We start from the raw sequence: 144,179 nt of genomic DNA, 5'->3' as shown, positions 1-144,179 counted from the left end.
TAGTTTCCTAGGGCTGTCATAACAAAGAACCACAAACTGGGTGGCTTAAAACAATAGAAATTTATTGTCTCCCTGTTCTGGATGCCAGAAGTCTCAAATAAGGCTGTCAGCAAGGCCATGAGCCCTCTGAAGACCCTAGGGGAGAATACTTTCTGCCTTTTCCAGCTTCTGGAGAGCTCCGGTGTTCCTTGGTTTGTGACTGCATCACTTCAGTCTCTGCTTGTCTTCACATGGCCATCTTTTTCCTGTGTGTCTGTGTCTTCAAATCATGTGTATATGTCTGTGTATATGTGTATACATGTGTGTGCAGGTAAATGCATATGTGTATGTAGGTATGCATACATGTCTCTATGTGTATGTCTGTGTGCATGTGTGTATACATGTGTATTTGTGTGTGTATGTATGAATATGTGTGCATGTGAATGTGTCTATGTGCATGTGTATGTATGTATATGCATATGTGTGCCTGTGCACTGTGTGTTTAGTCATAACCCTAAGTAAGACAGAGCATGGGGAGAAGGTAAGGACTAGGACATAGGAAAGGTGAACCACAGGACAGTACTGCCTGCAGCCTGCCCTGAAGAGGGCGAGCCCAGGTGCAGACCACCTGGCCTCTTGCAAAGCAAAATAATGAGATAAATTATTGGAACCCCCAAGGCCTGGTCTGGAAGGAAGAGACTGAGACGCCCGAGGGGTTAAGAAATTTAGGAACCACAAGGAGCCTAAGAGAAAGGTGATCACTGGATGTCCCATCAGTGGTCTGGCTGGAGGACTTTGAGAACAGAGACATCAAATCTCCATCCTAAGTGATGTTTATTTAAGTGGTGTGACTGGTGCTGGTACGAGTAGAGAAATCAGATCACTCTGCCTCCTGGGAGGGTGGCCTGATAAAATACAGGCTGCCCAGTTAAAATGTGAATTTGAGATAAATAATTAATTCATTAGTATATGTCCCAAGCATTATGAGACATACCTGTACTAAGACATTTTTCAATGTCTATCTGAAATTCATGTTTAACTGGGCATCTTGTACTTTTATCTGCTAAATCTGGCCACCCTACTTGGGAGGACCCTCAGGGTTCAAGAAGACCACCAAGATGGGGTAGGAGCCAATTTCATTGGATTCTCCAGACTTCCGGAGTTTTAACATATTTAGTACTAACACAGTGAGAATGAAAGAGGGAAAGAGACAATGAACCCCATCTGATACTAGGCATTCACTAAGGAGTATCCATGGAGTCCTCGCTCAGGGGAATCCTAAGTACAGGTGGGGAAATGGGAAGCTGGTTAATGGGGCGTAGGGATTAAGTAATTTGTCAGTAATTAGTAAGTGAAGTGAAGGGACCATTAGTAAGTGAAGGTGAGGAAGGGACCAGGGTGTCTCTCCTAAAACCAACTTTATCTACCTATGTATCACTTTTCTCCTAGAGTCACATCAGCACCATCTATCTGCCCATCCTCCAAGTTTGCCCAGGTTGAAGCTCAGCCTAGTTCTTAGCTCCTGCCTTGCTCCTCCACCCATCATTAATTCCCTGAACAATGCTACAGTCATAAACAGAATGCACAGAGTCTCGGCCTTCACTGGGGGAGGAGTGTATATGGGGCTGGATGCTCTAATGGGAAAATGCAGAATTACTTGATGGGAAAGGGGCAATTAACTTTAGTGGGGTGGGACAGCAAAATGGAAGGATTTTCTCAAAACTCGACATTTAAGCTGAGCATCAAAATTGAATAGGAGTTGCTTGAGCAAAAGCCTGGGAGAGGGGCTTCCCTGGTGGCGCAGTGGTTAGGAATCCGCCTGCCAATGCAGGGGACACGGGTTCGTGCCCCGCTCCGGGAAGATCCCACATGCCGCGGAGCAACTGGGCCCGTGAGCCACAACTACTGAGCCTGAGCGTCTGGAGCCTGTGCTCCGCAACCGGAGAGGCCGCGACAGTGAGAGGCCCGCGCACCGCGATGAAGAGTGGCCCCCGCTCGCCGCAACTGGAGAAAGCCCTTGCACAGAAACGAAGACCCAACACAGCCAAAAATAAATAAATAAATTCATAAAAAAAAAAAAAAAAAAAGCCTGGGAGAAAGGGATTGGGGGAGTCCCAGGTATAAGGAACAGCAGGTACTAAGGCCTGGAGGTGGGGAAGTCATGGTGTATTCCAAGAGCAAGAAGACCACCCCCACAGCTTAGAGAAGGAGGAGGGTGAGGGGTTGGAATGAGCCTGAGCAAAAGGCAGAGGCTCAGGACTGAGGTTGCTGAAGCCATATTTATCTAACCGGAACCTAGTCCAACAGTTCCTCTGGTTGCCTTTCTGGAGCCTCTGCATTTGCCCAGCCCCCAGCTGCTCAGTGTCCTCTTCCAGGGCCATCTGCTAGGGTCCCCCTGCAGACCTCTGCAGGGAGGGGCATGATGCTCCCAAATGGTTTGAGGATCCTGGATGAGGCCTTGTGACAGGGTCCCCTTGTCATCCCCTGCTGTTCTGTCCTGCTCCAGCAAGCGGGTTTCTATCCCACCTGGCCCACTGTCTCCTACAGTTTCCAATATGACCTCATTCCCTGCCTCATGCCTTATGCCTACATCAGACTCCCCATTCCACCCCTTAAAGGCCCACAGAATACCTGCTGATTTTGTATATTTCAGGGCAGAGAAGGAAAGAAACGTAAAGAAAACCCCTGTCTTGTTCCATGTGATTCCTGGAAAAACAGTCTTTCTAAAGTGGGAGGATGGGGCCTCAGCCTACCTGGGTGCTTTTGGAAAGTCATTGCTCTGGTAGCTGATGGCAGGGTGGGCGTAAATTCCAGCAATGCCATTCACTGCTTGGGTGACCTCCTACAATTATTTAGCTTCTCTGTGACTCATTTCCCCACCTATAAGATAAGGTCAACCACAGTGACCAGTGCACAGAGTCATTTGAAGATTAAGTGCAGTGACCCATAAGGACCCTTAGCACAGTCCTGGCCTGTGGTCTTCGCCCTCAGACAATGAGCAGAAACAGTGGGGCTCCTGCCAGTACCAAGCCTTGAGTGAGGATGGGAGAGGTAGAGCTGGGGCTGAGACACTCCTAATCCACTCTGCTCACCAGAGAGGAGTTTGCATCCTTGAGCAGAAATCTGAAGGGTGGAACGGGACAGAGAGAAGCTGGGTCTTGCAGAGAAGAACAGGAGATGATAAATATCTTTCAAGTTAAAGAAAATGGGAATGTTGAAGAGATGTTGGATGTGTGAAAACATATCCTTCGATCGAAAATGTACAAGAATCACAAAAGTGTAAAGGAAAGGGGCAAGGAGACTGAACTCTGGATCACCAATAGTCAGTCCATGAGGTTGCAAGCAGAGATTAAACCCTTGCTCTCGGTGCCTTCCCCATGACCGACAGGTGTATGGGGTCTCAAATCTCCCAACACTCCTGAACAAACACCACTCAGACCCATGGTGCCCTTTTGTTTCCGTGGTTCACATCCAAAGTGGACCTTCTTCCTTAGGGAATACTGTCTATTGTTCACCTAGGTGTGGAGAAAGTGAAGGTAACAGACCAATTTACCATGGCTTGTCCTGCTGCATTTTTCTAGGGGTGGAATTTCTAGGCTGCACTGAAGATGCAAATGTTTATTGAGACATATTCTATGCCAACACTTTAGCTGAGCAGCTAGGGATAAAAAGACAGCTAAGAACATAGACATGACCCTCATGCAGCTCACAGTGTAGTGAAGGAGGCAAACTTCTAAACTTATCAGGAGGAAGACCACCCTAGGAATGACCAAGAATGAGGTGCATGCAGAAAAGTTGCTTGCCCACCTTTCCCCAGGACCCAGACATGGCATGGACCTGACAGCAGAAGCTGATGCAGTTAACTCTGATAAGGAAAGGTAAATGTTGTGTGAGGTGGAAAAATGTTTGACTCCATGATACCACTGAGCCAAATGCAGAGTCAGGGGGCAGGAGATGGTGTGCAGGCAACAATACATCCTGCTCTCTCCCAGCTGCAGCAGGACAAAGTGTACGGCAATGTCTGGCAGGAGAGGAGGAGAGAAGATGCAGGGAAGGCAGGCCACGTGGGCCCTGCAAAGTGAGATGGGGCTACAGACCACATCAGGGAAAGGAGCCAAATGGACACATTAGCATCTTTAGAAAGCTCCTGTCTACAGTGGTAACAATGTATAAATTTTTTTAAATGATCTAAGCCATCTCTCATCTGGCAAAAATCAGAACTTGGAAAGGGTGAAGGGACCAAACATTTTGATGAGGAAATATACAGATACAGTGGGAATGCCAGAGGCAGACAAGGCTGGTGGAGCCCATGGTGAGCAAGAAAGTAATATGGGATGCAATGGTGGCCTCAAGTGGATTGACCCTCTTATGCACTAATTGTGTCCCCCCAAAATTCATATGTTGAAGTGCTAATCTCCACTACCTCAGAATATGACAGTATTTGGAAAAAGATCTTTACTGAGGTAATTAAACTAAAATGAATTCATTAGAGTGGGCCCTAATCCAACCTGACTGGTATCCTTAAAGAAGAGAAGATTAGAACACAGACATTCACGGAGGGAAGACCAAATGAGGACACAGGGAGGAGGTGGTCATCTGCAAGCCAAGGAGAGAGCTTTCTTGATCTCAGACTTTCAACCTCTAGAACTGTGAAAAAATATATTTTTTTTGCTTAAGCCCCCCGGTCACTGATATTTTGTTATGTCAGCCCTAGCTGACTAATGTAGACTTTCTCCTACTTGTGTCAAAAGCCAGCATGACACCAAGTTGAGTTCATAAAAGTGTATTTTTAAGATTTTATTTTGTCTCAGAATATCAGTATTTTTATTTGACTAGTAAAACAGTTGTTCTATCCTTTGTTACATAACCAATGTATGATTGATTAAATAAAAGTATATTAATATGAACTCTCAGAACATATTTTCCAGATGAAATAAATAATAAAATTCCCCTTAAGGGGTTGGAGGAGAAATAGAAGCTGGTAAAATTCACTGTCATTTGAGGACATTACCTTGAACAGATCAAGCTCTCTTAACGATTGTAATCTCTTCTCCAACACAATTTAATTTGCTCTGTTGGCTTTACTAATCATACTTTAATAAATAGATTGCCCAGTTCCCAGTTTCACTCATTCCTTTTCATTTCTCCTACTGAGATATCCAGCCACAGAAACAAATACCCTAATGGAAATGTGTTTGTGTACTGGGTTTTGGTATTGGTATGTTGGAGAATTGTGCCATCTCCCAGTTTCTTCTGCTTTGTGACATCTTTTGAAACTCCTCCTTTGAGAAAATGTAGTCCCAGGGCTGTGTGGTTTTTTTTCCTTGGTTTCAAAGTAAGCTTATTTAACTTCTGCTTCCAAGAAGATGGAGTAGCTGTATGTTTCCCTGTTCCTCCCACCAGGTACAACTGAAAACCCTAGACATTATATAAACAACAACCTAAGAAGATTCTGAAAGGTGGAGAGAAGAAGACAGGCCAGCTAAGGACCTTGGGACGAGGGAAGCAACATGGTAGTAGTTTCTGGGTTTTCTTTTTGCCTCATACAACTCCAATTTGAAGCTGAATAATATGCAGACAAAAATACCTCAACAAAATTATTCTTTCTCTAGCCAAAGGACAAGGGGACCCAGAATAGCAAGACAGAAGCTTTCAGATGAAATTCTCTCCTCTTAGCCAAATCGCACTTAAAACTGTGGCCTAACACTCACTCATGCCAGCAACAGCCAAGTGGGAAGCGTTGACTTCCTCCAGGCAGTAAAGAGGCATCCTAAAAGACCCTGCATCCCATTCCTCCACAGTGTCATGAAAACCAATTGAAACGGAAAACAAATAACATCCAAATTCTCATACCATAGCCCCCGAATTTCCAAGTTTCAATAAAAAATAACTCATCATTGATAGATTTCAAACTAAATGAAAAAAGATAATTAATAGATCCTAACACCAAGTTGTCAAATATGTTAGAACTCTGTGACAAAGACTTTAAATGTATCAACATAAAAATGCTTCAATAAACAATTATGAACATGCTTCAAACTTATGAAACATTTGAAAGTCTAAGCAAAGAAATAGAAGATGCAAAGAAGACCCAAATGGAAATCTTAAAACTGGGAAATACAGTAACAATAATAAAAAATAAATGGAAAGACAACAGCAGAATGGAGGGTACAGAGGAAAGAATCAGTGAACTGGAAAAAAGCCCAATCCAAGCAATAGAGAGAAAAAAAGACTTAAAAAATGAAAAGAGGCTCAGGGACCTGTGGGACTACAACAAAATATCTAATATTTGTACCATTGGAATACTGGAAGGAGAGGAAAAAGAGTGAAACTGTAAGAGTACTCAAAGAAATAATTGCAGAAAATTTCCTGTATTTAGAAAAAAATACCATCTATAAACTTACAGGTTTGAGATCTGAGAGAATCCTAACAGTAAAAACTCAAGGAAATCCACACCAAGATACATAATAATAAAACATCTGAAAAATGAAAATAAAGAACATGTATTGAAAGCAGTGAAAGAGAAATGACACCTTACCTATAGGTGAAAAATAATTCTCATGACAATGGATTTCTCATCAGAAACCATTAGAGAACAAAAAGAAGTGGCACAACGCTTTGCAAATGCTTAAAGAAAAGAACTGTCAATCCAGAATCCTGTATCCTGTATATGAACCCCTCATATAAACTAATCCTGTAAATGATTCCTATATATATGAATAAAGAAAAAATAAAGACATTTTCAGATAAAAGAAACTAAGGTAATTTGTTGCAATCAGAATTACCCTAAAAGAATGGCTAAAAGAAGTTCTGTAAACAGAAAGGAAACAAACAAAAAATGAATCTTTGGCACATCAGGAAAGAAGGAAAAACAGGATAAGCAAAAATATAGGTAAATATAATAGACTGTCCCTCTCTTTAGTTTTCTAAATGTTTGACAATTTAAGCAAAAATTATACCACAGTCTGATATGGTTCTAAATATATTTAAAGGAAATATTTAAGACATTCATGTTATATGAGGGGGAGAGGGTTTAAGGTTTCTACATTTCACTTGAACTGGTAAAATGACAACACCAGTAGACTGATAAGAAATGTATGTATAATGTAATATCTAGAGCAATTATTTTTAAAAAAAGCTATATCAAGAGGCATACTCAAAACACAATTGTTATTTCAGAATGAAATCCTAAAAAAATGTTTGAGTAACCCACAGAAAAGCAGGAAAGAAAAACAGAGAAAGGGACAACTGAGAGAACAAACAGAAAAACTAATAAAATGGAAGATTTAAGCCCTAACATACCAATAATTACATTAAATATAAATGATTTAAACACATCAATCAAAAGATGGAAATTAATAAAGTAAATTAAAAGAGATTATTTAACTATATGCGGCCACACTTCAAGTAGTTGATCTAGACATGTTGAAAATAAAAGGATAGAAAAATTTTTATCATGCAAACATTAATGAAAGCAGTAGTGGCTATATTTATATCAGATAAAGCAGACTTCAGAGCAAGGGAAATTTCCAAACACAGAGAGAGTCATTACATGATGATAAAATTATCAATATAGCAATCTTAACTTTCTATACAATCAACAACAGAGGTGAAAAATATGTGAAGCAAAAACTGACAGAATTGAAAGAATTCCACAATTATAGATACAAATTCAAACATCCATCTCTCAACAATCAATAGAACTAGACAAAACAAACCAGCAAGAACATAGAAGAAAAAACTCAATAACACCATTAACCAAGAGGTCTAATCCATATTTATAGACTCCTCTGCCCAACAACAGTAGAAAACATATTCTTTTCAAGTGCCCACACAATATATACCAAGATAGCTAACATCCTGGGCCATAAAACAAATCTAAGAAAATTTAAAAGAATTTAAATCATGCAGAATATGTTCTGTGACAAAAATGAAGTCAAGCTAGAAATAAATAACAGAATAATAAGAAGTAAATCTCCAAACACAGACTAAAAACATACTTTTAAATAATCTATAGGTCAACAAAAAGTCTCAAGGAAAGTAAAAATGTACTGAATTGAATGAAAATGAAAATACAACATATCAAATTTTATGGACAACCACTAAAGCAATAGTGATAGGAAAAGTTATAGCATTAAATGTATACATTAGAAAAGATAAAAAGTATCATAGTAATAATCTAAGCTCCCATGTCAAGAACCTAGAAAAAGAAGAATAAAATAAACCCAAAACAAGCAGAAAGAACTGTTATGTAACTATAGTTACAGGCTGTGTGGTATTGGTGGGGGGACAGATAGATCAATGGAACAGAGAGAGAACCCAGAAATAGACCTGGGGAAATACATACAACTGATTTTTGACAAATGTGGAAAAAGAATTCAATAGAGGGAAGACAGCTTTTTCAATAAATTGTTCTGGGGCTTTTGGACATCCTTAACACAAAACATGAACCTTCACTAAATTCTTACTCTTTATATAAAACAACTCAAAATGGTTTATGAACATAAAGCTTTAAAAATTTTAGTTAAAAAAAAAAAAAAAGGAAAAACATACCTTCAGGATCTAGGGCTAGGCAAAATTTTCTTAGACTTTACACCAAAACATGTTGCAGAAAAGGAAAAATTGTTAACTTGGATTTCATCAAAATTTAAAACTTCTGTTCTGCAAAAGTTTTGCAAGAGGGTAAGAAGACAAACTATAGACTGGGAGAAGATATTTGCAAACCATGTACCTGACAAAGGGCTAATATCTAGAATATATAAAGAATTATCAACACTGAACAGTTAAAAATAATCCTTAGAAAATGGGCAAAAGAAATAAAGAGACATTTCACCAAAGAAGGTATACAGGTGGCAAATAAGCATATGAAAAGATGTTCAACATTAGCTTTTGGGGAAATGTACATTAAAATCACATAAGATATCACTACACAACTGTCAGAATGACTAAAATTTAAAAAAAGAAAGTGGTGACAGCACCAAATGTAGGTGAGGATGCAGAGAAACTGGATCACTCATACATTGCTGGTGGGAATATAAAATGGAACAGAACACAGTTTCTTAAAAAAAAATTACGTGACTACCTTATGACCCAGAAATTATACTTCTTGGCATTTATCCCAAAGAAATGAAGACTTAAGTTCACAGAAATACTTGTACATGAATGTTCATGCAGTTTTACCTCTAATAGTCAAAAACTGGAAATAACTCTGATGTCCTTCAATGGGTGAATGATTAAATAAACTGTGGTCCTTCCATACCATGGAACACCACTCAGCAACAAAAAGGAAGAGATTATTGATACAGCAACAACTTGGATGAATCTCCAGGGAAATATGAGTGAAAAAAGATTGAAGTCACTGTCTTTCTATAGCCCAATCTAAGAAGTGGCATCCTATCACTTTGGCTATAATTTATGGGTTAGAAGTGAATCATTAGGTCCAGCCAACACTCAAACGGAGGGGTTTTTACAGGAGTGTGAGTTCCAGGAGGCAAGACCATGTGGGGCCACCCTGGAGGCTACCCACCAGAGCAGATAACCACACTTCCCTGCTGAGGCAGGTCAAAGGATCCGAGTGCTTCTGGTGGAATTGATGGGATGTTTGGGGGAGAGACAGCTTGTCTGGAGATGCCTTAAGTCTCCCTAGAAGGATCACCTGTCAGGGGTCCAGTTCCCTGAAGGCAAGAGTTAGCAAGTACAGTGGACAGCTGGCAAAACCAGGGCCTGAGGGAGAGCAGCTGCCCTCTGAGAAGAGGCACCACCCTACCCTGAAAACCACAGCTGCAGAGCCCAGCAGTGGAACATCGCTGCGAGAACCACAGAAAGTGCCTCAGAGAAAATCCCAACCGTACCTGTCCCAGAGGCTCCCTCAGCAGATGGAAAATGAACCCACACATCAGACTGTGTTTTCTTCCCTTTCTTTCCTTCCCCAGGCTCACCCTGGAGGATCCAAAACTGCAAAGTTGGATGGAGAAAAGAGAAAAATAAAAGGATGGGAAGGGGGGAATATATGGTTCCTTCTTCAAGCAATCAGCCCACAGTGCCAGGTGGGCAGATGGAGGTGGAGGGGAAGATTGATTCCAGTCTGGGATTGGACACCTTAGGTGTGGATGAGACCCCGAGACAGTGTGCATGACTCCACCCACTCTAGGACCCTCCATTAGGTGAGAGGGAACACAGAGGTCAGCAGGCCAGCTGGATTTTCATCCAGAGGTGGGGAAAGTATTCCCATCGTGTAAATTTCATAGGGACCACAGAAGATGAAAATAAAATCAATTGTGATTATATCCTGTAGGCAGAGTTTGAGCAATGTCCCAGTTACGATAAGGAATAGTCTGCCCCTGCTTGGCCATGCTTCACCGCTGGGAATTGATAGCTACAAAAGAACACTTTCTATTGCATAAATGTAAGCCACAACTGTCCCTTAAATCTCCAGCAACCCTTTCTTGTAACACTGTATCCAGGTCACAAATGCACTTGCTTTGTGCGTTTCACATTTGTCCAGTGTGGTGGTGTGTTGAAGGATGTACCTACCAGAGCACGTGGAGGTGTGCTTCCACAGCCCTTAGAGCACTGTTGGGACCAACTAAGGATAAAAATGGGGCATAAGAGTCTTCCCAGAGGATGCCTTTCTGTGGAAACCCCTGGGATTCCAGGAAGGCCACTCCAGCCTGACACCTCTCACAGCCCTCAGAGAAGCTGGGAGGCTGCACATCAACCTACATTCACCTCCGACTCATATTAATTGACATTCAGTTTCAGAAACAGCCGATGCGGTTACCTCTCTTGGATGTGCCTTGGAATTTTTTAAACAGAGAAGTGAAGACTTTGGATCCAGACAAGCCATGCTCAGGAGGACCATGCTGATTGGAACCTAGATCTGCCCCTACCCACTACCTCCCCTCCACCCATTAAATAAGATGACACATTCACGGGGCAGTTCCTTGTCAGAAAAAGAGGGAAGCCAAGTCCTAAGGCATGTTCCAGCTGCTAAAACTCACTGTGAACATTTGTTTCCAAGGATGTCGGCTAACATCATTCTTTATCTTGATGCTGATAGGCAGCTTCTAAAAGGGACCCCAGGGCCTGCTGGAATCCACAGCCTTGTGTCAACCCCCTCCTTGAGTGAGGGCTGGACTTAGTGACTTGCTTCTACAAAGTGATGGGGTGTCACTTCCATGTTTAGGGTACAAAAGATCTTGCCTTCTGTCCCTGCATTCACACTCTCTTGCATTTTGCTAACTCACTCTGCAGGAAGCCAGCTGCCCTGATGCGATCTGCCTCACAAGAGGCCCCTTAGCCAAGAACTGATGATAGCTCCAGCCAGCGAAGAACAGAGGCCTTCAACCCAACATGTGCAAAGACCAGAATCCTGCCCAGAACTATGGGAGTGAGCTTGGAAGAAGCGCCTCCCGTTTCCCTCCAGTTTTGAGAGAACTGCAGATTCTCCAACACCCAGATTGCAGCTTCTGCGACCCTGAACCAGAACCACTCGTGGAAGACACACTTGGATTCCTGACCCCCAGAAGCTGTGAGATAATAAAGATATGCCATTTTAAAGCCACTGAGGTTTGTTAGGCAGCAACAGACAACTAAAACCACTGTGTTAGGTTTTAAACCATCCTAAAATCTTCCTCGAGTTAATCCTTCATTCCCATTGAAATACTCTCATTAACATCAATAAATAACACATGAGAAATTGACAGGCAATTCTAATGCCTACACACCAATCATGAGTGAGTGTCTGATACTGTACCTTGGTTACAAAATGCTTACTGTTCACCTTTCATTCACAGCCCATGCGGCAACCTAATGCTTCCTTAATCTACTTTTCTACTTTATAAAAATTTTTTAATGGGGTTAGGCTTTTGAAAAAGAAATACTGAGTGGCGCCTCTTACAATACTGCCAACCATCAATGAATTAGAACTAAGTGTGTGGTTCCGGTGCGGATGTGTTTACAGGCTTGTACCCACAGGACGCTGTAGAGTTTTTCTGGGTGAATCACCCCATTGCCTTTCTCCAAAGCTTTGGGGGATGATTGAAAGTGTCCTCTGCCTTCAGGCACATGGCAGAGGGAGGCCGTTGTCTCTGGGGACAAGTCATGGTTTTTCTTTCATTGTCTTCCCCAGACTTAGGTGTTCCAATTTATCCTTTTCATGAGTTTTTTTATCCCATTATTTGTTGTCATTTCTGTCACTTCCTCCTTGTTGTCACAGCACAAATGGAAGCTCACCAGTCACCAGGGATCTTTTTGTGTCTCCTGTCACCTGGGGTCCGCACTTAACAGACTTTAAATGATTAATTTTCTGTTTTCAGTCACAAAGGAGGACAAGAGAGTGCTTAGTCACCTTGTAAACCAGGGTCCAAAGATTATTTTTACGGTCACTTTTTTTTATTTGTGGTAAAATATGCATGACATAAAACTTACATTTTAACCATTTTCAAGTCTTCAGTTTGGTGACATTAAGTGCATTCACATCATTGTGGAACCATCAACCACCATCCATCTCCAGAACTTTTTCATCTTCCCAAATAGAAACTCTCTCCCCATTAAACATTAACTCCTTCCCCCAGCCCCTGGCACCCACCATTCTACTTTATGAATTTGACTATTCTGAGTCCCTCATATAAATGGAATCATACAGTCCTTTTGTGGCTGGCTTAGCTCACTTAGCATATTATCCTCAAGGTTCATCCATGTTGCAGCATGTGTTATTTGTATATACCATATTTGGTGTATTCATCCATTAATGGGCATTTAGGTTATTTCCATCTTTTGGCTAATGTAAATGATGCTATTATGAATATGGGTTATTTTCACAGACATCTTGACCAGAAATAAAAGATGTTTGCTCCACCTACCATTCCCAGGACACAAAGTCCCCCTTCAGCCCTCATTGCTGACTGAGGAATAATAGCAACAAGGCAGAGGCCATGTGGAAGACGGACTTAATTTGACTTTTCTCTTCCTCCCTTTCTTCCTTCTTTCTGTCTATCACCCACTTATAGTCCAAGGCACTGAGTTGGGCACAGGGGTGTAGAAATAAACATGACAGCACCCTGTGTCATGCACTCCAGGCCAGGAGGAGAACCCCACATGTACTGTGGGGCTGTTGGGCCTATGGGGTGGGGCTGAGTCCTACAGAAAAGATACAGCCTGACTCAGAGCAGATCTGGGAAGACTTGGTCCAGGACCTTGACAGACAGATTTAGAAGCAATGTAAGGCAGAAAACAAGAATGTGGCATTGGCACAGTACAACTTGTCCCAAGTGGCTGAAGCACCAAGAAGGTGTGTAGAAAGACTGACCCAGTTAGAAAGGGAGAATGAGGCACATGAAGAACGACCTTGAAAAGAAACCTAACCAAGCATGATCAAATCATTAAAATACTTTTTACTTTATAGCAAACTTATATTGAAGTAAATGCTGAAGCCCTAAAGATAATAGAGAAGCAGCTATGACATCACAACCCAGTTAAGTTTAAAAAAGCCATCATAACATGACAACAAATGCAGTGTGGTACCCTGAGTTGGACCCTGGAACTGAAAGAGGATATTAATAGAAAAACTGGTGAAATCCAAATAAAATCCACAGTCTAGTTAATAGTAATGTATCAATGTCAGTTTCTTAGTTTTGACAACTGTACCATGATAACGAAAGATATTAATGATGATGGGAAGTCAGTGAAGGGTATATGAAAATTCTAATATTTTTGTAACTTTTCTGTTAAATCTAATATTTTTTTCAAAATAAATTTTATTAAAAAATTGAAGTCCCAGAAGTTCACAATCCTATCCTTTAATTGAATCTCTTTCCCCTTTTCCTGTGCATATTCATTTTTTTATCTGTAAAGAAAGATACTAAATAGACTTACTATAATCAGCAGTTTTAGTTAACATTGCTCATGCTTATGTTTCTCCATTTTGTTTCAGTCTCTTTATTTCTTGTCTCTCTGTCCCTCATCCTTTTAACACCATCATGGAACAGGTGTTACACACTTTTCAGCATGCCCTGTACCTCATATACAAATGTGTAAACACATGTACATCAATGGCAAATGTCTTTGATGAGTTTTATCATAAAGGAATCATACGGTAGATGATAGAAAGATAGGTAGAGAGATAGATAATCTGTGCATCTTCTTTCCTTACTTCACAGCATAGACATCCCTACAATTCAATAGATGTGGATCTAATTCAAAATGTTTAATAGCCAAATAACATTCCATGTAATGTATGTTGCCATTTTATCCAAACATTTTGCTTTAGGTTAACTTCTGGTTTTGTGCTGCGATATGTATCATTATACATGTTATATTAGAATGGATGTCCCGTCTTTCTTGAGGCAGGGTTTCCTAACCACCATGGTTCCAGGACTGACCCTCAAAACCCACCCTAGGGAAGGAACAAGGCCTGACTGTTTCCCTCTGGCACGTTCCCTGTGTGACTTAGGTCTCCCGGGGTGGGCAGGTTGGAGGGACAATGTCTTACCTTTTTCTTATCTCACTGGTGATGTTTTACTTGGACATTGGTGCCACTTAGGTGACATTAAGTATAGTCACATGGCTGTGCAAGCATCATCACCACCCATCTGCAGAACTTTTTCATCTTCGCAAACTGAAACTATGTATCCATTAAACAACAACTTTCCATTCCACCTACCCCAGCCCTGGCACCCTCCTTTCTCCCCTCTATTTCTGTTTATTTGATCTGAATCTTTATTTTTGGGAGTTCCCGTGGGTTCTCAGAAGAGGCCCTATGTCCCTAGGACACTAGTAGAGTCAAGGACAACATGGGGCTGTCCCTACCTGTTGGGCACTGTCTCCCAGGGTATGTCCCGTGGGCTCACTGCCTTGATTTCTGTCTGCTCTCATGAGCCACGCAACTCAGCCTCTACCCTTCTGCCCTCAGAACATCCTTAGCCAGTTCCTGACTCTCAGATTTCACCAAGCAGGGGTTAGACAACAGCTCGGGAGTGCACACACCCAGTTTTCTAGGGATTCTCTCAAATCACGCTGATTCGGCAGGTGCTGAGGAAAACAGCCCCTGCAAAGGCAAAGCACTCTGTAGCTTCTTCAAAGAGACTTTCCCTCACCCCTCCTCACCACACTGGCCTTCCCTTCCAGCTCCATCCGAGGACACAGACAGGTTCTGATGCCTCCTTGGCAGGTGTCCCTGGAAAGTTTGCCCTCTTTTAGAAGGTATGAGCCCTCTTTTCTCAGGGCAGCCTGAAATCGGAGGAGTCCCCATGACAGTCTGCTGCACAGGGCTACATCTTCCCTTATGGATATAAAATGAAGATTCCAAGAGTCAAGGCAGAGTGTGGGGCTGGGTGCACAGTAGGGAGGTGACAGATTCTCTCTTTGGCCAAATTTTACTCAGGATTTTCTGAGCTTCTTTTAAGCGAAGCCTCCACTTGGGGACTCTGCATTGTCCAATTTTAGCAAGCATTCTGAGAAGTCTGTTTAGCCATCCCTCCTCCCCATCCTCCATATCTGATCACACTCAATATCTGATCAGCTTCCTCATCCTCCACCACCTGCCCCCCAACCCCATGGTGATGTCCAATCACCCTGGCCTGCCTTCAGCAGGAATCCTGTTTAGGATGGTTTAGCCAGAATCCCCCCTCATCCCCAATGATTTTCATAGTGATTTTTCATCCACTGACCCCCATCCTCCTCCTTGACCATAAATCCCCCCTTGCCCATACTGTATTCAAAGTGGAACCTGATCTCTCTCTCACACTAGGAAACCCCATTGCAATAGCCCTTGCCTTGAATAAAATTGATCTTACAGTTCTTTAACAGGTGTCAGGAATAAGATTTTATGTTTTTAATGAAATATAGTTGACATACAGTATTAAGTGAATCTCAGGTGTACTACAATAGGATTTGACATTTGCATAGGTTATGAGGTGATCACCACGATAAATCTAGTAACCATCTGTCTCCATACGAAGTTACTACATATTGTTGACCATATTCCTTACACTGTGTATTGTATCCCCATGACTTATTCATCATATAACTAGAGATTGGTACCTCTTAATCCCCTTCACCTACTGTGACCAAACCCCCACACCTCTCCCTCATGGTGACCATCGATTTGTTCTCTGTATCTATGAGTCTCTTTCTGTTGTTTTGTTTATTTTGTTTTTTAGATTCCATGTATAAGTGAGATCATGCAGTATTTGTCTTTCTCTGGCTGACATATTTCACTTAGCATAATACCAATTCGATCCATCAATTTTGTTGCAAAGGCAAGATTCCCTTTTTGTGGCTAATAGTCCATTACGTCTGTGTGTGTGTGTGTGTGTGTGTGTGTGTGTGTGTGTGTGTGTATGTATACACACAGCTAACATATTCTTTATCCATTCATCTGTTGATGGACACTTAGGTTGCTTCCATATCTTGGCTATTGTAAATAATGCCGCTCTGAACATGGGCATGCATATATCTTTTCAGATTAGTGCTTTTGTTTTCATCAGGTAAAAACCCAGAAGTGAAATTGCTGGATCATATGGTAGTTCTACGCTTAATTTTTTGAGGAAACTCCACACTGTTTTCCATAGTGTCTGCATGAATTTACTTTCCCACCACGAGTACAAAAGCATTCCCTCTTCTCCTCATCCTTGACAACATTTGTTATTTGTTGATGATAGCCTTCCGACAGGTGTGAGGTGGTTTCTCATTGTGGTTTTCATTTGCATTTCCCTGATGATTAGCAATGTTGAGCATCTTTTCATGTGTCTGTTGGTCATCTATATGTCTTCTCTGGAAAAATGTCTGTTTAGCTCCTCTGCCTATTTTTAAATCAAATTATTTTGTTTTTTATTGATTTTGAGTTGTATGAGTTCTTTATGTATTTTGGATTTTAAACTCTTATTGAATATGTCATTTACAAATAGCTTCTCCCATTCAGTAGGCTGCATTTACATTTTGTTGATAGTTTCCTCTACTGGGCAAAAGTGTTTTACTTTGATGTAGTCCTATTTATTTTTGCTTTAATTTCCCATGCCTGGCGAGACAGATTCAAAGAAATATATTGCTAAGATCAATATCAAATAGCATACTACTTATATTTTCTTCTAGGAATTTTATGTCTGGAATTACATTTAAGTCTTTAATCGATTTTTAGTTTAGTTTTGTATATAGTGTGAGAAAGTAGACTTGTTTGATTCTTTTGTATGTAGCTGTCCTTTTCCCCATTACATATTCTTGCCTCCGTTGTTGTAGATTAATTGACCATGTAAGTGTGGGTTTATTTCTGGACTCTCTATTCTGTTCCATTGATCTATGTGCCTGTTTTTTATGCCAGTACCACACTGTTTTGATTATTGCAGCTTTGAGTATAGTTTGAAATCCAGGTGTGTGACACTTCCAGCTTTGTTCTTCTTTCTCAAGATTGTTTTGGCTATTTGAAGTCTTTTATTTCTATACAAATTTTAGAATTATTTGTTATACGTCTGTGAAAAAAATGCCACTGGTATTTTGATAGGAATTGCATTGAATCTGTAGATTGTGTTGGGTAGTATGCTCATTTTAACAATATTAATTCTTCCACTCCATGAGCATGGTAAATTTTTCCTTTTCCATGTGTCATCTTCAATCTCTTTCAACAATGTCTTATAGATTCTGAGTTCAAGTCTTTTACCTCCTTTGTTAGGTTTATTCCTAGGTATTTTTTCTTTTTTGGTGCCATTGTAAACAATATTGTTTTCTTAATTTCTCTTTCTGATAGTTTATTGTTAGTGTATAGAAACACAACAGATTTCTATATATTAATTTTGAATCCTGAAACTTTTCTGAATTCATTTATCAGTTCTAATAGTTTTTTTGGTGGCATCTTTAGAACTTTCTATATGTAGTATCATGTCATCTGCAAATAATGATAGTCTTACTTCTTTTCCAATTTAGATTCCTTTTATGTCTTTTTCTTGTCTGATTACTGTGGCTAGGACTTCCAATACTAGGTAGAATAAAAGTGACAAGAGTAGGCCATCCTTGTCTTGTCCCTGATCTTAGAGGAATTTCTTTCAACTTTTCATCATCAAGTATGACATTGGCTGTTTGTATGACATAGGTTTGTCACATATGGCCTTTATTATGTTAGGGTATGTTCCCTCTATATTCACTTGGTTGAGAATTTTTGTCATAAGTGAATGTTGAATTTTGACAAATACTTTTTCTGCATCTATTGGGATGATCATATGATTATTATTTTTCAATTTGTTAACATGGTGTATCAAGTTTCGCAGATATTGAACCATCCTTATATTCCTAGGATAAATTCTACTTGATCATGGTATATGATCTTTTAATGTATTGTTGAATTTTGTTGGGTGACATTTTGTTAAGAATTTTTGCATCTATGTTTATTAGGGATATTGGCCTATAATTTTCTTCTTTTCTTGTGGTGTTTTCATCTGGTTTTGGTATCATGGTGAATATGGTTTAGTGGGATGAGTCCACAAGCTCTCGCTTCTCTTCAATTTTTTGGAATAGTTTGAGAAGAATAGGTGTTAACTCTTTAAATGTTTGGTAGAATTCACCTGAGACCAATCTGGTCCTAGACTTTTGTTTGTTGAGGTTTTTTTCTAGTACTGATTCAGTTTCATTACTGGAAATCCATCTGTTCATATTTTCTATTTCTTCTGATTCTGTCTTGGAATATTGCAGATTTCTAGGAATTTATCCATTTCTTCTAGGTTTTCTAGTTTATTGGTATATAATTGTTTGTAATAATCTCTTATGAATCTTTGTATTTCTCTGGTGTTGTTGCTAATTTCTCTCTTTTAATTTCTGATTTTTATTGATTTGGGCCTTCTCTCTTTTTTTCTTGATGAGCCTGGCTAAAGATTTATCAGTTTTGTTTATCTTTTCAGATAATCAGCTCTTAGTTTCATTGATTGTTTCTGTTGTTACTTTAGTCTCTATTTCATTTATTTTCACTCTAATCTCCATTATTTCTTTCCTTCTACTAATTTAGGTTTTATTTATTCTTCTTTTTCTGTTTCCCTTAGGTGTAAAATTAGGTTTTTATTTCAGTTTTGTTCTTGTTTCCCGAGATAGGCTTGTATCACTATAAACTTCCCTCTTAGAACTGTTTTTCTGCATCCCATAGATTTTTGAATCCTTGTGATTCCATTTTCATTTGTCTCCCAATATTTTTTTATTGTCTCTTTGATTTCTTTAGTGACACATTGGTTGTTCAGTAGTATATTGTTTAGTCTCCACACGTTTGTGGTTTTTTGCCATTTTTTTTTTTCCTTGTAGCTGATTTCTAGTCTTATACCATTGTGGTTGGAAAAGATGCTTGATATGATTTCAATTTCTTAAACTTTTTGAGACTTGTTTCATGGTCTAGCATGGTCTAGCATGTGATCAATCCTGGAGAATGTTCCATGTGCACTGGAAAGGAATATGCATTCTGCTGCTTTTGGATAGAATGTTCTCTCTCTCTCTCTCTCCATATATATATATATATGTTGGGTTGGCCAAAAGATTCATTATGTTTCTTCCATAAGATGGCTCTAATAGCACTTAGTTGTCTTTAATTTCATTCAAAACAATTTTGTTAGATTGTATGTGACAGCTGTCATATCAGCGTGCATTTAAAAAAAAATGACATCAAAATTGGTGAATTTTTGTGTAACCATTTTAATATTGAAGATGGAAGAAGAAAAGCAACATTTTTGGCATATTATGCTTTATTATTTCAAGAAAGGTAAAAACACAACTGGAATGCAAAAAAAGATTTGTGCAGTGTATGGAGAAGGTGCTGTGACTGATAGAATGTGTCAAAAGTGGTTTGCAAAGTTTCGTGCTGGAGACTTCTCACTCCATGGTTGGATAGACCAGTTGAAGTTGATAGAGATCAAACCAAGACATTAATTGAGAACAATCAATGTTATACCACATGGGAGATAGCCAACATACTCAAACTATCCAAATCAAGTGTTGAAAATCATTTGCACCAGCTTGGTTATGTTCATCGCTTTGATGTTTGGGTTCACATAAGTGAAAAAAACCTTCTTGACCATATTTCTGCATGCGATTCTCTACTGAAACGTAATGAAAATGTTAAGTTTTTAAAACAAATTGTGATGGGCGATAAAACGTGGACACTGTACAATAATGTGGAACAGAAGAGCTCGTGGGACAAGCAAAATGAACCACCATCAACCATACCAAAGGCCAGTTTTCATCCAAAAAAGGTGACGTTGTGTATATGGTGGGATTGGAAGGGAGTCCTCTATTATGAGCTACTTTTGGAAAACCAAACGATTAAATCCAACAAGTACTGTTCCCAATTAGACCAACTGAAAGCAGCACTTGACAAAAAGTGTCCAGAATTAGTCATCAGAAAATGCAAAGTCTTCCATCAGGATAACGCAAGACCAACATGTTTCTTTGATCACCAGGTAAAAACTGTTACAGCTTGGCTGGGAAGTTCTGATTCATCTGCCATATTCATCAGACATTGCAACTTCAGATTTCCATTTATTTCTGTCTTTACAAAATTCTCTTAATGGAAAAATTTTCAATTCCTTACAAGACTGTAAAAGGCACCTGGAACAATTCTTTGCTCAAAAAGATAAAAAGTTTTGAGAAGACGGAATTAAGAAGTTGTCTGAAAAATGGCAGAAGGTAGTGGAACAAAAGGGTGAATACATTGTTCAATAAAGTTCTTGGTGAAAATGAAAAATGTGTTTTTTATTTTTACTTAAAAACTGAAGGCACTTTTTGGCCAACCCTCTCTATATATTCCATTTGGTCTAATGTCTTGTTTAAGGTCATTTTTTCCTTATTAATTTTCTGTCTGGATGATCAGTCTATTGAAGTAATTGGGGTGTTAATGTCCCCTACTATTCTTGTGTTACTGTCAATTTCCCCCTTTATATTTGTTAATATTTGCTTTAAGTATTCAAGTACTCCTATATTGAGTGTGTATATATATTTATATGTTACAGTTATAAATTATAATAAGATATTACAATTGTTATACCTTCTTGTTGGATTGACTCCTTGATCATTACGTAATGTCCTTCCTTGTCTCTTGTTACTACCTTTGTTTTAAAGCTTACTTTGCCTGGTATAAGTATTGCTACCCAGCTTTTTTTTCATTTGCATTCACACTGAATACCTTTTTAGATCCCTTCACTTTCGGTCCGTGCATGTCTTTGTAACCAAAGTGGGTCTGCACAGACATAGAGAACAGATTTGTGGTTGCCAAGGGGGAGGGGTCAGGGAGGAATGGAGTGGGAGGTTGGAGTTAGCAGATGTAAGCTATTATATATGGAAAGGATAAACAACAAGGTCTTACTGTATAGTACAGAGAACTATATTCTGTATCCTATGATAAACCATAATGGAAAAGAATATACATATAAAGAATGTATGTATATGTATAACTGAATCACTTTGCTGTACAGCAGAAATTAACACAATATTGTAAATCAACTATACTTCAATTTAAAAATGCTATAAATAAATAAATAAAGTGAATCTGTTATAGGCAGCATATATATGGGTCTTGTTTTTTTATATACATTCAGCCATTCTGTCTTTTGATTGGAGCATTTAGTCCATTTACATCACAAGTAGTTATTGATAGGTATGTACTTACTGCTATTTTGTTTTCTAGTTGTTTTTGTAGTTCTTTTTTTGTTCCTTTCTTCTTCTTTTGCTCTCTTCCCTTATGATTGATGACTATCTTTAGTGTTATGTTTGGATTCATTTTGTGTGTGTGTGTATCTATTATAGGTTCTTGGACTGTGGTGACCATAAGGTTCATATGTAACTGTTCATATCTATGTATGTATGTATGTATGTATCTATCTATCTATCTATCTAATGATTACATTAAGTTAATGATCTTTTAAGTTTGAATACATTCTAACAACCTTGCATTTTTTAACTTCTCCTCCTACGTTTAATGTTTTTGACATCATATTTTGATCTTTTTGTTCTGTGTACCCCTTAACTACTTGTGGGGTAGAAAATTTTACTACTTTTGTCTTTAAAAACTTCCTACTATCTTTATAAGTGGCTGACTACTACAGTTGCTGTATGTTTGTCTTTACCAATGAGATTTTCCTTTAATAGTTTTTATATTTCTAGTTGTTTTCTTTTCTGCTCAGAGAAGTTCCTTTAATATTTCTTGTAATATTGGTTTACAGTTGAACTCTTTGCTTTTGCTTATCTGTAAAACTCTCTCTCCTTCAAATATAAATGATGGTCTTGCTGGGTAGACTATTTTTAGTTGTAAGTTTTTACCTTTCATCATTTGGAATACATCTTGTCTCTCCCTATGGCCTGCAAATTTTCTGCTGAAGAGTCAGCTGATAGTCTTATGGGAGTTCCTTTGTATATAACTAGTTGCTTTTCTCTCACTGTTTCTTAAGATTTTCTCTTTATTTAATTTTTGCAATTTTAATTATAATGTGTCTTGGTGGATCTCTTTGAGTTCATCTTGTGTAGGATTCTCTGTGTTTCCTGGACCTGGATGTCCATTTCCTTTCCCAGATTAGGGAAGTTTTCAGTTATTATTTTTTCAAATATATTTTCTGCCCCTTTCTCTCTTCTCCCTTTGGAGCCACTATAATGTCAACGTTAGTATGCTTGTTGTTGTCTTAGAGGTTTCTTAAACTATCTTCTTTTTTTTAATTCTTTTTTATTTTTCTTTTTCTGTTCAGCTTAGCTATTTCCACTACTCTGTCTTCTAGTTCATAGATCCATTTCTCAGTATCATTGAATTTACTGTTGTCCCTTCTAGTGTATTTTTATTTCAGTTATTGTATTCAACTTTGTTTGGTCCTTCTTTATATTTTCTAACTCTGTTAAAATTCTTGTCATGTTTAATTTTTCTTCCACTGAGTTCATTAAGCATCTTTATGACAATTACCTTGAACTCTTTATCAGGTAGATGGATTATCTCCATTTTAGTTCTTTTTCTGAGATTTTGTATTGTTCCTTCTTTTGGCCAAATCCCTGTGTTTATTTTTATGTATTATGTGTGTTAGTTACATTTCCTGATCTCAGAGAAGTGGTCTCCTGTAGGAGACATCCTATGAGGCCCAGCAGCACATTCCCCTCTGTTCACCGTAGCTATATGCTCTAGGGTTGCTCCCTTTGTGGGCCTTTCTGTTGTGGTGGGGCTGACTACTGTGGGTGCCTGGTAGGCAGGGCTGTCCTGACCTGCTTGGTTACCAGGTCCTGCCTCATGTGATAGCTGCTGGCCCATTGGTGAGAGGGGCCGGGTACCAGAGCACCTGGTTTCATGGCCTGGTGGGTTCCCAGGACTGGTGCCAGTTTGCTGGTGGGCAGGGTTGGGTCAGGAACGCTGGCTGTGGGGCCTAGGGGAGCCAAGGCTGGTGCTAACCTACTGGTGGGAGGGCCTGCATCCCAGGTCGGCAGGCTGTGGGGTCCAGGGGGCCAGGGTCTGCTACTGGTCTGCTGGTGGATAGGTAAGCCCTTAGCACTAATAAGCTAGAGAGAGGACTCCGAAGTGGTGCTCACCAGAACCAATATCCGCATGGTAGAATGAGCTCCCAAAAATGGATGCCACCAGAGTCTATGCTCCCAGGGAGAGTCCCAGTTGCCTCCTGCCTCTTCAAGATGTTCCCCAAGATGAGCAGGTGGGTTTGATTCAGGGTCATCTCAAATTGCTGCCCATATGCTGGGTCTCAAAGTGTGTGAGATATTGCATGCATTTTTAAAAGCAGAGTCTGTTACCTACAGCCCTCCAGTTCTCCCATATGCAAGCCCTGCTTGCCTTCAAAGGCAGATGTTCTGGGGGCTCTTCTTCTTGATGCAGGACCTCTGGGCTGGGGTGTCTGATGTAAGGCTCAGACCCCTCACTCCTTGGAGAGAACCTCTGCAGTTGTGATTATTCTCCTGTCACCTACCTGAGTATGTGGATTTTGATCATACTACATCTCCACCCCTCCTACCCATCTCATTGTGATTTCTTCTTTATATCTTTAGCTGTGGAAACTCTTTTCCGCTAGTGTTCAGGCTGTTCTCATTGATAGTTGCTCTGTAAATACTTGTAATTTTGATGTGCCTGTGGGAGGAGGTGAGCTCAGGGTCTTCCTATTCCACTATCTTGACCACACTTCCAGGAATAGTATTTTCTTTAACAATGTCCCAGATGTCTCTTCTCTTGAACGTGGTGGGCCGAGGGTGGGTTTCAGAGTGACTGGGCGGTGCAGGGAGGGCAGGCAGGATAGTGGCTAGGAGACTGTTGCAAATATCCAGGGCTTGTGGGAATTGCACCACCATATTCCGGAAGATCATTGTTTAATTTTTAAATTATACTATAGTTCCTTCAGAATAATTTTCTATTTCAAGAATCAATCTGGCAATCTTGGAAAATGCTAGTTATGAGGACATGGAAGATGAAGCCCCTGCCTGCTCTGGAAGAGACAGCTAGATAGGGCAATATTGGTCTTGTGTTTTGGATTGACTTTACCGCAGGCAGAATCACTGGAAGATGTTCAGTACTAAGCCCCATTTCCAGAGGTGTTTCTAAAAACCAGTCTCTCGGTTTGGTGCATAGGTGGGTTCCCCAAACTGATTGTACCAGGCTCCTTTCAAGCACTAGGCCTGCAAGAAGGGTGAGTTAAGGCCGGTGTGTTAATTGAGAGATAATAAATGTCATTGAGGGGAAACATGTGAGCTGCACATGGCCTCTGACTCTACCAATTATCTGCTGAAGGCCATGCTGTGCTAGCACCTGGAATCTCACACACCTGTCAGACTGTCTCGACTATAATGCACACCCACTGAGAAGTGAGCTCAGCAGGCACCCAAGAGCCCTCATAAACCTTTAAGTAGTCTTTCCAAAAATCTCACTGACAGCTATCTTTAGCTTCATATGAAAGTAAAAGTAGAAAGTGTGTGTGTACATACATGTATGTGTGCTTGTGTATTTGTATGTAGATCTGTCTATCTATCTATCTACCTATCTATCTATCTATCTATCTTTCTATCTATCTATCTATCTATCACTGATTTTTATTCTGCTACTGAAAGAAGCAAACTTCACCTCTCTTCATCCAGAAGCTGGCATAAAAGATCCTGTTCTACCAATCCCCACTGTGATCTCAAAGTCGTCAATTTTACTGGCTTCACAAAACTGATCTTATGAAATTTAATCACACTTTGTATAGTCCTATTAGTAATACCCCACAGGGTCAGATTATATATATATATACATACAGGGATAGAAGCATTCCATAGAGGGGAACATCCTCAGTTTTCATTTGCATATATCAGCCATAACTAAAAAAAAACTAAAGGAGAGATAGAATTTGTGAATGGTTAGGAAATAGTTACTTTGCCCTCTCTTTAGCTGAGAGAGGCGTCATACTCCCTTCCCACCCTTTACAGATGTGGAGCACAGAGATGCTATGTGACCACCAGGGTGTCACAGGGAGGGCACATGGCCCCATGGCCAGCCTGACTTCTCTCTGCATGGCAATGTCCTGCTTCTGCTGTCTCCTGAAACCAAGGGAGGGAAAGGGGAGAATATAGAGGAAGATCTATCCATTGTTCCCATTCATAAAACGCACAGTTAAAGTCCAAGGGTTGCTATCTCTGGGGCAGGAGACCTGGAACCACCCCACCGGCACCGTGCTCTCTTTGATCAGCCCTCACATCCCTCCAGGTGTGCTCCTGGCTCTGCTCAGACTGATTCTCAGTCATCTCACCTCTGAAATTGAACCCCATCAGCTTAGTGTGGGACAAATGCTCTGACATTAACAAAATCTTTTGAGTACTCTGATGTTTTTGCACAATCAGTGATGCTTTCTTGCATCTCAGATGTCAACTCCACCATTATTCTCATATGTGCACAAAGGACTTTAACGAAACAGCAGATTGGCTGTGAAAATTCCATCTACCTTAACGCAGGGGGGAGTTCTGAGCAGAGACAGAAAGAAAGAGCCAGAGCCAAGAACCTCACAGGGTCATCCCCTACAGATAGAAAACTCGAGTGAAGGGAAAGACTGGGGGACCCAGCTGGGGCCAGGCTTCTTCAGGGGTAGGATGAAGCATCTGCTTAGTGGCCTGAGGAATACATGAGCGGTCTGTGCCACTCGATGCTGGCAGCAGACAAGGAACACGTGAATTGAGACGCCGGTCTATTCCGTACATTGGAATCAGTCATCATCCTCAGGGAGTAAAGGATTTCTGGATCACAGTGGCAAACAGATCAACACAGAACTCGCCTCTTGCAAAGGTGACAGAACGGAGTAGGTTGCTCTCAACTTCCTGTTGCTTCAGTGCAGGCAAAGTGGCTCTGAAGTTTTAATGCCCTGAGGTTGGATCAGCAGTGCAAACAGAGCCTGCTTCTTTGAGAGGGCCTGAGGACCACACTGCTCTCGTGTTACTTACAATAGACCAGAGCTCAGGTTCCAGGCAAGTCCCTCAGGGATGTGTTCACCCATTTCCCTGTGGGCGGGCAAGAGAAGTTGTGGAGGCAGAACCCGTGGATTCACTGTCACTATTTACAAAATGGTCTGATTAAAGACCTGCTTCTATATTATGTCCATATTCAGAAACTGATCTGCTTACACCCAGGAGGTATATCAGCTCACACAGCTATAATCTTTATCCATAGTAGTAAACAAAACCACCAATGTCCAGTTTGCCATCAGTTAGAACAGGACCAGCTCCCCAGCCCCAGCATTGCAGCTCGGAGCTGATTGACTTACACAGTATGTCCTAGTTTCCCTCTAGAAAAGCAGGAATAATAATGTCTGTTTTCTCCTGGGTAAAGCAACATGAGATGTGATCAACAGAAGTGTTTGTAGCTCTTCAAAAGAAAAATTATACAGTGCTGTACCAGTCCTCAACCCGGTACTTAGAGACTAACTTATCTGCGTCTGAAAACTCCACACAATTTAGGAGACCAAAACACCAGTCTTACTTGAGCATTTTAGATAAACTTCTACTTAAGAGCTTAAAAACAAGGTGCAAAAATTCTTGTATTGGTTCCAAGACTTGATTAAGATAAGCTAATCGGGTGTGTATATGCATCTCTGTGTGTTGCATGTGAGTCTGTCTGTGCATACATGTGTATGTGTGTATGCACACATGTGTATGTTTGTGCATATATGTATGTGTTCCTGTGTGGGAATTTGCATATCTCTGTGCACGAGTGTATGTGTGTGTGAATGTGTGTCTGAGTGCCTGTGTGTGTATTTTCTCTAGTAGCAATCATTTCTGGTCGACTTTCCTTACCTGTCCAAGTCAAGCACTGACTTCCAAGTCATCCTCTGAGACCTAATAATCTGTTGACTCCAATAGGTCTCTCTCTCTTCATTTTTTTTTTTTTTTTTTTGGAGGATATATCTTCAGCTTTCTTCCTGCTCTTTTTTAAAAATGTTTTATTGAATTATAGGTAATACAATGTTGTGTTAGTTTCAGGTGTACAGCAAAGTGATTCAGTCTATATATATATATATATATATATATATATATATATTGTTTTTCAGATTCTTTTCCATTATAGGTTATTACAAGATGTTGAATATACTTTCCTGTGCTATACAGTAGGTCCTTGTTGTTTAGCTATCTTATATATAGTAGTGTATATATATATGTTAATCCCAAACTCCTAATTTATCCCTCCCCACCCCTTTTCCCTTTGGTAACCATAAGTTTGTTTTCTATGTCTGTGACTCTATTTCTGTTTTGTAAATAAGTTCATTTGTATCATATTTTAGATTCCACATAAAAGTGATATCATATGATATTAGTCTTTGTCTGACTTACTTCTCTTAATATGACAATCTCTAGATCCATTCATCTTGCTGCAAATGGCATTATTTCATTCTTTTTTACAACTGAGTAATATTCCATTATATATATATATCACATATCACATCTTTATCCATTCATCTGTTCATAGACATTTAGGTTGCTTCCATGTCTTGGCTATTGTAAATAGTGCTGCTGTGAACATTGGGGTGCATGTATCTTTTTGATTTAGAGTTTTCTTCAGATACTTTTTTTTTTTGGTATTTTTATTTCTCTCTTATACCTAAAATGTGCATGAACACTTCATTTTTTCAGCTTTATTGAGGTATAATTGACAAATAAGGTTGTAAGATACTTAAAGTGTACATCCTGATGATTTGATATCTATCTACATTACTAAAGGATTCATCCTATCTGGTTAATTAACACACCCATCACCTTACATATTTATATAATATTTTTTTTCTTTTGGTGAGAACATTTAAGCTCTACTCTCTCAGCAAATTTCAATTTTACAGCCAAGTGTTCTCAACTAGAGTCACCATGTTATACATTGGATCCTCAGACCTTATTCATTTTATAACTGAAAGTATACCTTTTTCACTTTTAACAAATGTATGCTTTTACTAACCTCTCCCTATTCCCTCCAACACCCAGCCCCTGGCAAACACTTTTTGCTGTTTCTATAAACTTGACATTTTTTTAGATTCCACATATAAATATCATACAATATTTATCTTTCTTTGTCTGGCTTATTTCACTTAGTATAATTCCATCAAGTTCCATCCATGTTGTTGCAAATAACAAGATTTCTTTCTTTCTGGTAGCTGAATAATATTACATTATATATGTTTGTGTGTGTGTGTGTGTGCCTGTGCATGTGTGTATATGTGTAACATTTTCTTCATTCCTTTGTTAAGGGACACTTAGGTTGTTTACATGTCTTGACTATTGTGAATAATGTTACAGTGAACATGGTGGTGCATATATCATTTTTTGTGTTTTTTTTTTTTTTTAAACAATAAATGCTGGAAAGGGTGTGGTGAAAAGGGAACCCTCCTGCACTGTTGATGAGAATGTAAACTGATACAACCACTATGGAGAACAGTATGGAGGTTCCTTAAAAAACTAAAAACAGAACTGCCATATGACCCAGCAATCCCACTAGTGGGCATATACCCTGAGAAAAGCATGTATCATTTTGAGTTAGTGTTTTTGTTTCCTTTGGGTAAAAACCTAGAAGTGGGTATTGCTGGATTATGTGATAATTCTAATTTAATCTTTTGATAAATCTCCATACTGTTTTCCATAGTGGCTGCAACAGTTTACATTCCCACCAGTAGTGCACCAGGGTTCCCTTTACATCTCAAGGAACTAGAAAAAGAACACAGAAATTAAGCCCAAAGTTCGTAGAAAGAAGGAAATAACAAAGATGAGAGTGGAAATAAATGAAATAGAAACTAAAAAGACAATAGAAAGGATCAATGAAAATAAGAGCTGCTTTTTTGAAAAAATAAACAAAATAGACAAACTTTAACCATTATTACCAAGAAAAGAAGATAGGACTCAAACAAATAAAATTATAAAAATCTAGATCTCTTTTAATGCAGGTTTTGTGCCCTATGCAAAAATACCCTTCATTATTGATGATGCTGACCTAGTTCTGCAAAATGCTAGGACTATAGATCTTCAGTGCAAAGCTCCCCACTACCTCGACTGTCTCTCCTGCAGGTAGCACAGGTAAGCATCCTGGGGCAGAATTATCAGAAGCTTCACAAGTGATTGGCTGCCCACAAATGTTGCCAGTCCACTGAGTCTGCTATAACCCCATGCCTTGCCGGTTCTGCTTCATTTTTGAGTTCCAGCTATTGAAAAAAACGGCCTTGGCTGATAAGGGCTTCTCACCCTGACCTTGAAATCTTCACTAAAGCCCAACTGGGAACACTGACCTGGACGACATGGGTGAGAGTTCTCCAGTGATAATCAGATTCCAAGGCATGGGGACAACACTCTCCTTATAGGCTTATAGCACTATAATGAGAGAAATGCAATTGTACTTGGAAACTGAGTGTTGCTCTATATCAACCAGATATATGGGATTAAATTACTAACCTTACTAACAGGTGCCATTTTGTATTGCAGAAGCAAAGTTAAGCTTTTTAATTAAAGTCAACCTCCATTAAAATCAGTGGGGCGGGGGAGGGGTTAGTTGAATTTTAAAACAACTGATAAGGATTTTTCTGAAAAGACATGAAACCTACTCTTTGTTATGTACAGTTCTTGAAGATGAGTCCAAGAAACCTTATTCCTTATGATTAATTAAGGGCATGTCAAACACTTGTTATAGAAGGAATTTGTTTAAAACACAAAATTTGCTCAAATGAATAACTGGCTATAGCTGACCTTCAGTAATACACGGAACTGAAGACGAGGGCTAATACAGATTACAGAACAACAGTAACCATCTTTATTCACATGATAGTTTTAAATAAAAATGTTTTAATAGCTAATATTATAAAAATTTTAGTTTCAAATATTTAGACAACTGCTTTCTTTATTTCAACCTACTTGTTTGATTTGCCCCTTAAAACTGTCACAGATGTGCATTTCAAAGGCACACAACATGCCAGAGTGAGCAGGGACTTAAAAGTCTGAACACCTGAGTTGTGAGCCTGAAAGCCGAGTGACCTTGGCCACCTGTGACCTTGAGAAAATCACTTCACTTCTCTGAGAATCAGGACCTCTTCAATAAACAAAAACATTGCCCCCCCATTGAGTTTTCAGGGTGATCCAGTGAGATAAGGCATGGGAAAATATTATGTGTTGTGAATATTATTAGTTGTGATGTTATTAGTCATGGTAATATTAATAATTACATTTTAAACATGATATATTTAACTCCCACTGAAAACATCCAGTCTTGGTGGCAAATACAGACATGTTAATGTCCCACCTTGCTAGTCCTAAAATGAAAACAAAACAAAGCCTGCATTTAGCTCTGAGTAACCACCTTCACTTGGAGCACTTGACATGTTGACAACAATCAGTTTAGTGAGTTTACGGGAGGAAAAAAAAATCAGTCATGCTGTTTGGATTTACCAAGATAAAGCAGCAGGTCGCCTGTCTGAACTATACACTTTCTAGTGGGGTATTTTGATGTCACAAAGGCACAGGTCTGAAAAATGTCTTCCTTTTAAAAATTCTTAAAGATCTGCAAAATGTGTTTGTTCAATGCATAGACCTAAATCAGGAGAAATTAACTGTGGACATTACTACAACTGAATGCAATAAAAACTGATTTGTATGATGTACAGTTGCCTGGAGGTTTTGATTCTTTTGATTACCTCCTGATATTTTCTGTTCCTTTTTGAACTTTTGTGAATTTTTGCAGGTTTCAACAGCTTAGGTGAGCATCAGAGGTACCACCCAGCAGTGGGATTTTAAGATGACCATCAGGAAGGACAACAAAGCAGACATAAGTGTGCTTTTCCAAGGATATAATATTTCCTTTTATGAAGATCCAGCAAAAGATATAAGATAGTAGCTGCTGACTAAGGAAATGTGAAGAAGGGAGGGTTTTCTCTTTCACCTTCATCTACTCTTTTAACCCAGGAGTGTGAATGGTATTTCTATGTGTTGAAAATTGATTCATCTCAGCAGTTTTATTAGTTCATGAGCTTTATACACTGTCCTAGAGGCTGGGCCTTACAAATTATGTGGGGCCATGTGCTCATTTTACAGATGATTAAACTGAGGCTGCAGGATCATGTAACTTAGAAACCTGAGGGCCAAAAAGGATCCAGGATCCGTTCACCACTCTTAGACCAGCACTGCTATGCTCTGAGTCTCTGACTGTGCATAGTCAAGTTCAGTCAATACAAAGTCAGTATTTGAATTTTAATGAGACAGAAGTAAACAAAGACAACAAAACCCTGGAAGACCTGAGTCATATAGACTCAAAAAGGAAGTGGCAGGTGTGGTAGAAGGCCCAGGGCTTACCGTGTAACCTTTGCTCTAATGCCACGCCCTCCTGGAGCAAGCCATAGAACTAAGGACTGTTGTGCACATTCATACATTCAGACGCTGTATCCTCCCAGCATCAGTGGCTCACCTGAAGAAGTCCAGGTGGACTTCTGGGCCGCTGACTGCTGGTTCAGCTGGAGTTCTCATGCCGTTTGCCAGGGGAGCTGCAGGGAGAATATTGGCAGCTCTACTTAGTGCCATGGAGGGCTGGATGGACGGGCAACTTAGAACCCGCTGCCAGATGGCCCATTGCCTAGACTGACAACAACCTGTATCCCTCAGAGGAAAATAACGCATATCTTGATTAGTTTCAAATCCGGTCTAACTGAGACAAAAGCAACCTTCCATTGGTCCTGGGGGAGAGCCTACATGATGGAGAATCGCATAATGATTTTGGGCAACCCAGCAGGCCAGCGTCATGGGAAAGCAGCTGGGCTGGCCAAAGCCAGAATACAACCCACAGTGCAAGGCCCAATTGCTCACTCACGACGATTTCCCTTGGCCTGATGCATTCTCTTTCTTACTCTGCAGGTTTCAATGGCTCCCCCTTGTAGTTTTGTGGGTAAATGAGATAGTGGATTTCTTTGTATGAGTTAGGTTTGAATTTTTATGTTTTGGACAGGCAAGACTTTCTTTGCTCTTCTGACCAAAGAAAGGCTAGGTCTTCATCTATGAAAATGTTGTATTCCTGAAAAGCTTACAGTCAGTCAATCACATTAAAAGGAAAGATTATTTTTAATAATACTAGCTGACTTCTTATGGGGACTTGGAGTAAGTCTCCAGGAAGCTCCATTCTCAGGGAGAGAATCAGTCCTAATCATTTAGGTTACTCAGTTAGCTTTCTGTCTATTGAGTTTTCTTGAAGCAGGACACCCCTGAAATATAACACTCTGAATCAGCAGTGACCTGCTCTAGGAGCCCTGCTCAGTTGTCCAGCAGAGGGAGGGCAAATGGACCAAAGCCGCTTCCAGGAACCAGACACATCATCACATGGGGGAAGCTGGGGAGAGGGAGGCCTGGGGAGGGCAAGGCCAGTTGTATGATGCAACACGGCCTCAGCAACGCCAAACAGACTCGCAACTAAACAACACAAACACTGATCCGCATGGCAGAAAGGAGATTTCTATCTCCTGTGAAAACAGGCAAACAGCCAGTCACGCTCTGAGCTTTCTATTTGCAAGATCGCCATCCCAGCAAGTGGCTAATTGGCACTTGGTGGCAATTCTCAGCATTCAACCCGCCGTAACACCAAGAATCTCACCCCTGGCTGAGACAGGTGGTGACCCAAGGGGAAGCCAGATGCCCTGAAGGGGAGAGAATGCACTTGGACTCCTTCTCACCTCAGAGGAGTGCCACTGGGTTTACTCCCTACAGAGGTTTTCATTGTTATTAAAAGAAAATAATGATTAAACATAAAAATAAAAACAAAGCCTGCAGCACCTCAGCTGTTATCGCAGCATCGTCGTACAGACATGCAGTGGTAGCAACCTAGCACTATTTACCCTGTGGTTCTTTCATTCTGTGGGCATTTAACAAATATTTACTACATGCCGTGGAGACACAGATAAAAAGATGTGGTGTCCTTCCGCTGAGGAGTGTGCAGTCTAATGAGAAGAAAGGCATTGAAAAATTTCAACACAGTGTCAATGTGCTGTAATAAACACAAGGACAACAGGAATGCAGGGAGGGCAGGGGTGTCAGGAAAACTGCACAGGGGATGTGAGAGGGGACATGGTCTTGGGAAGACAAAAGGGGTCCCAGGAGCAGTAATGCTGGGAGCACACAGGGTTCCTCGGGAAACCATGGGCCTAGCGTGTTTCAGAACTAGGGCATAAAGGTGGCTGGGAGGTGGGAAGGTGCAAAAGGCAAACAGATGTGGGTCCTGACAATGGAGTTTATGCAAGGGCTTTGAGCAGGCAATGCCAACACCATGCCAGCCAGAGCCCTCTGGTCCAGGGCTGGAAGGGGTGCAGGCAGCTACAGGGGAGGCAGAGTGCCCAGAAAGGAGGTTATTCTGAACAGGAAGGAAAGGTTTGGACCAGGGCCCTCATTCTGTCTAGAACTGCCCTGATCACCAGACAGGGTACAAGAGACACATCTGTAATTGTACATTTTCTAGAAGCCACATTTAAAATATAAAAAGAAACATGTGGAATTAATTTTTATGATAAAAGTCATTTTAGCCAATATAGCCAGAATAGTATCATTTCAACATGTAATCAGTACCAAAAAAAAAACCCATTAATGAATTACTTTTCATTGTTTTTTCTACACTAAGTCTTCAAAACTTGGTATGTATTTTACTCATACAACACATCTCTATTGGCAGCGACCATATTTCAAGTGCTCAGTAACCACATGTGACTGGTGACAGCTTTGTGGGCCAGTTCTGGACTCTCCAACGTGCGTCAGAGATTCCCTATTTGGGCCATAATTGCTCTGAGTGCCATACTTGCTAATACTTCTTTCTCAAAAGATAGATCAAAATGAAACAGTTTCCACTGCCAAAAGGCATATAGTACTCCAAGACTTCCACTGCAAGCCACAGGTCTAGGTTGATGGGAAAAGTTGTCTTAAAATAAGTACGCACTCCATAATTCTCTTTGATTTCCAAAGCTTGAGGGGGAGAGGGTGCCTAGGACAGTTTGCATCTTAATAAACACTGTTCCTTGCAAAATGATTCTCAACATCCTTAACGAATGCCTCCCAATAACAATAATTAACATCAGAAGGTGCTGTGCCAGCATTCACTAATGAATGCCCTCCCAGGCAGACCCTGTTTTGATTGACTTAAAGCAAAGCTTTTAAGTAACTCAACTGGCATGGGGCCATACAAGGAGTTGGGTTTATGTAACTTGTTTCCCAGAAAGAAAGAAGCTTAAGGAACTCATATCTGGCCACAAGTGGGATTGTCATTAGAAGCAGGACTAGAGCACAGGGTATCTTTGGCCAAGTTTTCAGTACTTAAGATCTCAGGAGGGGCACTTAGGTGTCCTTGTTAAAAGTGCTAAGCAGGCAGTGGGGACACTAGCAGCCTCACATGGGTGTGTTGGCTCTGCCACATCAGTTTCCTTGTCCCATGACTAATGCTCCACCCAGCCCAGGACACGTAAGTTTAGTTGAGGATTTGGCCATATCCAAGGGGTTCCTCCTCCCCTCAAGTCTTGGACCTGGCTTGCAGAATTTCCATCCATAGCTCCCTAAGGTCCTTGGCTCCTTTCCAATACTCAGTTTTGACAACAGTGTAGTGGGATTTGCATGCATATGATAACCTTCTTACACATGCTGCCATGGCCCTGTAGTAACTTTGGAAATAACAGTTGTGAGAGAAGCTTAGTCATGTTGACTTAACATATATGTGCCAAGCACTGAACCAAATGCTTTGTGTGAATGAGCGCAGTAAGTCTTCTCTACAACTCCATGAAGTCCACGTCCTCAATATCCGCATCATACAGAAAGGGAAACCAAGGAAGATGAGTAAGTTGCTTTGGTAGTTCAGTAAAACTTGCTAAAGCTGGCTGATTCCAGGGGAGGATCTTTAGATTACTAGACTATTCAGCCTCCTTCATTTAGCTGTGGTAAATCTCTTGTCTTGTATTGTTATGGGAAACATACACTGTGGCAGGCAGAATTCTAAAATGACCCTCAAGATTCCCACTCACTCGTATGCACTTCCTGAATAATTCCCTCCTTGTAAGTGAGGGCAGAGCCTCTTAATATCACGGGGCAACATTCTCATGATTAGATTTCTGGTCAGTTGACTTTCAGTTAGTCAAAAGGGAAATTATTCAGGTGGACCTGACTTAAACAAGTGAGCCTGAAAAGGACTGGGCCCATCCTGAAAGAAAAGAGATTCTGAATATAAGAGAACCTATAGAAGGGACCACATGGAAAGGGCCTGAGGACATCCTGTAGGAGCTGAAAAGACCCCCAGCTGACAGCCAACAAGAGAACAGAGACCTCAGTCCTACAACCACAGGATCTGGATTCATCCAACAGCCACATGAGCATGAAAGAGGACCTTGAGCTCCAGAAGGAACACAGGCCAGGTGACAGCTTGAGAGCAGCCTTGGGACACCCTGAACAGATGATCCAACCTGCATTCCTGACCTATGGAAACTGAGATAAATATATATTTTTAAATTATTTTATATTGGAGTATAGTTGATTAACAATGTTGTGTCAGTTTCAGGTGTATAGCAAAGTGATTCGGTTATACATATACATGTATCTATTCTTTTTTCAAGTTCTTTTCCAATTTAGGTTATTACAGAATATTGAGCAGTTGTTTTAAGCCTCTAGGTTTTCCTTTCCTTGTCTTGTATTAGCTAGGACTTCCAGTACAATATTGAAAATGAGTGGTGAGAGGGTTCATCCTTACCTTGTTCCTGATCTTAGCAGGAAGGATTGAAGATTCTCACCATTAAGCATGATGTTAGGTGCAGGTTTTCTGTAGATGACAAGGAAGTTTCCCCTTTATTGCTATTTTGCTGAGAATTTTTAGCATGGATGGGTGTTGGATTTTGTCATCTGCTTTTTCTTCATCTACTGATGTGATTATATGATTTTTCTTCTTTAGCCTGTTGCTGTGATGGATTACATTAATTGATTTACAGCTGTTGAAACAGATTTGCACATATGGGATAAATTTCAGTTGGTCATGGTGTATATACCTTATACATCTCCTTATACATTGTTGGATACAGTTTGCTAACATTTGTAGAAAATTTTTGCATCTATGTTCATGAGAGATAATGGTCTGTGGTTTTGTTGTAATGTCTGGTTTTGGTATTGGAGTAATGCTAGTCCCAAAGAATGAATTAGGACATATTACTTCTCCTTCTGTCTTCTGGAAGAGATGATAGAGAATTGGTATAATTTCTTCCTTAAATATTTAGTAGAACTCACATGTAAACTCATCTGGACCTGGTTCTTTCTGTTTAGGAAGGTTATTAATTGTAGATTCAATTTCTTTAATAGATATAGGACTCTTTAAATTGTCTATTTCTTCATATGTAAGTTTTGTGAAATTGTATCCTTCAAGGAATTTGTCCATTTTATCAAGGCTATCCAATTTGTGGGCATAGAGTTGCTCATAGTATTCTTTTATTATCCTTTTAAAGCCCATGGCATCTTAATGATTTTTGATAATAGTAATTTATATCCTCTGTCTTTTTTCTTAGTTAGCCTGATAAATTTTACAGATATTTTCAAAGAACCATCCTTTGATTTTGTTGATTTTCTCTACTGATTTCTTATTTTCAATTTCGTTGATTTCTCCTCCCATTTTTGTTATTTCTTTTATTCTGCTTACTTTGAATTTAATTTGCTCTTCTTTTTCTAGTTTCCTAAAGTGGAAGCTTAGGTTGTTAATTTTAGAACTTCTTTTCTAATATATGCCTTCAATGCTATAAATTTCTCTATAGGCACTGCTTTTGCTACATCCCACAAGTTTTGATAAGTTGTATTTTTATTTTCATTTTGTCAAAATATTTTTAAATTCCTCTTGAGTTTGTTTGATCCATGTGTTATTTAGAAGTATGCTGTTTAGTCTCAACATATTATTGGATTTTCCAGCTATTTTTCTGTTATTAATTTCTAGTTTAATGCCATTGTGGTCTGAGAACATAAATTGTATGATTTCTATTCATTTACATTTGTTAAGGCATGTTTTATGGCCTAGACTGTGGTCTTTTTTGGTGAATGTTCCATGTAAGCTTGAGAAGAATGTGTATTCTGCTGCTATGGGATGATGTAACTGATGTCTTCTTGCTGTATTAATCCCATTATGTAATGCCCCTCTTTATCTCTGACAACTTTCCTTGCTCTGAAGTCTGCTCTGTCTGAAATTAATACAGTCACTCACACTTTCTTTTGATTAGTGTTAGCATGATATCTCTTCCTCCATTCCTTTACTTTTAATCCGTATGTGTCTTTATCTTTAAAGTGAACTTCTTATAGACAAGGTATAGTTAGACCATGTATTTTTATCCACTCTGACAATCTCTCTTTTAATGGTTCATTTTGATTATTGAATTTCAGTGTTATTATTGATATAGTTGGATTAATATTTACCATATTTATTACTATTATCTATTTGTTGCCCCTGTTCTTTGTTCCTATTTTTGTCTTCCACTCTTTTTCTTCCTTTTATGGTTTTAATTGAGTATTTTATATGATTCCATTTTCTCTCCTTTCTTAGCATATCAGTTATACTTTTTTTAACTTCTTTTAGTGGTTGCTCTAGAGTTTGCAGTATATTTTTACAACTAATCCAAGTCCAGTTTCACTTCACTTCATGGGTAATGTGAGTATCTTATAACAACAAAATAATCTTAATTTCTTCTTCTTGTACTTGGTATCATTGCTGTCAGCCATTTCACTTATATATAAGCATACATAAGCATATATATATATATATTTATAATATACATAATCAATTACATTATTGCTATTATTATCTTGAACAAACTGTCATCTGTTTGTTAACAAACTTTTATCAATGAAGAATAAGAAAAATAAAAGTTTTTATTTAACCTTTACATATTCCTTCTTTGATGTTCTTCCCTTCTTTATGTAGGTCTGAGCTTCTGATCTAAATATTTTCCTTTTCTCTAAAGGACTTCTTTAAACATTTCTTGCAAGGCAGGTCTACTGGTAACAAATTCCCTCAATTTTTGTTTGTCTGAGAAAGTCTTTATTTCTCCTTAAATTTTGAAGAATAATTTCACCAGGTACAGAATTCTAGATGATTTTTTTCTCCCAACACTTTAGATATTTTATGCCACTCTTTTCTTGCATGCATGGTTTCTGAAAAGTAAGATGTTATTCTTATATTTGCTCCTCAATAAGTGTAGCGATTTTCCCCCTCTGGCTTCTTTCAGGATATTTTTCCTGTAGTCTGAAAATAATACACCAAGGTATACTTTTTTTGGCATTTATCCTGATTGGTGTTTTCTGAGCTTCCTGTGTCTGTGGTTTAGTGACTGACATTAATATTGGGAAATTCCCAGTCATTGCTTCAAATAATTCTTCTATTCTTTTCCCTCTTTCTTCTACTTCGAGTGTTCCCATTACATGTATGTTCCAACTTTTGTAGTTATCCCAAAGTTCTTGTTCAGTAATTTTCAGTCATTTTTTTCTCTTTACTTTTTTGGTTTTGGAAGTTTCTATTGACATATCTTCAAGTTCAGAGATTTCTTTTCCTCAGCTGTGTCCAGTCTCCTAATAGATCCATCAAAGATATTCTTCATTTCTGTTAAAGTGTTTTTGATCTCCACATTTATTATTGATTCCTTCCAAAAATTTCCATGTCTCTGCTTTCAAAGTCATTTTTTGGATGAATAATTTTAGATTCACAGAAAAGTTTCAAAGAGAAACACCCTATTTTGTTTGTCAAAACTAAGAGACCAGCATTTATGCATTACCATTAACTACTTCCCAGACTGTGTTCAGTCTCTGTTCAGTATTCCTATTAATGTCCTTTTCTGTTCCAAGTTCCAAGACAGAGCACCACATCACATTTAGTCATCATGTCTCCTTACATCTGTGATTGTTTCTTACCCGTTCTTTATCTCTCACAACCTTGACAACTTTGAGAAGGTACTGGTCATATATTTTGTAGAATGGCCTTCAGTTGGGGTTTGTCTGATGTTTTTCTCATGACTAGACTACGTTTATGGGTTTGAGGAAAGAATATCACAGGGGTGAGGTGTCCTTCTCACCTCACTATATCAGGGGGTACATGACACCCATGTAATACCCCTGTTTATCTTAATCTCCATCATTTTCTTAGGGTATTTATAGAAAAGTTTTGTGCTAGATCAATTTTTATGAATTCTGTGATCACGTTCTCCTTTCTATGGTTTTGGTGTCACTACAATTATTATGACTATTAAACTCATGAATCTAATTTCACCACTTGTCATTTCTATAAGGAACACATTTAAAATAGGACCATGAAATGTACATAATAAACTGATCCACCAGTTGACTTTGGAGCTCAGCCCCACAGTATGTACATAGATTTGGGATAAATTGATACTACTAATGGGCATGGCTAGCCAGACCTTGAATGAGATGTAGTTGCAATAAGGGTACTCAGTGTTTGAGTTTCCACAGTGCCCCCACTGTGGCTACAGGGCTAGTGGACAGCCTGGTCCATGCATGAGCTGTCAGCGGTCAGCAGACCCTCAGCACATCTGACTATAGGTTTTACCCTTGATATAAGTTAGAAAAACACAGTGTTGGTCTCCAGTGAAACCCATATCTGCCATTTCTTGGCTCTTTTTTCTCATCTAAGGAGTTCCTTACATTTTAACCTCCTGTCACCCAGAACAGCTGGGCTTTCTCCCCCTTTTGCCGAAAAAAAAGTGCCTAATATTAATCATTTACTCAGTCTCAACTGAAATCAGGTTTATCTCTCACAAAGCCACATCTTAAACTGGAAAGTGAGACAATTTCAAGTATCACAAAGCAGATGGGCATTTTAGGGGAACGAGGAGTCTTCTGGCTGACCTGTAGACATCACTACATTGGATGATACTGGAAGCTAATGTGTAAGAAGTTGACAAGGCTGGTGGAGAGCTCTGACCTCTCTTGGACCTTTGCATCTCCTGCAGGTGTCTCCTAGCAGGATACTTGGGGCTCAGGGACCCCATGACCCTGCCCAGCACACTGCATGGAATGGCACAAAACCCGAGATAACATTGGTCTCCTGCACTCATAGACCTCACCTGCTATGCAGTTACGCCTTTTGCCACTGTGACTTGCTGGCCATGACCTCTCAATGACCCCAATCCTGGTCTTCAGGAGCCCACTGATCTGCCTAGTCACAGGCTTCCTGAGCAACTCGGTGACTGGACCATGCCAAGATCCATCTTAGTTATCCCTTCTGAGTCAGTGCGAAGCCTGGATGAGAAGCAATGTGCTTGGTTTGTTAGCCTAGTAGTACCTGCCCTTCCTTATTTTCTCTCTACTGTGCTGGCCAACAATGGCTGATGAGTCTTCCCCAGGTCAATGTGGCCAGGGGACTGCGCCCTTGTGTGGGTATCTTGCCCTACCATTGGTTACACACAGGCTAACATATGTGTCACCCCTTGCAGGGCTCAGAAGGTTGGAACCGTGCACTTGAACTGTGTGGTCCAGTTACAATTTATGGGGCTTATGTTTAAAAAGTCCTTTGAATTGGTTAGATTTGAGAATTTAGTAGGTTAAATGAATTTTTCGATGGTTTCAACCATCCTTGGTACTTCACCAAAATATGCCTTTGGCATTTTAATCCTCCCAACTAATTTGTCTTATTATTCAGTTATTGAAAAAAGAAAAATATATACTTGGTTCTCAGAAGTATTAATAAAAAGCTATTACCCAGGGTCAGAAGAAGTCACTTTATTTTATGGAGAGGGAAAAAGGGCATAGCTAAATTCAAAGTTTTCTTGTTTCAACACAGAGCACAGGTAATGTAGAATTAAGCAGGAATACAGAGATACTTTTACACCTGTGTTCACAGCAGCCTTATTCACAATAACCAAAGGTAGAAGTACCTCAAGTGTCTGTCAATAGCTGGATAGATAAACACAATGTGGTCTATCCACCTAATAGAACATTATTCAGTATGAGAAAAAGAGGAAATTCTGGCACATGCTACAACATGGAAAAACCTTGAGGACATTATGCTAAGTGAAATAACTCAGTCACAAGAGGACAAATGTCTTATAAGTCCATTTATATGAGGTCCCTAATGTAGTCAGATTCACAGAGACAGAAAGCAGAAGGGTGGTTGCCAGGGCCTGGGGGAGGGGGAATGAGGAGTTAGTGTTTACTGGGTCCAGAATTTCAGCTTTGCAAGATGAAAAAATTCTGTAGATGGATGGTGATGATGGTTGCACAACAATGTGAATGTACTTAAGGCCATTGAACTGTACACTTAAAAAACGGTTAAAATGGTAAATTTTATGTATAATTTACTACCACAATTTTTAAGTAAATAATTTTAAAAATTAAACACAGAAAAAATAATGGAGAATTAAAACAATTACCAGAAAGTGTAGCAATTCATCTAATAAACTGAGAAGACCCCCAGCTTAGAGGATAATCAGACCAGGCGCCCACTCTCTCAGGCCGTGGCTGCAGCCCAGAGCCAGTCTGGGTGGCAGAGTTTAAAGCCTGGGGTGTCCATCAGAGAGACGTGTCCAGACACAGAAAGGGCTCAGCTAACCCACCAAGAGTTCCCATGATCTCTGCACCCAGTTCAGAACCTCTGTGTGTACAAAACCATGGGGGGCCTTTAGTGGTGAGATCGTTGTGTGCTCACAAGGCTCAGTTCCATGTAATTGGCCTCAAAGCCACAGAAGCCCCCAGCAAAACAGCTGAGGATGAATTTCTTGGGTGTTTATCATTTGAAAATTCACACACCCTTTTCTCCCTGCCCCTCATGCACGGCTCTCCAGCAGTTACCATTCTGTGAGCTCATGACCCCCAGTGGAGAGGCTACCACTGGGGCCAGCCCAGCCCTGGTGGTTGAGCAAAGGTCTTCAGGGGCACTTGTGGGCCCAGGGTGGGCACCAGCAGCATCAGGTACCCTGTGAGACGCATGTGCTGGGTTTCCTCACAGGCTGCTTCCCAGAACTCTTTTTTTAAAGATATTATAGAAAGATAGATAGGTATATCTATATATATAAAGATTTTATATATATATTTTATAAATATATATATATCTTTGTTCCACTGCATTTGTTTAATTCTAATAAGAAAACTTTAAAAACTCACTAGCGCTCAAGTCTTTCTTCCACTTGCACTAGAGTCACATTTCTGAGCTCACAGTACTTGATAAAGACCTCGAGCATTCAGGTCCCCTAGTATTCACTATAGGAGCCTTTAGCATACAGGCAGAAGTAAAACACAGTTGTGATTTGCAGGATATGGAAGATGTTGGATCTCAAAGTCACTTGTTTCATTTACAAACTGCTCTTACATTTTGGATCCCCAAATGCCTTCTTCTGACTTCTGTTCGTAAATATGGAACCAGGGGAACCCCAAGTCAGGATGCATGCCTGAGAGTAGTCCTCTCTCAGGGTCGGATGCTTCCTTTTCAAGCCTGCCAGATTCACATAGAACTGATTTGTCCTCTTAGCAGACACTGAATCATGGGGTATCATTTAGTGAGGAGAAAATTATGACCAGGTGCTATCACAAAGTTAAGCGATTATGAAATTCATGGGATGTGTTTCATGGACCCAGTGAGGGAGAATTTGCAAAAACAAGATGGCCAAGGAAAGCAGTGGAATCTACCTCTGGACATTTATAACTAGAAGAGTGAAATTGACTCTCACCTGCCCCACCCCTCCCCTACCCTCACTTTCCTAGACGACTGGAAGCTTACAGGGAAGAAAAACAGAATATTCTAGGTTGATCTAGATAGTTCCTTGAGGGAAAGATGCAGGTTCCCAGTAAAAGAAACGTTAACAGACTGTAGACCATATTTTTCCCACCCACATTTCCCTTTAAAAAGCATACATTTCTGAATCAGCCCTGGGTTCAAACCCTGCTGAGCAGCTGGGCAATTTGGACAAGTAATTTACACTTTCTGGGCCTCTGTTTCCTCATCCATTAACTCAAGATAATATAGGATGAACTTGAGATTTGGAAATAAGTAAAGTGCCTGACAAATGAGATACACTCAAATCATTTTTCTGATTCAGCTAATTTTTACTGAAATATTTAATTCAGTATCTACTTTGCACCTGACTTTATGCTTGGCACTTCCACACCATCATCTTCTGAGGTTAAAGAGCCCCAAAAACACAAAGAAAAAAAGGGAGCTATGTCTGTACCAAGAAAGCTAGGAGACGATTAAAAATGCCCTTAGTAAACAAATTACAGTCCTTGTAGTTTTTTGCTCATTTGTTTTGTTCTGGTTTGTTTTCGTCAAGATAACACTGCACGATGACTATGAATGAATGTGCTGCCCAACTGCCTCTCAGTCCGCAGACCCGTTGTTACTGTGGCAGGATTCATGTCAGGCTTCTATTCTGCTTCCCACTCACTCACAGCTTGAAGTGTGGATGCTGCCGTAACAGTCCTGGGCAGCCCAGGCAGACCCTTCCATCCCAGGCAACTCTGCTCATCTTTCAGTTAATCAAAAGGACAAGGCCAGCATTTTGGACAGTATATCAGGTGTCAACCACTGCCACCTAGATTCTGTTTTTCTGACTGATGTTAGCACCCACCTTCCTCTTTTCAGACTTCGGACTGTCTTCTGGGCTTAGGTTCACCCACAGGTCTAGATCAGATGGTGTCTCTAGGTCTCTCCCATCTGTGCTTTCCACCTGGGCACAGATACCCACCCTGTGGCATGCTGGGGTGTGAGACCCAGGCCACATGCATGGTGGCCCCCGTAGTCGGTGCCCACCCAAGGATAGCTGCCCCATCACCCACTCCCAGAGGGTTCAGATCCCCTCATCAGTGTGAGCCGACAAGCTTTGATCGCCCTAAGAGATGTTTTTAAGCACACACAGATATAAGATACTAATGTTGGAACTCCAGGCACCTCGGGAGTCTAATGAAAAGGATATCTGATGGAAAGAGGGCTGTGTCAAGGCCTTTAAAACCATTCTATATGAGCTGCTAACTCCTTAGAAAGAAATCTCATTAGACACCCAAAGGATTACAGACTCCTTCTCTACTCTTGGCCTTTTTGGTCAGAAAGGACAGCAGAGTCTATGTTTGAAATGCCCCCAACCAGAGCTATCTGGGTACTGACACCCTCATCTGCTGCCACAGCAGCTACTAGCCTCACCACAGGTTCCCTGCACACTTTCAGTTTCTTTGAACATGTCTCTAAACACAGCACTGGCCATGCCCTTCTCCTCTTAAAGTCCTTCCATGGCTCCACTGTCTCAGAGTCCAGACTTCTCAGTGGAAGAAACCAGGCCGTCAAGGCTTGACTTCTGCTTGTGTCTGCAGCTCTCCTTTCCTCTGCAGCCAACTGGACCCCCAGCTCCATTGTGAGAAACCACAGTGCTTCCCAAACACACCATGCTCTGGTCCATGTGTTTGTGCAAGCCCTTCCATGGTCTTGGGACACCCTGACCCCTCCTGGCCCTTCACCCATCAGACTCCTCTTGGCTTGGAGACTTAACCCAGCTGCTCCTCCAGAGAAAGCCTAGGGGACACTCACAAGTCCTTCTCCCAGTGCTCCCAGTGCAAATTTCCATCTCAGCCTTTATCACCATTCACATATTAAATGGAGGTTCCCTGATAAGTCCTCGAGCTCCATGGGGACAGAAATTTGAGATTTCATCTTTGTTTGAGACCTAGCATAATACTAGTACATAAGACATATTGACTGAATAAAAGAAGGGGGGGAAAAAAAAAAAAGAAAAAAAAAAAAGAAGGAGGGAAGGAAGGAAGGAAGGAGGGGAGAAGGGGGGAGGGAGGAAGAGAGGAAAAGAGGAATGGGGAGGAGGTATAGGGATAAAAGGAGAAATGGCAGATAGCATACGGATGGATAAAAGATGAATTTGGTACCCGAAGCTATAGTTGACAAATTTCCATTGTTAATAATACGTTTTGGAGCCATTCTTTTTGCACATGTTCTAGACACAATGTTTGAAGCCTGTCTAATTCTCCAATTCTCATCTAGGTACAAATCAAGACAGGAAAATCTACCAGTTCAGTTGCTGGTCCAATTTAACAAACTAGTCCCAAATTCTAGAATGGAACACAGATCTCTTTAGTATTATCTTAGAACCACTTATGGTTGGTAGGTTTGACTATTGAACTTGGTTTCTTAAATGAAGTGATGCTGACCTGCACAGGTGTCTTCCAGATAATCACACCCTCACTGAGACTATGTTCAGAAAAGAAAGGGAAAATTAGTGGCTTGTGCTCAGAGATTAAGCAAATTAACTCTACTTTGAAGATCAGGACACATCTGTGAAAAATGTTGGCAGTGCTGGTGTCCGTCCAGGAGAACAACCGCCTAATGTGCTGTGGGTTTACCTTTTGTGTAGCAATGCTGCCCCGGAATGAGTAGTCCTAATGGGTCAGCTGCATGACATTGCAAAATGTGTTACCTGTGACCATGAAGTGGGAAATATGGTTCCCACGGCAGTGGACTCTGCTCTCTTGTTTCTGCTAAAACCCAGACCTCGAATTTAAGGTGTCAGAGTGAGAATGTGTGAGCCACCTTTTCTTATTTGACACTTCATCTTGGCAGTCAAGAAGGTTGGCTTGGCAACTTTGATCAATAAAATCCTTTTGGGGCCAAAATAGAGGCTTCATCTTCCTCCTCTTATTTAGCCAGAGGGTGTAATTGCTGAAATGAACTGCAACAGGAGGGCCATTAGAAGGGGAAAATGTGGATTTGAAGCAGGGAGGAGGAATGGAGGGCTGTATGAGGGCCATTTGAAAAGTACAATGAAGGGTATTTTCCAAATCTTAATCTTGCTTTAAGAGCCGATGGGGCAGGGTCCTGATGCCCCACCTCTCCTTTCCTCACTCTGAGTCCAGCTCCTGCCACCCTGTTTCTGTCTGGGCCCTGGTCCTGTGGCCCATATGGCAGCTACCATTCACTCAACTCCGCATCAGGATAAAAGAAGGTAGTGAATGAGGCAAGGCATCACCCACTCAAGGCAGAATCTTCTAGAATCTTCTAGGCTCAAACGAGTAAAGTGGTTAAGGAAAAAAGTGGTATCACTGGGAGAGAGATCTCCAGATGGGAATTTATTTCCTTCTGTTCCCTTAACTCCCATGGATTAAGTAAGTGGCCACGTTACACAACTTACCACTGGAACAGCCTTGTTCCAAACATGGAGTGGTCAGATATGTGAACCCAGGAGATTCATGTGGTCAGCTTTTACCCAAAGGATTTTCGCAAGCCCCCAATACTAGAATGAAATAGAAATATAATCTGTCAAAGTTATATGAATCCAAAGGGAAAGGCAGCAGCCTAGGTCTCTGTCATGGGCCTCAACAGGTGACACCATATCAGCTTGTCTGAACACAGCGTACTGTCCTCATGATGACATGTAAGATTCCCTACCGATTTTGACCCAGGCCTCACCAAGAACATGAAAGGACTGGTACCCACAACAAGAGGAAAAATGAATAAAAATGAATCAATGGTGATCAACAATGCCAGGCACACAGCAAGTGATCACTAAATGGGGAACTTATTATTAGAGTTATTGTAATTATCATTAGTAATCCAGGCACCACATGGAGAGGTATGCTTGCTCATGTATTGGGCTCCCATAACAAAATACCATAAACTGGGTGGCTTAAACAATAGAAATTTATTTCTGTTTTTTCTGGAGGCTGGAAGGTAGGTTCCATTCTGAGGCCTCTTCCTTTGGCTTGTAGGCAACAGTCACTTCACTGTGAGTTCCCATGACCACTTTTTTGTGTGCATGGAGAGAGCTCTCCAGGAGCTCTTCTTATATGTACATTAATCCTGTTGGATCAGGACCCCCCCCCATGACCTCATTTAATCTTAATTACTTCTATAAAGAGTCCATCTCCAGATTCAGTTGCAATGGGAGTTGGCTTCATCATATCAGTGGGGGCACACAAACATTCATTCCATACATGTAGGCACAGTCCAGGAGCACTAATCCAAGATTTTCTGATGATGGGTATCTTTGTCTATATGGTGATGTCTCATTCATGGCTTATCCCTGGGACTGAAGACCAACAAAGCATGCGTTGTTAAAGAAAATCTGTCTTGTTCAGTAAAATCTTGGATACAATGGGATTCTGTGAAGGCTATCAACTGGATTTTGATTACAGAGCCATCTTGTAAACTTGTAAAAAATATTAGGGAAAAATATGTGGGGAAAAATCTTTAGATGAACTCATGGGGTCCCTTTGGAGATCCAGATCACAGAGCATGTTTGTGGACATGACACTCAAGTCTTGTTCTACCTGTAGGTGCCCTTGGGAGAGGGGGCGTCTGGAGGACTGTCTGCCCACACATCCCAGCACTGAGCCCTTGTGACACTCAGTACCTTGTCATCCAAGCTTCATGTCCCCCACTCGTTCAGTGTAACTAGAAATCTCCCAGACAAGACAGAGCTGAATGAGATCTGCACTGGCTCTTTCTATAAATATATCTTCAGGTTCTCATGTCTGTCTTCTTGAAAACATTTCACCCTTGCTTCTTGGTTATTTCCATAAAGATTGTGTTTTTCTGGGAGTGAATGCCCAGAAACATTCTGTACTTTGTGTTTTTTTGTGATTGTTTGTTTTGTAAGTATAGCTCTCCTCAGCCTTAGCACACAGAGACCTCAAATGTGGAACTCCCTGCATGTCAGCCACTGTGAGTTCCCTAAGCATGAGGAAGGGAGTAACTCACTCACTTTCCCTCCTGACGTGTGCCCTGTAGGCAGGTTTAGATCAGCTCTAGTGCCAGCAGGAGGCACAGCTGGGAGCACATGATACCAAGTGCTTCACCTCCAAGTCAGAATCCTTGACAGAAGAGTAACAAGACCACTTAGACCTTTCTGGAAATAATGTCCTTGGAGGAGATCCAGGAAGGACTCACAGTGTATTCTACCACACGGTGTGTCCTCAGGTCATGAGATGTGTAGTCCGATCAGGTAGCCTTGTATGTTCTTAGAGGATATTTCCACAACCTGATTAGGCCCTCAAGGAGCAACTTCAATTGGAAACTGGATTTTTTCTTCCTCCAAAGTATTTTTGTCTCCAGATTACTCTGGACCTTGTTTTGATCCCACACGCCCACCATGACAGCCTGCTTTGTTGTCCTTCCCGATGGTCATCCTAAAATCCCACTGCTGGGCGTCACATCTGATGCCCACCTAAACTGCTGAAACCTGCAAAAATTCACAAAAGTGCAAAATGAAACAGAAAACATCAGGAGGTAATGAAAAGAATCAACACCTCCAGACAACTGTACCTCATACAACTCAGTTTTTATTGCATTTAGTTGTACTAATGTCCACAGTTAATTTCTCCTGATTTAGGTCTATGCCTTGAATAGACACATTGTCGCAGTTCTTTGAGAATTTTTAAGAGATGCTTGTTGTTGATTTTCTTAAGCACTCACCAGATAACTGTGAATAACCTGACTGAATATGTTGCCAAGGAACAAACAAGAAACATGCCTAAAATAGAGGCTCTGGCAAAGGTCTGGGGCGACGTGTACTGGTGAGAGGGGAGAGCTCACTTCTCAGAGGTGACTAACACCAAAGAGACAGCCAGTCCTGCCGCCTGGTGTGACCCAGTCACATTTCTCCTTTCCTGTGCAGAGAGCTCCAGTAGGCATATAATTTAACAAAAAATCCTTTAATTCTGATTTTGGCAAGGAAAGAGAAACAAATTGCTAGAGCTGCAAACTTGTGAGGCAGGACGCACTCGGGCATGTTTATGTAACATTGGGATTCTCTGAGTCACATGGGACGTGAAAAACAGCCATGCTGTGCACTGCAGTGAGAATAACCTGAACAGCCCACACCAGGCAGGGTGCAAAGTTGCTGATGCAGCAGCACTTTCAAAATAAGAAGGAACACAGCTGTCACTGTGAGAGGTGCCCTGAGGTCACCAACAGTGTCTCCCAGGACTGCTTGTGAGACTTGGGGAAAGCGCTGTAAGAAACCCCTTGGAAATGAAACCAAATTATCCTCATTACCCAGCATTATCAAACGTATTTGGCCGCAGATTCTCTCCTTTTATTTTTCTAAAACTCCTATGACGTCTTCTGAACTACAGTCCCAGGGTACATACGTGGGAATTCTAGTTTTGTACCCTTGGAATCCTAATACAATAGTCAAGTTCTTACTGAGAAGGAACCCTGAGTTCTGAGTTCATCTGTGATTCTTTAAAAATGTAATTTAATTCCTTTAAAAAGGAAAGAACTTAACACTTGAGGTTTATTTTGTTAGAAGGTGACAGTAGCACTTAGAAATGTGCATATTCCCCCACATATATTTTGATGTGGATGAAACAGGGCCTGGCCAGTGCAAGCCTTGTATTAGACACTAACCATTCCAGCAGCTGGTCTGACCCTCTGGCAGGCAAGTGCCAGGATGGCATGCAGCACATTCCCCTGCACAGAGCCACAAACAATCCAGAAGGGCAGCCATCCACCCCAGCTCTCTGATGACACAGCTCTGGAGGCATTTCTGGGGAGGTTCCAGTACTAGTCACTGACTCCCCAATATCCCATGGAGAGTGATCATTTTGTTGACCCTCTACATCCATTCCGGCCCCAAATGACTGGTTTAATCATGGAAACCCAGTCTTCTTGTTGGTTACTGGTTGAGGAATGGACGTATGACCCAATTCTATCCAGTCGGATTGGGGAGATGTTCCCTTAAGGATATTTGTGGGTAGGATTTATGGCTTCTGTGGAATTCCCTGGAAAGAACTCAGAGATGGAGTTTTGCATGCATGTGATTTATTGAGGAATATTCTTGGGAACAACAACTATAAGAAAGTGAAGGATCCAGGACTGGGCTGAAAGAGAAGTTCACTCGGGGAATGGTCTGCATGAAGACCTCTGCCAACTCAGTGGTCACTGTGGGACTGAGATGACCCCTCAGAGATCATCCCAAAAGGAAGTCAGGGACTGAGGCATTCTTCTCCTGCATCTGGTCCTACACGGGCACCACCTGCTATGAGACCCCTTTCCTAGAAGAATGCAGCTTTGAGCCATCAGCAGCAGGACCGCCAGCAGCCAGCGGAAGGAGCACCTGAGTCCTGAAGGGGTTGTCTGGGCACCACACTGCCATCTACTACAGTGTATCCCTGCTCAGCTCAGAGTCACCAGCTACGTGTCGTGAGTTCACTCCATGAGGAGCAGCTCCTCCAGTATTTTGCTTTGTCTTATTCCCAGGGAAACAACTAAAGAAAATTGGTGGAAGGGACCATAGCCCCAGCCACTGCAGCTTGTCTCCAGGCCATAACCCATATGTAGCATCTCCATCCCCCACTATCCATCCTAGCTGCTGCTCAATCTGGGCCATCACCTCTGCTGGTCCAGGGGTCACACCTCATGTGCTGACCCAGACCCTCCTTCTTGAGGGTCCAAGCTTCTGTTAACCAAGCGCTTCTCAGACTATGGTTGCAACAGTGTCTGTTTATTTACCATCAAAGTCAGGCAATTACCAACTGGACCACCTGGGTGTACACATCCTGCTCTCACCGTGTGAAGCATCCCTACCTCTCAGACAATCAGGGTCAATGACCCTGCCAGGATGCCAACTTTTCATCTTGCTTCCTAGTTTCTTGGCATGAAGAAGTCAAAGTGACCGGGCAATAAGCAAAGCTTAAGTTTAATAGGATCCTTGCTATGATCTCTGGTGAAAGCATCCCCTATGGGAATAAGGTCCCTAGATTCACAGAACCTAAAGGTGTTGAGCAGAGAAACACAAACTATTCCCCAAGTGGGAGTGATGGTAAGCAGGTATATACCTACTTCCACCCACTGATTCCCAGACTTGTATTCCCAAGCACCATATTGGGGACCCAATACCATAAAATGATCATGCATCCTAGAAGATGGTACCTATCCCTGCAGAGTATGTTTCCAAGTTGGCACTACTGCTGGGCCTTCTCAAATTTTTTTTAATGATCCCATCAGGCCATAGGCTTCTGGTTGATACGGTAAGGATTAAGATCAGAGGATCCCATGTCCATATGCCCACTGCCACCATACCTCTTTTACTGTAAAGTGGATCCCTTTGTCTTAAAAGATGTAGGGCAATATTATCTGTAGGTCATCAGAGGCTGAGGCTTTACAAACAGAAAAGTCAAACCCTTAACTAGAATTTAAATCAATTTTAGTCAAGATAAATTCCTTCCCTTTTTGGGTGGAAGGGATCCAATGTAATCAACTCACCACTAAATGGCTGGTTGGCCTATTGAGGGCTGCAGTGTTTTCAAGTATCAGGTTGGTGTTTTGGCAGCGACAGAAGCTAGGTCAGCCTTGGTTAGTGGAAGCCAATTCCATGAGGCTCATGCAGGAGCTCATTCCCACCACCACCGCTACTCTCCCTATGCACCCAGGGTGCCAACACCAGGGTGGCCCATATCAGAGACTGGCTGATGCCAACTGGCAAATCCTCTGTCTAATTGGTCATTTATGCCCTTTATGTGACAAGTGCTCTTTGCTGGGTGTCAGCACACAACTGAGTTTTTCCACACTTTATGACCACACCCACAGATCTGTACACTTGTCTACCCTCCAGACCTCCTTGTGCCCAGTGTTTGAAGCATTCTCTCAATGCTCCTCATCAAAAGCCAAGCCATACAAAATGGCTCATGATTCCATATATATTCTTTTTTTTTTTTTTAATTTATTTATTTTTGGCTGTGTTGGGTCTTCGTGTCTGTGCGAGGGCTTTCTCTAGTTGTGGCAAGTGAGGGCCACTCCTCATCGCAGTGTGTGGGCCTCTCACTATCGCGGCCTCTCTTGTTGCGGAGCACAGGCTCCAGACGCGCAGGCTCAGTAGTTGTGGCTCACGGGCCTAGTTGCTCCACGGCATGTGGGATCTTCCCAGACCAGGGCTCGAACCCGTGTCCCCTGCATTGGCAGGCAGATTCTCAACCACTGCGCCACAAGGGAAGCCCCCATATATATTCTTATAAGCTACTTCTTTCTCTTCACAAGGTAAACTTCCAAGGAAACTACTCAAAATTCTGACCCCTGGGAGAATTGCCGATCACCACTATATCCCCGGGCTACCCCTGATGAGGTTGTAGTGTAGTAGCAGTCCATTCTGGGCTTGAATCCACAAACCAATCTATTGGTTTCTATTCATGAATCAAATCTTCTTCCTCTACCAGCTGAATCTCCCATTTGTGGTGGGTGGGAGCTGAGGGAGAGGTGTGGGTTCAGCAGTTGGGATTATCATGGGGACCTACAATGCATCTTCATGCTGCTTACTTAGCTCTCCATTCAAGCCTGTGTCCATTTCCAGAAACTCCACCTTCATCTCATGGTGGAATGCTGTTTGGCCCACCCAACCACTGATGTGGTGAATCAGACAGAACCAAGTACTTGGTAGGCAGTGCTGACCATATGATAAGGCACTCGACATCTACCAGGGCCATGCAGCATCTTAGGAGCTGGTTTTTGAAAGGCATATCATTCTCTGCAGTAAATGGCATGATCTTGCTCCAGGACCCTAAGGGGTTTATTCCTTTCTCGCCACAAGATGTCTTTTCCCACCACAAATACACCTACATGGAGAGTTGTGTGGCACAAGTTTCAGGCCATTTGTACCTCATCTTGGACCTGATGCAGAGCTCTTTCCTGCTTTGGAACTCACTCAAAACTGGCAGCCTTTTGTGTCACTCAGTACGTGGGTTAGAAAATCATTCCCATATATGGCATATGCTTCCACCAGAATCCCTTGAGGACTACCAGACATTGTGTTTCCTTCTTAGTGCTGTAAAGTTCAAGAATCAATGATTTGCCTACTTTAAAGAGATCTCTTGGCATATCCCAGTCTTTCAGAACCCTAAATATCTCACTCTGTGGTGAGCCTTTGAATCCTCACCAGGTTTATTTCCTCTTCTGTGACACATGTGTCTCGCCAAGGTTTCCAGCATATTTGTCACTTCTTGCTCATTCAGGCTGGTTAACAGGATGGTACTAATATAGTAGATCAGTGGAAGGTCACAGAATGTTTTGTTGGTCTTAGTCCCTCTAGACCAGGGGTCCCCAACCCCCCCAACCCCGGGCCGCACAGCAGGAGGTGAGTGGTGGGTGAGCAAGCAAAATTTCATCTGCTGTTCCCCATCACTCACATTACCACCTGAACCATACCCTCACCTCATCTGTGGAAAAATTGTCTTCCACAAAACCGGTCCCTGGTGCCAAAAATGTTGGGGACCGCTGCTCTAGACTATATTATGACTGAAGGAGGGAAAGCTAACGCAGCCACAGGGCAACGTTTATGTGTTTATGTGTCCTATTGTTCATCCCACTTGAATGGAAATCGCTTCTGATCTTCCTTTGTAATAAGAATGGAAAAGAATGCATTCATCCTGACAGGCCTGAGTGAGCACCACATGACCAACTTGGGTTGTCTCACATTGGTGCATGTGATGCATGTGGCAACATGAACAAGTGGTCAGACTTGAAGGAGTGTGTTCTGAATGCTTACATTGATCAAAGCAGCACAAAAACATACACCTTTAGTCATTCACTTATCAGCATAACCTGGAAATGGTTCGCTTTCATACCTCATGAAAGACTAGGGCAGGCTTAGAAAAAAAAATTTTCTCATCAAGTTCACAAAAATGAAAAGAGAAAGAAAGGATGTTGGTTGGATTTTATGAATGAACAGCTTTATTCTGCTTTAAAACTTTCATATTTTAAATATTTCAGTGCACCACAGTACTTTCTATGTTGTCAACTTTTTCTTTTGTGAATTAAAATGTATCCATCTCTCACTATTTTGCATTACTTGTGAATACTGAACTACAATAAAAATATTCTTTATTGTGAAAAAAGAAAAAAAAAAGAATGCATTCATCCAAACAGTGGCTGCATACCCTGTACCTGAGTCCATTTTAATCTGCTCCAGAAAAGATACTAAATTTGGCACAGGAGTTTCAACTAAGGCTATTATTTGGTAGAGCTGGGGATATTCCCCTGGCATCCCCCAGGAGTCATCTGATGTTTGCAGGGTACAGATTGGTGAATTAATGAGGATGTGATGGTGATCACCACTTTTGCATCCTCTAGATCCTTCAGGGTGGCATCTGTCATTCTCCCCAGGATGCAATATTGTTTAAATTTATATCTTCATCAAAATACGGGGTGATTCTACTTGGCCTTCCCCAATATGATAGGTCTTATACCACAGGCCAAGGACCTAATATGATAATTCTGCCAACCATCCATTTCAAAATTATACCTTCAGGGGTTTGTGAAATGCCTACCAAATGGATTTGCCAACCCAGTGGACCCACCGTGAGACTGACCTGGGGCAGGAGTTCATTTATTTACCAGATATTCCTACTCTGATAGGAAGGTCATGAAGATGCTTCAGATTTTGGTTATTCAGCTCAGGTACTGGGTCCAAAATTCTTTAAAATGGCAAGGTCTTCTCTTTTCCCCAGAAGAGAGTCAACTGAATAAATTATCACAAATCACTTTGGGGAAGGATTAGCACAGGGGTCAGCAAACTTTTTCTGTAAAGGTCTAGAGTGTACATATTTTTGGCTTTTCAGGACATGTGATCTCTGTTGCAACTATTCACCTCTGCTGTCATAGCACAAAACAGACATAAGCAATATGTAAATGATCGGGAGTGGCTGCGTTCTACTGTCATTTACGAAAACAGTCAGTGGGCTGGATTTGGCCCACAGGCTATATTTTCCCAACCCCATAGCTCTCTGCTGGCCCAGCCCCCTGGCTGCCATTCCAACCTCATTGTTCATTATGATAATTGCACTCACCTTGACTTTGGCAATTCAGCACCTCCACCTGGTTTCTGTTATTTCTGAATCCTGTTATTTCCATTACTATCAGAGAGCTTGGTTCTGTAACAGCATCTCCTCTCCTGAGCCCCAGGTGACAAAAAAAAAAAACAAAACAGTCTTTAAAATGTCATCTCTGAGCTCTTCAATGATGCCCTTTTCACAGGGCATTTCTTACTGCTTTTGAAAAGGAAGTTCTTTCCGGACTCTTCCATGGATCGCATTCGGCAGGTGGCATTCCCAGCCTTACTTATTTATATCCACTCCAGTATATGACTTCTCCCAGCCTCTTGGTCTCTTCTTCCACTTCCTGCCAAGGCAGGGCTGGCATTTCCACATCTCTTAGTGTGGGCACTTTTTCAATCTTCCAAGAGAACTCCAACAGAAGGTTAGCATCATATCCCAGAGTCCTCTGACAGGATGTTAGATCCTGGATCAGGGAGATTATTTCTATAACAATAAACTCTTCTTACCCAACATTGTGTTCCCCCTTCCTAAGCCAACACCCTCAGGATCTACCCACTATATACTCTTTGTGTCGTGACGTTACATGTTGGTGAGATCCCCCAGGTCCTGCAGCTCACGATCTCTCTTGTCCTTTGCATCCCAGTACTTCCCAAGCCACATGACATTGTGACTTGACCCTTCATTATTTGTCTGGTGGCCAGGAGGATAGGAGCAGTAGATCCTGAGAGGGCCATTTGTTGTCTTGCGTTCTCTTCCCTGGTATCTCCATTCTACTTTGCCACTGATAAAATTTTTAACAATTGCACAGCTACAGATTGCCAAGGGCTACTACCAGTGATGGGGTCCTTCTCACCAGCTGGCTGGCAGTTAGTCTATATCCAAAATATCATTTTAAATCAGCTTCTTAGGACCACTTCTCATGTGAACTCTTTTGGAGTGAGTTCTATGGAAGAAAGTTTCAGAAGCAGAGTTTTAAATACAAGAGATTTATCAGGGAGTGCTTTACAATCTGTAAAGGAGCGAGGAAAACAGCATTGGGAAGAGTGGAAAGTTGAACTCCACTTGGTTACAACAGGGTGTCAGCCTGTCTCATGGGGAACTGGGACTAGGCACTGGTTATGAGATGTTTTAGGGTTCATATCCCAGGAAAGGGATATGCGCTTGTGCAAGGAAGCCTCCTTCAGACAAGTGCAATTCCTGAGGAGGGACGCAGCAGTGAGACACCATCAGCCAGTATTCCTGGAGACTGGAGAGTAAAGTCTTCATCCCAAAAGGAAGTGTTTGGATGGCATACCCCAGTGTCCGCTCCAGATTCCTCACTCTTTAGAGGAAGATACAGCAAGAAAGGGTCCCTATCTTCCTCTGGAAATTGCTGTGTCTGGGTATGGTGCCTAGAATGACATGACCTGCATTGCCCCCATGAAGAAAGCTGCTGAGGGCAAAGCTGAGGATGTCAGAGACAGAGAAAACCTGAGCCCTGCAATTCTGTTGAGCTGCCCCAGCAACATTGCTGGAGCTGGAAGGCCCTCTTGTTTAAATCAGTTTGAATTGGTTTTCTCTTTCTTAAAGAGGCTAGCATTGTGACTGCTATACCCGGTTTCAAAATTGAATTTACAGAAAGTTCATGTGATTGATGGAGGAAATGGAAGAGAGAATAGGCAGGATTGATTGAATTTCTTTTTGACTGTGGTCTTGCACTTCGAAAAAAAAGACTATAATGAAATAGGGAACAATATTGTTGAAATATATTAATGTTCTTTTCTTTTTTGCATCTGTTTGTACTGATCTCACTTTACTCTGCCATAGGCATTCATTTGCTTCAGGGAATGAATATGAAAAGGGAGAATGAGTCAATATTGGATTCTAACATCCAGAAAAGAATTTTCAAATCCACAGCAAGACATTCATTCTGAAAGCCAAGGATTTGCTTTTTTTTTTTTTTTAAGTTTCCATTAAGAGCCAGACCTGGGCAATGTGACATTCAAGTTTAGCATTAGCCAGGGCTGGAGAAAGAAGGAATTGATATAAAGTAAAGTCTATTTTTTCAGGTCTTCATGGAGAGAAATTAGACAGAAAGAGAGAGGGAGAGAGAAGAGAAGTGGGCAGAGAGACAGATGCGTCCCATCATTTCTCCCGAGGTACTCAGGGATCTGAGGGGGGCATGGTAGGTGGATGAAAGAGAAAGTCAAATCAAAGACACATTCCCCATTTGGAATGCCGGGCCCTGCTCACTCATCTGTGCGCTAGTGCAGAAATGAAATAGCCTAAATGTAGTGAGAGGAATGAGTCCAAACTAGTGTCCCTGCCTCCATATATGTGTCCGCTAAGGGACCCAGATATTCCCATGTGCTCTGGAGAAGAGATACAGCTGGCCTCAGGAGGTTATGAGCCATAGACCCTAGAGATCAGCCAGACATGTTCAATGATGCCAAGGCCTGGGGACCAACAGAAAAGGCTGGAGCCAAGGACTCCAGTGGGAGGTGTGGACACAACACCCCAGGAAGCCGGATGAAACCAGAGTTCACTGACAAGCCACATAAAAGAGAAATCAGATGGATTTAAAGGACATCAGGTCTAATGCTCTGTCTCTCCTATCACTAGGAGGCCTCAAAAACGTATTGCCCACTGCCAGATTGGAGAGAGGAACAAAAAAGAGGAAATCTGGAAGGTGAAACAGTTTTTAAAAGAGACTCTACTATCATCAAAATGATGCAATTTAAATCTCAAGAGGCAGTGATGTTTTAAACTTGCATTGTACAGTCTGAGTGCAGAAGACTTGGGCAGCACTCTGCCCATATCCCCTCAGGCTGTATTCACACCCTACGGACATCCCCTCCAGCAGGAGCCCACCATGAGCACATAGGAGCAGGTGGGAAGTGTCAGAAAACCAATAGGAGCAGCCCTCATCAGAGACTGTCAGGAATCAGCATGTTAATACTCCAGCTCCTCCTTCAGGTTGGGGTAGTTCTTAGCACACATGTTATACAGGCTCCCTGATCTCCCCAGTGGGGCTAAGCTTCAGTCCCCATGATGGTCAAAGTGCTTATAACACATATCTCACTAGCTGCCTGCCCTTCTCAGCTTCTTGGGATTCCCCCTCTCATATAAACTACTTGCACTCATATTATTTTTCTGAGTTTTCCTTTTGGGAACCTAGACTAAGATGATTGAAACCTATCTCCCCTTTACCTATTGAGATGCAAGCCTATGAGGACCATTAGATCTGCTATTAAAAAAAAGAAGCTATATTGGCTTTACACACCCAAGGCAACGAGAATAAATTTTCACAGTATTTTCATAATGGCCATACTTAAAGCATTTTTTTGTATTGTGGAAGCATCATTCATTTAGGAAACAAAGGTTGATTTAGTTAAAATTAGGTGCAAGGAATTATGTAGGCCAGTTTGGAATGTTCTGTAGTAACATGAAATTAGAAGACACAAAAATCTCATGACTGTATTCAATCTTTTCCCCATCGCTGTCTTCTGACCTAATCATTCAAGGGCACTTCCTCTTGCTTTTCCTGTTCACCTCTGGTAAAGATTCCAACAAGATATTCAATCTTAAAACCCCAAAACAAAGTAAAAAGAAAAGTAAAAGTATGGAAGGTCATTAATTAATAACGCAATCATGCCGTACACAGTCATTTATCAAAGATCTATCCTGTGACAAATTTTCTGTGGTGAGTGAATGAATGAATGAATAAATAAATGGTAGGGTCTTTCCTCTCTGGACTCACATCTTTAGATAGATGTAAGCATTAACTGTAAATCAATTCAATGTGACAGGTGCTTTAATAGGTGGCCCACAGCAGAGAGAGAGACCTTCCCCTCAGAATTTAAAGGTTTGTTAAGGAAGAGGAGACTTCATTCAGCTATTTCCAAAATTTCATTGCAAATAATCATCCCAAACTCAGTGGCCTATGACAATAGGCATTTATTTTTCTCACTCACAGGTGAGTAGACAATGGTTTGCTGGCTTTGGTTCAGGCTATGGCTTCAGTCCAGGTCTGTTCTGTTTCTCATGATCAATGAAGCATCTTCTCACTGTGAAAAAAGAGTACAGTACCCAAAAGAGAACACAGAAACCTGCAGTGCCTCTTCAGGCATCAGAGCTGGCAGAGTGTCACTTCTGCCCACATTTCACCGGTCCCAGCACATGCATGACAAATCCTAAAGTCCCTGAGATAGGAATGTGAACTCCACACCAAGGGTGGAAGGAGGTCTGGATATCTGTGTGCAATAATCCAATCTATCCCAAGGAGTGAAGAAGGGAAAGAACATTCTAGGCAGAGACAACAGTGAAATGCAATTACCCTAAAATGTCCAGGTCAGTTGCTTAGTAAGCTCATGGGTATCTATAAATCAGCAAGGCTCAGTTATCCTTTAGCCTACTGTGAACCAATGGCTACCACATCAGTAGACCCTGAAAGACTTTGATGTAGCTTCAAAGGTCACCTGGAAAGTCAGAGTAGCAGAAATAGGGGCTCATCCCTACTGTCCTGCCAACTTAACAGTGGGAATTTGTATATCAGACCTTAAGAAACTCAGTATTTTCATAGAAGGTCACTGTGATACAATAAAAAATATACATGTGGTTGTTATCCTGGTTCCTGGAACACAGCTCCTAAAACACTTGGAATCTCCAGGGTGATAAGAGTGCTGAGATAACTGTGGCCCCTGGATAGCTTCAGGATGGGGGCTATTTTCCAGAAAGACCAAGACATAATCAGAGGGTTAGAACTTTTAACTCCAACCCCTGACCCCACTCCAGGGAGGAGAGATTGAGTTCAATCACCAACGGTTGAAGATTTAATCAGTGCTGCCTAAATAATGAAATTTCCATAAAAACCCCTAAACAATTGGATTCAGGGAGCTTCCAAGTTAGTGAACACATTGAGGTGCTGAGAAGGCATGGGTGCCCTGTGCTCCTTCCCCATGCCCTGCCCTACACATCTCTTCCATCTGGCCGTTCCTGAATTGTATTCTTTATAATAAATTAATAATAGTAAGTAAAACACTTTCCTGAGTTCTGGGGGCTGTTCTAGCAAATTATTAAACTGGAGAAGGGGGTCATAGGAACCCTCAATTTATAGCTGTTGGTCAGTACAGGTGATAACCTGGGACTTGCAACTGGCATCTGATGGGGAGCAGCCTTATTGGGCTGAGCGGTTAACCTGTGGGAGCTGCACTAACTCCAGGTAGTTAGTGTCATAATTGAATTGAATTGTTGGACACCTAATTGTGTCCATAGAGAATTGGATTTGCTTGGTGTGAGGAAAAAAACCTATACATTTTGGTGTCAGAAGTGTGAGTAAAAGCAACTCAGAGCCACTTTATGAAGGCGAAGACTTATGAATGGGGCCTAGGAGAGAAATGGGTGCAGCCAAACAGAGGGTGCCCATGATGGAGACAGCTCATGGCAGATGATCTTCTTGTTTTCCTGCACCAGCCAATGAAATGCCACCAGCCAAGCAGCCAAATCCTGGATATGGACCACAATCAGAGGCACATTAGCCAGGACAGCAGACTTGAAACCTTTCAGTGAATGGGGCGTTTTCTCCAGAATTGTCTTAGGATCTGACAGCTCAGCTTCCTGGCCCCTACCTCTGTGCCCCTGCAACCACCAGCCACCTCACAGAAGGGAAAAGGCTGCAGATTGAAAGTCGCCACATGCTGAGCCCTTATATCTCACTAGGAGCTGGTCTGTGACAGTGCTGGGAGCCCAGATGGCCTGATGGCTACTCCAGAGGATCTGGGATTTGTCCAATCCTTCCTTTAGCTTTGGGCCCTCTTGCTGTGTTTTATCAGGCTTTCTCCCTCATGTTTCCTCATTCCAGGCTTGCATTTTGCCCACCGCCTCCAGAGTGAAGCCTCAATGGGACCACCGGCTTGGTTTCCAATATGCATTTTTGTCCTTGGTGCCACTTCCTGGGTTGCCCTTCATCCACATGACCTTTTATCCCCCTATCCCACCCTGCCGACTCCACCCCAGACTCCCAGGCTGCAGCTCACAATTCTCCATCCTCCTGGGACCCTGTAGATGTAGGTTATTAATAGTGGTCACCAAAGGTGTTTCTTTAATCATCTTGTCTTCTGGAAGGACTGCCCACCTCAGCCTTCAGAGCAGAAAGCCTGTTTTTTAGTTTGTATTCTTCAGTTTAATTTGTCCCCCCTTTAATAATTATAAAATTTCACGTCTTACTTTTTAAATTTTTATTGGAGTATAGTTGATTTACAATGTTGTGTTAGTTTCAGCTGTACAACAAAATGAATCAGTTATACATATACATATATTCACTCTTTTTTAGATTTTTCTCCCATATAGGCCATTACAGAGTGTTGAGTAGAATTCCCTGTGCTATACAGTAGGTCCTTATTAGTTATCTATTTTATATATAGTAGTGTGCATAAGTCAATCCCAATCTCCCAATTTATCCCTCCCCTCCTTTCCCCTCTGGTCTTTCAAAAATTATTTTTGAAACTTTTAAAGTTAATCAAATACCATGATTGAAAACAAACTAACTTATGCCTGCAACTTACTCTGAAATTTAACAACAAATAAGACAGATTGATGAATGGATAGTGGAACAGTTAGAGGATAAAGCAGACACTGTAGAGCAAAATGTTGTTTTAAGGTATGGGAAAATGGGTCCTTGCTGTAAGTATCCAAGGGATGCTTCTGGATCTGAAAGGAAAGGATCTATATGGAGGGAAGATTGGCTCCTAGGGGTTCTCCATGGCCAGAAAGCATTGTAGTCCCGGAAGCTCTCCATCCTGGCCAAGGTGATGATTGCCGACCACAGGAATCATGTTACCTGGCCTGGGAGTGCTTGTCCAGGGACAAATGGTAGGACCAGAAACCCAGAAACCAGTGTGGGAGAGTCAGCAGGGCCTGGTCTCCGAAGGGTCAGAGCATAAATCCCCATGGAATGGGAGAGACAAAAGGGAGGTTGCTCTGTTAGCTCCAGGATGATGTCATTAGCAGCAGGAGGTAGAGAAACAACTACTGGATCCAACAAAGCCCCACTTCAAACATCAAAGCCTCACACTAGTCAGAACAACTGCAAACCCCTGGCTGCCAGTGGGTGCTCAGGACATGTGAGCAGCACATATGATGCTCTATATGGGCGCTCCCTGCCCCCAATGAGGGACTGCAGATGGCTTACAAACACAGCATTTCCAGTGTGAATAAGATACAAATAAACAACATAAACACAGCTGAAGCAAAACAAGGGCAGGATGTGGGGGTAGAGGAGGAATGAAGGCAGTATTTAAAACTTCAGAAGCACCAGGACACTTGTTACAAACTCAGGTTCCCTGGGAAATGGAATTCCAGTGCCCAGACCCATCATTCTAAAACCCGAGAACCACTCCACTGGGAAAAGAACCAGGAATTTACTCAGCTATATGATCTTAGTGTAGACTTTGAATCTTCTGAAATGATTTGGAAGTCTGTGTTTACATTCACTTTTATTTTCTAGTTAGAGAATTTAAATGATCATCTGATTATCAAAACACCCCAGGACACAAAACCTGCTAACCTTTAGCACCATCGTTCAGCTTTCTGCAAAGCCATAGGAAAATGGGACCATGATCAGATGAGATCAGATTTGAAATTAACAATAGCTACTAAATACTTACAAAGGGCCAGTGTCTAGGCTAAGCCTGCCCCGTGGACGATCTCATTAGTCTTGGAGGCAGGCATTATAACCACTGACATTTTATAGATGAGAAAGCAAATCCTTGGAGATGAATTTCCCCAAGGTAATGCAACTGGTCAACTACAAAATTAATTCCCAGGCAGTCTGGCTCTAAAGTATTGATAGTAGGTGTAACGATCAAACATCCATCTCAGCCTCATTGCAGGAGAGAGTTTCCAGATGCAGAAACACTCCAGGATCTCAGAGGAAGCTCCACTGCTCTGCACTCTGAAACCAAAAAGGCAAGGTGAACCACTGCCAAAGAAAATTTTTCTCCTCTATTCTGATTTGTGTTGTATCTGCACAGTTCTTTGAATAAAATGGCTTTATTGATTTTATAGCAGCTGGCATATTTGTAACATTTCTTAAAAATCTTCTACAAGGAAAGGCTTATCTCCAGAACAACTCATTCAAAGAAATATCAAAGTTGCAGCTCTGCCAATTGCTGGCAGCATGACTCTGGGTAAGCTGCTCAGGTTTGCTGTTCCTTTTTGTATTCTTTATATTATTATTATTATACCAATGCTATAAGGGAAATCATATCACTTCATTTTATGAAGCATATAAAACCCAAAAACCAAACTATTTTTTTAAAATGGGAGGATAAATATAGATAGACCCCTTTAAATAAAAAGCATACATATAAGATTCATACCAAAATAAAAAGGAGATCAAATTATGTAGCTCATTATAAGAGCAATCCCTGGAGATTAAGTCAGATATATAATAGAAACACAATATTAAGAAATGTGTTAATATAATGCCCCACATCAATAAGTAAAATGATATATTGATATGATAAATTCTGAAAAAAAATTTAATATTCAATCCTACATTTTTAAAAAAATGAGTAAATTATGACTCTAGGAATCCTCCCTTAAAATAACAACAACAACAAAAAAATTAGCTCAAACCCACAGCTTATCCATTTGTTCCATAAACATATTAAGCTCCAGGTATTGTTGTGGGTGCTTATGATACATCAGTGAGCAAAACAAAGATCTCAGCCCTGTGGAGGTTGCATTCCAACTATGAGGAGAGTCAAGGGGAACAGATGATAAATAATAAGCATAATATGTACATAAATTACATAGTATCCATATTAGTTATCTATTGTTATGCAAAAAACACCCTCAAACTGGGTGGCTTAAAAAAGCAACCACTCATGCTTCAATGGGTCAGCTAGGCTCAGCTGGGCACTTCTTCTTCTTCACACACCAACATTGGTACCATGAGTGTCTGGGAGCTCCTGGAGCCTGATGTCCAAGGTGGGCCACTCTCGTGGCTGCAGGTGGATGTAAGCTGGAAGTCAGGAGCTCAGCTGGGGCTGTCGAGTAGAGGCATATATGGGGCTTTTGCATGAGACTGTAGCTTCCCAGGGAAAGGAGGCTGAGTTCCAGTGGAGATCATCTCTCAGCAAGTTTTCCATGAGGAAGGAAGCCAAAGCTGCCAGTCCTCTTCAAGGCTTAGCCTGAAAGTTGCATAGCATCACTTCTGCCATACTTTACTGGTCAAAGAACTCACAAACCTAAACCAGATTCAAGATGTAGAGAAATGGGCTGCCTCTGGATAGGACACATGGCACCTATGGGATAAGTTGGTGGTGCTATGGAGAAAAGTGAAAAGAAAGCATAGTCAGAGGAATCAAGATGCAGAGGTGATTTTAAATAAGGTAGAGTAGGTCCCATTGAGAGGCAATGTTTGAGTAAAGACAGGAGGCAGGAATCTAGGAAGGGCAGGGCCCTGGTTATATTCTGGCGGTAGAGATGAAAGGATTTATCGATTATTGGCTGGGGATGGGGGTGGTGAGAGGGAAAACCTCCAGAAGGATGCAGCTGCCATCAAAAAGAAGCAGATGGCAGAAGACAGAGGAGGTGGGTTGGTGTGGCAAGGAGACCCAGTGTTTAGCCTTGGTCATGTAGATAGGCACCAAAAGGAGATGACCAGAGTCATCTGCAGGCCTGAAGTGGAGCCAGGATGCAGCTGTAGAGCAGGAGTCTTTAAGCCATGAAGCTGGTGAACTCACCATGGGAGTTCGGGTCCCACCCCCACCCCCTGTAAGGAGGGCAAACCAGAAGTTCAGGGGAGCTTGCTCTCTGAAAACCGGGCTCCAAGGCCCCTCCCAGTCTATGACCCCCACCAGGCCACTGGTCATCAGTGGCCTTGCATCCACAGGGTGCTCCAGCCAAGCCTTCCAGCTGCCCGGGGGGTGGATAGAGATGTCACTGTTCGTCTCACGGATCCTCCTGCCTTTCCCGTCTCCACCTCACAAAATATGGGAGGATGCTGAGGGCAACCACTTGTTTCTTGTGGAATCCTGGAAGCTTGTGGGCTCCAAGGGGAAGGGTGGCCTCCAGCGGGGAGGGACCCTTCTGTGACCCCAGTCCAGAGTCCCCGTGGGTTTTCTCCTCAGTTCCCTGAGAAACAGATACTCTTCCCAGGCAAGCACCAAGGTTTGATTTTTTTCTAGTTTACTCTGATAAAAACAGATCCTTCAAGCACTTGGTTTCACCAAGACACCTCACCAATGGCCTCAGCCCTGCTGCTTGTGAAACACCCAGCCAAGCCATCTTCTCTTTTCTCATTTTTGTTTTTTGTTATGATATCCACTCTATTATACATTTAAAGAATTTTTATTTTATACTGGAATATAGTTGATTTACAATGTTGTGTTAGTTTCAGGTGTAGAGCAAAGTGATTCAGTTATGCACATACATGTATTTATCTATTCTTTTTCAGATTCTTTTCCCATATAGGTTATTACAGAGTACTGAATAGAGTTCCCTGTGCTGTACAGTAGGTTCTTGTTGATTATCTCTCTTTTTCTGACCCTGGCTGTCACCACAGCTCAGCCAGGAGGTTTGTCATGATCCCTGAGTCTCTCCCCTGAGAGGAGTTAACACACCAAAATATGTAGAATCATCATTTTAGGTTGGGATAATATATATATCAATTATGCATATTCTTAGTTACTTTCCTATGCTTTCCTGGTATTCCATGAATTTGTGGCATTTTTACATTTGAAGAAAGAAAACATATATTTCTGCATCACCCAAGTGGCATAAATAGCCCCTTGTCAAAAGCCCCAAGAACAAGAAAACCTGGGTCACAAACAACATACGAGACTTTGTGGGAGAATCTGAGCTTTGAGTAGGTAGAAATATTATAAAATGCTGCTTTTTTGCTATTAAAACTTCCTTCTTGACTTAAATAGCAGGATGAGTAGCACCCAAATGAAGTTTTTCTTCACCAGAAGTTTCTCCCAGAATAGAAACTGCCCACAGTATTTTTCTTGGGAATAGATGTGTATGGCAATGTTCACCGTCGACATTTTTAAGCTAACACACTCTGTTATGCAAAGTTAAACAGAAAAAGCAAGGTTCTATTTGCCACTTTCATTGTTACCCAAACTCTGCCAACTGGGGTAAACATACATTCACTAGTCAAATGCATTCAACACTTGTATTCTTAGTGTGTACATTCCTGAAATGCCAGCAGCTCACACGCTGGCCTGGTTGGCTTAGCATTTTGGTCTCAGAGCTGAGGCAAGTGGCCCAAATCCTTTTCGTATCCTTCTCTGTGGCACTTGAGGCCCACAGCAAAAGGAAAATTCTGGTAGTGTTCTTTAGGTGAGGGTAAGGTTTCAAATGTACCAATCTCCCCAGAGGGCCACTGTTCCATAGATGAAAAACAGCCAAACAAAAATTAAGCAGCTGGCCCCCCTGTAAATCCAGGTTCTGGGGTTTGGGTCTTAAAACAGAGCACCTGTTGCAAGTAAGCAGGTGTTATGGGATGGCAGCTGTGAGATGCTGTTATGTAGCTGGCTTGTATCAACAAACACAGGGGGTCTTGTCAGTCTGACATGTGAAGATAGGGTGATAAATGAATTTTGTTACAGCTCCTGCCACCCCAGCAGAGAGAAACGGGAAGAATTTCACAGGGTCACTGCAAGCAGTAAGGAAAAACATTCATTTGCCTGGGTTGGCCAGACTCTTGGTTGTCTTTCTGCTGGGTTTCTATGGTAACGATGTTCATCGTAAGTGCAGAATGGTAACTAGTTCAATCTCTGGACCGCATGCCCATCAGAGGTTGAGAGTCCACCCTTCCCACTTTCCTTTGGCGTCAGTGATCACAAGGAAAGGAATGTGCCCTGGAATGAAATAGCTAAGTATTTAGGCACTTGGCCTTTGTAGTCCCTCCCAGAGAGAAGCACGCAAAGTGAGGGGTTCTGGGGGGCGGGATAGGGGAGGCGAGGAGGTTGGTATTGGACCCAAACCAATGGTAATAACCCAGATGTTCAGCTTGTCTCGGGATACAGAGTAATTATTTTTATCCTTTCCACCATTGTTGGAATTTTGGTTAGATTAATTTCCTAATGAAAAGTTTTACTAAAGAATTTCTTTTGTAACAGAATCTTGGAACCACCTCTGTGCATGTTCTAAACAAACACAGGGCAGTTTTGCAAAGACAGACCATGAATCTCTGTGAAGGATACGAGTGTGTCTTATCAGTGTCTCATCTGTTACTTGAATGCAGACACAGAAAACCCTGCATAGTCGCCCTGGGGTCAGAAGGAACCACTAGGCACGACCCTGCAGAAAATGATCCTGACTGCAGCACCCCAGGTTCACAGCTACTGCAAAACACCTGATGACACCCTGATATCCAGATGGCAGGGCTTCACTCTGCTGCCTGGGACCCTCCAGACAGGGCCCATTCCTTTGGCTTCTACATTGTCAGAAACGTGTCACCTGGAGCAAGTGACAGGGCAGCCTCGTCGTTCTTACACAGGCCTATCCTCATTATTGTTACTATTATTTCATTAATATTAACACTAAAAGGGTTCTGACTTTTTATAATAATTAAATTGTTCCTTCTTCCCTGTGTATCTTTAGCTCCATATAGGAAAATGAAATATTTTATCATGTTTTTAAGCCTCTATCTGAGTTTACTTTGGTAAAGTCAAACTCAAGCAAAACTCAGAAGATCACACCGTCAGAATGTCCAGGGGGAAACGTGTTCTGCACCGCATCGCAGGGGTAGAATAACCTGGGCATTGCACCCAACCCTCTTCTGACATAACCCGTGGTTGGCCCAGGGCCTCTGGTGATAACAGGGACCTGTTGCAAGCAGCAGGATTATAAGATGAAGGGTGTATTTGCTGCAATGTTTGATCTTAGAAGGTCAGGCTGTGCGTATGAGGAGGCAGAGGTCAAGCTAATATTTCTGGTGCTTTTCTTGCCAGTTCTGAGCAAGCATGTTCTAAGAAGCCGGTTTGTTATTTTGGCCAGTGACTGTTTATCATGATGCATTTGGGGGTCAGGTTTTTGGTTGCAGGGAGTCCTGACAGTCCCTGATATTTACATAAATAAGCCTTCAAATATTGACTAAAGGTGTAATGTGGGCAAATGAATTTCAACCCACTGGGGTTGAAAGACAAAAAATAGTAATTATGAGGACACAAAGTTGAGGAGAATGCAGTTCATACTCTGTGACAATTCTTTGAATCCACGCGTAAGAATTTGCCGTCTGGATTTTTCCTCCACACCAAATACTTAAAGTTCCAAAAGCCAGATAAAATGCTTAGAGATGACCTATAAATTCTAAAAACAAAATATCTGGCCAAATCAATGGTGAAATAGAAAATTATTCACCTGCAGAATTGCAGATGAAATAAACTAGCCAGAAAAATAATTCAAAGAAAATTACTTGTAAATATTGTGGCCTATTAGAACACCAAAATGTTATTCACCTCACCTTCAAAAAATGTTGAAACAACACTATCTTACTCTTTACAGGAACCCTGAAAAGCTGGCAATACAGATACAATCCCTTTTACAGGAACAGTCAGGAAAAGGGAAACTGCCTTATTTAAGTTTACACGTGGCTTAAAATAGATCCATAATCCCTGGCGCTGTCCAGTCGGCCGGCACAGCTCTGCCACGGCCTTTCTGCTGAGAGACTAGTACTGGGATGCCACCAATGGGCCATGCACCAGGCAGGACCTCCTGAGGGCACCCTGCCCACCCAAGTTGGTGTTGCCAAAGTTCTTCCCTTGGGGATCTAACAGGATCCCTTGATCTGATTCTTATTTGATTTTCCAGTGGCCCATAGCCCCCTCTCAATCATTTTTGGTTTCTGGGCAGGACAGCAGGAATGTTTTCCCAGCCCCCAAACACAGCTGTCCCAGCCAGGCCTAGAAAGCGAAAGCTTGCTCCTGAGAACTACTGCTTGCCTTACAGGAAGGAGCCGGAGGTTTCCTTGAGCCCAGACCCCTTTACTGGAAAGCAGCTGCAGACGCCAGTGTGTCTCTGGTGCACTCTTCCTCGGGCCCTTCCCCTGGGTAGGACCAGAAACACAGGCAGCCCACGGGGAGCTGCTGCTCCCGCCCCCAGCCTGCTCCCGTGCACATTCTAGAAGAAGGCCCGCTTTCAGGCAGGGCAGTCTATTCTCAGATTTGCTAGGTCAGAAACCCAGCCAGACCCATGCTTGGTAATTCTGCAGGGAGGGAGGCGTAAGCTGATTCTGCTTCTGAGATGCCCGCTCTGGCACTGCCCCAGGAGCGGCAGGGTGCCTTTTGAAAGGGGAGCACTGGGACCAGTGCTATTAGGCAGCACCCCATCAGGCATCCCAGGGCCCCTCATTCAAAGAAGGCACCTAGGCACAGCCTGGCAAGGCTCCAAATCCCCTGGACAAACTGGTTACCCCAGCAGGTCCCTGCAGCAAAACCTTCTGCCAACTCAGATTAAATAGAGACAGTGTACTTATATAATGTGTGTGCGTGTATGTCTGTGTATATACATACATACATATATGCATACATACCTATAAACACGTATATAAGTATATATAATAGACACATATAAATATAACCATATATTGATACATATGAATGTATGTACAATTAACAATTTAACTATTGTTAACTATACCACAAGTACAGAAAGCTGCATAAAGCAAACATGAAGGCTAATGAAGTATTTTTATTTTTTTTAATCTCCTGGGGTTTTTTGTTTTGAATTTTATTTTTTTTTTATACAGCAGGTTCTTATTAGTTATCTATTTTATAAATATTAGTGTATATATGTCAATCCCAATCTCCCAATTCATCCCCCCCACCCCACCACTTTCCCCCCCTTGGTGTCCATACATCTGTGTCTCAATTTCTGCCCTGCAAACTGATTCATCTGTACCATTTTTCTAGGTTCCACATATATGCGTTAATATACAATATTTGTTTTTCTCTTTCTGACTTACTTCACTCTGCATGACAGTCTCTAGATCTATCCATGTCTACAAATGACCCAATTTCATTCCTTTTTATGGCTGAGTAATAGTCCATTGTATATATATGTACCACATCTTCTTTATCCATTCGATTGTCGATGGGCATTTAGGTTGCGTCCATGACCTAGCTATTGTAAATAGTGCTGCAATGAACATTGGGGTGCATGTGTCTTTTTGAATTATGGTTTTCTCTGGGTATATGCCCAGTAGTGGGATTGCTGGGTCATATGGTAATTCTATATTTCGTTTTTTAAAAAACCTCTATACTGTTCTCCATAGTGGCTGTATCAATTTACATTCCCACCAAGAGTGCAAGAGGGTTCCCTTTTCTCCACACCCTCTCCAGCATTTGTTGTTTGCAGATTTTCTGATGATGCCCATTCTAACTGGTGTGAGGTGATACCTCATTGTAGTTTTGATTTGCATTTCTCTAATAATTAGTGATGTTGAACAGCTTTTCATGTGCTTCTTGCCCATCTGTATGTCTTCTTTGGAGAAATGTCTATTTAGGTCTTCTGCCCATTTTTGGATTGGATTCTTTGTTTTTTTTAACATTGAGCTGCATGAGCTGTTTATATATTTTGGAGATTAATCCTTTGTCCGCTGATTCGTTTGCAAATATTTTCTCCCATTATGAGGGTTGTCTTTTCGTCTTGTTTATGGTTTCCTTTGCTGTGCAAAAGCTTTTAAGTTTCATTAGGTCCCATTTGTTTACTTTTGTTTTTATTTCCATTATTCTAGGAGGTGGATCAAAAATGATCTTGCTGTGCTTTATGTCACAGAGTGTTCTTCCTATGTTTTCCTCTAAGAGTTTTATAGTGTCCAGTCTTACATTTAGGTCTCTAATGCATTTTGAGTTTATTTTTGTGTATGGTGTTAGGGAGTGTTCTAATTTCATTCTTTTACATGTTGCTGTCCAGTCTTCCCAACACCACTTACTGAAGAGGCTGTCTTTTCTCCATTGTATATCCTTGCCTCCTTTGTCATAGATTAGTTGACCATAGGTGCATGGGTTTATCTCTGTGTTTCCTATCCTGCTCCATTGATCAATATTTCTGTCTTTGTTCCAGTACCATATTGTGTTGATTACTGTAGCTTTGTAGTATAGTCTGAAGTCAGAGAGTCTGATTCCTCCAGCTCCGTTTTTTTCCCTCAAGACTGCTTTGGCTATTTGGGGTCTTTTGTGTCTCCATACAAATTTAAAAAAATTTTGTTCTAGTTCTGTAAAAAATGCCATTGGTAATTTGATAGGGACTGCATTGAATCTGTAGATTGCTTTGGGTAATATAGTCATTTTTGCGATATCGATTCTTCCAATCCAAGAACATAGTATGTCTCTCCATCTGTTTGTATGATCTTTAATTTCTTTCAACAGTGTCTTATAGTTTTCTGCATACAGGTCTTTTGTCTCCCTAGGTAGGTTTATTCCTAGGTATTTTATTCTTTTTGTTGCAATGGTAAATGGGAGTGTTTCTTTAATTTCTCTTTCAGATTTTTCATCATTAGTATATATACTAATCTCTTGCATATAGGAATGCAATAGATTTCTGTGCATTAATTTTGTATCCTGAAACTTTACCAAATTAATTGATTAGCTCTAGTAGTTTTCTGGTGGCATCTTTAGGATTCTCTATGTATAGTATCATGTCATCTACAAACAGTGACATTTTAACGTCTTCTTTTCCAATTTGTATTTCTTTTATTTCTTTTTCTTCTCTGATTGCTGTGGCTAGGACTTCCAAAACTATGTTGAATAATAGTGGTGAGAGTGGACATCTTTGTCTTGTTCCTGATCTTAGAGGAAATGCTTTCAATTTTTAAGCATTGAGAATGATGTTTGCTATGGGTTTGTCATATATGGCCTTTATTATGTTGAGGTAGGTTCCCTCTATGCCCACTTTCTGGAGAGTTTTTATCATAACTGGGTGTTGAATTTTGTCAAAAGCTTTTTCTGCATCTATTGAGATGATCATACGGTTTCTATTCTTCAGATTGTTACTATGGTGTATCACATTGATTGATTTGTGAGTATAGAAGAATCCTTGTATCCCTGGGATAAATCCCACTTGATCATGGTGTATGATCCTTTTAGTGTGTTGTTGGATTCTGTTTGCTAGTATTTTGTTGAGAATTTTTGCATCTATATTCAACAGTGATTTTGTTCTGTAATTTTCTTTTTTTGTAGTATCTTTGTCTGGTTTTGGTATCAGGGTGATGGTAGCCTCATAGAATGAGTTTGGGAGTGTTTCTTCCTCTGCAATTTTTTGGAAGAGTTTCAGAAGGATGGGTGTTAGCTCTTCTCTAAATGTTTGATAGAATTCACCTGTGAAGCCATCTGGTCCTGGACTTTTTTTTGTTGGAAGATTTTTAATCACAGTTTCAATTGCATTACTTGTGATTGGACTGTTCATATGTTCTATTTCTTCCTGGTTCAGTCTTGGAAGGTTATATCTTTCTAAGAATTTGTCCATTTCTTCCAGGTTGTCCATTTTATTGGCATAGAGTTGCTGGTAGTAGTCTCTTAGGATGCTTTGTATTTCTGCCGTGTCTGTTGTAATTTCTCCATTTTCATTTCTAATTTTATTGATTTGAGTCCTGTCCCTCTTTTTCCTGATGAGTCTGGCTAAAGGTTTATCAATTTTGTTTATCTTCTCAAAGAACCAGCTTTTAGTTTTATTGATCTTTGCTCTTGTTTTCTTTATCTCTATTTCATTTATTTCTGTTCTGATCTTTATGATTTCTTTCCTTCTCCTAATTTTGGGTTGTGTTTTTTCTTCTTTCTCTAGTTCCTTTAGGTGTAAGGTTAGATTCTTTGCTTGAGATTTTTCTTGTTTCTTGAAGCAGGCTTGTATAGCTATAAACTTCCCTCTTAGAACTGCTTTTGCTGCATCCCATAGGTTTTGGACCATTGTGTTTTTGTTGTAATTTGTCTCTAGGTATTTTTTTATTACCTCTTTGATTTCTTCAGTGATCTCTTGTTTATTTAGTAACGTGTTGTTTAGCCTCCATGTGTTTGTGTTCTTTACGTTTTTTTCCCTGTAATTGATTTCTAATCTCATAGTGTTGTGGTCAGAAAAGATGCTTGATATGATTTCAATTTTCTTAAATTTACTGAGGCTTGATTTGTGACCCAAGATGTGATCTATCCTGGAGAAAGCTCCGTTTACACTTGAGAAGAAAGTGTAATCTGCTGTTTTTGGATGGAATGTCCTATATATATCAATTAAATCTATCTGGTCTATTGTGTCATTTAAAGCTTGTGTTTCCTTATTTATTTTCATTTTGGATGATCTGTCCATTGGTGTAAGTGAGGTGTTAATGTCCCCCACTATTATTGTGTTACTGTCAATTTCCTCTTTTATAGCTGTTAGCAGTTGCCTTATTTATTGTGGTGTGCCTATGTTGGGTGCATGTATATTTATTATTGTTATATATTCTTCTTGGATTGGTCCCTTGATCATTATGTAGTGTCCTTCCTTGTGTCTTGTAACATTCTTTATTTTAAAGTCTATTTTATCTGATATGAGTATTGCTACTCCAACTTTCTTTTGATTTCCATTTGCATGGAATATCTTTTTCCATTCCCTCACTTTCAGTCTGTATGTGTCCCTAGGTCTGAAGTGGGTCTCTTGTAGACAGAGTATATATCGGTCTTGTTTTTGTATCCATTCAGCAAGCCTGTGTCTTTTGGTTGGAGTGTTTAATCCATTCACATTTAAGGTAATTATCGATATGTATGTTCTTATTACCAAGCGATTTTCTTAATTGTTATGGGTTTGTTTTTGTAGGTCCTTTTCTTCTCTTGTGTTTCCCACTTAGAGAAGTTCCTTTAGCATTTGTTGTAGAGCTGGTTTGGTGGTGCTGAATTCTCTTAGCTTTTGCTTGTCTGTAAAGTTTTGATTTCTCCATCAAATCAGAATGAGATCCTTGCCCAGTAGAGTAATCTTGGTTGTAGGTTCTTGTCTTTCATCAGTTTAAATATATCATGCCACTCCCTTTTGGGTTGTAGAGTTTCTGCTGAGAAATCAGCTGTTAACCTTATGCGAGTTCCCTTGTATGTTATTTATCGTTTTTCCCTTGTTGCTTTCAATAATTTTTCTTTTTCTTTAATTTTTGTCAGTTTGATTACTATGTGTCTCGATGTGTTTCTCCTTGTGTTTATCCCTCCTGGGACTCTACGTGCTTCCTGGACTTGGATGGCTATTTCCTTTCCCTTGTTAGGGAAGTTTTCGACCATAATTTCTTCAAATATTTTCTCAGGTCCTCTCTCGCTCTCTTCTCCCTCTGGGACCCCTATAATGAGAATGTTGTTGTGTTTAATGTTGTCCTAGAGGTCTCTTAGTCTGTCTTCATTTCTTTTCATTCTTTTTTCTTTATTCTGTTCCGTGGCAGTGAATTCCACCATTCTGTCTTCCAGGTCACTTTTCCATTCTTCTGCCTCAGTTATTCTGCTATTGATTTCTTCTAGTGTAGTTTTCATTTCAGTTATTGTATTGTTCACCTCTGTTTGTTTGTTCTTAAATTCTTCTAGGTGTTTTTTCTATAATTCTTTTAGGTCTTTGTTAAACATTTCTTGCATCTTCTCAATCTTTGCCTCCATTCTTTTTCCGAGGTCCTGGATCGTCTTCCCTATCATCATTCTGAATTATTTTTCTGGAAGTTTTCCTATCTCCACTTCATTTAGTTGTTTTTCTGGGGTTTTATCTTGTTCCTTCATCTGGTACATAGCCGTCTGCCTTTTCATCTTGTCTATCTTTCTGTGAATGTGGTTTTTGTTCCACAGGCTGCAGGATTGTAGTTCTTCTTGCTTCTGTTCTCTGCCCTCTGGTGGATGAGGCTATCTAAGAGGCTTGTGCAAGTTTCCTGATGGGAGGGACTGGTGGTGGGTAGTGCTGGGTGTTGTTCTGCTGGGCAGAGCTCAGTAAAACTCTAGTCCGCTTGTCTGCTGATGGGTGGGGCTGGGTTCCCTCCCTGTTGGTTGTTTGGCCTGAGATGACCCAACACTGGAGCCTACCCAGCTCTTTGGTGGGACTAATGGCAGACTCTGGGAGGGCTCACGCCAAGGAGTACTTCCCAGAACTTCTGCTGCCAGTGTCCTTGTCCTCATGTTGAGCCACAGCCACACCCCGTCTCTGCAGGAGACCCTCCAACACTAGCATGTAGGTCTGGTGCAGTCTCCTATGGGGTCACTGCTCCTTCCCCTGGGTCCTGATGAGCACACTACTTTGTACGTGTCCTCCAAGATTGGAGTCTCTGTTTGTCGCAGTCCTGTCAGAGTCCTGCAATCAAATCCCGCTAGCCTCCAAAGTCTGATTCTCCAGGAATTCCTCCTCCCATTGCTGGACCCCCAGGTTGCGAAGCCTGACGTGGGGCTCATAACCTTCACTCCAGTGGGTGGACTTCTGTGGTATAAGTGTTCTCCAGTTTGTGAGTCTCCCACCCAGCAGTTATAGGATTTGCTTTTATTGTGATTGTGCCCCTCCTACCATCTCATTGTGGCTTCTCCTTTGTCTTTGGATGTGGGGTATCTTTTTTGATGAGTTCCAATGTCTTCCTGTTGATGATCGTTCAGCAGTTATTTGTGATTCTGTTGCTCTCGCAAGAGGGAGTGAGAGCATGTCCTTCTACTCTGACATCTTGAACCAATCTCCCTAATGAAGTATTGTAAGACAAATACGCTATAACCACCACCCATGACCTGTGATAAACCCTTCCCAGATAATCCATGGGCCTACCCCCCAAATCACATCCCCTTCCCTTCTGCAGAACCCATGAGGCTGAGTTTTATGGTCATCACTTCTCTATTTTTCTTTGTAGTATTTTTACCCAGGTACATTTCTACACCATGAAATTTGGTTGCCAGCTTCCACACCAGATATAGGTATACATATACATGTATGTGTCTGTGTGTGAGTACACATACAGATGTCCGAACATGTTTAGAAAATAATTAAGGTTTCCCCTCTCACCATCATGTCAGTGTACTGCACCTTTTAATGCCATTAATGGGATAAACAATAAACAAGTATTAGATGTTAATACCACAGTTTTAAAAAATGAAACTGCACATGAGACCTCAAGTATAAGCCCCAGAGACCAATTCCTCCAGTAAGTACTAAGCCACACCCAAAGCCACTAGGATCCTCATGTATGCCCCCAAACACTCTTTTGCAAATTTCACCTAGGGGGACCCCAGTGAAATAGTCTTCATCTCCAAAAAGCCTCTCATTTTCCTTAGGACAGAGGCCAGTGTCAGGGTGGAGGGGAGCTCACCATACTACTCAGCATGGCCAGCCAGGGAGACCCTGTGGCAGCTTGGGCTGGCTTGTGTCCATTTGTTGGAGCTGATTGCCAAATGTTCATGAATTTGGGGACTAGTTGTTAGGCATGGCTATTATTAAATATTTAAATGTATATAATGATCATTAAATAAATGATATTAAAATCCAAGGTAATAAATACTGATAGCTCATCCCCTCTATTTCACCATGCTATATCGTCTGTGATCTTCAGGTTATTTGCATCTGTGGCATCTGTCTGGTGGAAAGACTTTATAATGGTGACCCTTGCATATCTTGTTCCAACTCTGTGTTTTGTGACATCATGCTGGTAGCTGGAACTCTGGCATGATGGAGGAAACTGGTAAATGCTACAAACTAGGAACCCATCTCACACACACACACACACACACACACACACACATGCACACATGCACACACACACACACACACACACACTCACTCACAGAGTCCCAGTTTGTCCTCCCAAGCCCCCAAATATTAAGAACTGGAAACCAAGCATCTTCCAAGGTAGCCATCCCGATGTGAGACCTTGAGTGGCTTCCCATGTTAGTGCCTCACCCACCACTCCAGAGAGAAAGTACAGGCAGGCCCAGAGCCTTAAGAAGGACTAGTGGAGGCCAAGATGTGACCAGACCTAAGCAAGGGCTGGTGGGGGGCTGAGGACCCCTCTGAGAGGGCCAGCTGCTCACCCTCAGGGTCTCTCAGGCAGGCAGCAGGGGCTCAAAGTCCTCTCGGACACTCCCTGCCCTTTGCAACATCTGTTTCCCCTGGAAATAAGGGTGGGCCTGCCCAACCACCAGCCATGCAGCCCCCTCAATCACACTGGTAACAAAGGGGCTTACCTAGTGCTGGGGTGAAAATCAGGAAACTGCCTTCTGCTTATTGGGCTTCTGATCTCTTCTGGATATAGTGCTGTGGTATAATAAGAAATAAAATTAAAAGAGGGGCTCGATATTGAGTTATGTAACAATGCCTAATGATCTAATCAATCTTGTCCATGTGATAAAACCTCCATAAAATCCCCTAAGCTAAAGGGTTCAACAAGCTCAGGGTTAGAGAACACATTGATGTGCTGGGACGGGGGTGTGCCTGCACAGGGCGTGGAGGCCCCACGCCACCGCCCACCCACACCTTGACCTATGCATCTCTTCCATAGGGCTGTTCCTAAGTTTTTCCTTTACAATGAACGAGTAATAGTAAGAAAAGCACTTTCCTGAATTTTGAGAGTAGTCCCTGTGAATTATTGAACCTGAGTAGAGTTTTGGGAGCCTCCAAATTTATAGCTGGCAGATTAAAAGTGTGAGTGATTCCTGGGACTTGTGTCCAACATCTGAAGTGAGCACAGTCTTGTGGCTCTGAGCCCTCAGACTGTAGAGTCTGTGTTAACTCTAATTAGTGTCAGAATTGAATTGAATCATTGGACACACAGTTGGTGTTGGAGAAATGAGAACTGTTGTTTGGAATGACACCAAACAAGCGCAAAGGCAGAGAAAGTGCTGTGTCCTCTCTGAGAATGCCAGTGTTCCTTGTCATTCTCTAAGCCTGTTTCCAAGGGAGCGCACAGTACCTTCTGCTTGACTTTGGAAGGCGGTCTTGCCCCACCCCCCCCGCTCCATTGCCTGGCAGGCTCCCGAAACTTCCCTCCCATCCATCATTACAGGGCTCAGCCATGTCCAGAAAGCTATATCCCACCTCTCCCAGCTTCTCACATGTGCTCCACCCACATCTCCAAGTCTCCAGGTCCAGAGCCTCTTCTGATGGTACCCTGTGCCCCAGCCTTAGCACACCTCCTGCTGTGTCTCCCTGGCAGTCCTCCTTTCCATTTCTATTCTGGGGCAATTCACTGCAAATTCATCCTGACCACAGGCATGGGCAGCAAGGGGACAGGCCTGGAGCAGAAATGAAACCCCAAGCCTGAAGTTGATCTGCAAAGGAGGTTCCATCTACAGGGAAGTCAACAGGAGCAGATTCCAGCCAGTTCCAATGAAAGAGAATGGAGCGATGGCTTACCCCCTCCCCTCTCCCTGAGCAAAATCACTCAGTGTTCCTTTGAAGAGCCCAAGGTCACATCCAAAGTGCTTCTGGTTATCAGTGTGTAACTCCCATTCCCAGCCCTTGGCAGGGACCTCAGTTTGCGTGGGAAGGGGGAAGAGAAAAAGTAAATCAAAGAGTTTGAGGGGAAGGAGAATTGTAACAACATAAAAGCAAGATTCGAGCCAACATCATCTAGGGTAGAGGCTGAACTCGGCTACTAACTAACTGTGTAAACATAAGCAAGTCACTTACTTGATTTCACAGATTCTCCTTAAAATAGAGGCAACATAAAATCCTTATTTTGAAGATAAAGTGAGGAGACCCCAAGAGAGACCCTTGTAAATGTGATAACACACAATGACAGGAAAGGCAAGATCAACAGGGGAAGGCTGAGGCCACCCAACACCTAGGGTCACCCCAGACACACAGGACTCCAGCTGGCCCTGCCCCCTCTTGGCAACCCCAGGGGTAGCCAAAGATGCCAGTCTGAAGCAGTGGCCAGAGGGAGCTGGGACCAGAAATTGGAAATGAAACAGAACAAAAAATTGAAATCAACGCAAATAAAGACGTGAGACTACAGAGGCATCTTGTGTTCACTGAAGTGATGAGGCTTCAGCCAAAGAGAAGAGGATGCAGCCCAGTGATACTGAGACCTGGTGTCAGACGCCTGACCATCTGTAGAGCGGGGATAAAATACACATTTAAAATGTGTTTTCTCCCCCATCAGCTATTCCCTTACACAGGGAAGGCAGGCTTGAAGACATGTTTTCCATCTTTTCAATCTCTTTCAGTTCAAGAGAATGGGACTTTGACAAACAGAAAGAGAGCAAAATAGTCCCTGGAACTCACAATCATCTAGTATTTGAATGTGTCAGAAACAGCTTGTTTTTGTCTGAAATGACGTAGCTGCCCCTACAGGTCTGTCCACCTGTATGTTCTGTTCCTTTCACTCTGGGAACAAAACAAATGGTGTGATCAACAGTTGACAGTTTTCTGCGGAGCATTCTGTGTGCCGGGTCCAAACAGAGCGGCTCTCACAACTCACCCCAGGTTCTCTATAATTGATTCTGGACAACTGGAAACATGTTCAAGGGCATGCTGATTTCATCAAGGTTTTCTCACAACCAAGCAGCATGCGTGAGACAAACATTCAGAAAACAGACCCCAGGGAAGGCTGAAGAGGGCCAGCGAGCACCCCAAAGGTGCCGCAGGTGGGGGGCTCGGGGATGCCGCTGCCGAGTCAGGCGGCACTGGGTAGGATCCCAAAGCGTGCATCCCTTAGAAATCAGATGCAGACAACATATGTAAAAATGAAGGCAGGTTTCACAATACAGTGATCTCGCTCTCTAAATAAAGCTGTGGTTCTCCAACTGAGGTACACAACCAACCCTCTGGGGTGGTGGTTAAAATGCAGTTTCCCATGCCCCTCCCCCAGAAGTGACTCTGGATTGGGACCACACTCAATTAATTCTTACCTCTCCCACTGACTAGCTTGTTACTTTGTCACCTTTGTGTGCCTGAGGTTACCTAAGTTAGGGGCCTCATCTAGACCCCTGGGACACTAATGGCTTTTTTATTAGTTTTTCAGGGGCTGTAATAGTTCAGTGATGTAGTGTCATGTGTCTGGCACACAGAAAGTGTTCAGAATACATTGCTTTTGATAATATGATAAGGCATCATGTGCTTCTCAGATTCCATGGAATTCTTTGCTCTAGGTATCCTTCCTTCTCCATTGTCACCCTGGTTCTTGGATCAGTCCAATACACAGACTCGGGGAAGGAATCTTGTTGAGTCAATGTCCTTGCAGGTTCTGTCTCTTAGCAACAGCCCAGGCTCTTGCTCCTCCACCAGTTGCAGCTGAGTGACCGAGACCTAACCTGCCCTTTGCCTGCAGGCCACAGCCAGGGGGGTGTTCTATGATGGGACAACAGGGGCCCCTCTTCAATACAGTTATTTAATTGAGCCTGTATTTACAAACAACCCTTTTCACCCTCACTGAGTCAAGCAGGAAAGGCATTTGTAAAATGGCATTAGGAAGCATGCATCTCAGGAAGGGCCTGAGGACTAGATGGGATAGCTCTGAGCCATGACAGTACAGGTGGCACAGGTGGCTCAGGTATGGGATGGAAGGCTCTCCTCTGGCCTCTGCCACTACTGCCTTTCAAAGCTGCATGCCTCCCTGCAGCCTACCAGAGGGCAGGTACAGAGGATCCTTGCTCATGCCACCTGTGTCTTCCAAAGCCAGGTCGATGGACCAGGCATATCGGGGGGAACCTGCCCCCTGTTGCAGGCAGCCATGAAACTAGCTTCCAGCTCCCTTGGGGTCAGGGGTCCTGAGGTCCCTGGGAATTCTGAGCATGGACAGAGTATGGAATGCATCCGACGGCCCAAGGCAGAATGGCACGGGAGCATTGGGGAGGCGCTCAGGATCTGGTTTCTCCTCAGTCCAATCTCATCTCTGCCGTGTCCCCCTCCCGAGGAGAGAAGTTAGCACCCATCCAGGGGCACAATTCGCTGCCCCTGAGCCCTCTCAGATGCTGACCACAATCATCTCTCACAGGGCAAGTAGCTGTATGAGCCCAGGTTCCTGGGAAAGCCCTGAAGGCCTTGGGAAACAGCTGACACATCCTAATGCCCCTCCCCCTTTCTGCAGAACTGCTGCTCTCCCGACTCTGCCTAGCACAGTGTCACTGTTCTCTTTACCAGATAAACCGCTGCTAAGCAGCTCCTAACTATAGCCCCAATCTTCTCTCTCCTGAGCAGAAAATTCCACAAGGATATTCTGTGTCTTACAGCCCTCCATCTGAGACTCCATATCAGTCAGGGTAGGAGCCCTTTTCATGCTTCCTGTTTCCCCAAGTAGCCACTGTGGCCACGGACAGAGGCACTGGTCAGCCATCCCAGCCCCAGGGCCCAACCCCAGCTCCCTTCTCTGCCCATGTGGGGTCAGGCCACCTTGACTGGCAGCTCTGCAGGAACCGTGTAGGGTGTGAGGGTGGCACCCCCAAGGAAAACAGCAACAGGATGCTGTTGCTAGAGGTGCTGATACCACACACACACGTAAGCACTCACACACATTCACACACACACACACCTGCACTCACACTCACTCTGATACACGCACACAATACACAGTTATACACATGCACTCACACACATATACACCAATAGTCACACAAGCAGACATGTTTACATACACACACCCTCATACATACACATGCACTCACACACATATGCACAGATGGTTGCACAAATACATGTATGCACACATACAGACTCCTATACACTCACACACAACCTACCCTCACAGATACACACACACATACACACTCACACATATACACTTGTGCACACACTTATGCTCACACATGCTCACACACTTACACACTCATACACACTCACCCTCTGATATCTCCCAGATGCAGGGCCTCGTGGTAGCACTTGTGACTAGAAACGGGGGGAGGAGGGCCACAGAGTGGTACCCAGCCCATCAGGATGATGGAAGCTCCCCATATTTCTAAGAAACAGAAACAGAACCAGAGAGGAGGGATGGGTCCCACCTGCTTTGTCTCAGGAGATGAGAGGAGGCACACAAGGGACTATTGAAAGTCCCAGTTGGAAGACAGCAGGAGTCGGGGGTCGAGGCCCAACTCTGAGGTCAGCTTGGTCTAAGTGTGGATGAAGTAGCCACGAGGGCTCGTTTTCTGCAGGGGGATTTCTTCTTCCCCATGGGGCAGGGTGCGAATGTGAATCATTAATTGAGGAAGCGGCCCCTGGAGGGGCAGGGGAGTGAAGACAGACAGGGAATGGGAAGAAAACAGGGAACAGGCTTGTTAAATTTTCAGGGTTTTGCAAGCCAGTTGTTAAGGTCAGCTATTATTAAAAATTGTGATATCAACATGCAATTACATAAACTGTATCAAAACAAAGGCACTGCTAACACTCCTGGCTCCCTATTTTAGCACGTTTTCCTATCAGCCAGCTCCTGAGGCTGCCGACCCCCTAGGGTGGCGCTGACACAGCTGCCACCTCCAATTCAGCCAGGGTGGGAGCATTTGCATCGTGGGAACCAGCAAAGGCTACGAATGCGGATACTTGTGCTTTTCTGGAGAGCCAGTTGTTAAGGCTTTATCAGTACATGCCTGGTTGGACTGTGCATTATTGAGTAGGTTACCTGGGGAACCCTCTGGGGAACCCTCTAGAACACTTGCCTCTGAGTCATTCCAACCCAAGCAATTGTCCACCGGATCCTGTCACTCATTGGCTAAAGCCAGTTCCCAGGGTATTGGAAGGGGGGGCATGTGTGCCCTGTGGTCCCAGGAAAGGAAGACATCACATTGTGCAGGGGGGATGGGAAGAATAAAGCTCTGGATCCACCGAGTGGTTTACAGATCACAGTGGACCTCAGCACAGAAAAGCCAGTTCTTTCTACAACCTTCTATCCTTTCATGCTAAAATGCTCTACAGCTCAGCATGCTCCAGGGACTCTGCCTTTGAACACACTCCTGTAGTCAGGAGACAGCAGACACCACGAGGAAAGACTGTGTGAGAAGAGGAGGATGGGACATTCCTGGCAGCTCCTGGCCCTTCACAGCCCATCCTGCCTCTTCTCACATCATCTCAGGACCTGGGGACCCAGCCGTCGGCCAAGTCTGACAACTCAGACTCAGTTAGTAGAGATCAAGTGTGCGCTCTTTGAATGTATTTCTCCCTCATCCAAAAGCATGAGTTTAAGATAATTTCCTGACTCATCCATGACTTCCCTTGCAATCTTCCAGTGTACTGTGTTAGCGAGCCGATTCGGTTGACTAATTTCCTTTTTTGTAAAGAAATACAGTACCCTGAAAAGAAATAAAAGGATGAAGTGGTTGACTCAGAATGACCCCACTTGGGCTTTCTTTCAGTGTGACCCTAGGTAGCACTTAGAGAAAATAAAGCCGTTGGACATGTTTGCCGGGAACAAAAAAAAGCGATTCAAATTTCTTGTATTTCAGACTTGGTTCTCAGCTCTCCAGGCAGGGGAATGAGTCACAATGACAAATTAATCACATGTGAACTCCTAAAACCCAACTCCCAATTCAAAAACACAAGCTGCCGTGAAACTATCATTACCTGCTGCAAACCCAAACAAGCCTGAACTCCATAACCCATTCCCTGGGCAGGTGCAAGTGCCAGACAAAAAGTGTCAGGGAACTAGCCTGTCAGAATGTGACCTCTGTGAGTTCACACATACCCGGGCCCCAGACAGTCCTCATTACTGTAACAGCGGCGACAACAGAGCCTGTCTCTGTGGCTCTCTTGCTCCACCACACCCAACGTGCATTAAATCACTGTTTGCTGATCAGGCCTCTATAGGTGTGGAGGTGAATGCCTCCATGGCCATTTTACAGATAGGAAAACAGAGGGAGAGTAATCTGAGCATCAATCGTTGATTGCATTAGAATGATTAGAAATTGGGACTGGTACACATCATGCCTAGACTTAGCAGTAGTTCAAAATATTTGGGGAGTAAAACTTGTTACTCAATTTCAAGTGAGAGGCCAGTGCTTGATTTGTATAAGGACTGTCATACATGGATTACTCCCATCAAACTCCTTTTCATCCCTGACTTCAGATTGCAAGAGGTCAGATATCTGTTTACGAGCTATGTCTACCTTTTTTTATATAACTGTGATATAGTGAAATCTATAATAATTGTTACTTACTTAAAAGACAAACAATCAGTAGCATAAGTTGTCTTTTCATTGAGACCATTTTTCTCATAAGTCATGCTACTGCTGTCAAATATATCAAGGCATTGTCTATACATCCATCTGGTAGGTTCTGATTTCCTTCTTTCTCCCACATCGAGATCAAAACCCTTCCATTTTAAACCTTTTTGTTTTTCCACTTTACCTTCCATTCTCTGGGCATGGTAGAAACCATCCTGATGAGCCAAATATCAGAAGCTTTCACCACATTTCCTGGGCATAACAGGAAGCCCAGAGATATGCATGATATTTCCCTGCTGAATTTCTTACCAATCAGCTTAGTGGCACTTGAAATTCATTTCTCATTGATTTAGAAAAATAATGTGATATTTCCTGCACTTGAGTGCAGTGGAGCATATCAGCTAGTATTTAGATTGAACTCCATAAAACAGAAGTCGTATGTCAGCAGCTTAAAGAAGATAGGGATTATTTTTATCCTGCATAAACAAGTTTAAAGAAGCAGTCCCAGGCTCCTTCTAAATTTCCAATTCACCATCCTTGGTGAGTGGCTTCCAACTTCAAGGCTACCTCCTGGTCCAATATGACTGCTGGAATGTAGCCATCATGTCTGCATTCCAAGCAGGAAGAAGGATAAAGGTGAAAGGGCCAGAAGTAGTATGCCAGTCACTCTTCCTTCCTTTAAGGTGCTTTCCTGGAAGCCCCACCCATCATCTCCTGCTTAAATCTCAGTGTCTAGAATTCAGGCACAGCCACACCAACTTACAGTGGAGGCTGAGAAATTTGGATTTTATAGCTGGACTTATTGTTATTCCCAGTAAAATAAGGGTTCTGTGGCTAAGGAAGAAAAGAGAGGTGAGTATTGACTGGGCAAATTGTAATCTGCCACATAAAGTAAAATTAATGATTAATATGTGTTCCTACCCACAAATTTTTGCTTACAATTTCTTAGATACCTGAAAGTCTATTTTCCTCAGATTCAAAACTCTTGACTTAGAGACTGATAGTTCTTCATTACCTTTCTTGTATTGTTATTTCAAAACCCCTTACATTACGGTGGTATTATAAAAAATAATCATAACATTTACTTAGCAGTTGACTGGTGGAACTGACAAACAACTCTTCTAAAATATCCCCAGGACTCTATGTGCTTCTCAGTAAAATGAAATTACATTTAACTAGCACAGAGCCAGCCACGGAGGACAAGATCAAGACATATTTTGTACCAAATATATAAAAGAAGATATTTTTCATTCCTAACATTCTTCAAGAGGGTGTGCTCCTCTTCTACTTAAACCATAATAGGAGTAAAATTTTGATCCACAAATAGAATAGAATAGAAAGAGAAAAAGAAGAAAGGTTTTGCTGAAGCATTTGAACGAGATTTCGAAGCGAAAACAAGAGAGAAGAAAAGGGTGACAGAGGATGCTTTTGCCCAAATGAATTTTTGGAAGTGAAGTTAATTTAGCTGTGACAGATGTACCACAAGGGGAAATAAGAACCAATTTATTATGCCCCTGAGGGGGAAGGGAGGACGTGGGAGGACAACCTTCAGGCAGGATGCCTATGGAAACCAGAAGGTGGTGTGAACCACCAGGAAGACTTGGCTGCCCTCCCAGGTGAGAGGGCAGCATTAGGTCAGGAGAAAGGAAAAGCCAAGATGTGTTTATATCTGATCAAATGACTTTTGTTAATATATACCTTTTGCATTAATTTTCAGGCATCTCATCTACTTTTGAAAATTTCCAAATACATTGAGGGTAGTGATATTACTGCCCATTGGGCAGTCCTCTCTCTACTCACAGAAGAGTGGCAATAGCTTCCTTGTCATTGGGGCCATGAGAGGCATTTCCTACCCACGCCCCATCACCATCAGATCTTTCAGTGAGAGCCATCTGTGAGAAGGCATGGGCATCTATTCCCACGCCAAACACAAGCAGGTGTGTGTGGGGAGACTGAAGCCTTGCCATGGAGAGACCCCATCAGCTCTCATCCCACTAAGCCCTTCGCCTGAACCCACACTTCCTCTTCCCTTGTCAGGAGATATTTTGACTATGAAAGTGTGTTTTGGGATCCATGATCCTTGTCCCACTGGCTCATTCTAAGTCTTTTTGTTGGGATAACTCTCTACTCCGATGGAAACACTTTATTATCATCAGCACAAGATAGGAAAGCAGAAGCATGAATATATCAAGACTAAACAGGAACATCTAAAAAAAATGCTGAAGGGTCAGGAAGGACAAACTTCAGCTTGCCCTCATTGTAAAAGAACAGGTTGAAATTCACAATCAGACACAGGATGGAAAAGGTTACCTGGAGCACGCCCATTCCTAACTTTTGCTGGACCCCCTGAACAAAAGTACAAATGGAGGCCCATGTATAAGAGGTTAAACATTTTAAAGTTATCAATTGAGCTTACAAACTGTTGAATAGAATATGCTCTATTCTTCCACCTTGACAAATATACTTCCATAATGACTTGGAAGGCCAGACTGGAATCTAGAATGCTCTTTTTTCCTTGGAGGCATTGACATGGGGAGACTCAGCTTCCAGCCCTAGAGCGCGATCATGGCCCTCCTTTCCCCTTGGATGGCTCTGTCCCCCACCCTTAGGGCCTCTCATGCACGTCTACACAACCTCACACCCATGCTCTGTCCACCCCCTCCAGCATCCCTTGACCACTTTTAGGTCTGGGGTAGAGACCCTGGTGGTGAGGTTCACTCTCAAGAGGATGATGTAGGGTGGGGCCTGGGAGCAGACTGAGGTCTGTTGGGGGCAGGAAGAATACTCTAGAAGGTGATGCAGTCTCTGGGCAGTCTTGTACCCTTGGCTCTGTGGACTTCTCATCCCATGGGGAGGACCCAGAGCAAAGGTTTTTCTTGCCCAGGTAAGGTGTGTTAGAGCCCTGCCAGATAGAAGAATTGCAAGAAAGTCTGCGGATAGTTCCCCGAACTGTAGTACATGCAAAAAGCAAGTTCAGTAAGCTCACATATATTACCAAGGGTTGGGGGAATCCAGGAAAACCTCCATAAAAGCAATTTAGTTAGGTCTTAAAGGATGGGTAGACATGAGAAAGAAGACAGTCTCCCAGGCAAGATAGTATTTGAACAGTCTGTTCAGAATAGGCACGGTCAGAAAGGAACTCAAACTTTGGAGTACAAGATGGTAAAGAAAGGATGGAAAAGGTGCCTTGATTGCTCAACTAGGAGAGTGTTATGAGCTGAACCCTGTCCTCCCCAAAATAGACGTTGAAGTCCTAACCCCCAATACGTCAGAACATGACCTTACTTGGAATTAGGGTCTTTGCCGATGTAGTCAATTTAAGATGAGGTCATTAAGGTGGGCCCTAATTCAACATTACTGGTGTCCTTATACAAAAGATAAATTAGGGCACAGAGACAGACACACACAGAAAGAGAAGCCTATGTGATACTGAAGGCAGAGATCAGGGTGATGCTGCTAAAACCAAAGAACAACAAAGTTCACCAGCAAACCACCAGGAGCTGGGAGAGAGGCCTGGAAAGGATTTTCCCTCACAGCCTCAGAAGAAACCAAAACTGCTGACAACTTGATCTTGGACTTCCAGCCTCCATAACTGGGGGACAGTAAACCTCTGTTATTTAAGCCACACAGTCTGTGGTTACAGAGCCTGAGCAAACTCAGAGAGGGAGTTTGCCTATGTTCTGCAGAGGGTGGAGAACCATGGAATATTTTGGAGCCAAGACGTAACATGATCAAAGCAATGTTATCGGAAGATTAATGTAGCAGGTGTGAAACGTGGCAGGTGATAGAAGGTGCATGATCGGTGTTCGCAATGGCGTTCGGCTGCTCTCTTAGCAGCCAGCTGTGGGCAGGTTCCTCAGTCCTTGCAGGCTGATGAATGTGCATGCCAGCCGTGGACGGCATGGTTCCCGTCTGCTTGTTGTTCTCTATCACGACTGTAAGCTCCCTAGGACTGGCAGAGCTGGCACTGATGATTTGTACAGCAAGATGAGAAGGGCTCACCTCACCCAGGCAAGACAGCCATCCACCTGCTCTGCCTATACATCATCCTCTCCGTGGATTTGGTGATAAGGAGTGGTCCAAACCCACCCATTAAGCCAGCCACTGAAGAGGGGCCCATATCTTCAGCAGGGGGTCCCATGACTTTAATGGCACAGAATCTGGGGCTACTTTATTGCAAGGTTAGTGAAATGAGGAGAGACATAAGGATGAGGAGGGACCCATCCACAATCATATTTTACCTGAATTTGCATTGTCACAGGCTTACCACAAGGGCTTAATTTAACTTGTCTCCATGCAATAACCAAATTACTTGTGTTGCCTCTAGGTTCCTATTGGAAAGTCAATTTTGTTTTCTGTCCTCACACGACCTTGGATCTACCAGAGCCTTCAAGAGAGGAGGGTACCTAAGGGCAGATGGTAGTGTAAGGAGAGAGTTTGCAGCATTCTCTAAAAGATAGGAGATCAATTTCACAGCAAAAGCAACAGTAGCATGTGTGGCCTCCTCTCCTAAAAGCCCCCTGACCTCTTTGACTGTCTTATGCATCTGACACAGCAGAGATTAGGCTATGCCATGACAATGCACAACTGAAAATCTCAGTGCTTGGAACATCCAAGGTTTAGTTTCAGCCCATTGACATAGATAGCTCAAAGCAGCAAGGCTCTCTGCTCATCTCTGATGCTCAGAGGCCAGGCCCCTGGGGCAGCTACCAACTTAAAAACCGTTCGGTACCACGTAGGAGGTCAAAGAGCTCTGCGAGGCCTTGAATTGAAAATCAAGTATTCAGCATGGTGGTGATGTGGTTCACTCAGCTTCTAACTCATGGCCCACCTAGACCTAATGAAGCCAGAAGAAAGGGCTGTTCTATTCTTGGACATGGATTTGAGGACAGCAAGACTTGGTGATCAGCGTTGGTAACTATCACATCCCCATAATCCTACAACTCAGTGTTATCCTCCCATTTCACAGATAAGGCTCAGAGAAGCTGCATGACTTGTCCAAGCTTACACAGTGAAGATTGGAACTCAAGCTAATGGATTCCAACGATTATGTCTTTTCACTCTCATTTGCCTGTTTAGCATTCTCCTTCTCCCTGTCTCAATCTCTCCCTCTCCCCCACCATCACACACACACACACACACACACACACACACACACACACACACACATACACTTCACACACATATCTCTTCACCTCTACCTCCTTTTATTTTTCAGCTTTTAAAAAAATGAGTGCTTGGTGCAAACAGGATTCCTGAGCTATAGATAGCCCTCATTCAACTGGAGGTGGTTCTGCACTCAGATGTTCATCTTTACAATTTGAAACTGAATGCAAAACACTCAAAACTCAGTTCAAAGCTCTGTCAACATAAGAATAAATAAAAAGACTAATTTTTGCCCCGTGTCTAGGACTGCCATTATTTTGCGTAACATCAAAAAACTTAAGAGGGAAAGTAGGAAAAAGCTTAACTCTTGTAAGAATTCACGCCACAAACAGTGAGAATTTGGAGGTTTGTTCTTTGCCTTTGGAATTTAAAGGACAATCTTCTCATTCCCTACATCACTGTGGTATTCCAGCGATGTATCAAAGCTAAGGCTTCCGTAGACGTGAACAGCTTTAATTGCAAGGATTTCAACTGTTTTAACAAATAGTTACAAATGATAAAATGCCAGCTGGGGTATGAGATACTAGTAGCATTTGTGCTTTAATGTGTAAAACTATTATAGCTCTATTGTCAAGGCACCAAAAGCAATGAGGGAGGATGACTCAGAAAATAAATATTCTGAATAATCCTGACATCAGAGACAGCTGACAGGAAAATGTCTTTGATTACAGGAGACACTTTGGGAAAGTATCAGTTGTTGTCAACTCTTGCCAGAATTGCAAGTGACCTTGAAAAGACCAATTTTGGTGGAGCTGTGTGAGGGGAAAGAAAATTGCAGTGAGTTGATGAGAGAAAGTCTCTTATGAAGTGGGGCTGTGAAATGACAAGGATAATTGGAGAAATAATGAAAGGAATGGAGTATTGAGAAAGGAGTTTTATTGAATGGGTAACATTAGACCTTCTCTTTTACCACTTCAAGTGAAATGTGGAAGTCTCACTCCCATTTAGATCCTTTTACGTTCTCTGTTTTTATCTTTGTCATGAGTATCAGATGGTGTTATAATGTTTGCTTCACTCATCAAATACGATTTTAAAAACTCATGAGCTCATGAACATGAGACCTGTCTCCATTTATTTAACATTGTTTAATAGTATTTTCTGGTTGTCTCCATAAAGTTCTTGCATATTTTTGCTAGATTTATTTTTCATTGCCACACTAAATGACATTTTTAAGTATATTTTATAATCATTTGTAGCTGAATATTAAAGGTAGATGATTTCTGGGTATTCATTTGTATCTAGCATCCTTGCTGAACTCTCTTATAAAAATGTGTCTCCAGATAGATTCTCTTCAGTTCATTTGTAATCACATCATCCATGAAAAGTGAGAGTTTTATTTTTTTTCTTTCCAATCCTGTACTCTGATCTATTCTTCCTGTCTTAATGAACTGAATAGAACCTCCAGGACCATAACAAATAAAAGCAATGATAATGGACATTCTTGTCTTATTTATGATTTTAAAGGACCTGTTGTTGGCATTTCGCCCTTAAGTATATTTCCTAGAGATTTCTGATAGACACACTTTATCAAGTTAAGGAAGTTCCCTTTTATTCTTAGTTTGACAAGATTTATCGTAAATGAATGTTGAATTATATAGAAAAAAAGGGGAAAAACTCATGAGCAAAAGTACAGTCTAGTTTGTGTGCCCATATGTCTGCTCTTTCCACTTTTCCTTCCACCATCCTGATGCTCCAAGATTCTTTCTTTTAGAGTCTCCTTTCTGTTTGAAGAAACTTTCAGGGTGGGTCCTCTAGAGACAAATTATTTCAGGTCTCTTTTATGATTAGGAAAAGGTCTTTATTTTTCTCTTCATTCCTAAATGATAGTTTTGTTGGATTTAGACTTCACAGTTGACAGTTCTTTTCTCTCAACCCTTGAAAAATGTTGTGGCTCATCCTTCTGGCCTCCCTGGTTTCTGATGAGAAACCCACTGTCATTTGAATCAGTGTTACCTTATAGGGAATGTGTCATTTTTCTGTGTGTGTGTGTTTAGATTTTAGAAGTTTAATTATGATGTGTCTTGGTATGGACTTCTTTGTGCTAATCCTATTTGGGATTTGTTCAGCTTCATGAATCTATAGGTGTGTGTCTTTTGCCAAATGTTGGGTGTTTTAAGCCACTATTTCTGAAAGTATCCTTTCACTTTCATGCTCTCCTCTCCTTCTTGGACTCCAATAATATGAATGTTGTATCTTTGTTATGTAGTCCTACAGGTCATTGAGGCTCTGTTCTTTTTTTCTCAATCTATTTTTTTTTTTTTCTGTTGTTCAGATGGGGTAAATTCTATTGATCTGTTTTGAAGCCAGTTGCCTGCACACTGGTAAACTGCTGATGAAAGAAACTAAATAAGATTGATTCATAGGATTAATGTCCATTTGGGGTCTGTGGCCATGATTTAAAATGAAACCAGTCAGTCCAGTTGAATAATAGTTTTTACAATCAAGTTCTGCTTGGACACAGATGGGAAGAAGAATGATATTTAAGTTGAAGCAGATTAGGGTTTTGGCAGGTAACTGTAATGAGGGACAGAATATCAAGAGTTGATTGTAATGAGAACTCATGGAGGGAGGTGAAGAGATTATTGAATGGATGGTCTTGGTGGAGGTCAACTGTTTTGCAACTAAAAAACTAGGAGTCATTGTTCATGTTTTGGGATGCTCAGAGTTAAGATTTTATGTAATGGTTAGCATACCTTTCAGGATATGATAGAGGATTGACTGGCTGAAGTGAGGGAGAGGAGAAAGTAGATGAAGGTGAAAAAGTAACAGAAGGGTGATATATGGTGATATATGGGTCATCCAGAAGATGATCTATTTATTGTCCAAACAAAACACTTTTGAGAACACTCTTGAGAGGTGTCAATACTAATTATTCAAGAACAATAGATCTAAATTTAGGCTGTTCCAGAGAAACCAAGATATATGACCACCCTAGTCACCCACAAGGTTGGTGACCCCACTGTGAGTGGTCACTGGAATACAGTAGGGTACAAAGCTGTGGCTGGGTCTCATGTCTTCAATGACTAGGGAGATAGTGGCAATAAGCAATAGTAGAGGATGGCAGAGACAGATGGAGTACATCCTTAAGTATCAAGGAGTTTTGCTTAGGAAGGAGGGAGAGGAAAAGTTTGGGAGAAGCAATAAGAAGGAAGAGGAATCAACTACTTCCTGGTCTTAAGGGAGGCAGTACATGAGGAAAAAAACAACATCATCTTGATATGTCTGTAGTGAGGATGGTGTACCTGGAAGACTGGCAAATGTCCAAAGGTGAGAGCAAAGGTCAAAGGAGAGCTTGAGGGCACAGGATCCAGCACTTGGTGTGGTGGGAGAGGAGGATGTACCATAGGGTCACATTGGCTCTTGCAAGGCTGTTAGGGATGGGGAGGTAAAGGATCCTTAGACATTGGATCTTTGGACAGCTATCAGTGATAAAAGCAAACAGAGATAAAGCATGATGGGCAAAAGACAGGATCAATCTATTTTAAAGCTGAGCTCGATCATAAGGCCCCTCATTACAACTCATCACACTGAGAAGGGAGGGGTAAGGGCAGGGCAGGGGTGGAGAGGCGAAGTTCCCACCACAAGAGCCAGTGGTGGTGTGAAGATTTCAGAAGGTGTGTGCGAAAATAATCCCTGCCTTGTTAGTGCTGTCTCTTGACTTGGCATTTCCCTTTATATTCTAAAGAAATGTTTCACTTCCCATTTTACCCTCTGGACTTATTTTGCTCTACATTTAAATGAGCTATTGTGTAAAACATATCCTCCTTTTCCTCAAGCTTCATTTTCCTAGAATTTGGAGATTTAAGAATCATGTTATAGCAATTGAACCAAAAAACAAAATTTAAATAAGCCTATTGGATGACAATTGTCTGGTTTACTCAATAATCAATAAGTGTTCTGAGAAACCTTTACATTACTCTCAGGCATAAGACCACTAGGAGAAATTGGGAAATGGGAAAGTGTTGATTAAAAAGAGTTTAGCATCTTGGGCTGCATAATAAAAGGAATATTGATGTTCTCCATCTTAGTGCGTTTCCCCAAGAGAAATCAGAAATTCTCTTACTGGTTAAAGGTAAAAATTCCCAAGTCAATTTTAAAGGGCCAGTAAACAGGAAGCTAAGTTCTGCTGATCCATATAATGTGAACAGGACGTAGTGAGTGGTTTGAAAGAAGGGGGTGCAGTTTCCAGGAAGTGAATGTAAAATCCTTATCACCGATGTTCAGCCTATGTGTATGGCAGCCTCTCGTGCAGTGGTCACACATGAACTTAGTTTATGACCCCATGTTGGTCTCAAAACGAATTATCTTCTAGCTGCTGATCCTTCTGGGTCACTGAGAACAGTTATTAATAGATAGTTTCCAATACTTCATCAGACTGTTTTTGCTCACAACACATCTGACACCAAATGTGTGAGGTTTTTTTCACACCAACAATCAGTTTTTTAGTCTCCAGTCACCCACTGGGTGTAGAAAAATTCAATTGAATTCTGACACTAACTACCCAGACTTAGCCTAGATCCCACAGGTGTAAGGTCCCACTCAGTCCTACAGGACTGTCCTCACTTCAGATGCCTGTCACAAGTATTAGATGCCCCATGTACGCACACTTCTGTCCAACTTGACTGCAATGTCAGGCGTTCCCACAACTGCTCTCCCTTCAGGTTTGGTGATTGACTAGAGTGGCTCACAGAACTCAGGAAAATAGTTTATTATAAAGCATACAACTCAGGAGCAGCCAGGTGAAGAGATGTGTGTGACAAGGTATGAGGGAAGGGAGGCAGAGCTCCTATACCCTCTCTGGGTGTACCACCCTCCCAGCACTTCCACACTTTCACCAACCCAGGAGCTCCCAAAACCCCATCATATAGGGGTTTTAATGGAGGTTTCATTACATAAGCATGATTTGTTAAGTCATTGGCCATTGTTAATTAACTCAATCTCCACCTTCTCTACCATCTCTGGAGGGAGGCCAAGGATTGGGACTGAAAGTTCCAACTCACTAATCAAGGGTTGGTCTTTCTGGAGACGAGCCCTCATTTTTAAAGCTATCTTGGGGCCCCCAGCCCAGTCTTCTCATTAGCAAGTAAGACACTCATCACTCTGGAGATTCCAAGGGTTTTAGGAACCATGTGCCAGGAAGCAGAGGTAACAACCAAATATGTATTTCTTATTATGCCACAATTTCCTAAACCCTGAGTGTTCTTCTGCTAACTATGTTTAAAAAAATTCAGAGAAACTGGAAAATGTGCATAGTTAAATTTAAAAAGTTACTTTGGGAATTCCCTGGAAGTCTAGTGGATAAGATTCTGCACTTCCACTGCAGGGGCCACGGGTTCAATCCCTGGTTGAGAAACTAAGATACCACAAGCCACACAGTGTGGCCAAAAAATAAATAAATAAATAAATAAAAATAGAAAAAAAAAATTTAAGTTATTTTGGTTAACTTTTATTTTTCTTTATGTTTATTTGATTTAAAAGACCCTCCATTATTGTTTTCATTTCCAGTCAACTCCAGGATGCAAACTGTTGAGACTGGTTTAGCCCATTCAGTAAGAATCTCTATAGTATTTTTAAAATACAAGAGTTACAAAATTAGTTGCCAACTTTTAAGAGCCAGAAAAATCTCACATTTAAAATATCCCAGCATCTTTTTTTCTCTTGGAAAGCTGTATAATTTGACAACTCTGTGCTTCCCGTTCACAGAAGGCATGGACTCTCCTTGTCACCAGAGGCCTGCCAGTGCCTCATACCTCCTACCCCTGATCAGTCTTACTAATTTCTGTTGAAGATTGTCCCAGTAGACAGCTGAGTTAGTGACTACAGCTTGCAGATAACACTCATCCCTCCAAATGATTCGGTGAGTCTAACATATGTACCATTTTCATTCTAAAGTACACGAGTGAGGTTGCAATTCCTAAAGGTGACTAATATCTTGAGTATCCGCTCCAACATCCACCTGTACCAAGGAGGTCCCAGGCCCTGGGGATGTAGAGGTGAAATATACAGCCCCTACCCACACTGTTTGCTGGAGAAGAAACTAACCTTCTTTGTGGTCTCTGATTCTCAGTGTCTACCTGGGGCCCAATTTTAATGACCACATGAAATCCCATAGCCTGCATATCTAATTCCCAGCATTCCCCTCTTTATCATATAGTCTAGCTACACTTTGCTTTATTCTGATTTTTATCTACTTACAGCTCTGTTTCTATTGTATTTTATCTATACAACCCCTTTGCATAAGAAGGCAGGATCTGAATAATTAAAATGTAAATAGACACTTCTATCATAGCCTGATAGCTGCCATGATAAATGTACAACCAGAGTGATTTCAGAATGCTGGGGACGTGAACTGAACTTAGGCTGGGGGTGAGGGAATGATCTCCTAAAGGATTTGATTTAAATGAAAAATCACATGTAAAGGGCCAGATCTTGATGAGAACTGTTGTGTTTCAGTAGCTGCAAGCACTTCTGTGTGGGTGACTGATAGAGTCGAGGTTTGCAAATGGCAGAACTGGAGTCTGGAGAGGTGGGCAGAGGTCTGACCACAATGTCATTGTTAGAGAATTTAGATGTTGTCTAAGACCAAGAGGAGCCATGGAAAAATGCTAAGTAGAAGAGGGGCATCACCAGATCTGCTTTTTGAAAATTCCTTGGTATGAAAGGCAAAAGGAAGGAAGTCATTTGGAAAAAGAGAGAAATTGATCAGCTATTGCAAAATCACTTCCAAATTCATGTCATACTTCCACTCCAGGTAATGATGAACTGCTTAATTGGGACCAGTACCCACCCCACCCCAAGGAAGATACCCTGGGACCCTTGGGCATGCACACCAAGGGAGGGGCACTGAGTGTGTCTGCAGGGAGGGCACTATGATCAGCTCAAAACTAGGACCCTCCAAGTGTCCACCAAGTGAACAACGGGGAAAAGTGCTCCCTATGTATGTCGTGGAGCACCACACAGCACTGAACATGACCAACAACATGGGTGAACCTCAAACTCATATTGGTAAATGAAAAAGTAAAATAAAATAAAAATCACAGAATAGAAGAGTACACACAGCTCACCCACAGGCAAGTCACACTCCACAGCTTAGAGATGTAGGTATTGGTGATAAAACTGAGGAGAAAAGCAAAGAGTGATCCCCCTAACATGAGCTTAGTGGTTACCCCACAAGGAAGTAGGAAGGAGGATGTGGATGTTATCCCAAAAAGACAATTCAGGGGCTTCTGGAATTCTAGAATGTTCTTTTCCTTGACCCAAATACTGGTTACATGGCTTTTTAAAAATATACTGTATATTTGAGTTTTATGCTATTTTCTTGTGTGTTGTATTTCACAGTTATTGTAAATGGTTTCTAAACATGGGTGGAGGCATGAACTAAGGTAGTGATTTACGAGGTAGAACTTGAGGGTTGGATGATTGATGGAAGGGGGAAACCAGGAGCAGGTAGCATCCAGGATGATCCTTAGATATCAGGTTAGATGTGACACCGCTCGCTAACATGGGTTCCAGAAGGAACAGATCTAGTGGGCTTGGAAGAGAGGAGGTAATTAAATTTTAGACTCATTTAAATGAAGATGCTCAGATCCACCAATAAAGTGGATATTGGGCTAGGGCTCAAAATAAAAGTATAGTTTGGAGTTTCCGATTCCAGAATCATCAGCATCAGCAATTAACTTAGGATGTCAAGTAATGTAAATGTGTAAAATTGTGTGTGTGTGTAGATTAAGCAGAAAATAAAATAGGCCTTTGGAGAGCTTCTTGAATCTAAACTTCTAGTTTTAGTGAAATGGTGGGGATGGACGCCTTGTATAAGAGCTAGAAATAAATGATAAAAATGAAAGAGGAAAGTGAAGCAGGTTGGTTTCTTTCGAAGAAAGTTTATAAAGGGAAAAAGGGAGCTCAGTTGTTCTCCATGGAGAGGCTTGTACTCACAGGGGGGTTTCTTCCTTCGTGTCTGTTTGTCACTATGGTGGGCGCTCTTTCTGTGAAGCAGAGGAGGTACTGACACAGCAATGTCTGCAAAAAGAGATGGGATACAGCACTCAAATGCTGGAATCTGTCTGGAATAGGAAGAGAAATACCCTCCCGCAGCGAAGGGAGGGACAACCAGCCATGAAATGGTGGATGTAAGGCAGGAAATGGAATCCAAAAGATTTCTGGTTTATTTTAGACTGCTATAAAAGCCCAGAACTTAGACGTTCCAGGAGGTAAAGTAAGTGACTTAAATGACCTCTCTCGACTTTACTCCCAATCTCAGGTCTGTGAGCTTCCAGCATTACAATTTATTCAGAATTTATGTTTTGTAAGGGGACCGAGTATCTGGGGAAAGAAACAGTGCAGCATCAACTGACCTCTTAGCTAGTGTTTCTGTAATTCAGCTTAAGATTTGCAAAAGACCACAGTTTGGTCAAAGAGCAAATATCCCTTGTAAAAGGCAGCAAGGTTCATGTTAAAAGATGAAACACTAAAGGAAGGAATGCCCAGAACTATACCTTCTTCTCTTTTTTTTTTTAGAAAGTGGTCATGGTTCCAAGTTTTCCCTTGGAGACTATCCTCTGGCTAGTAGTTGGAACATACAGAAAAGGAATAAATAACCTGATGAGACTACAGAAAAAGAAAATAGATGCTTACTACTGTCTTATAACCACTGCTGTGCCAAACCCATTAGACTAGGTGAGTTGTAGTCACACAGCGTATCTACCTTTCAACTCTGACTGGGACAAAAATAAAATTCCGTTGTATCAACGTTGCTACAGGTACTAGAATTCCTCTCAGAAAACATGAGCAAGCATACCATGGAACAAATTTCTTATAACCTACCATTTAATGTTACCAAAAGCACCTTGCAATATTTGATTGGCCTCAGATGAAGTGTGTTGCAAATAGGATACATAAATTTAACTATTAAAATCTCTATGAGATTTGGGGCTAATATTTCATTGATCATCTGCCATGATTTGGAAAAACAAAAATAAGATACTCTAGTTCCAAATACAATTTAAAAGCCAAAATGGATCACATTTTCAAAAAGCATATCCGCTGGTAGAATTAAAGGTAATTTTAACTTTCTTCTTTATGCCCTTCTTTATTATTTGATTTTATTGTACAAGTCATGTTTTACATGTATAATGCAAAGAAAGAAAATGAAACAGCTACAATAGACGTGCTCTCGATTGCCTTCCAGTCAACCAGTCTTGGAGATAAACTACACTGATGCTCCAAAATGACCACACACTTGTGTTCTAACCATCTGGGATGTTGACATGTATCCAAATTGTTGGGCTCACACACACACATGAATTTAAGCAGCTAAATGGTTTGCTTAGTGTGAAGGATATCGGTACAGAGGTATAATGGTTGCCAGGGAGAGCCATAGTCACAGATAGAACCTCCTGCCAGCTGATGACATCAGATGAGTTGGCAGTAAAGGCAAAGTCACACCAAAAGCCCCGATGGTCCTAGGATGATATTCTCCAGGACATGCCACCTGCCTTTCAAACATCTGGCTGGGGTATAGAGAACACGTATCTCACCGGAGATCACGTCTGAACACATACAGCTTATATCTGTAAAGGACTATTCTAAGAGGGTTCACAGTCTGGCCACATTTCCACATCAACACCCCATAAGCCCTCATTTTAGCCCTTACCATGAGTCACCTGTGTTTTTGCCAAGCCTGTTTACGCCAGTTTTATTTGTTATCTTTATTAATTCAGATAAGCCAATCATAATGATAATATCAGTTGAGAGCTTACTGTGTGCCAAGCATAGCAAAACTCACTTAACGCTCTTAACAATTCAATCATTAAAATACTATTATTTTACTAATAGTAAAATATACTAATAGAGGGATAATTTAGGAGTTTGGGATTAGCAGATACAAACTGCTGTATATAAAATAAACAACTGTATAACACAGGGAACTATACTCAATGTCTTGTAGTAACCTATAATGAAAAAGAATATAAAAAGAATATATATATGTATAACTGAATCACTGTGCTGTACACCAGAATCTAGCACATTGTAAATCAAGTATACTTCAATTTTTTTTTAATGTAAAAGATTAACATCAAAGAGATGACATGTCATGTTGATAGTATGTATCCTTGGTGTGATGTGATGAGACTATCTCTTTACCTCTGTGGTTTTCTTTCCCCAAAACCATAATTCAAGTCTAATTATGAGAAAAAGATCAGACAAGTCAAAATTGAGGGATATTCCCCCAAATACCTGATCACTACTCTTCAAAACTGTTAAGTCATAAAAAAACAAGTTGAAAGTCTGAGAAACTGCCACAGCCTATAGGAGCTTAAGAAAATATGCTGACCAAATGTAAGGTGGTAACTTGGATGGGATCCTGGAACAGAAAAAGAACATTTGGTATAAACAAATACAATTGGAAAAATGTACGGACTTGGGTAAATAATAATATATCAATATTGGTTTGAGTATTGTGAAAAATGTACCATAATAATGTGAGATGTTAATAAGAGCAGACACTTGAGTATGGGCATACTGGAACCCTCTGTACTATCCTCAAAATTGTTCTGTAAATCTAAAACTATTCTAAAATTAAAAGTTTATTTAAAAAATACTATTATTACTTCAATTTTTTTCAGAAATAGCACAGATAGATTCAGCCCAAATTCCAGTTTAGAACCCAAGCGGTCTGGTTTTGAGTTTTCTCACTTAAACATCAGGGAGAAAGGAGTCAAAATAGTTGGCCTGTGATGCATTTTTCTTTCAGTTACTGTGGGTGGAAGTGTGTTCCTAGAGGAAAGATAATAAAGCAAAACTCTGGACTTTCAGGTAAACACTCTCCAGACAGTCCCCGACTTATAATGTTTCCAACTACAATTTTTCAGCTTTACAAGTGATATGTATTCATTAGAAACCTTATTTTGAATTTTGAAGTTTGATCTTTTCCAGGACTAGCGATATGCAGGAGAATACTCTCCAGCGATGCTGGGCAGTGGCAGCCAACACAGCTCCCGGTCAGCCACGCGATCACAAGGGGAAACAACGAATCCACTCACAATCATTCTGTACCCAGACTTCCATTGTTTTTCACTTTCAGTACAGTGTTCAATAAATCACAGGAGCTATTCAACACTTTGTTATTAAATAGGCTTTGTGGTGGATGATTTTGCCCAACAGTAGGCTAATGTGTTCTGAGCACATTGAAGGTAGGTGAGGCTAAGCTTGGATGCTTGGTAGGTTAGGAGTATTAAATGCATCTTCCACTTACGATATTTTCAACTTACAATGGGTCTATCAGGACGTAACCCCATCATAAGTGGAGGAAGATAATATTTTTATGGAGGAAAATCCCTGTGGATGGACCACTTTGAGCAAGATGTCCATGCATTACAATTGCTTGCCTGTGTAAACTATTTACATTTGTGAAGCATGCTGCTGGGGAGATGTCACATAGGTATCTGACTCAAGACCATCACATGGAGTTGGTTTGTATCGACGCCCCCTGCTATGTGACCTCTATTTTACTTCTCAGCAGCTTCCTGCTATTTATCTTAGTCTTCTTCCTGTTCAGTTTAACAGTTTAGGAAACACTGTACTTCGCCATACACTGTATCTTCCCACACTGCTGCCTCCTCAAACCTCGACTGCCTTCACAGTCCTGACGTCCAATGCTTATGTCTCAGGTCTGTGAGATTTCTAAACTCTCTGCTGGTTTCTCCCATGCCATACCAAGAGTTGGAAGATGCTCCAGGGTAACAATCAGTGGAAAATTGCCTCACTTAACTGCATTTGTCTTCTGGCCGGGATTTTGGCCCTAGAATACGGTTCCCTTGAGGTGCCTTCCTGACTCTCCCATGCATTCAACAGACTTACATTTTATCTGGTTTTTCAGTGGTTCTTAGCAAGAACACTGGTGTACTCCAAACTATCCCATTGTATCCAGAAGTTGAACTTCTATGTTTCAATTTTGAAAAGAAAAGAAATGCCTTATAACTACTGTGATATTTCTATACTCATTATAAGTTCCATACATGCAAAGATATTTAAATTTCAGTGTCAGATATTTGTTGGTAAAGGGGTGTTATTCGTGTTTTGAAAAACTGATGTTACTTTATTGTCCCCAAAAGTAGATAATTACTGTAAGAAGTCCAAAATTGGTGGGGCTAAAAGGGACTTGGAAAATTGAATAAAATCTTCTATTTTCAAGGTAAGGAATTAGGGCCCCCAAAAGAAATATAGCTGTAGGAAGGACTAGAACTTTTCTTTTACTTCTCTAGTTTTTACTTTGTTTCTCTCTCTTCATATCTTATGACTTAAAACATTTGAAAAAAATATTTCATGTGGATAATAGCTTGTGATACAGCTTAGAAAAAAGGGAAGAAATACAAGTGCAAGTTCCCCACACTTCTTGGCTGTTGTCCACATGCTGTTATCAAAGCAGTTTTTTGCTGGTCAAGCAGAGCTGCCACTGAGCCCACCAGCCCAGAGACAGCTGCTTAAACAAGAGAGCAGGTTAGGGGAAATTAAAGGTGCTGAAGCAGGCCTGCGTTCTGCAGCTCTTGAAAGCGGCAGCAAGAGGAGGGCTCCGTTCCATTAAAAAAACACATTGTCAAATGCACTGAGGAGGCTGGGTCTACCAAGCCCACTAGACTCAGGGATACTGACCAAGCATTCAGGATCAAAGAAACTGAAAAGAAAAGCATTATCTTCATTTTTTTCTCTCTCATCTCCTACATCTAATCCACCTGCTATCCCCATTGATTTAACTCCAAAATATATGTCAAAGTCATCACATTTCCCTAATCCCACAACTGCCACCCCAGGTCTAGCTTCCTTTATCTTATGCTTGCACTACTGCAGTAGCCACCTTCATGGCCTTCCTACTTCCCGTCCTGTTCTCCTTTAAACTATTCTTCTCCCACAAGTGGTCACTTTACAATTTTTTGTATGTAACTATGGTCATGCCACATCCTGGCTTAAAACCTTCAAAGGTTTCCCTTTGCACATATATTCCAAAATCACACCTGGGCTCATTCAGTTCTTTCCATTCTCATCTCCTGCCACCTTCCCTCCAGCTCACCGTATACCTTCCCTAGCTGCCTCCTCACTGTGCCATCTCATACCAAACTCTTTTCTGCTACAGGGCACTTTCTAATGATAAGCGTCCTTTTGCCCCAGTTCATTCATTTGCAGGTCTGGCTCTGAATCCCAGGGGTCTTAGCTTAACCATCAATTTCTCAGACATGCCATCCTGACCTTCATAGTTGGCCCCTCCCTTGGTCTCTATCATTGACTTGGCTTGTTATTTTCATAACCTGTTTCACAGTTTTATTCATTTCCTTCCTTTTCTGTCTGAGCCATTCAATCATGTGCTCCATGAGAGCAATGTCATTTCCATTTTATCTCGGCCTGTGTAACCAGCACCTGATGGGATTGCCTGGCAGACTCTAAGAACTTAGTAAAAGAATGCATATATGGATAAATAAATTCATGAATATACAGAGAATACGTTCTTCATTTCCTGAGTTAAACGGACTGGGTAGAAGTTTTCTTCCAGAAATACTGTTCAAGGTGGAAGCAACCCAAGTGTCCATCAATGGATGGGTGGATGAACAAAATGTGGTGTATGCATGCAATGGAATACTATTCAGCCTTAAAAAGAAATGTTACAATATAGACGAACCTTGAGGAAATTATACTAAAGGAAATAAGCCAGTAAGAAAAAGACAAATACTGTATGATTCCACTTATATGAGGTCCCTGGAGTAGTCAAACTCCTAGGGACAGAAAGTAGACGGTGGTTTCTAGGGACTGTGGGGTGGTAATGGTGAGTTAGTATTTAATGGAGACAGAGTTTCAGTTTTACAAGATGAAAAGGTTCTGGAGATGGATGGTGGTGATGGTCGTAAAACAGTGTGAATGTACTTAACATTACTGAACTCTACATTTAAAAATTTTATGTTATATATATTTTACTATAATTAAAAATAAGGGACTTCCCTGGTGGCGCAGTGGTTGAGAGTCTGCCTGCCAATGCAGGGGGACACAGGTTCGGGTCCTGGTCTGGGAAGATCACACATGCCGCAGAGCGGCTAGGCCCGTGAGCCGCAATTACTGAGCCTGCGCGTCTGGAGCCTGTGCTCCGCAACAAGAGAGGCTGTGATAGTGAGAGGCCCGCGCACCGCGATGAAGAGTGGCCCCCGCTTGCCGCAACTAGAGAATGCCCTTGCACAGAAACGAAGACCCAACACAACCATAAATAAATAAATAAATAAATAAATAAATAAATAAATAAATAAAAATTGTATTAAAAATAAATAAATAAATAAATAAATAAAAGTTTTTAAAGTACTGAATGGGATAGGAGGATACATTCTATATATGATATGTTTGTACAAACAAAGATAAAAACATTGATCTCATTTCCTGGAGAGGAGTAAGGGAAATCTTCCACTTTTTTTATAGCTGTCTATATTGTCAGACTGATTATGATTTTTTTACATTACTTTTATAGTAAGGAAAAATTTCAGAAAGAGTTTTAAAAATAAGCAGCAATTTGACCTAAATCCTTCCGTAAAGCTCTCTGTGAATGAGGAGAGCAGACAAATCTTCAGGGAAATCTGACAGGGCTTACATGAAGCGCTGGGTACCTCTTCCTGACACTGTTATAGGATCATATACATACGGTTCTTGTTGTTTTAAAAAAGTCCTCAATGTGGGGGGGAGTGAGAGGAGGGATAAATTAGGAGTTTGGGATTAACATATACACACTACTATATATAAAATAGATAACCAACAAGGACCTACTGTATAGCACAGTGAACTATACTCAACATTTTTTAATAACCTATTGTATAATGGAAAAAATCTGAAAAAGAATAGATATAGATATATATGTATAAATGAATGCTGTACACCTGAATGTGACATGATGTTGTAAATCAACTATACTTCAATTTTTTAAAGAAGTATTATATTTGTATCCCCCCACAAACAAAGTCCTCGCTGAAGCCACAGATCCCACGAGTAGGTGGGAGAGCCACAGAAGGAGTGAAAATGTAGGAGTTTAAACATGTTCCTTTAACCCCCTCACCAACAGAACTCCTCAAAACTAATTTTTCATAACGGGAGCATCTCACAACTGTAAATGAGATTCCTTGGCTGAAAAATGCCTATTTTGACCATATATTACAAGAGACCCTCTAGTAAAGAAGAGAGACCCCTCATCCCTGTAGGAAGAAGCACCTGCACAAGACCATTGGATGTCAGTCCCCATTCTGAAAAGTCACGCTGAGCAGGAATTTTGGCTGCAGACTATTTTTGCCCCATTTCCTAATTAGAACCCAATGCCCACGAAAGATGCACAGACGCCACTCCACCAAATGAATGAATCTCATACCTCCAGAGAGCAATGTTACCTCAAATGCAGAGGCTCTGGAACAAATGGACAGCGGGATTTTTCAGCCTGCCAGATGAGTTTATAAGTGTATTTCCTTGACCAGCAGTTGGCAAATGCACATCCCACACTACCGTTTCAAAGGCAGTTTCAGGATGGGTGGATTCTCCTGTTAAACCACTAGATGCAATCTGCATACAGGCTGCTGCCTGCCTGCACGTAGCTCCAACGTAGAGACGACAGCTGTGGGTCTGCCTGAGGCAGCACTCACCTCGTGATTAGGGAGAAAGATTCCCAAACTGGCAGGCGTCCATCTCGTTTACCAGAGGGTGTCACTTTTGATAGTGTGTGGGGTGGCAGTGGGGCTCTGAATTAACCAGGGACAAGAGGTATAAACTGGGACACTACAGGGCAAAGTGGCCTATATGGTCATTTTTATGTATGGGGTTGCATCATTTTCCACATGAAAGAGAGAGAGACAGAGAGAGAGAGAGAGAATGAGAGAGAAAGCTAAAGTAACATAAGCTGAAGTAAGTAGCTTGTTCTACCAAACCACATGTACCAAGTAAGGATGCTAGGGAAAGGGTGTGCTTCTGTACGGACAATTATTAAGATCTTCTAAGAAATCTAGTAGTAGAAAATAATTACTGTCTACCATAAGAAATGTGGTAGAAGAGAAAATAAATTAAACGAGAGCTTTAGATCCATGCAGTACACATGAAGTACAGATTTGGTGGAAACAATTTGTTTTGAAAATGGCAAAAGAACAATTTGTAAAAATTAGGCAAATAAAAGCAATTTGGAGTCTGAACTTTGAATTAGCAATTGTTTTATATAATTAGGTAAAATTAGAAATTTTAAGTAATTTTTTTATTCACAGATTTTTAGGTCCTCAGGCATCTGTTCATTCTTATATCAATATTGAGAATTTGATTTTTTCAAGAAATGTGTTTGATTCTGTCCATTTTCAAGATAGATTGTATTTTATTTACTTTTTCTACAAAGTTTTTATTTATGAAATTTAAAATATAATAATAATAATGAGTACAATTTTTTTCCAGTTTTATGGAGATATAATTAACATAAAGTATTGTGTTAGTTTAAGGTGTACAAACTAACAATTTGATATATGTATATATTGCAAAATGATTACCACAATAAGTTTAGTTTACATGCAGTATCTCACATACTTAAATTTCTTTCTTGTGATGAGAAATTTTAAGATCTACTGTCTTAACAATTTTCAAATATACAATACAATATCGTTAACTATAGTCATCGTACTGTATGTTACATGCCCAGAACTTATTTATCTTTTAATAAATAATGATGGAAGTTTGTATCTTTTGACTACCTTCACCCATTTCCCCCATCCTCCACACCCTGCATCTGGTAACCACCAATCCGTTCTCTGTTTCTAAGAGTTCATTCTTTTTCGATTCCACATATAAGTGAGATCATACAGTTTTTCAGTATTTGTCTTTCTCTGTCTGGTTTATTTTATTAAACACAATGCCCTCCAGGTTCACACGTGGCAGGATTTCCTTCTTTCTCATAGCTAAATAATGTTCTATTGTATACACATGCCACATTTTCTTTACCCATTCATCCACGGATGGACACTTAAGTTGTTTCCATGTCTTGGCTATTGTGAATAATGCTACAATTAACATGGAGGTGCTGATATCTCTTTGAGATAGTGATTTTGTTTCCTTTGTATAAATAACCAGAAGTAGAATTGTTGGATCTTATGGTAGTTGTATCTTTAATTTTTTGAGGACCCTCCCATACTGTTTTCCACAGTGGCCACCCCAATTTACTTTCCCACCAACAGTGAAAAAGGATTCCCTTTTTTCCACCTCCTTGCCAACACTTGTTATCTCTTGTCTTTTTGATGATAGCCATTCTAACAGATGTGAGGTAATATCTCAATGTGGTTTTGATTTACATTTCTCTGATGATCAGTGATGTTGAGCATCTTTTCCTTTACCTGTTGGCCATTTGTAAGTCTTCTTTGGAAAAATGTTTATTCAGTACTTCTGACCACTTTTAAATTGGATTATTTTTATTTTGGTATTGAGTTTTATGAATTCTTTATACATTTTGGATATTAACCTCTTATCAAATAGATGGTTTGGAAATATTTTCTCCAATTTCAAGGGTTGCCTTTTCATTTTGTTGATTTTTTTTTTCCTGTCAGATGCTTTTTAGTTTCATGCATCTCACTTGTTCATTTTGTTGCCTTTGTTTTTGGTGTCAAGTCCAAAAAAATCATTGCCAAGATTGGATGTCAAGGAGCTCACCCCACTATATTTTCTTCTTGGAGTTCTATGGTTTCAGTTTTATGATTTCAAGTTTATTTTTGTATAAGGTATAAGATAGGGGTCTAGTTTTATTCTTCTGCTTGTGGCTGTCCAGTCTTCCAAGCATGAGTTATTAAAGAGACTGTCCTTTTCCCATTATATATCTTTAGCTCCTTTGTCAAAAATTAATTGACCATATAAGCAAGGATATTTTTTCTGGGCTCTATTTTGTTCCATTGATCTATGTGTCTGTTTTTATGTCACTGGCATACTGTTTTGATTACTATAGTTTTGTAATATAGCTTGAAATCAGGAAATGTGGTGTCTCCAGCTTTGTTCTTTCTCAAGATTGCTTTTGCAATTCTGAATCTTCTGTGGTTTCCTACAAATTTTAAGATTATTTTTCATATTTCTGTGAAAAATGTCACTAGTATTTTGATAGGGGTTGTATTCAATCTGTAGATTGCTTTGGTTAGTATGGACACCTTATCAATATTAAGTCTTCCAACCCATGACCATGAATATCTGCTCCAATCTTTGGTATTTCCTACATTCTACTAACATTGGGCTTAGTTTGTTCTTTTTCTAGTTCCTTGAGTTATGACTGGTTTATTTGAGGTCTTTCATTTTTCTTAATGTAGGTGTTTATTCCTATGCAATTCTTTCATATAACTGCCTTTGCTGCATCACTTAAGTTATGGTATGTTGTATTTCTATTTTTATTCACGTGATTTTTTTTTTTAATTTCTCTTCTGGTTTCTTCTTTGATCCATTGGTTATTCAATAGCTTGTTGTTTAATCTCTACATATTTGTAAACTTTCTGGTCTTCTTCAATTGAATTTTAGTTTTATAGCATTGTGGTCAGAAAGGATGCCTGATATGATTTCAGTTTTCTTAAATTTATAAAGACTTGTTTTGTGGCCTAACATATATTCTATTCTGGAGAATTTTGAATATGCCCTTGCTAATAATGTGTATTTTGCTGGTATTGGATGGAATGTTCTGTAAAAGTTAAGTCCATCTGGTCTAACATGTAGTTTAACTCCAATGTCTATTGATTTTCTGTCTGGATGATCTATCTAATCTTGAAAATGTTGTATTGAAGTCTCCTAATATTATTGTATTGCTATCTATTTCTCCTTTCAGGTCTGTTAATATTTGTTTTATATATTGAGGTGCTCTTATGGTAGATGCCTATATATTTACAAATATTATATCATTTTGTTGAACTGACCCCTTTATCATCAATGCAATGACCTTTTCTGTCTCTTATTAAAGTCCTTGGTATAAAGTCTATTTTGTCTGATATAAGTATATAAATAAGGCAGGCAAGCTATGCCTGCCTTCCTCAGGTTTCCATTTGCATGGAATATCTTTTCCATCCCTTCAATTTCTGCCTGTGTGGTCTTAAAGCTTAAATGAGTCTCTTGTAGGCAGCATATAGTTGGGCCTTGGTTTTTTTGTTCATTCAACCACCCTATGTCTTTTGATTAGAGAATATAGTCCATTACATTTAAAATAATTATTGAGAAGTATGGACTTACTATTGATATTTGTTCATTGTTTTATGGCTGCTTTGTAATTCCTTTGTTCCTTTCTTCTGTTTGTCTCTTCCTTTATGATTTAATGATTTTCTGTAGTGGTTATGTTAGATAACTTTATCTTTTGTGTAGCTACTGTGTGTTTTTTCTTGTGGTTACCACAAGGTTTATATAAAACATCTTAGAGTTAATAATAGTCTATTTTAAGCTGACAACAATTTAAGTTCAAACACATACTAAAGGCATCCATTTTTACTCTCTCCCAACATGTTTTACATTTTTGATGTTACTATTTACATCTTTTTAATTTGTATATCCATTAATAAATTATTGTAGTTATATTTATTTTTATTAATTTTATCTTTTAACCTTCCTACTATACTTACAAGTGATTTACCCACCACCATTCTGAATTTAACTATATATTTACCTTTATCAGTGAGATTTATACTTTCATGCGTTTTCCTGTTACTAATTGGCATGCTTTTATTACAGCTGGATTAAATCCCTTTAACATTTCTTGTAAGGCCAGTCTTGTGGTGATCAACTTTTTCTGCTTTTGTTTGTCTGGAAAATTCTTATCTCTCCTCCAATTCTGAAGAACAACTTTTCTGGGTAGAGTATTCTTGGTCAGCATTTTTTTTTCCTCTTTCAGCACTTTGAATATATCATGCCACTCCCTTCTGGCCTGCAAAGTTCTGCTGAAAAATCTTCTGATTGTCTTATGGCGTTCCCTCGTATGCAATAAGTTGTTTTTCTTTGCTGTTTTTAAGGTTCTCTCCTTGTCTTTAACTATTGACTATGTGCTTCCTAGATCTGGATGTCTGTTTCTTTCCCAAAGTTAAGGAAATTTTCAGCCTCTATTTCTTTAAATAAACTTTCTGCCTCTCTCTCTCTCTCTTCTTCTGAGATCCCTATAATGAATACATTGGTGTAGTCAATGGTGTCCCTTAAGTCCCTTAAGCTATCTTCATTCTTGAATTATTTTTTTTCTTTTTGCTCCCATGATTGGATGAATTCCATTGCCTTGTCTTTGAGTTTGTTGATTGTTTCTTCTGCATGATTTAGTCTGCCATTGAATCTCTCTAATTGAATTTTTCAGTTCAGCTACTGTATTATTCAGCTCTGTGATTTGTGTTTGATACTTTCTTATATTTTCTATTTTTTTGTTGAAATTCTTATTTTGTTCATGCATTGGTCTTCTGACCTCAGTAAACATCTTTAAGACCATTATTTTGGGCTCTTTATCAGATAAATCACTTATCTCTATTTCATTAAGGTCTATTTCTGGAGTTTTTCTTGTTCTTTTGTTTGAAACATATTTCTCTGTTTCTTCTTTTGCCTTTATTCTCTGTATTGGCTTCTGTGCATTAGCTAAAATAGCTACCTCTGTTAGTCTAGATGGAGCTACCTTGTGTAGAAGATTAATCTTATCATTCATCCCAGTCCTCCTCTTGGTTGTCGCAAACCTTTGTGATTGCCCAAGTAGCAATCTCTTTTTTTCATTGGCTCCCAGTAGTTGAGAGTGTGCTCCTTTTCAATGAGTTTTGTTTTGTTTTTTTCCCCTCATTTTCCTATTGTGTAGGGGTTGCTCAACTAGTTTCTGGATTTCTTTCAGAGGAAATTGTTTCATGTGTAACTGTAGATTTGATACCAGAGGAGGTGAGTTCAGGAGTTTCCTATGTTGCCTTTGTGAAAATTAATAAACAGAAACCTCATTTAAAATGGAGTTGGGAGGTCAGAAGGAGGAGCTCTCATGCCCTACCACTTCATATCAACTGCAGACCCAATAAAAAGATGAACCTTATATCTCCAACAGAAAGGAGGTTACTGCTTTACTACCCAGCAGAAGGAAGGAAGGTAAGTTTTCTCCTTGCCTGGCAACAGCCCAGCCAATGAGACACTGTCACAACTCAGACAAGGAAAAGCCACTATACTTCAAGCTCCCAGTTTCCTCCAATGGACTCTCTCATTACAACAGCCACTCACAATTCCCCAATCTCCTCTATAAATGAACGTTCCTCTCCTTCATTCTCAAAACTTGCCTAGGATTTGTCATTGATTGCATATCCTATATTGCAATTCTTTACTGTTCCCAAATAAACCCATTTTGCTGATAAAATAAACTAGCTGTTCTATTGTTTTAGGTCAACATCATCTTGGACTGGAAACCTGATTGTATTTTAAAAACCTCCATCAGTAGTTATATTTGCTTTTCCTTTCTACTATTGTTTGTTTGTGACTTTCCCCTTTATAAATCCCGTCTTGCTAGAGTTTGGCCCAGTGAGGTTTTCAGCAATAATCTTTAATATTTCCCTCCTCCTACTTTTCCTAGATTTGCTCATTTGTTCTTTTTCTGATTTTCTCAGTTAAATCTTGGCCTGGTAATTTTCCACCTATTTTTGCTATGCATCTCTTATAAATACATAACTTTATTTGCACCCCTTATGCTCTGACATAGTAGCATTTTCAGTGTTATTCAGTTCTAACATTTTGCTCTCTTCAGTTATTGCATTGCATTTCTAGTTTTATTTTAATAAAATCTATATCTGAGAATGTAGACTTAATGATGTCAAATTTTGGTATCTGTGGAGACTTCCGCTTGTTTCCTGTGTGCTTGAAGGAAGACATATTCTTTAAGAGTTCAGCCTATCATTCTTACTTAGTCCTAGCCTTTTCCTTTGGCATTGTGCTATTTTCCCACTCAGATGCCTCATCAGAACCAAGAATTTATGTGATATCCCTGGCCCACTGGGCAGAGGTTTTCACTTCCCATCACTGAGATGCCAGCCATCCATTGCCCTTTGTTTAGGGGGATGCATCTCCCCTTACTAGACAAGGTGGCTCTCTCTCCCTCCTTGAAGTCTTTGCTCACATGGACCCATACTCAACTCTGTATCCTAGAGCATCTGCTCTAGTTTTCCACTCTAGCTCTGAGTTCCCTTTCTACTTCTAGAACTAGGATCTTAAACATGTTTTTTAAAGCCTTACATTTTACCCACCTCTTGATACATTTACAATGGGAAGAAAGAAAGCCCATGTGAGTTCCACATGCCCTATTCTCCTGGAAACCAAAGTCCTAATGATCAACTTCCTCTGCCTGTCTGCTTGAGATTTCAATGAGTTTGATAATATCTCCTTACTGGGAACAGAATTTCCAAATTATTGATGTTTTTGATAGATGAAGAGAAAAGAAACAATCATAATGTATGTGTGTGTGTGCTTGTGTGTATGAGAGAGAGACACTAAATCTCAATATGTGTCTAGAGAGAAGGAACACTGGAGACATAGAGTAATGGGGCTTAATTCTGTATCCCTCTCTCTTTTTTAAACAGTTTTATTGATACATAATTGACATACCATAAAGTTTACCCATTTAAAATATACGGTTCAAAGAGTTTTAGTATATTTACAAAGCTATACAACAATTGCCACACTCTAATTTTAGAACATTTTCATCATCCCCAAAAGAAACCTTGTACCCATTAGGAGTCCTTCCCTCTAATTCCCTACTTGTGCCCACCTCTCAGCCCCTGACAACCACTAATCCACTTTCTGTCTCTATAAATTTGCCTAGTCTTGACAACCATATAAATGGAATCATACAATAAGTGACTTTGGGGACTGGTTTTCTGGCTATAATAAATAATGTTTCTATTAATATTCATTCACAGCCTCTTGTGTGAATGTATGTTTTCATTTCTCTTGCATATACATTTAGAAGTGGAATTGCTGGGTCATATAGTAGCTGTTTAACATCTGAAGGGTCTGCCACACTGGTAGACTCATACACTGCTGGTGGGAATATAAAAGGATGCAGCTGCTTTAGAAAACAGTCTGGTAATTTCTCAAATGATTAAACACAAAGTTACTACAAGACCCAGCAATTCCACTCCTCTGTCTATACCCAAGAGAAATGAAAACATATGTCCACACAAAAACGTGTACATTAATTTTTATAGCAGCATTATTCATAATAGCTGAAAAGTGCAAACAACTCAAATACCCATTAGCTGATGAATAGATAAATAAAATGTGTTATATCCACACAACAGATTATTATTTGGCATAAAAAGAAATGAAGTACTGATGTATAAGGACAAATCTTGAAAACATTACGCTAAGTGAAAGAAGCCACACACGAAGGACCACATATTGTGTGATTCCACTTATGTGAAATCTCCAAAATTGGCAAATATATAGAGACAGAAAGTAGATTAATAATTGCCTATGACTGGGCAGGGGTTGTAAATGAGGGGTGAGGACTGAGGGGAACAGGGTTTCATTTTGAGTTAATGTAAATGTCCTAAAATTAATTGCAGTGATGGATGCCCAGCTCTGAGTATACTAAAAGCCATTGAATTGCACACTTTAAATAGGTGAATTTATGATGTGTGAATTATATCTCAAAACCACAGTTAAAAATAAAGAACTTTGCCATTAAGTACACTAAGTCCTGAGTGCTGTTACCCTTCTGTGGATAAACTGGTCTGGGTGGGACATCCTTTCTTCCTCTTCCTTCTCTCACACAGGTAAACAGAATTTGCTTGCTTTACCCCCCGCTTTTTTCCAGTATTTACTTGCCTTGCTGGCTAACTATGAAGATAAATCCAGTTTATCCTGCAGGAAAGAAAAATTGACTCTAACCAAGGCCAAGTTAAAGAAAACAAATCTATGTGTAACTGAACCCCTCTCAGCAATTGGTAACAGTCTTGCTCTAACAGGGGGCCTGCCTTGATTTCCCCGCACAGTGAAGTGTGACAGTGTGTGCCTATGTGTGCCCTTGAAACATGTGGCTTCTTCTTGGTGCCCTGGTGGAAACTGGTGCAGATGAAATGGCCTGAAAGTGCCCCAACTACCTAATCTGGCAGATTCACACTGGGGGCGGGGAGGTGAGCTGGGGTCCACTCACTGCTGATGGCTCAGGTATCAAGTACCTGTCATCCTTTGGCATGAAGGAATGAAAGACGAATGGAAGAGTTGATAGAGGGAAATGGATGGCCAGGGTCACCCAGGTTCTCTGCTAACTCCTACAACAAACAATCATGGGCCGCAGACCCCTCTTTCCAGCCTCTAACTTTTCTGAAGAAGAAACTGAGGCCCTGAGAGTTGACCTGAGGTACTGGACACGCTTTTCACTTAGCTCTGTATCCCAAAGAGTGGTGGCAAAGGCCAGCTCTGAAATGCTAGCGAGGTTACCAGGCATTCCTTTTTAACTCTGAACATGAGTGTAAGGCTATCTCTTTTTTTCACCATTTCCAGGGGAATGATCATTTTACACTAAGTAGCTCTGCAAAATTATGAAATCTGAAATGATTGAGGGTAGCTAGGCCAGATCAACAATAATCTTTTAAACAACTTTATTGAAATATAATTTACATACCATACAATATATCCATTTAAAGTGTAAAATTCAGTGGTTTGGGGTGCATTAAATTATTGTTATTTTTCACATTGTGAGAACATAAAATTTGCCATTTTGACCATTTTAAGTGTACAATTCAGCAGAATTAATTACATTCACAGTGTTGTGCAAACATCACCACTATCCATTTCCAAACTTTTTCATCACCCCAAACAGTAAGTCTGTAACCATTAAGCAATAATTCCCCATTCCCTCCTCTTCCCAAGTCCTAGTAACCTATAATCTATTTTCTGTCACTATGAGTTTGCTTATTCTAGATATTCCATATAAGTAGAATAATATATTATTTTTTCTTTTCTGTCTGGCTTACTTCACTTAACATTATGTCTTCAAGATTCATCCATGTTGTCGAATATATCAGAACTTCATTCTTTTTATGACAGAATCATATTCCATGGTATGTATAGAGCACATTTTGTTTATCCCTCATCCAACCACATATACTTGGGTTGTCTCCTCCATTTTGGGCTATTATAAATAGTGCTGCAATGGTCATTGGTATACAAGTATCTGTTTAAGTCCCTGCTTTTAATTCCTTTGTGTATATTCTTAAAAGTGGCATTTATGCATGATATGGTAATTCTATGTTTAACTTTTGAGGAACTGCCAAATTGTTTTCCTAGCAGCTACATTATTTTACAATCCCACAAGCAGTGAACCTTCATAGCCATCATAGTAGGTGTGAAATTGTTTCTCACTGTGATTTGATTTGAATTTCCTCTATGTCTAATGATGTTGAGTGTTTTTTCATGTACTTATTTGCTATTCATATATCTTCTTTGGAAAAATGCCTGTTTGCATCCTTTGTCATTTTTTAATTGGGTTGTTTGTCTTTTTGCTGTTGAGTTTTAGAAGTTCTTTATAAATTCTAGATGGTAATCCCTTATTAGTTATACGATTTCCAAATATTTTCCTATCCTATGGGTTATCTTTTAACTTTCTTGATAATGTTCTTTGATGCACAAAAGTTTTTAATTTTGATGAAGTCCAGTTTATTTTTTTTCTTTTGTTGCTTATGCTTTTGGCATCCTATCTAAGAATCTATTGCTAAATCCAAGGTCATGAAGATTTATCCCTATGTTTTCTTCTAAGAATTTTATGATTTTTGTTCATATTTAGGACACTGATCCATTGTTAGTGAATTTTTGTACATGGTGTGAGGTAGGGGTCCAACTCCATTCTTTTACATGTGTATATGCAGTTGTCTCAGCACGATCTTTTTTTTTTTAACATCTTTATTGAAGTATAATTGCTTTACAATGGGTGTTAGTTTCTGCTTTATAACAAAGTGAATTGGCTATACACATACATATATCCCCATATCTCCTCCCTCTTGTGTCTCCCTCCCACCCTCTCTATCCCACCCCTCTAAGTGGTCACAAAACACCGAGCTGATCTCTCTGTGATATGTGGCTGCTTCCCACCATCTTTTGAAGAGAATACTGTTTTCCCCTTGAATGGACTTGGTACCCTTTTTGAAAATTAATTGACCATAGTTGTGTCTGTTTACTTCTGAACCCACAATTCTATTCCATTGGTTTCTATGTCTCTTTTCATGCCAGTACCACAATATTTTTATTACTATACCTTTGCACTAAATTTTGAAATCTTGAAATGTGAGTCCTCCAACTTTGTTTTTTCTTTTTAAGATTGTTTTGGCTATCCAGGGACCACTTGTCATTCCATATTAATTTTAGGATCAGCTTTTCCACTTCTGCAAAAAGGGCCATTGGAACTTTGAGGAGGATTGCATTGAGTCTGTAGATAGTATTGACATCTTAACAATATTGAGTCTTCCTATCCATTAGCGTGGAATGTCTTTACATCTGTTTAGGTCTTCTTTAGCTTCTAACAATTATTTTTAAACACATTCTGTGCATTTTGAAATCAGAACATTTTCTCTAATATAGAATTTGAAGCCATTGTTTGTCTCAATTATTTTTTGTTTCTGTTTTTTAAGCTTCTTATTTTAGATCAGTAGTCAGTAATCATTAAAGAGTAGAGTATTGAAGTGTTAACTGAAGATAGTTTTTCTGGCATTGGAAGAGGATTAATTAGACAAACAATGAGCCTAAAAACAAGTTCTCCCATCATTAAAATCAGCAGCCCTAAGCAAAAGCCAATATGGAAAAGATTTTTTAAAACTTAGACTATGTGAAAAAATTAAATTCTGTGTAGAGAAACAAAGTTTTGAAAAATGATGATCTGGAAAGAAATATCTGTCATATTTGACAAGTGACTAATTCTTTTCCAAGGGGCTTACATGGATCCCTATGACAAAGATGAACCGTCATACAGAAAATTGAGCAGAAGCATTTTGCAAACAAGATGTAAAACTGGGTAATAAACAAATGAGAGATTGTAAACCTCATTCATGATTTAATACAAGCACATCTTAACCACAAAGTACCTTGTTTTAACTATCAGATGGGCCTTGATTAAAAATTTGAATAACACCCAATATGTGGGTGAGGCTGTAGGGAATTAAGCAGACTCATAACCTGAATATGGGGATATAAATTAGTGTGATTCTTTGGAAGGTGATTTGGCAATATCCATTAAAGTTTTAAAACAAAATCTCCTCTGACTCAGCAATTTCCCTGTTAGGAATTTTTCCTACAAGTATGGTCACAAAAATTATGACTAGATAGATGTGGAAGGATAGTCTTTTCATTATTGTCTGTAAGAGCAAAAATAAAGCAAAGCAGAGAAACAACCTAAATAGCCATCAATCAGGAATCATTAACAGTTATGCTATCCATTCCAGAAAACATTCCACATTTTTATATGATAACAATTAAGCCATTTATCAACATATTTATTGAACACTTTGGTCAATCTTTATATGGGAATGTAATAGATGGAGATGAATGATATATTTAGTGAAAAAAAGCAAGGGCCTAGGGTGTGTGAATAATGGTATAAAATGATTCCATGTGTACAGATTTTAAAGGCATCTACACACAGCCATGTGCATAGCATTCTTCTGGAAGTTTTCATAGGAGACTGCCTAATAGTGGCCCCCTCCAAGTGGAGGGCTTAAAACTGAGGGTGGAGGGAAGTGCGTGAGGGAAACATACACACTTTGTTTCGTTTCCTTCCATACACTCTGGAGTTTCACCATATTCACTTATGATACTTTTACGAAGCAAAACTTTGTTTTGAAAAGTCAGAAATCTAGCTTAAAATGAATACTTTTTAAACTTTTTGCCAAATAAATAGACCTTTGGGTTAATTAGCTCACTTCTTTATATGCAAAATGTCCTAAAATAATTAAGCCCTTTTAGTATGAATTATTTCAATTATTAAAAGACACATACATGCCTGCATACACACACACATCCCTTTATTGTTTTCTGGTTGTGTTTGATCTGTGGCAAGAAAGAGGTCACGTGTGTGTGTGTGTGTGTGCGCGCGCACGTGTCGCTGTGCTTATAGCTGGGGATGACCAGGGGTCAAGTCAGACCCACTGGGGAGGGGCTTGAGGGACCCAGGTAGGGTTACTAGGATCACTAGCAATCCAGGGACGAGGGCTCCCAGCAGAAAGAGAGTACCAAAAAAAAAAAAAAAAGAAAGAGAGTACCCAGGGAGGGAGGAGGGTGTCTGGGAACATGCCCCTACTGTCCAGGTTGGCCTGGGGACCCTGGCACAGCTGCCACTGTGCTTACCACTAAAGTTGATCTCTGTGTCATCCCTGGACGTCTGGTGGGGATGCTAGATGCACAGGAAGGCAGTGTAATGGGAGTGTTGTGAGATGATGCATGGCCGGCCATAAAAGATGAGTAAGTTATCTACCAGATCTTTCTTCTGCCAAAACAAAGAAGTGGAGCACAAGAATGGGGGCCTTCGTAGAGGACATCTTACCCAGGGCAGACTCATGGTAAAAGTCCCATATTGGTTTCCAATCCTTTTATTAAAGGAGAAGTCAGACTAGATGATTTCTAAAGTCCCTTTAAACACTAAGGACAGACAGACACACAGACAACACCTGGAACTTTCTAAGGAGTACAGTGACCATTCTACAGTCAGTGGATGGGTGGAGAAGGGACGACGGAGGATGTCCTGGGCCACCTCTGTTTGTTTGGCAACAACTTGGCCCCGGGGCCCAATGAGAGCCCTGATAGAAGCTACAGAATCCCAGAGCCCACTACTCCAGGAGATCCCAGTATTTCTCACTCTGGTAGTCACCTCACCCAGAGTCCACATGGTACAGAAACTGATTCCCCTGCAGTAAGGGAGTGTATGAGTTTGCTATGGTTGCTGTAACAAAGTACCACAGTCTGGGGAGTGAAACAACAGAGGTATATTCTCTCACAGTTCTGAAGGCTGGAAGATCAAAGTATGGGCAGAGCTGATTCCTCCTGAATCCTCTATCCTTGGCCTGCAGACGGTCATATTCTCCCTATCTTCACGTGGTGTTCCCTCTGTGTGAGTGTCTTTGTGTCTTAATTTCCTCTTTATATAAGGACTTCATATTGGACTAGGGTCCATCCCAATGACCTCATTTTAACTAAATTACCTCTGTAAAGAAACTGTCTCCAGGGCTTCCCTGGTGGCGCAGGGGTTGAGAATCTGCCTGCCAATGCAGGGGACACGGGTTCGAGCCCTGGTCTGGGAAGATCCCACATGCCACGGAGCAACTGGGCCCGTGAGCCACAACTACTGAGCCTGCACGTCTGGAGCCTGTGCTCCGCAACAAGAGAGGCTGTGATAGTGAGAGGCCTGCGCACCATGATGAAGAGTGGCCCCTGCTTGCCGCAACTAGAGAAAGCCCTCGCACAGAAACGAAGACCCAACACAGCCATAAATAAATAAATAAATAAACTGTCTCCAAAGAAGGTCACATTCTGAGGTGCTGGGGGTCAGAACTCCCACAAGCCCTTTTATGGAGACAGTTCAACTGTGATGGGGAGACAGATTCATCTAGAAGCAATTAACATTGTAGAATGCATGTAGATAGCACAGAGGAAAGGAGACTTCCTGCAGATTAAATAACCTGCTCATACCCATCCCAGGGATAAAGCCAGGGGTGCGTGGGCCTGAGCTGCTCCATCACTGCAGCTCTGTGGGCCTGAGCCCAGGGACAGGAAGGAGTGAAGCTGACTCAGACAGGGGAGCTATAGGAAGAGGACGGGGACCATGCTAGAACTCAACAAGCCAATGTCTCTGAGTTCCAGCAGCCCCAAGAGCACAGGAGCACAGGTTGCCAGGAGCCCTGCCAGGTGGAATTGATGATTTCAGACTAGCCTGGGTGTCTCAGCCCTTCTCTTCATCTTCAAACTGAAGAGTTGATCTGGATTTTCTCCAACACTCCTTCCAGTCAGGTCTGCTGCATATCTATGAATTGGTGTCATTGTCCCCACAACATGGCTTAACATGTCACCCAATGGAGTGGGCACGGCCATGGGCTTTGACATGGTGCAGCTGGTGCCCCTTATACCCTATAGGCCCCTCACTGTGAAACCAGCCATTCCAAATACTAGTGAGAAATGTCCCATTTTTAGGCTGCTAATATTTTCAGCAAGAAATTACTGGAAAATGTGAGATGACAAATTTCTTTTACCTTCAGATATCCATGGAGACAGAGCCATTACATCACCCTCTTTTTGTAAACTCCCAGCAGCTGGATAGTGCTGGAAACACAATTAGTCATGAAAGTGAAATTGTATTTCAGCTCAGCTGCTTGGCACTGAACATTTGTTCTTTAAGATATTTTCCCCTTATAATTTCCAATCGAGTTGCCTGTTTTAGAAAAAAAAATCAGATCTAGAATGTTATCTAAGGAATACCTTCAGTTAAATCTGTGGTTTAGTCAATTAACTTTAAATGAAATATGACCACAAAGTATTCAAACAGATGCGAGCCAGGTCAGATCCTGGATATGTGAGGTCCTGGTCAAAGCCCACATCCAGTCCTGAGTCTAGACACACAGGCCTGGGGGCTCAGAGCTCAGAGCATGTCCTTTTAGACTTTGACACCTCAACAGCAGTTTTTTGTATTTTAATTAATTTTTATTGGTGTATCGTTGCTTTACCATGTTGTGTTAGTTTCTGCTGTACAGCAAAGTGAATCAGCTATACATATACATATATCCCCTCTTTTTTTGGATTTCCTTCCCATTTAGGTCACCACAGAGCATTGAGTAGAGTCCCCTGTGCTATACAAATACAGTAGGTTCTCAATAGACCTAGAGAATGTCATGAAGAGTGAAGTAAGTCAGAAAGAGAAAAATATCGTATAATATCGCTTATATGTGGAATCTAGAAAAACGATACAGATGAACTTATTTGCAAAGCAGAAATAGAGACACAGACATAGAGAATAAACGTATGGATACCAAGGGGGGGAAGGGGGATGAGATGAACTGGAGATTGGGATTGACATATATATACGACTGTGTATAAAACAGCAGCCTTTCTTAACCTTTGGTAGCCCTGGCCCTTCGAGAATCCAAAGCTTAATGCAAATGTATACATACTCACTTCATATCCTACTTTAGACAGTAAAGGATGTTCTGTTGGAGACAGCGTTACACCCACATGTGCCAAACAAATTGGGAATTCTTGATTTAAAGATGACTTTCACTCCCTCTCCTTCTCCCTCCCTCCTCTCTACCCTCCGTGGGGACCAGTCTCAGTCCAAAGTCAACCAGGGTCCGAGACTGACACTGCTTGCAGTGGCACAAATGTGCCTTTGCCTCGGGATTGCAGAAAACACACAAAAAATTTCCCTGGTCCTTTCTAGAGCCATAGGCAGCCAGCGTTGAGGGACATTGGAGAACTAAAGCAGTCAGGAGTCTGATGCACACACACAGCCTGGTCAAAGCTTGGGGGTGTTCATTTTATGTTGACGCCCTCCACATTCAGGCACAGATGGGCTGGGAGCTATGTTGGAGCATCACAGATGTGCTTCGCCCTCTTGCCTGAGTCCTCCACGGTCTCTGAACTCAGGTCGAGGGTCCACTGTGTCCTGCATGACCTCCTACTACAGCCCCGTACAGAATGCTGCAGGCACTCTGGGGTAGGGGCAGAGCATAGGTGTTGTTAAGCTCTCTAGCTGACTACAGTGGAAGCCAAGTGTGAAAGCCAGCGTTCCGAAGGGTTACTTACCATCCCCCCACTTCGAAGAGAGTCACTCAGGCATTATTGAAAATAGTGGGAATTTGGAAACATCATAAATATCCCTCAATAAAGGAAATGATAGATAACGTTTGTATTGTTGCATAATAGAATATTTGCATCAGTCAAAATAAAAAATCATATGCCAATATGGAGAAATCTCTAAAGCATTGTGCTTAGTGGAAAGAGCAAGTTGAAGAATGATACATACACTTAAGTGTCATTTGTGTAACGTTTAAACCACATGCTACAGTTCTCTTACATGTTGGGGATAAAAACATGGGAAGAGACACATCATACCCATGGAGGAGAGGTGGAGTCATGTATCAGGGACTTACCAAGGGAGCATCAATTCTGCCGGCCACACTTCATTTCTCAAAAGGAAAACATCTGAAAGCAAAAATGGCAAAATATGAATTCATGTGAAACTGGATGGTGGGCACACGAGTGCTGATTATATTCTCTCTACATTTTCACGATAATCTTTTCAAGAGACAGTGACATTTACGGGTGGAATCTGGGTGGAGGAACAGCTGTGAGTTTCCAGATCCATGGAAATAAGGGACCCCACCTGACCCCAGGGGCTCATCCTATATGTCTTTGCACAGCCTTTACCCCCGGGCCCACCCATGGGATCCAGCAATCACAACAGCATGCTTCCTGAATGCTGTGATTTAATTGGGAATTGGAATAAACTCAGAACTCTCTATAAGCATGCACTGTTTCAGCATCCTGAATTTGGTAATACCCACATCTCCTTCTGACCCTCTGCCTTGGATCCAGGGACTTCGCCTTCTCCCTCCCCCCTTTCCTTCTGAGCCCTTCTCCACCTGGCCCTCATTAATTCTTCTTGGAAATGGCCAAAGTCCGATATCATTTCCTCTGTGAAGCCTGTGTGATCCAAAAGTCAGGTCCATCCTGAGTGGTTTCCCCATAGTTGATAATGACCTATTTAGGTATCTATCACCATTGTACCCAAGCCCTCAGCAGAGCACATTCAGTGCATATGTGTTAAATGTAAGGACTGCCCCACTCTTCAACTCCTGTTGAATGTGTGTCCATCTGTCAGATGTATTTCAAATACATCTGTGGTCTGTACTGAGTGAGAGCTGACACCATTACCCATTTTCTACAAAACGCCGCCTTCTCCTCCAAGGAACAGGCTTCAGGAGCTGCTGTTTGCTAGGACCCAACAGCCCCTTCTAACTGCAAGCAACCTCACATTACAAGCCCCCATTTGGCCTGGGAAGCTGCAGCCCTGCCATTATTTCTTGTCATTTCAGATTCTGCTCAGCAAATGGTAGAAGTCCTTCTGTGCTTGCAGCCCCCAGGAGTCCCACACTTTTCTGCTAGTCTACACAATTCATCCACACGTCTACTTTAATGTTTCTACTGGCTTCTTTGGTGGTTTCTACCTGAGACAAGCAATGTCTAGCTGCCGTGTCTCCCTGCAGACACCTGTCTGTCTTCACAGTGGCATTTGTCCTGTGACCTTAGTTCTCTGATGGTTTCACAGAAAGGTGTTTCTACATGTCCAGATTCTGTCTTGTTGTAAGGAAGGAGCTCACTATATGTGACATCAAAACTCTACCTAGATACAATCATGATTTCAGATCACATTAAATAATCTATGTGAAAGCTCTTTGAACAGCACACTGCTCCACATACTATCATATTAATGATAGTATTCTGTGTAAAAGAAACAAAAATCGCGTTTGGCTCTCCAGGCATTCACCCTTCTCGTCTGTGCTCACAGCTTTGTCACACCAACTATTAGACAAATCATGGGCGGCAAATGCAAATGTCAGCAGGTGCCTGCCATGTACATGCAATCCACCTACTTTGGAAAACAATTTGGCAGTTTTTTAAAAAATTAAATATACCTACCATATGATTCAGCCATTCCTCTCCTATATATTTACCCAGGAGACCTGGAAGCTTGTGCTCACACAAAGAATTGCGCACAGATGTTCACAGCAGCTTGATTTGAAATAGTCCCAAACTGGAAGCCACCCGGATGTCCAGCCACAGAGAAATGGATAAACAGACTGTGATATGTCCATACAATGGAATACAGCTCAGCAACCAAAAGGAATAGAAGGGAACAAAATGAGTACATCCTAAAGCAGTGATGCTGAGTGAAAGAAGCCAGATAAAAGGGTATATACTATGTGGTTTTATTTACGTAAAATTCTAGAAAAGGTGAAATAAACTAGTGACAGAAAGTAGATCAGTAGTTGCCTCGGGGTGGGAGGGAAGGATGCAAAAGGGTGCAGGAAAGTTTGGGGATGATGGATATGTTCATTATCTTGATTGGTTTTACAGATGTATGCATATATCAAAACCCGCCAAACTGTATCCTTAAAAATGTGTGATTATTTGTATGTCAATTGTATCTCTAAAAAGCTGTAAAAAAGAGCAGGAGAAATGTGTGAGTGGCTGAGGGTAGGGAGGAAGGGGGTACACTGTTTAAATGCAGCCTCGATTCTCAATTCCACCACGTAAAAAAAGGTGCATAGGGTTGCCAGAGACTCCCATCTTTCAAGAAAACCTGGAAGTGAGAAAATACTACTTTTCCCCCCAAAATTCTTTAGGCCAAAAAAATGAAAAGAAAAAAAAAAGAAAAAGAAGGCAACAGGCCACTAGTTTATGACTTCTGATATACACATGAAAGCACATAAAACATACTAGTATTATAAATACTGCTCACCAACCAGGGAAGCACCCGTCTATCAACATACCTCTCAGAGAAGGTGAGAGGTAGGTGATCCCAGGTCTCTGGGATCACCTCCCAGACATTCTGAGGGGCAGAATATTAAAATTCCGGCAACAGAGCAGGTGGACAAGTCTTCAAACTTTGGAGTCCACACCTACATTTGAATCCAGTTCTGTTTCTTAGTGGCTGTGTGACCTTGAGCAAATCACCTAACTTGTCTTCTTCAGTTTCCCCATCTGTAAAACAAGGATAATAGCCACACCTACCCCAGGGAGTTGCCATCAGCTTAGAATGCATAAATACACACCTATTATTTGGAAATGGGCCTGAAATATTTAACATGCTTCGTGATTATGATCTGCTTTTGCTATATTATTATTGTTACTACTGCTGTCCTTTCTCCCTGCCGGCCTCACTCCTCTATTCCTCCTCAAGAAAATGCTATGCTCCCCTTTCTCTCTACATCAGTAGGAGGTAACATTTTCAGATATCGGGAATTTGTGTCATTGTGCAAAATCTGCAATACTAAATGAACTGTAAATTGCCTTTCTGATCAATTTAAGCCCTGTTTTTCATTTGTCGTTGGGAAGTGTGGGGCGGGAGCTGTTTGCTTTTTGGTGGTGACTTTACATTTTGACCCACACTTGTGAGCTAAATTCCAGCAACACAAAGCAGCCCCTGAGACAGACTTGCTCTGGGTCTGAGGATCCACCTCACTTCTCAGGCCTGGTTCCTTCTTCCCATGGCCAGTACTATTGCATGTCGGCTGGCTCCCCACTGCGCTCCCTGAAATTGGCTCAAACATTGGCAAGGGCACATCAAGCATCCGTCATGGCAGTCAAGCATCTGTCTCTGATTTGTTGGAGTTTAGGGGTTCCTCCCCATCTGTGACCATGTGGTAGACCCGCCCCACAGGGCACCTGATGAGTTCTAGAAATGCTCCTACCTGACTCAGGTGGGCAGGCAGGTAAGCAACGCCTCCCTGTCCATTTGCTTCTGTCTAGATCAGAGCTCTCCAACAGAGCTTTCTGCAAAGATGGAAATGTTCTATATTGGTGATGGCCAGCATAGTAGCCACTAGCCACATGTGACTGTTGAGCATGGAGGAACTCAATTTTCAGGCTAATTTCACTTTAACAAATTTAAATTTAACATAAGTGGCCACATGTGGATAGAGACTGCAATGTTGGACAGCGTAGGTCTAGGTGAGTGTGTGACAGCAGCTCACACAGAGGGAGCACTGTGGTGTCCGGGCACAGCAGGTTGTGTGTGAGGTCTTGCCCAGTAAGTAACAACAGCTGATGAACATCCATTAACACCCACATGGGTAAGGTCATCGGTCCAAGCATTTCACATAGTTCACTTAGTCCTCCTAACAATCTGGGTAATTATCTCCATTCGATGGGGGAAGAAACTGAGGCAGAGTGAGATCAGCCACTTTCCCAGCATCACACAGCTTATCAAGGTGGAGTGGGAAATTCCAGTCTAGCCAGTCCCATCTCAGCATTGTAACCACTGCTGTCTGCCACTCATCTGGAGTGAAGCCAGCCAGCCTCATGTTTTCTTTTACAGCCTCCTGCCTCATATGCAAAGCTGTCACTCTCTCTGAGCTGTCCTCCCCTGAGCATGGCCCAGGCTTATCTGGGCATCATCTGGACACATCTTTTGCGGGTCACTTTGTCCCCTTGGAAACCATGGCTTCCACCCAGAGAATCCCGGCAGAGCTTTCAGAGGGCAGGCATTCAGCTCCCAACTCAGCCTCAGGGGTGTCTGTGGCTCTCAAAGAGAGACAGCCTGGCTGTGGCAGCCAGAAGTGTCTGGAAGTAGGGAGGGTGAAGGGTAAGCTGGGACGAAGTGAGAGAGTGGCATGGACTTATATATACTACCAAATGTAAAATAGATTGCTACTGGGAAGCAGACGCATGGCACAGGTAGATCAGCTCGGTGCTTTGCGACCACCTGGGGGTTGGGATAGGGAGGGTGGGAAGGAGACACAAGAGGGAGGAGATATGGGGATATATGTATATGTATGGCTGATTCACTTTGTTATAAAGCAGAAACTAACACACCATTGTAAAGCAATTATACTCCAATAAAGATGTTAAAAAAATTTTTTTAATTAAAAAAAGAAGAAGTGTCTGGAAGCATCCTTTCTTCTATTGTTGGGAAAAGCAAGGAGGGAAGGCCTGCCGGGGCCATGGGCCCGACCAAAAGGACTTCTCAAAAGAGCAGATGTCCAATCTGGGACTTCCCAATCAGCTCCCTTTGGCTTGGCACCTGTCCCCCCATGGGGGGCCTGATTATGTGGTGGTCATGTCCATCAAGGGGCAGATGGACATGACTCAAGGCAGGCCAGCAACTGCAATTTGTGACTAAGTGCATTGCTGTGGGCACCACGCCCCAATGGTGGAGTGAAGCAGCTGCAGATCCATAGCTGGGCTATGTGGTCAGGACCCATCCTGGCTAATATAGATGAGCCTGAAAAACCACTTTTGAAACCATGTTTTCTTCTTCCAAATGGTTTTGGTTTGGGACTGTTTGTTTGTGTTTATATTTGCCTTTGTTTCCTTGTCTGTTTATTGACACATCTGAACTATAGATGTTTTCTAGATTTGGGAGACTAGGCTGATGTGGCAAAAATGGCTAATTTTCACCAGTACCTGTGCTCTCCTTTCTTCCTGGCACTTACCTGTACAGTATTTATCAGCTTCCCTCAGAGTCGCAGGAGATCACATGACTAAGTTCTGGACAGCGGAGTGTAAGCAGAAGTGACATTCACCCCTTCCCAGACCTGTCTATAAGATCTACATGTAATCCCAACTGTTCTCCCACCTACCAGGTGAATGGAGAACATTCCAGGAACCAATATAGGAGGAGCTGGGAGTCCTGCATGATCCTATGGAGCAGAGAATCCCCTCCAGCTCACACAGGACTCACACAGGACTGAGCTATGTATGAGAAATACATTTGTATTGCATTAAGCGCCTGCAGTTTGGGGTTGTCTATTACGACAATTAGCCACCAACTGAGAAGAGCTCATTATAGACAAGCAATATCAATGTCAGATCAATGTTGGCTAATTTTATTTTTCTTAAGCAAAGTATATTTACACATGATCTTAACAGCAGCCAGAATGTTAAAGAACTGTGAAGCACATCAGTGGTAAGTAACAAGGAAGCAATTGGATCCCAGCCAAAGCCAAGGAAAGATGGTGCTTCCAAGTACTTCATCCATCGCCTACTCTGTCCCCGGCAAAAGACCAAATGTCTTTCTGTTGACATGGTTTTAGGTAAACATTGTGCAGGGATATATATAAATGGGTTTGGATGGCCTTCCCTTTTATAGAAGTGTCATAGCTATAATATCCATATAAACCACATGAGGAAGGACATTTCTGCATAGCAAATACATGTAAGTTCCTAAGAAAGAAAGGACCTGGGGTCTTCAAGCTATCAAGGAGGGTCGGGGCGGGAATGTAGCAGATGCAGGGAAGGGGACACTGATGTGGGGTGGGGGCAGATGGAATAGGTCATGCCATGCCTTGAAGGTCAGCCTTAGGAGCTCAGAAGTTTTATCTGAATGTCAAGGAGAAACAATAGAAAGGTTTTAAACATGATTGATTTATGATTACAAAATCCACATGGTGGCACCGGTATAGGGTAAATTGTGAGTGCTGTAGGAAAGTGTCCCATGCAAGGGGCTCTTGGACTGTGGGAGAGCAGCTGGAGAAGCCATCGGTTGGGAAATATTGTTATTTTTAGTGGTGGGAGATACTAAATTGCTTTTAAGGAATTGAGAATGATCCCATAGAGAAAGAAGATCTGAAATGAGAGAGAAGGTAAGAAAAGACATGACACAGGAAGCACACTGAGGACCTGCACTTTGGTAAGAGAGAGAGAAAGTTAATTGCCCCAGAAAAGGAAAAAGAGAAGGTGTGTGCAGAAGAATTCAGCGTTGAGGGTCTGGTGATGAGGAGTTGAGGGAAAGGGAAAGTCATGGACTAAGAGGGCAGGAGGTGAGGATGGGAAGATGGTTTGAAGGGAATAAAGGTACAAAGTAATCAAATAAGAAACCAGGAAACCTGGCTTGATCGGATAACTCCCCAGGCTGACACACAGGTTTGCTGTAATAGGTTCAGTGCCCCCTTCCTTCCTTTACCATGTGGCACATCCAGGCTCCTGGTGTGGCCCCTAGCGCCCATCTAAGTCTCTGCTGCCTGATCCACTCTGCCTGTTCCCGCAAGCTGGAGGTGCCTGAGGGATTGGGCCTCTCCTCACTCCAGTCCTCAACCCGCCAGGTCTCCTGTCCCGTCATGGGGACAACTCTCAGGTGTACTATGAGAGCTCTCACTGGGACTCGCTGGATCCCACAGCCTTACCGTCCTGCTCCCACTGCTTCCTTCGTCTCACAAGTAAAATGGGAGGATGGATGAGTATAAACAGATGAGTGTGTGACTCTTACACAGGAAGAGCAAAACACTAAAGTCTAAGTTTCTGTTGGCTTCAAATTCACTGGAAAGAATTTCAGTTGCCAGCTGGTGTACAGGAAAGTATTCAGGGGTGGAAATAATTTATATAGTCTATAAAGTTCTGGGTTTGTTGAGACATTATTTTAGAGTCCTTTTAGGGAAAAGAAAGTCACCTTCAGAAAGTAATTTCACAAAATCACTGAATACTTGCAAAGACATGCTGAGAAACCCAGAACACATGTGAGGGATCTCATCTTCCTGCACCTGTCAAGCTGAGAAATGGAAAATCATTTTTTGAACCATTTCTTGCATTCACAGCGTGGAGTCCCAATGCCAGGAAAGAGGGGATCCAACTAAGCAGATCATAGCTAGGAGTCAGCATGGCAGAACTTCACAGAAGTAGGGAACGCTTGGCTCTAATTCATTTAAAAAAAAAGTGTTTTATACAACTATCATCTATATATTAATTCTGTCCCACACTCTGAGAGCACAGGAGCTTGTATACCCATTTTATAGATATGTAAGGTAGGAGGGCTTTCTCAAAATCCAGGCAGGTCTCATGGGAGCAACTGGGGACAGAACAATCATCATATACTCACCATGGTAGATTGTCCATGAGTCCACTTCCCCAGCTAACCTGTGACCTTCCTGGGCAAGGACCATCCCCATCCATTTTCGCAGCCCAGGACCTAATCCAAAAGGCAGGAAGGCCTCACTAGGAGTCCCTAGGGAGGCTGTGATCATGTGGGGTGCCATTCCCCTCTTTGCCACATGGCCCTCCTGGATACTCCATGGCAGAGCCCAAACCACCACACTCCAGGATATGACATCATGTATGTTTAATTATGAACTATCCTGGCATGAACATCTTTGGATTTATTCTATTTGCCAAATTTGGGAAGCTTTCAGCCATTATTTCTTCAAACACTTTTTTTAGTCTCACTCTCTCTCCCCTCTTGGGACTCTGACGATACCAGTGTTAGGTCTTGTCTTCATGCTTCACGGGTCCCTGAGATAGTTTCTGTCTTTTTTTTTTTTCTTCCCCGGTCTATTTTCTCTCTGCTTGGGTAAATTCCTGGACTCTGTCAAGTTCATTGATCTTTTCTTTGTCATCTCCTTTCTTGTACTGAACCCATCCTGTAAGTTTGCTGTTTGTTGCTTGGTTGATTTTTGGTTTTTGTTTATTTTCACACTTGTAATATAGTTCTATAATTTTCATATGATTTTGTTTTATCATCTGTTTCTTTGTTGACAAAATATTTTCATTTGTTTCAAGAGAATTCACAGTTACTTGTTGAAGCACTTTGATGATGGTTGCTTTAAAATCCTTATCAGATGATCCGAATATCCGCTTCATCTCAGTTCTGCTGTCTGTTGACTGTCTTCTCTCATTCAAGCTGTGGTTTTCCTTGTTCTTGGTGTGACAAGGGATTTTCAATTGTGTTTTTTCAGCACAAAAAAGCTGTTGAGCTTTTTTTCTCATTATAAGAAAAATTCTGGGCTTCCCTGGTGGCGCAGTGGTTGAGAATCTGCCTGCTAATGCAGGGGACACGGGTTCGAGCCCTGGTCTGGGAAGATCCCACATGCCACGGAGCAGCTGGACCCGTGAGCCACAACTACTGAGCCTGCGCGTCTGGAGCCTGTGCCCCGCAACGGGAGGGGCCGCGATAGTGAAAAGGCCCGCGCACCGCAATGAAGAGCGGTCCCCGCACCGCGATGAAGAGTGGCCCCCGCTTGCCGCAACTAGAGAAAGCCCTCGCACGAACCGAAGACCCAAACACAAACAAAAATAAATAAATAAATAATAAAGTAGCTATTAAAAAAAAAAAAAAAAATCATCCCCTTAAAAAAAAAAAAAAAAAAAAAAAAAAAAAAAAAAAAAAAAAAAAAAGAAAAATTCTAATCCTAGATGTATTGAATAGTAAATACGCAAATTTTATTTTTTATTTCCACTTGAAGAGTTATATTTCATTTGAAAGTTAACAAATAACAGTTTTGATTTTGATTTTTTCAGTATAAAAAAGTTGCCAATGGCATATGAGACATAATGCTAATTGTTTGTAGGACAGTTAAATGTCAGTATTGAAACCTAATCTTTAGCTTCCGTTTTGTAGATAGAAACAAATGTTCACCAAGAATATATTTTGTGTTGTGTTGCATTGTACACTGCAACTAATAAGCTATGAAATCAACATATATTAAGTGCATGTACTGTTTGTAAAAACCACAAAAGGAGAATTATAAATTACAATATAGTTTAGCATTTGCTAATTTTACTACAGTCTTTTGTTATGTATATGTAGGGAAGTCATAAGGATGATAAATTCATTTGGAGTAAAATTTAAAACCATATATCTTATGATAAAGGGTCTTTAAGTTAAGATGGTCAAAGTACTGATATACTCACTGTAAAGAGAATTACTCTAAGAGTTTTATTTTTCTGATATTAAAAGTTACTTAGGGGCTTCCCTGGTGGCGCAGTGGTTGGGAGTCTGCCTGCTAATGCAGGGGACACGGGTTCGAGCCCTGGTCTGGGAGGATCCCACATGCCACGGAGGAGCTGGGCCCGTGAGCCACAATTACTGAGCCTGCGCGTCTGGAGCCTGTGCTCCGCAACAAGAGAGGCCGCGATAGTGAGAGGCCCGTGCACCGCAATGAAGAGTGGCCTCCGCTTGCCACAACTAGAGAAAGCCCTCGCACAGAAACAAAGACCCAACACAGCCATAAATAAATAAATTTAAAAAAAAAAGTTACTTAATAAATACCTGTTTCCATTAACTTGAACAAACAAACAAAAAAAACTGTCCTGATCCTGGACATTTGGTCTTATGAGATTCTGGATCTCCTTTTGTCTTCTGTTAGCAGTGAGTCCCCTGTTGAAGTATGGCGTAAGGACTGGGGCTGTGTAAGTCCAGCTTCCATCTAGACCTTCTCCCTCTGCATGGGGAGGGAGGAAATTCAGCTCCCTCCTCGCCCTGCTGACAACTTCCTTGAGAAAATGGGGAGCAGGTGAGAGTACAGCTCAGTTCCCCATGGGATGCTGCCAACACTGGGGGAGGGGCCAGAATGCCAACCAGCCCCTCCTCTCACCACCTTGTTCTGATTCATCTCCTATGCTAAGTGGGAGGAGAGGGTCAGCTCCCTCTGGGAGACTAGCTATTGAATCCAGCTCAGGACCTGCTCCTATATAACCATGGGCAAGTTCCTTAAAGTCCTTGTGTCTCAGTTTCCTTATCTGACAAATAGAAGAGAGTAATAGTATTTAATCCTTAGTTCTGTTATGAGGATTATATGGGTTAAGCATGGTCTGCGGATCCTGGGAGCGTCTTAGAAATTCAGAATCTCAGGCTGCTCCCCAGACCTGGGGAATAATACTCTGCATTTTGATAAGATACCCAGAGGGTTGAAGGGCATAGTAAAGTCAGAATGCCCTGATTGAAAACATTTACAACTGCAAGTGAAAAGCAATGATCTAGGTTAAAATATCCACAACTGCCATGCCTTTTCTTTCTTTCTTTTTTTGGCCGTGCCATGTGGCTTGCAGGATCTTAGTTCCCGACCGGGGATTGAACCGGGAACCATGGCAGTGAAAGTGCCGAGTCCTAACCACTGGACCGCCAGGGAAGTCCCATGCCATACCTTTTCTGTAAACAGTACAAGGAAGCCCCAGCCTCAGACATTTCCCTTACCTGAAGAATCGTTTCAACTGAGGAAGTTGGGAAAGCTGCCTCCAATCTAGATGCCAGTGTGTATTACAGAGGTTGATGGGCCTCTGTCTCTTCACCCATTCTTTCAAATGATGGCATTTTTATTAAAGGTGGCATTTCTTCAAGAACACTTTCTGTGAGGTTTAACGTTTACTTTTTTTTTTAACTTTATATCCAGTAATGAATGAAAAAAGTACTTGAACAAAATGAGTCAGAATTTGTTAGACCCTGGAGCATGGATTAATGTATGCATCACCATCGCAGCATTCATGGTAGACCTTCCGTGTACAGTTAGAACTGTATTACGCATGCCCCCCCAGTTCCTCCACGATCCTCGGATTCAAGAACTACTGTCAAACAGCATTCTTCCTGTCTCTTACACAAAGAAACCTGCTTCGAATTAAACTCTCTTTGAAAAAGTGTTTTGAATGATCATAGGAATGCTTTGTGACGTACACAGAGAAAAGACGGCACAGAACACAAATAATTCTGTTCTTGCCTACCTAGTTCCTCTTTGCTGTTTTGCCTTGAAAATATGGCAGCCAAGTGATTCACGTCAGGAAACTTCACACTAGATAACCCTCAGGAGCCAATGCTCTTCACTCTCTCTTTCTTGCTCAAATGATTGAAACAGCGTCAGATAAAATTCAGAGCTCAGAGAGCAAGAGAGAAAAGCAGCTCCTTGGTTTTTGTGTGCTGAAGCTTTTGAATCTATTAGTACCACTCCGTAACCTCTGTTTGCTGCTGCATAGCACCAGGAAATCTTTGGAAAGAAGATCTGAACAGCAGAACCCATAATAAAACCAACGTCTTAGCACAGCTTGAGGTGAGTGCGGGTGTACATGAAGCTTTCTCCCACAAGTAAGGGGAGAGCCATGAAGGAGGGCATCAGACACAAGCTTGGAACTAGAGCAACAAGAGGCCACTTGCACCATCTCCTCTTGTCGGCCCCTGCCCTGTCTAACAAGCGGCCCTCTTGTCTGTGAGATTCTAGAAAGAACATCCTGACAACCTCTCCCAACAAACCCTCAACAAGCTCTCAAAAGCTCTCGAATGCCTATGTCCTGGGTTGAGTTTTTCCCCCTGGCACCAAAGTCTAATTATTCTGCTGCAGTTGAGAGTAATTTCTTCGTGTTCCTTCTTTTGTGGTGTCCAACCATATACTACCCACAATGTGGAGGTCTTTCATGTACATCGCATCTCAGCTTTCTACCAGAGGCAGATAGTATCACTTCTCTTAGTGTCCTGTTGGTTTTTGCAGGAAATAAGACCATGTGTACCATGTCTTGGGGCCCCATCACCCACCTCTGCAACCTGCTCTGTCTTAGGACACAAATGCAATATTTTAGCTATCAGGGCCTGATTTTCCATTTGTAAAATGCCATCTATACTGTCGTATGTACCTCCCAGAACTGGTCTACCTTTTCAAACAAAAATAGAATCATGGACTTCAGGCTGTAGGGCAGCACATCCAGGGGTGTGACTGGATAAAGGCAGGGGCAGGGGGAGTTCCTCGAGGAGGTGACTAAGGAATCCTATGTCATTAGGAAGAGGAAGAAGAAAAATGGAACACAGCAGGCTTGGGTGTGGCCTCTGCTATCTTGCCTGTGTGCAGCTGTAGGCTTTTCAGAAGGCTGTCCACTGAATATGCACCCCCTGCGCCTGGGGAATGCATGTGCGGCATGATCGCCATCACTACTTCCAGGTGAAGGCTGCAGTGGTCACTGCCCATTGTCTCACTTTGTTCTCACAGGACCCGGGAGGCAGGTAGCACCAGCTCCACCTCTGACTGTAAAGGACCAGCTAGCGGCCTCAGCCTCTGCCATCATGCAGCGCAGGGAACGAGACTCAAGGGGAGAAGGCAGGACCAGGCAGAGTGACCAGGAAGGTGAGAAAGCTGCAACTCCAGCTAGTCAGACATGCCACTGACCTTTGTGGGTTTCAAACCATGCTCTTCAGAGTGGGGAGACCTTCAACCTGTGAGTGGGATAGTAAGGAAGACAAAGGCTCTAGATTCCCACCCCATCTTTACATCTGAGCCGCTCGGCCCCTGTTTCACACACAGGACCTCTGCATGAGTTTTCACCTAAAACAAAGTTTCATTAGTTTAAAAAAAAATAGTGCAAAGTGCCTGGCCTGCAGGATAAAAGCCAACGTCCAAGCATAGCGTGCTGGGTGCCCATGACATGGCCCTTCCTCTCCAGCTGTCCCTCTCGGGCACCGAAAATGGCCCGTGCCCCCACCTCTGCACCTCCCAGTGTGTGTGTCCTCTCTCCCCGGCCGGGTGATCTCCCGCTGCAAGGCTCTCTCTCTTGCCAGGATTAGGTCCCGCCTTCCTCTCCTCTGCCATCCTGGCTTTGTGGCTTCCTCACCACGGCCACCCTGGCTTTGCAGGCTCCACCGTGCAACCACGGCTCTTTGCTGTCCAGAGTGCGTGCCCTCTGTATTCCTGCTCCCAGGGTGGCCCAGGCTCTGGGATAAAGCGACAGCCAATGACAGGCAGCCAGGCGTGGATGTGTAGATCTAACTGGGGAGGGGTAGAGGGACTCCCAGGAGAGCGGGTGGACCTTCTGTTCAGGAAACAGGAGAAATGGCCAAAACTTGGCTGTTCATGACCAGGGCTTAGAAAAGAGGGTGCTTACACCCTCCACAGGCTTGGGGTGACTTGCTGGTTTGATCTCACCTACCTTTTAATGTTACTTCTGAACATAGTTGGTTTATCCTGAGGGAGGAACTGAAATCATGGGAGAAACATTTTATCCGTCATTGTTTAAGAAACATGATACATTAAAATGCCTTCGCAATATTTCAATCCTTTGTTTAGAAGACCGGTATCCAGATAAAAAAAAAAGTATTGTAAAAGAGAGGTATCAGTTGGTGTCAGAAGCCAAATATTGAATAAAGGTTAAGAGTTATAAAATAAATATTAAAAAAAAACCCTCTGCTGAGTCTGCAAATGTCACACTCTCAAAAGATCACCTGAAACACTCCAAAAAATGGAAAATGTGATCTTCAGTTGCCTCCAAGGGGAACAAGGGGGTCAGGGACAAATTAAGACCCACCGACCTGATGGGTCTGATTGCCCAGGATGCGTGGGAAGGGCAAGCAACATGTGAGTCCACAAGAGATGCAGAGCCCTGAGCACAGCACCAGGTGGATGCCCTGGAGTCAGGACCCTCCCCCACCTCACAAGTGAGGAAAGGAGACCAGAGAGATGAAGCACCCAACCCCCCTCCTCCAGAGAAGAACACAGTCTCGAGCACCAGATACCAAAGGGAACCAAGTCACCCCGTGGGTTGACAGTCAGGGAGAAAGACCCCCGACCTCCTAACAGCCTTCTTTCTGTAACAAGTGCCCCTGGAAACTAATCAAGAAGAAAAGTCATACACTTAGTTTCATGTGAAAAAACAGAAGCAACAACTCATGCAAGCCTTTCTCCACATGAGATGGAAAGGGAAAATGTGTGTAGAAATGTCTGGGAGAAGAGAAGTTATAGAATATAAGGTATTTCTTCATTTGTCTGTTTATTCATCCAATATTTATGGGCCACCTACTATGTGTCAGGCACTGGGACAAGTATCAAAGACATAATACAGATGCAAAACCCACCTAGTCTGTGCCCTCCTGGAGCTTACGAGCCATGAGGGGAAATATAAATGCATCAAGTAATTTATGCAAAAAAAATGTGAAGTTGCAAAGAAGACAAGTGCCAGGAATAGGAGGAATATTCTTCCTTAATTACCTGTAGTTGGGCCTACGGGGTGACCTCAGGTGGGAGGTGGCAGAAGATGCACCAACAACCAACATGGCGGCCAGCAGTTCCGGCTAAGCCACGGGGCTGTGGTGGTTAGCACGGGTGTTCCCACAGATCACCTGGGGAGAGTGAAAACGAGGCCACCCCTGGCGCCACCCTCAAGGGACCCTGACGTAGTTGGTGTGGGTGAGACAAGGGCTCCCCAGACGATTTCAACACGCAGCCAAGTTTGGGAAGCACTGCGCTAGCTGGAAGGAGGGCATGAACCCCTGTGTGGGTGGAGGAGGGGGTGCAGGGTCTCCAGGAGCGAGCACAGAATACTGCCTATCCTCTCGCTTGGGACAGAGAGAGGGCACATGATCAGAGAAGCATTTTCCAAAAATCATAAGAGTCTTCTGGAGTCTAGACTGCAGAGGGGAGACTACAGCCAGAGTCCTCATGAGTTTTCAGTCCCATAACCATCAGGGGCAGCCAAGGATTTCCATCTAAGATGCGGGCAGAGACACACCCCCAAGGGAGGGGCACCCACCAGCTTCCTGCCCATTTCCCTTTCTGGCTCCATATCCAGTGCATCCAGCTGGGGTACACAAGAAAATCTTGGGATTCTTTAGTGGGTGTTTGTTTTGCCAAGGAGGGTGGCCTGATTCGGGAGGTCTTAGGGGTGTGGACAAATGGAAATGCTATAATAAGTCTGGCAGGCAGTTGAAACCACGTCATGGCAGGAGCATCTATAGGGCCCTCCAGGCAGCCACTGTCTTTTGTCATCCTTTCCTCTCACTGGCCTGTTCTAACTGCTCCTTACTTGTCCTCTGGGCCCTTCACACACACACACACACACACACACACACACACACACACTGAAGTCTATCACCAGGTAGCCACACTGTGGGCTCCTCCTAGAGTATCTGGTTTTTCTCCTCACTGCTTAGAAACGTCTGCTCCATCCGCGCTGTCAAAGAGGAAGATCCCGCCCCCTGATCTGCAGAACATTCTGCAAAATAAGTCCGGCTGCTGAGCTTGGGAGAGGCTGGCTACCACCCTGCCATTCTAAACCCTCCTCCTCAACTTCCATTTATCCACAGTCAGCTCAGCCGCTCTCTCTGCTCTCAAACTGCCTGCCGGCATCCTCTGATCTCTGCCACTGCCCACCAGTCTGCTATCTTTCCCCCCTTTCCTGCTCATCCCTCCCCATGGCATCACTCACTTCTGGACGTCTGCACACAATGTCTTGGCTTTTATTGTTGTTCCCTCCAAGGAGTATGGGGATTTCCTGCATGACCAGCCTGTATCCTGTTTTGTGTTATCTCTGGCTCTTCAGTCGTTTCCGGATCGGCTTCCTACTTTCTCTGGGGCCAAATACCTTTCTTTTTTTTTTTTCCTTTATTTAGAAGTTTCTGGCTTCTGAACCCTTGGGTTTGCTAGAAAGCTGACTTCCAGACGGCTGGGGGGATGATAATAATATCTCAAATGTATCTGGTTTCTTTCTCTTAGAGGTTTGCATGCATTCCATACATGTGATCTCATTAGTCTCCCAGCATCTCTGCAAACCAGGGAAGTGACAGGTGTTTACAGGGAGGGCACCAGCCTTAAGTAATATCTGCTCAATCATAGGGTGAGTCATAAGGACTTAAATAGAAACTGCTTGAGTTGCACTTCAGTTCTTTTTCCACTCAGTTGATTGGCAAAGAGTTATAACTGTTTTTGTTTTTGTTTTTTTTTAACCAACAAATGGATGTTTACACTACCCAGATAAGCATGTTCCAAAATCTCTGGTGGTTCACCCACTGGGACCAGATGAAATCAGCATTCTTTTGCCTGGTATAGTGGGTTCCCCACATAATAGCTGTTTCGTGCATGACAGGCCAGCCCATTTTTCTTAGCCTTTCACCCTCCCTTGAATTATGTGTAATTTTCAGGGCTTGTTGATGCATCTAGATGTGCTGTCCCTGGCTTGGGAGTATGGCAAACTTCAGCTCCAATGCTAAGTATGACCTTTCTCTTCCAGACTCATTCTCCTTTGCTCCCTCTGTCTATCTCTGTACATGATCCCCAGAAAGTCACAATCATTTTATTTGATTATAATTCTTTCTTTCCATTGTTCTAGTTATTAAGCTGAGAGGAGAGAATACACCTTTTAATCTGTATTTCCAGCTTGAGTAGTGTTCAACTACAGCTGTATAACAAAGTACTTACATGCTTAAAGCCACCATGATTTCTGAGGCAGGAATTTGGAAAGAGAGGGTCTCTTATGGGGCCAGAGTCAGATGTCATTCAGTGGACTGGCCATTCATGAAGTCTCATTCACATGGCTGGCAGGTGATGTTGGCTGTTGGGTGACAGCTGAGCTGGGCTGTCAACTAAATTGTGTACTCATGACCACTTTGGCATGGTGGTCTTGGCATAATCATACTTCTTACATGGAGTCTGGCTTCCTGTAGAGCTACGGTCCCCGAAGAACCAGGCAGAAGTCATGGCTTTGATGGCCTCACCATGGAAGTCAAACAGCATCACTTCTACCACGTTCTATTGGTCACAAGTGAGTCATGAGGGCAGCCCAGATCAAGGGCGGGAATTAGACTCAACCTCTGGACAGGAGAAGTGTCAAGTTCACCTTGCAGAAGAGCACATGGGATGGGAGATATTGTTGCAGCCTTCTTTAGTAATTCAACCTATTACAAGTGGCATGGTACTTTTGCTAAGAACTACTCTATAGATAATATTGAATGACCGTGAATGAAGCTGATCTCTACTGCTGGCACTCAAAATGACTTAAAACCATGGTCACAGCAGTCCCAGAAGGTGCTTGGGCAACAGTTCTCAGTGTTGCTCCTTGAACCTCCATCAGTAACCCCAAGATGCTTGTTAAAAAGGGATATTTCAGGGGCCCGATCCAAATGGAATCTCTGAGGGTAGCATCAAATGTGTGTATTTTAAGCAAGCCTCCACCCCAGGACAATGCTAAAATGTTGTACAAGAAAGTTGGAGAAAAAGATCTTAAGGGGTTCTATTAGTTACCGTGCATAAAACTTCCCACCAGAACTCAGTGATTGAAAACAACAACCATTTATTACCTCACTGTGCCTGTGGGTCAGGACTCAGGGTGTGGTGTTGAGGTGTCTCTGACTCAGGATCTCACACAGGCTGCAGTCCGAGTGTTGGCTGGGCTGTAGTCACCACAAGGCTTGCTTTGGGAAGGATCAGCTTCTGAGATCATGCATGTGGCTGCTGGCAGGTCCACAAGCAAGGTGTGAAGACCGAGAGAGAGAAAAAGATTTAAGTCACTGTCTTTTATACAACCTAATCTCAGAAGTTTCATTCCAACACTTTTGCCGTATTCTATTGGTTAGAAGCAAGCCACCAGTCCCGCCCACACTCAAGGGGATGGGATTACACAGGAGTGTGAATAGCAGACGGTGAGTGTTATTGGGTCAACCTAGAGGCTACCTGTCACAGGCTGCAGAAGTGGGGATTGAGTGCAGACCATCAAGATGTTGTTTGTAGGAGACTAGAGGGATGAGCAAAGGAGGGCATGATGGAGGGCACACTTGATCAGTTCTGATAACAAAGCACTGAGGATCATAGAAACTGCCCCATCCAGGGCATTCCCACAGCCTCAAGTTACAAGGAAGTCTTGACTGATTTTGAGAAGAAGTAAGGACTTGAATAGGCAGAGAGGAGAGAGAAGAAAAAGGAGCAGTCTCATTCATCTTATTAGGACTGCTTTCCAGATCATAGGTGGGAAGTTTATTAAAATGGAAACATTTCATTGAATTGTTAGAAATATGACCCAGAAGCTCCTTTGCCAGGAGGAGGCCATTGTATACGAAAATGTGTGGTCCAAGTACCCCATCCTCTACAGTCTAAAATAGATTCCATGAGGAATTTACTATTATAGGGTAGGATAGTAAAGTGAAGCCAATCTCAAATTTAACCCAACCTCTTAACCTAGCACCATGAACAACAAATGGCTTCAGAAAGAGAGACGAGAGTCAGAGAGAGAGACAGAGTGAGTGCAAAGAGAAATGGCTGTTTCCAACCTGCCCAGCTTGAATTTGTGGAGTTCAATGCAACTCTCAACTTTTTCTCAATATTGTTCTCAACATCATTAAAATATTATTATAATCCCCAATTGGAGAGAAACAGCTCAACATGCCATTTGTTCAAACTTTCTACAGAAAAAGATGGAGAAAACCAAAGGGAAGAGCAGAAGGAAAGAAAAATGCATGCCCAAAAAGCCAAAATAATCTAATCTGGAAGAAAAGACAATCTGAGGACAGGTTTTGTCATGAATATTCTGGACCACATTTAACACATTTAGTTCGCAACGAGGATTCAGAGAACACACACCTTGCACCAGGAACATGCCAGCCATCGTGGGGAATAAGAATTATACAACATGGACCTGTGCTCATAATGTTAAAACTCCACTTGACCTGCCCCACCCCACAGGGTCCTGAGCGAGAGCAGAGCCTGGCTGCTGACTGCTGCTCACTTCCTTCTCAAGTTCATCCAAGAGAAGAAACTGCTCTGTGACTGTCCCCATGCAGAGAGAGGAACCGGAAGCCAGGGATCATGTAGGTGCTTCGCACATGAACCCATCTCAAGCTTTGGGCCCCTTGGTCCTCCATCCTATACACCTTGACCTCAGAAAGAACCAATGAGGAAATGTAGGGCAGGACAAGGACCTCACCGACCTTCCTCAACTTACTAATCATTAAGAATGACCAACTTTCATCAGGAGAAAAGTAGACCCCTTCCCTCAATCTGCAGCCCCCACAAAGCTCCCACCTTTCTGGAAGATCTATCATAGATTGCAAGCTTCTCAAGCATTCTCAATCAATATTCAATATTAGGGTCATTCAGACCCCCAAGTGAGTTCTTAGGATGTGCCTTCCTCCCTGCAGATGGATCATCCAGAATGGACAGAGCTGCCCACCACTTTCCCTTGTGGCCTGAGATACCCCAGGTCAGGAGCAACCTCTGCAGCAGGTGTCAGAGGAACAGAGAACTGCTGGGTAGCCCCAGCTTCCTCCAAGGAACAGGCACGGTCCTGGCTCCTAACCCCTCTGCTGCCTTCCTCTGCCCTCTGAATCCAGGCCACCTGCTTTCATGAGAGCCTGGAGGGATCTTTTCATGTCTTTGCCTATGCAGTGATAAATTATACTCAATTTCCATTTGTTCTTTTCATCACAGTACTTGACTTTCTCCAAATAAGAAACCTAAGGTCACTTCAGTTTAAAGCTGATGAAAAATTAGTTCCAAACACACATCGTCCTTTATCCACCAAGTCACAACCAAGGTTCAAGAATAAAAGTTCCCTCCTTGGTGAGAATGGGTCAGTTAAGATGTGTTGCTTGGCTCATGGATGGTTTCAATTTATGCCAGGGGTGCATTCTGTTGGTTAGAATGAGCATTGTTTCAGAAGACAGCAAACTGCGTGTGGTTTCTAGCGCCCAGTGATGGAGGGAACACCTGTTTCTCTTCAACTCCGCGTTCCCAGCACACACCTGCTTCAGGCAGAACTGCCGTCGCTGTGGTGTTTGTCCCCACGAGGCAAGAATTAAGGAAACAGAACAGTTTTCTGCACATCTTAGGGACCCGCCCCACATTCTGTTTCATCTCCAGTGTAGAATGGATACATCTTAAAGTGCCTCCGCCACTCCAAAGACAAGTAAAAGGAAGAAACATGAACTGGGAATAAAAGACTCTGTAAACTGGAGTAAAAATGTCTGTGGATACCTTGCCATTTGTGTTACTTTGAGGATCAAATGAGGTGATTGGGTAAACTTGCCAGGGAATGATAAAGCACCACACAAACACAAGCTAATGTGGAAACACCACCTGGATTTCGGAATAGCTGGGCTTGGTCCTAGTTCTGTACCATCATGTGATCTTGGGCAAGTTCAGTACAGCCTCCAGGGCCCCAGTTTTCTCAGCATGTGGTTCTCCTGGCTGCATGATGCCCACCACTCTGGTCTCGCTGGAGTGGGCTCTTAACACATCTCGGCTTTGGCACTTGGCTCTGAACCACCCTCTGTTTTCCAGCTACAGATTTCATAGAACACGTGGTGTCCATCAGAGGCCCTCTCCGGGTGCTGGCACTGACAAAGAGATGCAGCTCCAGGCCCCAGTGTCCTTGACCATCTTCACAAGGTCACGAAAGGAAACAACATCAAAGAAAGGGTCCATTTAAAGACCTGTTGCGGGGCTTCCCTGGTGGCGCAGCGGTTGGGAATCCGCCTGCCAATGCAGGGGACACGGGTTCGTGCCCCGGTCCGGGAGGATCCCACATGCCGCAGAGCGGCTAGGCCCGTGAGCCACAACTACTGAGCCTGCGTGTTTGGAGCCCGTGCTCCACAACAAGAGAGGCCGCGATAATGAGAGGCCCGCACACCGTGATGAAGAGTGACCCTCGCTTGCCACGACTAGAGAAAGCCCTTGCACAGAAACGAAGACCCAACACAGCCATAAATAGATAAATAAATAAATAAATTTATTAAAAAAAAAAAAAAAAGAGCTGTTGCTACTGACTGAAACGGGTCCTTTGGGATAGAAGCAGACTTTGAAAGCAGGTCCTCACCTGACCAGGCTCCCTGTTAATGCATGTTTCACTCATTCATTAACCTGAGTTACTCTCTTAACCTGCTAGATCTCTTGCTTTTACCACTAATTTTTTGCTCTCTTGGGCAGTTGCCAACTCTCAAAGCACATGGCTCCCTGCCAGGTGTGATCACAGACAGTCCATTTATTTCAGTGAGAGATGGAGGTAAAACATCCCCTCCCACTGGATTTCAACCACTGGCACCTAAAGAATGAAGACCTCTCAGTCCAGTGGGGTCCAGTGGGGTCCAGTGGGGCGTCTTGGCCAAAAGAGCAGCTGGGGCCGGGTCATTCCCAGAATGGGCTATGGACCTGGGAGGGCCAGCAGGGAATGGCTCCATGATATGGAAGCTGGCAAAATCACAATTCATTTTTGTGGGCCCTAAAACCCTGACTATGATGACTTGGTGATGTGACCTTGAATCTGGGGTTTGGAAGATGACATTCCTGCGATACCTCACAGAGATATGCCTCCTTGTGTTAGCCTCACTCACCCTCTCTGTCTCCTTCCCTCTCTTCAAATGCTGCCTGTTTCTTGTATGCTCAGGGCATCAGGGTTCCCCACAATGTGGACAGTCCCTGGAACAAAAGATCAATGGGCATCTGATCTGAATTTAGAGTTGAAACAACCCAGTGGCAGGGAGATGGGGTTGGGGTGGGGGGGTGATACAGCAGCTAATGCAGAGCTAAGCAGGGAGGATAAACTCTCCCCCACGCCCGGAAGGGTATGGGGTTGCCTAGTTCACATGTGACCCAGGGGGGCCAGGTGACAAGGAGGAAAGTGCACCGGGCAACGGGTAGAGGCGGAGGATGGTTGCATTTCCTTGGATTACTCAAGGTCTCACCCACCAGCCTTTCCCTGGGAATGATCTATGCTGCATTTCTGTGTGTAAAATAAATTCTGAAATTGGAAGAGCTCTCCATCACCAGCCACAGGTATGTCTCACAACAGCTTCTTCCCCCCCACCATGGAGAAGATCCTGCAGGTAGTAATGCCCAAACCCACTCAGCTCACAATGCAAGCAAGAATGTGACTTTTTCCCTCCTATTTAGGACACCACAGTGCAGTGAGTAGAGTTCCCTGTGCTATACAGTATGTTCCCCTCAGTTGACTCTTTTATACATAGTATCAATAGTGTTTTTGTGTCAATCCCAATCTCCCAATTCCTCCCATCAAAAGGGAGGGGATATATGTAGGTGTATAGCTGATTCATTTTGTTGTGCATTAGAAGCTAACACAACATTATAAAGCAACTAGAAATTAATTTTTAAAAAAAGAATGTGACTTGTTCATTCAGGATTTACAGAAAAATACCAGAGTCATTTTCCCCTTTTGTCACACCCTTTTTAGAAATGTTTCTCTGTAGTTGGCCACTAGTACAGAAAGTGAGCTTCAGTCTCAGACAAGAAGATGCTATGAGTACCAAAGTCTTTTTATATTTGGACAGTAATAAACAAACAAACACAAATAAGTAAATAAATAAAGTAACCAGTACTATAAGTTACGATAAGAGCAAATTGCATCTCAGTCAGCACGAGTGCAAGCGTTTGCGGTCAATGACCCGAGTTGTTAGTAAAACAGAAACATTTTGTACCAGCACATGCTCAGGCCAGCTCAGACCACTCACTTGTTTTGAGGAAAATTTGGTCAGAGAGCAAACCCCTGGGCTCCGTGGGTGTTGCTTCGCTAGAAATGTGCCTTGGCTTGAAACCAAGGAAGAGATTTGGGCAAAAACTTCTGTTGAATGAATGTGCTTGTCCAAGCTCT

Source organism: Balaenoptera ricei, chromosome 6 (assembly GCF_028023285.1).
Source record: "Balaenoptera ricei isolate mBalRic1 chromosome 6, mBalRic1.hap2, whole genome shotgun sequence".
Classification (NCBI taxonomy): domain Eukaryota; kingdom Metazoa; phylum Chordata; class Mammalia; order Artiodactyla; family Balaenopteridae; genus Balaenoptera; species Balaenoptera ricei.
The sequence above is the reverse complement of the archived record's forward strand: the minus strand, read 5'-3'. Positions refer to the sequence as shown.